We start from the raw sequence: 133,448 nt of genomic DNA, 5'->3' as shown, positions 1-133,448 counted from the left end.
GCCCGCCAGGAAGTTGACACCCGCGCTGCGCTAATCACAGCCAGGCAGACATTTCCTGATGCTCGGCTGCAGAGATCGGGAAATGTCTGCCTGGCTGTGATTAGCGCAGCGCGGGTGCCAACTTCCTGGCGGGCTCCGCACGTGTTCTATGCGAACACGCTGGAGCTCATCCTTACTCTCAAGCCTGCCTTGCATACACACGGTCACACAAAAGTTCTCTGAACTTTCGAGCATTAAGAACGCAGTGACGTACACTACAACAAGGCGTCAAATTGTTTCCGAGCATGCATGTGTATTTTTACCGTCGGAATTCCATACAGACGAAACGGTTCTCCCGCTAGGATTTTTTCCTGACAGGAAAAGAGAGATCCTGCTCTCTTTTTTTTTACTGGCAGTTTTCCTGTGGGAAAAAGTCTGATGGAGCATACACACGGTTGGAAACCGGTCGCATGCACGGGGCATTGGGCTCCGTTCACATCTTGGCATATCGGGCGACAATCACAGTAAAATCACACAAACAGAATCGCGGGACGCCTGTTGCCCAAAATAAGCTCTGGCAATTATTGTGGGCGACAGGCATCTGGCCATGCTGTTTGCGCGATTTTACAGAGGTTGTCACCCGACGAATCGCGTTTGGGGTGCTATTGAAAGTGATAGGGACAGCATCCCGCGATTTGCCGCTAACTTTTTTTCAGGAGTTTGCACCTAAAGATTCAGGAGCAGTGATTTTGATGATGCCTAAATAAAAAAAATGAATAATTCCTTTAAATATTGTACCTGCTGGGTGTCTATAGTATGCCTGTGAAAACATCTTTGAGAACCCGGGTCTTGCCCCAGGGAACATGTATCACTGGAAGAAAAGTTTTAAAAAGTCCTGAAAAAAACGATCGTTTTTTAAAACTTTTTTTCCATTGATACATGTTCCCTGGGGCAAGACCCGGGTTCTCAAAGATGTTTTACAACAATAACTTGCATATTAGGCTTTAAAATGAGCACTTTTGAATTTGAACGTTCGAGTCCCATAGACGTCAATGGGGTTCTAACTGTTCGGTCCATTTGAAGGTTCTGGTGCGAACCGAACGGGGGGGTGTTTGGCTCACCCCTACTCCTGACACAGTTTGCCATCTCCGCCCTGGGCATTGAATGACACTGAGTCATAGCAACCCTATAATAATATTATTTATTATTTACTGTCTGTGTCACTTACCTTAACTTTCTTTCCCAGACACAACAGTAAGTGAAAGAAAATCTCAGCAAAGCAAGGGGAATTCCCACTGAAACAAGTATTCCCTTTGGAAGAATTACCCACACCTTTTGCTTCTTGGGACAACTCTAATGCCGCATACTCACGATCAGAAATTCCAACAACAAAACCGTGGATTTTTTTCAGACGGAATCTTGGCTCAAACTTGTGTTGCATACACACGTCACACAAATGTTGTAGGAAATTCCGAACGTCAAGAACGCGGTCACGAACAACAGGTACGACAAGCCGAGAAAAATGAAGTTCAATGATTCCGAGCATGCATAGGATTTTTGTGCATCGGAATTGCATACAGACGATCGGAATTTCCGACAAGAACTTTTCTTGTTGGAAAAATTGAGAACCAAATCTCAAACATTTGTTGTCGGAAATTCCGACAGCAAATGTCCGGTGGAGCATACACACGGTTAGAATTTCCAGCCAAAAGCTAACATCGAACATTTGTTGTTGGAAAATTCAGATCGTGTGTACGCGACATAAGGCTCCACCCTGGCTTTGGCCAATTACGGCTCTCTGTACTGACGGCGCTGTGATTGGCCAAGCATGCAGGTCATAGTGCATGCTTGGCCAATCATCAGCGCGCAATGCCGCAGTGAATTATGGGCCCTGGCGCGTCACTCGAATTTGGCACGAACGACCCGTTTTGTTCGTATTTAGACGAACAGCCGAACAGACGATGTTCGAGTCGAACACAAGTTCGAATCGAACGCGGAGTTCATCCCCAGTCAGGAGTACAAAATAAAAAGAGTGCAGGTGTCTGGGGTGTGTAACATACAGTGTAAGGGTCTGTAGAGGGAAAGATTTCCCCCCACAAGTGATGCTCTATCCCACTTTACCCTTTCAACAAAAATACGCACTTCTTTTCATCTCAAACAATCTAGCACTAATCTGCACATGCAGCCCTCCCAGCACAAATTCTCTTTCTCCAATCCCCCCTCCAAGCACAAATCCTTTCTTGCCTTCTAAGCATGGGATCTTCTCCATCCCTATCACCCCTCTCATTATAAATCCTCTTCCCCACCCAGCACAACCCCCCCCCCCCCCAATTACTACATATGGTACAAATCCTCTTATCCCCCAAATAATCCCTCCTTCACATATACTCCCACCCAATTCCCCCACCTAAATGCCCCCTCTCCAGCAAAAACCATCCTCCCCTCCCAGAATAAATCCTCCTCCCCAAACCCCTCCTTTTAGCACACATCCTCTTACCTGCCCCTTCCCCCAAATTCCTCCCCAAATTCCCCCAAATTCCTCCAGCACAAATTCCCCTCCCCCAAAACCCTCTTTCTAGCATACATCCTCCTACCCCCTCTTTCTCCAAATCCCCCCAAGCACAAATCCTCCCTCCCAACATAGAGTTCCTTCTCCCCCAAGCCCCTCCTTCTAGCACAAATCCCTTTATTCAGCCCTTCCCCAAGCACACATTCCCCCTCCCCTTGCACAAATGCTCTTCCCCAAAATATCTGTCCAGCACAAATACTCTTACCCCCCATCCCCTCTCCCAGCACAGATCTTCCTACCTCCCAGGTTCCTCTGTCATAAGACACATCAGAGCTGAAGAGAAGCCATGGGCAAGTTTCCCTCTGCGCTCTGACGTTACATGTCGCAACAACATGCAGCCAGCAGGGACAGATCCCAGCTTTTACAGTGTTGGGGATTGCTGTGCTGGGGATCCAGGGGTACCCCACAGGAGATGTGAGCAAGTGCACTGTAGCAGCCCACTGGGGCCCCCTCCCTGCATGCTAGCACATTGTGCCCAGGGCACATGTCCCTTCTAACTCCCCGTCCTGGTGTACTATGGCCCATCAGTTGTCTGTACTTCCTCCTCTCCCCTGTAATCACTGCTGGCTGACACAGGGGAGGGAATCATCTGACTAGACCAGGATGATCTTAAAATAGTTAAGTATCTTTTTTACTCAGGTTAGTCAGCATAGGTGTTGGGGGGGGGTAATTTGTAAGGCTAGTTAGGTTTAAGCTGAAATTCTACATATCAGAACCATTGTGTCAATTTCTGGCTGGCATGATTGCAGTGAATAGCATTACAAAATGATAGCCTATTCACACCAAAGTATTCCCGTCTGGTGCGTCAATGCTCATAGGTTAAAGAGGAACTTCCCCCTCACCCTCCATTTCTTTTATTGCTTCTCGCCTAATGATATGCTCTTCAAATCACATACTCACTTGTCCAGCAGATCCAGCTTTGTTCTGCTGCAATTTGTTTCTCCACTCTAGCCACCTGGGCCCTGCACCACCATTTTCTTTTTTTATGCCATCGGGAGGTTGCTGTCTCTTCGAAGTCCGGGCAGCCACCCTGAATAATGCACTGCCAAGCCCTCCTCCTCCTTCCATGAATGGAAGGCCTCCTGGGATATGTGACATGCACACCCATGAGGTAACAGGAGCACAGCACGTCATTCTCGGATGAAGTTGCAAGCCATGATGTGCAAGCAAAAAAAAGTTAAATTTCAAAAAAGGGGAGGTTCTTGCTGTGGAGTGGGGAGAGGGTTTAAAGAGGGTAAAGTCATTTTTCTAGACCCCCTTTTTTGTCAGCCACGGCTTTCCTTTAACTGGGCTATAACACCCAGGGTCGGAAAGGCCCGTCTAATAATGTTACCACTGTGATTGGCTGTAACAGTGGTCACAGTATCCGTTCCCAACCATTAGTACACACCAAGGTTTATTATAAATAGGCTGTGAATGTGTAAAAAAAAAAAAAGCAAAACAAAAACATGCCTGACCCTAGTCAAAACAAAGTGCACCACAATGCTTTGTAAGAGCCGGTTCACACAGGGGCGACCTGTCAGGCCGCCCCTGTGTGAAGTCGCGGTCCGTTGTATTCAATGGAACCATTCTAATAGGAGCGACGCGACGCAAAAAGATTCCTGTACGACTTTGGGGGCGACTCAGGGCGACTTGTATTGACTTCAATACAGAAGTCATTTTGCAAGTTGCCTCTCAAGTTGCCTTGCCGAGTCGCCCCCAAAGTCGTGCCGCCTGTGTGTGAACCGGCTCTAAAGGTGTTGTAGGGGGGCGATATGCGTTGTTCTCTACTGCATACCTCCCAACTTTTTTTAGATGGGAATGAGGGACACCTACCAGCAAAAATATGCAGGCATAGGACACACACCCTTGCCACGTCCCCTTAAAGGAGAATTGTACAAAAAAAACAAGATTGGTTAAACCCACAAGTGCTGTTTTACCACTACTATTTCTTTATATTGGCTTTTGGAATTTACAAATGCAGCAATTTAGAAATCAGATGAAAGGTTTAGGGCTGGAAAACACTTTTTGATAGATAAAAAGTGCATTTTATATACAACTCTATAGATCAGACCAAAATGAGGGACAGAGGGACATTTCTCCAAATTAGGGACAGTCCCTCAAAATCAGGGACAGTTGGGAGCTATGTCTACTGCGTTGGGGTGCCATTCACAATAAAGCACACATAGAGTAGGCATTTTTTTCCCATGCATTGTGGCAACACGTGTTAACACACATTTTATTACTCATTGCCCAGACACATAAGTGCGAATAGGCCTTGAACAATGGATTCCTAATGAAAACAATGAAATCAATAACAGTTGCAGTTTCTTGTTAATTTATCTGATATAGATTAGGACAAAGTATCAGAGATAAAGTGGTTGTCTTTGAAGATGCAGCTTTTTGTTATTTTGAAAAAATGTAATAAATTACAGCGGTCTTAAAAAGATCTGCTTGGAAAAAAAAAGTAAAATATTAATCGGTTGCTATGGTGCCCTTCGTAAGTGTTTGTTCTGGAGAGATATTAAAGCAACAATTCTTTGCCGTTTCAAGGCCCCCCTTATTTCTAATATCCCGGAGTTGCATTTGGACTGATATTCCCCTTCTTTTTCCAGGCCTTCTGTTATCTGTTTTACCAGCTAGTGGTAAATGTCCTGCCTCTTTAGCCATCTGTGCCTTTCAGCTGCTCATTTCATTTGTTCCATCTTCCCGGAGAACGTGAACTTCTCCCCATCACCCATCCCTGGCAGCCCTAGAACAAAATGTCTCTTGATCACATCAGAGATTGGGCTGGAATCTTGATAAACTGCCTCAGCTGTACGATGCCAGGATGCACATTAAGTCTGATCTGTCACTAAGTGGCGTAAAAATAGCAGGGTAATTAATACGTCACAGCTCCAAGCTAGACAACGCTGTAAAACCTAAAGGTGCTTTCCAGTAGAAAAATAAAAAAAACTGTATTTATTAAGGGAACTGAGGAAAAACATACATAGGCAGAGGTTACTTTTTTTTTTAATAAAGGTTACAGTGCCTTGAAAAAGTATTGATACCCCTTGAAATTGGCCGCATTTTGTCACGTTACAACTAAAAACGTAAATCTATTTTTATTGGGATTTTATGTGATAGACCAGGGGTCTCCAAACTTTTCAAACAAAGGGCCAGTTTATTGTCCTTAGGATTTTAGGAGGGCCGGATTGTGGCCAGCAGAAGCAGAAAATGTCCCGGTCCCAGCATCAATGAGAATAAGTAGAACCTCAAGGTTGGTGCTCAGTAAGGCCCCGTACAGACGACCGGATCTGTCCGTTGGGATTTATCCGCGGATCAATTCCAGCAGACAAATCCGGTCGTGTGTACGGCCTAGCGGACATTTTTCGGCGGAGATTTCTCCAGCCGACGGTTTTCAAGCGGATAAAAATTTCTTAGCATGCTAAGAAATCTATCCGCTGGAAACCTGTCCGTTGGACTGATCCGGTCGTCTGTACAGACTCACCAGATAAGTCCAAGCGATCCCCATCCCTCGCAGGCATCAAAGTGATTCGACGCATGCGTGGAAGTATTTACCTTCCAGGGTCGCGGACGTCACCGCGTATGTTTTCCGCTGGGATTTTGATCTGATGGTGTGTACAGCCCATCAGATCAAAATCGGGAGCAGAAATGTCCGCTGGAAACGGTCCGGCGGACCGTTTCCAACAGATATCCTCTTGTCTGTACGAGGCCTAAGAGGAGGAGTAGTGCTATTAGTAGGAGGAATAGTTTCCCACCATTGGTATCAATGGAAGAAATAGTGCCCCCTTGATGGTGTCAGAGGGAGGAATAGTGCCTCATATCAGTGGGAGAAATAGTGCCCCAAGGGCTGGATAAAGGCTAGTAAAGGGCCACATCTGGCCCTCGGGCCACAGTTTGGAGACCCCTGTGATAGACCAACACAAAGTGGCACATAATTGTGAAGTGGAAGGAAAATGATAAATGGTTTTCATTTTTTTTTACAAATAAATATGTAAAAAGTGTGGCACCCCCCGGAGTCAATACTTTGTAGAACCACCTTTTGCTGCAATTACAGTTGCAAGTCTTTTTGGGAATGTCTTTACCAGCTTTGCACATCTAGGGAGTGACATTTTTGCCCATTCTTCTTTGATTGGATGGAGAGTGTCTGTGAACAGCAATTTTCAAGTCTTGCCACGTTCTCAATTGGATTTAAGTCTGGACTTTGACTGGGCCATTTTAACACATGAACACATTGATCTAAACCATTCCATTGTAGCTCTGGCTGTATGTTTAGGGTCATTGTCCTCTTGGAAGGTGAACCTCCATCTCAGTCTCAAGTCTTTTGTAGATCCTAACAGGTTTCCTTCTAAGATTATTCTGTATTTGGCTCCATCCATCTTCCTATCAACTCTGACCAGCTTCCCTACTGAAGAAAAGTATCCCCACAACATGATTCCGCCTCCACCACCATGTTTCACGGTGGGGATGGTGTGTTTAGGGCAATATGCATTGTTAGTGTAGCACTACCCCCGGAGGAGCTGCTGGTTGTTTTGGGTCTACGCTCTGTGATTAACCCCTTAAAGTGGCTCAAAACCCTCCCACGACACACCTGGTAATATGGGAGTTGTGGACCCCAGTAGCTTGTGGGGAAGCACAATATCCCGTTACACTACAACAGATTATGCAAACAAAGGGGGGTTCCCTTAAATGGAAGGGACCTTGTAATAAGAACGATAGGCTACACACAAAGTTCAAAATAACCAAAGTGATGCTTTACTTAAAGAAGACACAAAGGAACATGAGCAACAGTGATATTGAATTTGCAGGGACCTGCAAATAGAGTAACAATATTAAGGCTTCAGTGTGAGCTAGGCTACAATGTCATATAAAATAGTAGAACTGATTACTCGGTCAACGAGCAATGCAATGAATATAGTGAATATACAACTCTAAATAGATAACCCTTGGGTACTATAGCTTTAGCTAATTAGGATGGCCTGGCATCCCAGGCCAAACTTCAACACAGTCTCCTGCTAACAGTTCGGTCGATCAGCAGTCTCCGGTCCTCAGACAGGTCGCAGGGTTACTGGAATCCCGTCCAATGACTCCGGCAGAAACTCCGTCCTTCCTTCTCAAAGCCGCTCCGCCTGGGCGTATGTAGGCCTCAACTGCTGCCTACTCCCCGTGGAGACACTCCTGACAGTGTCCTCCTGGGTTAAAGAGGCGGTCCCGAAGGGGCGCGCCAAACATGTCTTTTCCTTTTAATTTACCTCCCTTAGCAGGCGGTGTGGAAGACAAAGCATCTTGGGGTTGCCCAGCTACTCTCTGGGTAATGTAGTTCATTACAGGCCAGGGCACATGGAGTCTCTTCTCCTTCTGAACTCAATTCCCCAACATTCACTGTGGTACCAGGATGAATTGTAAACAACAGGTGGCGCTAACCCAACTCGGCCACAGGAGGGAGCTGAGATCCTTCACGATCAGCAATGGTAGTCTTTTGTATCACATCAGAAAGGGCGATACCCCACTACATTCGTTTCCCCCCACATATAGCGTTTTGCTTTTATGCCAAAAAGTAAAATTTTGGTCTCATCTGACCTAAGCACCTTCTTCCACATGTTTGCTGTGTCCCTCACATGGCTACTCGCAAACTGCATTTGGGACTTCTTATGTTTTTCTTTAAACAATGGCTTTCTTCTTGCCACTCTTCCATAAAGTCCAGATTTGTGGAGTGCATGACTAATAGTTGTCCTGTGGACAGATTCTCCCACCTGAGCTGTGGATCTTTGCAGCTCCTCCAGAGTTACCATGGGCCTCTTGGCTGCTCCTCTGATTATTGCTCTCCTTGTCCAGCCTGTCAGTTTAGGTGGACGATCATGTCGTTTGCGGTTGTGCTATATGCTTTAGATTTTTGAATGATGGATCTGACCTGACCTGTCTGTTGTGTTCCTTGGCCTTCATGATGCTGTTTGTTCACTAAGGTTCTCTAACAAACTTCTGAGGGCTTCACAGAACAGCTGTATTTATACCGAGATTCAATTACACACAGGTAGACTATATTTACTAACTAGGTGACTTCTGAAGGCAATTGGTTCCACTAGATTTTAGTTGGGGGTATCAGAGTAAAAAGAGGGCTGAACACAAATGCACGCCACACTTTTCTGATATTTATTTGTAAAATATGTTGAAAACCATTTATCATTTTCATTCCACTTCACAATTATGGGCCACTTTGCGTTAGTCTATCACATAAAATCTCAATAAAATACATTTACGTTTTTGGTTGTAACATGACACAATGTGAAAAATTTCAAGGTGTATGAATACTTTTTCAAATACTTTCATTCAATGAATACTTTCATTCAAAACGCCATGGCAAAATAATCAACAGATTCAGAGATGCAGGAAGTAAAATGTTGATCTATGTATACACACAGCTGATGGTGTTACGGGTCCTTCCTCTTCTCCTACAGTGGTAGCAGTAAGTGGTCCTTACTGTCAAAGTTTTTTTTTTTTTTTTCAATCAGTACAGTACCTTTTTTCAGAGATCGCTTCCTATCTGCACAAGCTACGGGTATTCTGTGGGCAGTGTGTCACTTCCCGTACCCGCAGTGTGCCCTGGGAGCTTCTGTCATAGCTCCCCGTATTCATTGCGGAGCCTTACTATGAAGTATCGCAGTATTTCGGATTCGATCACAAAAAAACTGTGGACGGAGTTTCAAAAGGCTCCATTACAAACAAGGCACGCCGCCCGTTGTCATGGCAATGCGGAAGTTGACCTCCTTGCTCGCCATTACGAGCTATCAACGCAACAAGGAAGTGGCTGCTTGTGGGCTTCTCATGCCCACAAGCAAAATGGAATCGGCTATACTAGAAGAATATAAGTTATTATTATAGATGGAATCGGAAAGCGGGGGACTTAACATAGCTAACTTGTGAGTACTTTTAAATTGTGCTACAAAGAAATTAATGACCAAAAAAAAAAAAAAAATTACATATGGCCGTGGGACATCTGCTTTAATGTCCTTAAAAGAGTTGTAAAGGCAGAAGGTTTTTTATCTTAATTTGTTCTATACATTAAGATAAAAAGCTGCGTGTATTAGCCTTCCTAGCACCCCATAGAGGCGTAACTAGAATCTTCAGGGCCCCCGATGCAAGAAACAATGAAGGGGCCCCCACCAGGGGCGTTGCTAGAGCCCATAGCAGCGAAGTAAAGAAAGTCATACGCTTGGACAGGCTTATGCATGTATATAATATACACACACACGCGTGTGCATGCATGTGTATATATATATTATCATCGTTACATATCTGAGTGCGGATCCCCCCTACATCAGGGTCCAAAGAGAGCCCCTTCCTTACAACAGGGTCCCCAGAGAGCCCCCCCTTATATCAGGATCCCCAGAGCCCCCCTCAATATATCAGGGTCCCCAGAGAGCCCCTTTCTTACATCAGGGTCCCCAAAGAGCCTCCCCCTTACATCGGGGTCACCAGAGAGCCTCCCTACTTACATCAGGGTCCCCAGAGAGCCCCTTCTTACATCAGGGTCCCTAGAGAGCCCCTTCTTACATCAGGGTCCCTAGAAAGCCCCCCTTATTACATCAGGGCCCCCATAGAGCCCCTTACTTACATCAGAGTCCCCATAAAGCCTCCCCTTACATCAGGGTCCCCAGAGAGCCCCCCTTTACATCAGGGTCCCCAGAGAGCCCCCCCTTACATCAGGGTCCCTGTGTACCTGGCTGGTCTCCGCTGTCTATGCACCTCCAACCCCCAGCAAATCTCTGTACCCCCCACCTATGGGGAGGTGGGATGGGGCAATCGTCAGCTCTATGGTGCTCGCAGGTGGCAGGATCTCCTTGGAACTAGTAGTTCTCCTCCCGAGTGTATACAGTGGAGAAGGGAGGGGCCTATGACCCGGGCATGTATCAGCTGTCACAGTCAGTTAGCTAATATGGGGAGGGAGGGCGGGTCCGAATGGCAGCTCAGTGTCTGAATGGACACACAGAGCTGCAGCTCGGTGCCCCCATAGCAAGCTGCTTGCTGTGGGGCACTCGACAGGAGGGAGGGGCTGGAGCAACAAAGAGGGACCCGAGAAGAGGAGGATTCAGGCTGCCCTGTGCAAAATTAACTGCACAGAGGAGGCAAGTATAACATATGTTTGTTATTAAAAAAAAAAGACGAGACTTTAAAATCTCTTTAACCACTTCAGCTTTTTGCGATATGGCACTGCGTCACTTTAACTGACAATTTCGTGGTCGCACGACAATGTTCCCAAACAAAATTTACATCCCCCCCCCCCCCATAAATAGAGCTTTATTTTGGTGGTATTTGATCACCTCTGCTGTTTTTGCGCTATAAACAAAAAAAGACAGACAATTTTGAAAAAAAAAAAAAAAAAATTTTACTTTCTGCTATAATACATATCCCAAAAAATATATATATAAAAAAACAAATGTATTCATCAGTTTAGGCCAATATATATTCTTCTACATATCTTTGGTAAAACAAAATTGCAATAGGTTTATATTGATTGGTTTGCGCAAACGTTAACGCGTCTACAAACTATGGGATAGTTTTAGGGACTTTTTTTTTGTTTTTACTGGTAATGGCGGCGATTTACGATTTTTAGCGGGACTGCGACATTGCCGCGGACAAATTTGACCCCAAATGACACTTTTTGGGGACCAGTGACATTATTACATTGATCAGTGATATAAAAATGCACTGATCAATGTCAAATGACACTGGCAGGGAAGGGGTTAACACTAGGGGCCGATCAAGGGGTTAAGTGTGTTCCCTGGGTGTGTTCTAACTGTATGGGGGATGGGCTATCAGGGACATGACAGAGATCACTGTTCCCAATCACTGGGAACAGTAGATCTCTGTCATGTCATCTGGCAGAATGGGGAATCGCCTTGTTTAGATTTCCCGTTCTCTGTTCTGCCTCTGTACACCGCGATCGCATCCGCTATCTCCTATGCAAAGACCAACGTACACCTACGGTAGTTTGTGCAGGAGAGCCGACCTGCCACAGTATAATTTGCAGGGATTTCTTCTTCCTTCCTGTTTGGCTATGGGACAGGAAGTGAAGGGAAATCTCCGAAATGGGACAGGCATTATAACCCTCCCTTGCTCTACTCAAAATGAAAAAAAAAAAAAAAAAAATTGGCCTATAGTTCTACATTAACTTGGAAGACAGAGGATATCTAGTTACAGAACAAATGTACTGCATGGAATAGCTCTGGATTGAAGGTCATCATTAAAGGGTTAGTTCACCTGTTCAGAAAAAACACCCACCTCTGGTCCCGCTGCACTTACAGAAGGTGGGTAAAAAAAACTAATTCTTCTCTATTCCTATTCTAGTGCCAACTTCCACAGATAGGATGACTCTCAAACAACCGGAGAGCAGTTCTAATGCCACGTACACACGACCGTTTTTCATGACGTGAAAAATTACATTTTCGTGTGTGGGCTCCAGAGCATTTTTCATGCCGTTAAATATGGGCATTAAAAAATGTATAACATATTTACGTGTCGTTTTTCACGTTGTGAAGAACGGTCGTGTGTAGGCTTTAACAACGTGAAAAAAACGCGCATACTTAGAAGTAAGTTATGAGACGGGAGCGCTCGTTCTGGTAAAACTAGCGTTCGTAATGGAGATAGCACATTCATCAAGCTGTAAAAGACTGAAAGCACGAAGACTGAAAAGCGCGAATCGTCTCTCACCAAACGTTTACTAACACAAAATCAGCAAAAGCAGCCCCAAGGGTGGCGCCATCCGAATGAAACTTCCCTTTTATAGTGCCGTCGTACGTGTTGTACGTCACCGCGCTTTACTCGAGCATTTTTTTTTTTCACGATCGTGTGTAGGCAAGGCAGGCTTGACAAGAATCACGTTGAAAAAAACGTTGTTTTTTTTCTAGACCATTAAAAATGGTCATGTGTACGCAGCATAACTCTTCTCTACTCTATCCAAAACAAAAATAAACATTTTGGCCTTAGATACAACTTGAGTTATATGTAAAGCTTGGCTTGTCCTGTTAGGCCCCGTACACACGAGGAGACATGTCCGATGAAAACGGTCCGCGGACCGTTTTCATCGGACATGTCTCCTGGGAGCTTTTGGTCTGATGTGTGTACACACCATCAGACCAAAATCCCCGCGGACAGAGAACGCGGTGACGTAGAAGACACCGACGTTCTCAAACACGGAAGTGCAATGCTTCCACGCATGCGTCGAATCAATTCGACGCATGCGCGGGATTTCGGGACGCTGGTTACACGTCATAACCAGCGGACATGTCCGATTAGGTGTACTAACCATCGGACATGTTTCCAGCTAAGAAACTATTGTCCGCTGGAAACCTGTCCACTAGGCCGTACACACGGTCGGACAAGCTAGTGCATTGTTGGTTCACTTCTCACTTCCTGTTTTGTCCTCACAATTTCTCACTTCCTGTTTTGTCCTCAGTAAGCTTGCCCCCATCATCTGAGCCGTTCTGGCTGGGGGTTAGTCAGCCAGAACAGCTTACTGAGAAGAAACAGGAAGTGAGAAATTCAGACAAAGAAAAAAAACATTTAGAAGGGAAATCGAAGGAAAAGCTAAGTGAACCATCAATGCACTAGCTTAAAGGAACCTATTTAGAAAATAAAAAACAAACCTTTACAACCCCTTTAAAGTGGAGAGGAACTGTAATTTTACATAAAGCACATTCATTCTCTGTGCCGTCCTTCTCTACATCTACTTCCCTTTTCTAACCCCAAGGGAAGCTTGAGCCTATCCACCCATTCACGCTTCTTTGCCACCAGTTTTAGGCGCGGGAAAGGCGATTGTGGCCATAATAGTACACTTGCAACATAAACTTTGCACTAATATCCAAATTTTCAAGACAATTTTTTGGGATGTACCCCCTTCTTTAAGTACCTTAAAGAAGGGGGTACATCCAGAAAAATTGTCCTGAAAAGTATGTTAGTGCTAATAAACAAAAGTATGACAGATAGTGTGGGAAAGAGCTTTTTCACACCTAAAATTACATAATAAATTGCGTGAGGATATAATTTGGTTATTCAGACATTTTCTCATATATTTAATGCATATGTATACAGTATATCTTAGTAAATTTGCCTCTATCCCCTTAAACCACATGCAAACCCCAACTATGAACTTCTCTTATTTTCTCCATTTTGATCTGTTAAATATACTATTGAAAGGTTTTTGTTATATCTGTTTGATAAGTGCAAAAAAATCAGGTCACAAAAATTTCGGGCTATCGTGCGTCTGGTGCAGGATACAGTATCCTGTATTATCCCCAGGAGTCTAATTCACCATCCAAGCTCTATTTTTGAGAAATAAGGAGAGTGGGAGTGGTTGAGTAGTTTAGCCAGGACCTTTGTTTTGCGGGAACGTGGGGGAATGAAGTTCTGGCACCTTCAGCACTGAATGGCAAGGGGTACTGGGGTATGCTGGAGGGTCTATTGATGCTGGAAGGAATCTATTTTTGTGTAAGGGTTATTGTTGCTGAAGGGGGAGGGGGGTCAATTGTTGAGGGAGAGGTCTATTGTTGCTGGCTGCTGGCAAATATGTTGATGTTGCTGGGGGTGGATCTATTGTTGTTGGGGTGGTATTTTGTAATGGGTGGTCAATTGCTGCTGGAGGGTATAATGTTGTGTAGGGCATCCATTGTTGCTGGGGTGGGTCTTGTGTTGCTGGGAGGTAGCTATTACTGCTAGGGCATCTATCGTTGCTGGTGTGGGGTCTATTGTTTCTGGCTGCAGAGGATCTATTTGACTGCTTTTCTTGTTATCATTAACAAATACAATACAAATTATTTAGCATCACAAAATTATACTTGGTTCTGTACTCTCTTAAAGGGCGGGTACTGGGAGGTGGGCAGGGAGTGGAACCCATGGACAGTACTCAGAGGTGGGTAGGGGGCGGAGACAAGGAGAGATTCAGTTTGGAGAGGAGGGGGGATTTTTGCACGTATTCTCTGAGGGGGGGGGGGGGAAAGCCAGGGCAGGGCTGACACCACTCAGACCTCAAATACGTTGTGTGTTGTCAGTTTCTAGAACTTTCTGTATTTCTAGGATCTATAAAGGTATACAGCATAAGTTTTTGTTTTTTTAACCTTTGCGTTGCCGTAAACTTCAAATTTCAAAACAGTTCAGCATACCAGTCACTCAGCCTTACTACTAATACCTTTATTTAATTATTGTATCTTTGTATGAAGGATTGTACACATCAATTGGTCTGCTGAGGCAGTAAAATGTTTCAGTGTAAATTGATTTCTATAGGCTGACATTAGGCCTGGCTGTGTACACATAAGGTTCAAGGTAAGATCATTGCTCAGCAACATTCCTCACATGCCTTTAGTGCGCGGGGTGAAACAGTTCCATCTATACTCATCAAAACAGAACAGGAAAAAAAGGGAAAGTTAGCACAAGAGTTACACAGTGTTTATTAATGTTGTGTTTTTTCATTATATTTTCTATATCAATTTTATAATTATAATTTTTTTTAAAACTTTTTATTGTTTTAATTAGGAAATTATGAATTTTGTTTATGGGGGTTTTGCTTTATATTTACTGTTGACAACTAGCAGGTGGCAAAAGTGAGGAGAAATGCCCAGCTAGTCACCTGGTTGACTTACTACTATACTCTGAATAGCCCATTTTGTGACCAGACCTAAGATACAGCAGATAAAATAAGTATTGAACAGGTCACGTTTTTGTAGGTAAATATATTTCTAAAGGTGCTATTGACATTACATTTTTACCACATGTTGGTAACAACCCATGCAACCCAGACATACAAAGAAACCAAAACGAATAAGTTCAGAAATTAAATTATGTGTAATGAAATGGAATGATACAGTGAAAAAGTATTGAACACATGAAGAAAGGGAGGTGCAAAAAGGCATTGAAAGCCAAGACACCAGCTGAAATCTATTAGTAATTGGAAAGCCTGCCCCTTGTCAGTGAAAATTAATATCAGCTGGTTCAGCCTCACCTGATGGCCTATAAGAAGGTGTCTCATTACCAACATGTCACACAAGAAACATCTCATGATGGGTAAAAACACAGAGACCTCTCAAGACCTTTGCAACCTTTTGTTTACAGAAGGATGTTTTTGTTTTTGTTTAACCTTTTGGTTACAGAAGGATTTTAAACTTCTGAATGTTGCAGTGAGCACTGTTGGGGTCATAATCCGGAAGTGAAAAGAACATAATTTCACCATAAACTGGCCACAACCAGGTGCTCCTCGCAAGATTTCTCTGACAGTGGAGTGAAAAGAATTATCAGAAGAGTTGTCCAAGAGCCAAGGACGACTTATGGAGAGCTTCAGAAAGACCTGGAATGCACATTCACCATGCAAGACTCCATTGCTGAAGAAAAAGCATGGCAAAGCTTGTTTAAAGTTAGCTGCACAACATTTAGACAAGCCTGTGAAATACTGGGAGAATATAGTCTGGTCAGATGAGACCAAAATCAAACTCTTTGGATGCCATAATATACACCATGTTTGGAGGTCAAATGGCACTGCACATCACCCCAAAAACACCCCAATACCAATAGTGAAGTTTGTAGGTGGGAACATCATGGTGTGGGGTTGGTTTTCAGCATATGGTACTGGCAAACTTCATGTCATCGAAGGATGAATGGAAAAATTATTTGGATTTAAACTCCTTACCCAACTCCTCACGGCGACTAAGCAAAACAATCGCAAAGGCGTGGAGGACCCCCGACCTAGAGGTACCCGAGACTGAATCCAGACTAAATGTTTTCATGTCTGATGTCAAAATGCTAGCAATAGAAAGAGATCAAATTCCAGCTTTTCGAAAAAACCTGGAATCCTTGGATCAAATACCACTTATCACCACTCTGTGATAACACAATTCCCATGCCATGGTAGCTGACAACCCTACAATCCCAAACCCAAACTTTCAGAGCCTTGGTGCTACCCTACTTTCTGTTGTGAATACTATAATGCTTTTTACACCCTCAGACACAAAACCATATACGATCTGAGGTAATCCAGTGGACTCCTGCACTTTATTCTCTATTCTCCTCACTATTCTATTCTTCCTCTTCTTGTGTCTCCCTTTTTCTTGTGTCCTTTTCTTTTATATATATATATATATATTTATTTTTTTTGTCTTCGGCTCTATTGCTTATTCTTTTACTGAACAGTAATGAAGTATTATTCTATTTAACACATTTTAACAGCTCTGGTCCAAGTTAATAGTCTATATGGTAGTATTATTTAAATCATAGTTAATTATTCTTAGTTATATTAACGAATTTACCGTATTTATCGGCGTATAACACGCACAGGTGTATTACACGCACCCTAACTTTAAGAGGGAAGTTTCAGGGAAAAAACTTTCCATAGCTCCCTGCGTATAACACGCAGGCACAATTTACCCTCTATTTTCAGGGTAAAAAAGTGAGTGTTATACGCCAATACAGTACTTTTCTTTTCTGTAATGGTCAAATAACCTACCTAACAGTAGCTACTTGGTGGACCCTAAAATTCTACCATTTATGTAAAAACATGGTTTGCTTACTGTTGTATTATTTATTACAACTGCTTGTATCTACTTGTTGATCCAATCAATAAAATATTTCGACAAGGAAAAATGGTTTGGTTCCTTTGTATGGATCGCATGGTTTGTTACTGACATGTGGTGAAAATTTCATGTTGATCGCATTTTTTTTTTTACAACTCACTTGGAATGCTTGAAAATTGTATAGCATTGGTCATGGTTTCTATGTAAGGTAGGGATTTGTGACAGGGTGCAGTATTTGTCTTTTAGGGGTGCACGGTTCATAAGTATGAATGAAGAAATGAGGCATGCTATACAGAGACATTGGATGGCAGTAGCAGTACAAGTATGTGCCAGTTGGGCACTGGGGGTGAAGTTACTTCAGTGAAGGACAATGGAATATGAGATTTTTTCTCCCATGAATAAACGGACAAGATGCAGAATCAGGAGCAGAATTAAACCTCTACACCCACAATTATCAGCACCATAGTCTGAACTTTTTCTCAGATGATCTTTACACAAGCAAGGCAATGTTCTCTACCTAAAAACTGCAAGCTCAGAAAATGCCCAGGTGATGGGACCAAGTTATACTGAAAGTTCTCTCTTGAAATACCTCAAAGGAAGAAATTTCTTGATCCTAGCTATCATTAGCAATGATGTATCATGTTTCCCCAAAAATAAGACCTAATGCGCTTATCGGGGAAGGCTGTAATATAAGCGCTACCCCAAAAATAAGCCCTACCCCGAAAATAAGTGTAGCGCCTGTGTACTTTCAGTCCAGGTGCTATCTTAAATTTAGAGGGGGATGAGAGAGTTACTTGGCTCTCATCCAGCTAATTCATGTAAATTGGGCCTCTGCTTTGGCTGGGCTATACTGTCAGTTCATTCTGTGTTCCAAAGGTACCTTTCCACCTTGGGGCGACAGGTGGCAGCAGTGGAGTTCAGTTTGAAGCGCCTCTTGCCAGCAGCCAATCAGGAGGGGTTTTCCCATGCTGGGGGAGGGTACTTCTGGGGCAGACGCTTTCGGGCGGTAGTCGGTTTCCGGGTGCGGCACCCACCTTCAGGGGGTGCGCACATCACGAGCCCCGGCGATATGGCCTACCAGGCCAGGGCGCACGTACTATGAGGTGTTCTTGGTTCCGGGACCCTGTTGGCCCGGAGCAACTGAAGCTATGGCGGGACCCCAGTGATCTACTGGGTTCCCAAAACTTTGAGGAGGATGCCAAGCGAGTTATGCTGTTCGGTGAGGAGTCAGTCTGATGAGAGCCCGGAGGCAGGCAATCCAACAGGGCCTAGACAATCCACCGGGGATCGAGGTGACCGGACATTAAGAGTTTGTCTGTTGGCAACCTGTCAGTCGGTGACCATTTGAAAGACTACCTGAGGGAGATTCAGGCATCAAATTCACTGGGGAAGATTCACTTCATATCTCTACGTTCGAGGGAAGGGCCTGTGGCAGAGGTTCTCTCCCGTATGTCTATTTGCACCAGGTCTGTGGCAGAGACCTGTACTTTTCCCCAGTGCTCCGAGTGATACCCTGGCTGCCAGGTCGGTGTGAGAGGCCTGTCCAGGTACACTATACCCCCTCGGCTGAGGGGCGACAAAAGTAAAGTGTTGTTTGAAGCAGGACTGCTTCTTTCTCTTATTCAAGCCTGAATCCGCAATTCTCCTTCTCACCCATCTTTTACTGTCTACCTCAAGTTACTGTTTGCCGTGTTGGGCAGTAATAAAAGCTACCAGAAAAAGACACCTGCTGCTTGGACATTCCATCATTGCTCTCATCATCATCATTACCCCTAGACGCTCACAAAAGCTAACACGCCATCCCTATTTTATAACCAGCGGCTCCTGCGGGGATAGCGCTACATAAGCCCTAGTAAAGTTGATTTAAAAAAAATTATCTGCTTTGTAAAACGTCCACACTGGCATAAATTGTGGTGTGTCCCTCCCTGCAACGATCATGCAAAATACCCCATCCACAGCCACCGCTGACCCACCGGAGGTCTTCTCCTTTCCTCCAGGCTGATGTCTGCGGCCCCTCCCTCTGTAGTGCTCGGAGCGGGCTGACGTCAGCGGGAATCTCGGAGTAGAGAAGAAGAGCTCAGGCAGGTTACATGATCGCAGAGGGCTGCTGTAAAAAGGTACTCCTCCTAAAACAGCCACAAAGGGAGACACAACCTACACCAGCACAATCCTCCCATAAAATGGACTACACAATCTTAAAAGTACTTTAACCACTTCAGCCCCAGAGGATTTGGCTGCCCAATGACTGGGCCATTTTTTGCGATTCGGCACTGTGTCGCTTTAGCTGACAATTGCGCGGTCGTGCGATGTTGCACCCAAACAAAATAGACATCCTTTTTTTCCCCACAAATAGAGCTTTCTTTTGGTGGTATTTGATCACCTTTGCCGTTAACCAGTGGGGGGGGCGAGAAAGTGGTTAAGTGTGTCCTAGGGAGTGATTCTAACTGTGTGGGGGCTGGGCTACATGTGACATGACACTGATCACTGCTCCTGTTGACAGGGAGCAGAAGATCAGTGTCCTATCACAAGACAGAACAGGGAGATGCCTTGTTTACACTGGCATCCCCCTGTTCTGCCGCTCTGTGACATGATCGTGGGCACCCCGCGGACATCGAGTCCACAGGACCCGCGGTCACACTCACGGAGCTCACGTCTTAAAGGGGACAAACAGGTACGTCCATATGCGCAGCCGTGCCATTCTGCCAACGTAAATAGTCGTACAGCGGTCGGCAAGCGGTTAACCAAGATGTTTTTTGGGGGATTAAAATTATGTCAAAATACTGATATTAATAAGACATTCCCTGAATATAAGCTCTAGGGTTTTTTTGTAGCCAAAATTAATATAAGACCAGGTCTTATTTGCGGGGGAAACACAGTAGTGGAAAAGAGCTCTTGAAACATTCTGAAGATTGCCAGATACTCAGTTTTTTACCTTATTTTTCTCATGTTCGGTGTGTAGGTGACAGACATTGAGTATAGCATGTTCAGATTCTATTAGCGTCTTGCAGCTGCTCTGTAATCAAACTCTTTGCTAGCAGATGACTTTCATGAATTTTCCAATTAACCTAATTGCAATTATCCTACTCGCTAATGTAGTCGGAACGCAAAACTTATAGGAATCTTTGTTTTGTTTCATTGGCCTTGTTCCAGGGGAATATAGATTAATGCAATGAAGGACCTTAGGTACCCAAGAAAATAATTATGAATAGATAGATAGGCATAGACAGTGGTTGTGTTGGGATAGTGATAGATAACAAGTAGGCTCCTGATCCTGGCAGACCCACAAGGCCTGGTAGGCAATTAACAGGCCACTAAAGTTAACAAATTTATGTAAAGTCTAAAGCCTCATACACACGATCGGACTTCCATCGGACTTTTGCTCCGAATGGGCGTTGGCCGTGAACTTGTTCTGCATACACACGGCAGGAGTTTTTCAGCCAACTTTCACCAAATCACGTGGTTTTTCAGCTCTTTACCGCCACCCTTTGGGTAACTTCTGCTATTGTCTGATCTTTAGCATTGATTCTGAGCAATGCGTGTTTGTACTTTGGACTTAAGTCCGATGAACTTGTGTACACACAATCGGATTATGCTCCATCGGACATTTGTTGTTGAAAAGTTTGAGAGAATTCACAGCGAACATTTGTCCGATGAAAAAGCAAAAACAATTGTCCGATGGAGCATACACACTGTCAGATTGTCCGATCAAACACGTCCATCAGACCATTGTTGTAAAAAAGTCAGATCCTGTGTATGGGCCTTAACAATGTTTTCCTTCTGCTTGGTCTGTCAAATATACAACTGAAAGCAATTTGTTAACTGCCTGGAATTCAGCTTTAAAGCTGAATTCCAGTTATAGTTGGTGTCACATAGATACAGTGCCTTGAAAAAGTATTCATACCTGTTGAAATTTTCCACATTTTCCACAAAGTGGCACATAATTGTAAAGTGGAAGGAAAATGATGAATGGTTTTCCAAACTTTTTACAAATAAATATGTGAAAAGTGTGGCATGCATTTGTATTCAGCCCCCCCATAGTCAATACTTTGTAGAACCTCCTTTCGCTGCAATCACAGCTGCAAGTCTTTTTGGGGATGTCTCTACCAGCTTTACACATCTAGAGAGTGACATTTTTGCCCATTCTTCTTTGCAAACTAGCTCAAGCTCTGTCAGATTGGATGGACAGTGTCTGTGAACAGCAATTTTCAAGTCTTGCCACAGATTCTCAATTGGATTTAGGTCTGGACTTTGACTGGACCATTCTAACACACGGATATGCTTTGATTTAAACCAGGGGTCTTCAAACTGTGGCCCTTTGCTAGCCTTTATCCAGCCATTGGACATTATTACTCCCACTGACACCAACAATGGGGCACTATTTCTTCCACTGATACCAATGATGGGATATTATTCCTCCTACCAAGAGGGGCACTACTCCTCCTATTGACCACCAACCCTGAGGCCATATTTAGTCTTACTGATGCCAGGCCACGAACATTTCTACCCCCCGCTAGCCACAACCCGGCCCTCCTAAAGTCTGAAGGACAATAAACTGGCCCTTTGTTTGAAAAGTTTGGAGACCCCTGATTTAAACCATTCCATTGTAGCTCTGGTTGCATGTTTAGGGTAGTTGTCCTGCTGGAAGGTGAACCTCGACCGCAGTCTCAAGTCTTTTGCAGACTCTAACAGGTTTTCTTCTAAGATTACCCTGTATTTGGATCCATCCATCTTCCCATCAACTCTGACCAGCTTCTCTGTCCATGCTGAAAAAAGTATCCCCACAACATGATGCTGCCACCACCATGTTTCACGGTGGGGATAGTTTGTTCAGGGTGATGTGCAGTGTTCATTTTCTGCCACACAGAGCTTTGCTTTTAGGCCAAAAAGTAAAATTTAGGTCTCATCTGACCAGACCACCTTCTTCCAGATGTTTGCTGTGTCCCCCGAATGGCTTCTCGCAAACTGCAAATGGGACTTCTCTTGGCTTTTTTTTTGTAAACATCCCTTGTAATAGAAAAAAGCATGACAGGTCCTCTTAAATATGAGATCTGGGGTCAAAAAGACCTCAGATCTTATATTTAGACTTAAATGCAAAAAAAAGAAAAAAAAATGTTTCTTTAAGACGCTGAGCGGGACTGACGTTTTGACGTCACTTCCGCCCAGCAGAGCTATGGGGACGGGTGAATGACATTTTTCCCTCACTAGCAACCCCAGTCAGCTGCTGAACGGACCCGATCGCCTCTGCCGCTACCGGCGACTCCGGTAAGCGGCGGAGGGCGGCCCTCTCCCGCCACCGATAACGGCAATCTCGCGGCAAATCCACCGCGGAGACCGCCATTATCGTGTACACCACCGCCCACTGAAGAGATGGATATCTCGGTTGTGGCAGCAGCTGCTGCCGTTACCGAGATATCCATCTTTAAAAAGAGGACGTCTTTTTGACATGGGGCGGTGGTCAAGAGGTTAATAGTCGCAAGTAAAATGAAATGGGTTATTAAAGTCATGAAAATTCTCGTACGACAGAAAAAAAATCGGAAGTGATGTCATGTGTTGTAATGTATTTGTATTGTATTTTCGGACGACAACTATACTGACTAAACGAAAATCGTACGATCTGACATCGTACAAGGAAAATTTTCGTGCTTGTCCGATCAATTAATATCGGATGAACTGTCGTGATCGGCTCTCGAAAGTAGTGTACACACGATCCGAAAAACGTACGATTCTTCCTCGGACGATCGTTTTCGTCCGATATTCGGATCGTGTGTACGGGCCATTAGGCTGGATTCACACCTATGCATTTTTTTGTGCTTTTTGCAAATTTGCACTACAGAACGTGTCCCATAGGAAACGCAATGCGTTTTTGGTGAAGTTTTTGAGCCACGTGTCCTTTAAAAACCGCACCACAAATGCGGTAAAGTCCCAGCAAAACAGCGGTCCCACAGGTATGGAATATGCATACTTACATTTATCCAAGCTGGACAGGACAATACCTGGAATTCAGCTCTATGTGCTTAGATATACTTTAACTCCTTCAGGGTACAAACAGATGTTCTGGTTTACTCTTCTCTGTAAAAATGCTGCAGATAATGTCAGAGCTACACAAGTGAATACATATTACAAAAATGTCAGATTATATCTGAAAATAAACGTCAAAAAGGATAAAATCGCTGATGTAGAAATTACAGCAACAGCTGGAGAGGTGATGTATTTACGGGTGGGATCATCTGTAATGTAAGCGGACATGGACAAGTCCTTGGGACATATAGAAATTGTATTCCAACTGGAAAGAAAATCTCTTTAGACTCATTAACCGGTTATCTAGCATGTAAAGGGAAACTATAATAGTTCTGCCTTGTTTTATTTTGAACTTTTTTATATATTTGAGACTATTTGTTTTGGCAGAAAACAATATCGCTCCTCTGGAAATCGATCGATTCCTCCCCAGAGCAGGCTCAGTCTGGGATACCAGGAAGGGCTTACAGACATACGATCATTCATCGAACTGTCCAATGTCTTTAGGCTGCCCTGCCGCAGTCTGATCTCTGTAGAGGTGAGCTTTAGGAGCTATCAGATCTGGGTAGCAATGAGTATGTTCTGTGATGATTGAGACAAACCTACTGATTTATATGTCCGTTCTGTTATTTTCACAAGTATATTCGATTGTATTGTGGACACTACTCTTGATACTTTAATAAATCAGCAGTGGTCATATTATAGGTAACTAAAAAAATGTAATAAAAATTCTCTTTAAAAACTCAGAATAAAAAAGATTTTGAAAAAAAAAAAAAAGCCATCAGGCAAGAGAGGGGTGAAGATGCTGGGTAGTAGCTTAACCGCTTCTGGACCAAGCCTGTTTTTGACAGTTGCTGTTTACAAGTTAAAATAATTTTTTATTTGCTAGAAAATTAGTTAGAATCCCCAAAAATTATTTATTTTATTTTTTCAGACACCCTAGAGATTAAAATAGAGATTGTTGCAATACTTTGTGTCACACCGTATTTGCGCAGCGGTCTTACGAACGCAATATTTCTGGAAAAAGTACATTTTTTAGAATTAAAAAACAAGAAAATAATAAAGTTAGCCCAATTTTCTTTTCTATTTTGTGAAAGACAATGTTACGGCGAGTAAATTGATACCCAACATGTCATGTTTCAAAATTGTGCCCGCTCGTGGAATGGCGACAAACTTTGGCACCTAAAAATCTCCATAGGCGACGTTTAAAACATTCACAGGTTACCAGTTTAGAGTTACAGAGGAGGTCTAGTGCTAGAATTATTGCTCTCGCTCCAACGATTGGTTTGAACACCATTTACATATGTGGGCGCACCTTGCACATGCATTCGCTTCTGCGCGTGAGCTTTAAAAAAAAAAAAAAAATTTCTTATGTATTTTAATTCACTTTACATTTTTACACTGTTCCCTAAACGAGTCACAGGAGTGCAAAACGAATTGCACCCCTGTGACCCATAGGAGAAGTACAGCCAAAAGAGCTCTGGCTGGAGTTCTCCTTTAAGATAAAAAAAAACTTCTACCTTTACAATCACTTTAAGGTTTACATATGTCTGTTATTTTAAACCACTTAAGGACCGCCTAATGCCGATATATGGCAAAATGGCACAGCTGGGCACAATCACGTACCTGTACGCGATTGTTAAATGCCCAGCCGTGGGTCGCGGGCGCGCCCGCAACCTGGTCCGAAGCTCCGTGACCGCGGGACCCGATCGCCGCCGGAGTCCCGCGATCGGTCCCCGGAGCTGAAGAACGGGGAGAGGTGTGTGTAAACACACCTTCCCCGTTCTTCACAGTGGCGCTGTCATTGATCGTCTGTTCCCTGATATAGGGAAAGGCGATCAATGACGTCACACGTCCAGCCCCGCCCCCTACAGTTAGAAACACATATGAGGTCACACTTAACCCCTTCAGCGCCCCCTAGTGGTTAACTCCCAAACTGCAATTGTCATTTTCACAGTAAACAATGCATTTTTATAGCATTGTTTTGCTGTGAAAATGACAATGGTCCCAATATGTCAAAATTGGCAGATGTGTCCGCCATAATGTCGCAGTCACGAAAAAAATCGCTGATCGCCGCCATTAGTAGTAAAAAAATAAATAAATAATAAAAATGCAATAAAACTATCCCCTATTTTGTAAACACTATAAATTTTGCGCAAACCAAATCGATAAACGCTTATTGCGATTTTTTTTTACCAAAAATAGGTAGAAGAATACGTATCGGCATAAACTGAGGAAAAAAAAAAGTTTTTTATATATTTTTGGGGGATATTTATTATAGCAAATAGTAAAAAATATTGAATTTTTTTCAAAATTGTCGTTCTATTTTTTTTTATAGCGCATTAAAATAAAAACCGCAGAGGTGATCAAATACCAAAAGAAAGCTCTATTTGTGGGAAAAAAAGGACGCCAATTTTGTTTGGGAGCCACGTCGCACGACCGTGCAATTGTCAGTTAAAGCGACGCAGTGCCGAATCGCAAAAAGGGGCCTGGTCCTTTACCTGCATTTTGGTCCGGGTCTTAAGTGGTTAAGTCAGAAGTAAACAAATTCAAGTAAATTGCAAACATCCTTATGCCAGGTAAGAACCAATACATTTTATTTTATTTTTTGTGTGTAATATACAGTATCTTAAAACACTTCATAAATCCACAGGAATAACATTATGCACTGTCCGCCCTGAACTTAAAAATGTGTATACAGTGAAACCTCGGATTGCGAGTAATGCGGGTTTACAAACGTTTCACAATACGAGCTATTTAAAAAAAAAAATTATCCTGACTCAATTTGCGAGTGTTGTCTCACAAGATGAGCAGGATTCAAGCTGCTGGTGTGTGCATTTTCGTATCTGGCCAGAGGTTCGGGGGCACTGGTGGCGCCCAGCGCTTGGTGGATAACTCTGGGACACTTACAAACACTCTGTTCCCAAGTGTCTCAGAGTGTCTCCTAGTGTCACCGGTGCCCACGCACCTCTGGCCACATGCGGTACTACATACACCGGCGCCCACGCACCTCTGGCCACATGCGGTACTACATACACCGGCGCACACGCACCTCTGGCCACATGCAGTACTACATACACCGGCGCCCCTGCAATTCTGGCTACATACAGTACTGCATAGACCAGCAGTGGCTGTGGAACGGATTATCTGAGCTTCCATTATTCCCTATGGGAAACTCTCTTTAATATACAAGTGCTCTTGATTACAAGCATGCTTCTGGGACGAATTATGCTCATATTCCAAGGTATTACTGTATATTCACATAATATTGTTATAATGGTTACATGGGAAATGCAGGGCATCATCTCTGCCAACATCAGGTTTGGTTTGAATTCTAGTGGCCATATTGGAGAAGTGTGCAGCTGATCCAGCTCTGCATTCCCTACACTTGCAGATTGCAAAAATCTATTGCTTGCCGATAACAGGGAGCAATATATTACTACTGTAAGTGATCTGTTGAAAATTCGATTAAAAAGAAGTATAAAAGAATAAATAAGTCAAATAAATATAAAAAAGATATATAAAAATGATACCGCTGTCATTAACCCAACAAACATGTTGAATGCCATTCGCATTTATGATATAAGCATCGCATGTGTCATGTCATTTAGAATCTTCAAAATCACAGATCCTCCAAAATGGAGCTGTCCAATCTTCTCAAACCCAACTTCATCATATCCTACACTAGAGACATGAACATATTTTTTTCCCTTAGAGCATCACAATGTTATAACATAGTATGTGGACACTTTTCTCGGGTGTCACAATTCCCACAGAACAGACACCCCAAAATCTTGTGGAAAGTTTTCCAGAGGAATAGAGGCTGTTATAGCAGCAAAGGGGTCCAACTCCATATTAATGTCCATGATTTTGGAATGGGATGTCCAACAAGCTCAAGCAGTTGTGATAGATGAACACAAACTTTTGGCCATATAGTGTATGTAAATGTTGCCATATAACTACCGGTAATTGCAGGAACTTGTATTTTTTCCAAAATGTTTCCTTATTTTTTATTAAAACCTAGGGCATAAAAAGATTACTATCTATAAAGTCTTATCTGAAATAGTTGGAAAGACCTTCTGATTAAATTCATATTACCCCCTACATACCAGCTGTAATTTTTTATAAGTCTGACTTTGTGGGCAATGGTGGGGTATGAGGGAAGTATACAGGGCCAACAGAGTTCAGGTAGAGTTGAAGCATTTCTTAGAAGGTGGAACATGGACCAGACTGTTTAGACTAAACAGCCAACTTTCAGAGCACAGAATGCTCCGTCAGGTCCAAGCTTTCACTGCATTATTGAAAAAAAAAAAAGTAATTTACAGGTATACAGGGGCCGCTATGACTACATGAGGAGACCCTACTTCTGATTTTATTGGAGATTTTTGAAATTTCTGAGTATTGTACGCATCATGATTAGCACAGTCTTCAGAGCCAAACTACTTCCATGTTGTAGGAGCAGATCTTCCAGAGTCCCTTGCCCGACTTCCTTTAACGCCAAAAGTCTGTCCAGGTCGGTTCCTCATGTCTCGATCTAGCCCATCAGCTTGCGCTGCTTCTTCATCGTACCTAGGATTTAAACAGAGATTATAATGATAATGTAATACAGCACATCATATAAAGAGCCTTTTGACCAAATTATAGTAATTGTCATTAAAGCGGAGTTGCTGACTTTTATTATCTGGACACTTGCCTGTCCTGGGCACCTGCAATGTCAGCACCCGAAGTCGATGTCTCACTCGGGTTTCGGATGGTGCTGCCGCCATCTTCGGTAAGGGAATCGGGAAGTGAAGCCGCAGCGGCTTCACTTCCTGGTTCCCTACTGCGTATGCGCGAGTCACGCTGCGCGATTCCACTGGTCCCTGCCATCTTCTGGGACCTGTGTATCTCCCAGAAGGCAGTGGGGGGGATTGAAGTAGGCGCCGGAAGTGGCTTGGGTCACCTCAATCACAGAGGTGATCTATGCCCGGAAGTGGGAGCAAATACCTGTATCACACAGGTATCTGCTCCCTCCTCCCCCCTAAAAGGTGCCAAATGTGACACCGGAGGGGGGGAGAATTCCAAAAAGCGAAAAGTTCAATTTTTGGGTGGAACTCCGCTTTAACTTTATTTTGTATATCTCCCCATTGACGACCAGGTAGTTCTTCAAAAACTTCCTTTCACACAACCCTCTACTGAACTTCTACCAAATCCTCTTTCAATCAATCTTTTCATGTGCCCTTCGTGTTGGTCACATGAATTTTCCTGAAGGCGAGATCAGCCAATATGAACTCTGTATCTCCATTCAAGATAAAAAACACAAGCAATTGGTTTAGACAACTTTCACACTGAGGCATTTTTAAGGTGCTAAAGGCCTAAAAATAGTGCCTGTAAAACGCCTGCCCTGCCACCCCAATGTGAAAGCCAGAGTGCTTTCACACTGGGGCGCTGCGCTTGCAAAATATTAAAAAAAAAAGTTCTGCAATCAGCATCTTTGGGGTGGCATATACACCGCTCCTACCCATTGAAGCAAATGGGCACCGCTACCAAAGCACCTGCAAAGCGATTCGGCAGTGGTGCTACACGGGCACATTTAATCCTTACCTCGGCCACTAGAGGAGGTTAAAAGCACCCCGTTAGGGGCCGAATAGCACCACTAAAATAACAGTAGAGCGCCGTTAAACTCTTCCCGCGGCTCGGTGTGAAAGGGCTCTTAAAGTGCTATAGACCACCAATTGTGGATCCCCCCTCCAAAGATGTGTGTGATAATAAATAACATCAAAAGACAGTAATTGTCAGTAAAACATCACATCACTGAAAAATAGCTTGGCAATGAAGGGGAATTGCAGATTCAAGTGGTTAAACACTACAAGTCTTTGCGTGTGCACGTGAGGCTTCTCTATTCTGTCAAATTATCACCCACAATGACAATCAGCGGCATTACAAATATTTAAATTTCCATGGTTGTTATAAAAGATTCTAGAACTGTCTGATCTCATTGCCAAGTTCTACTCCTGAATGATTTTCCTCCCAAGTGCTCTCATACAAAGATTTTTTAAGTACACTAGAAAATGATCTGTCACAGGTGCCATGGGCTTTTCACTAGCTCTCGGCACTTCTTATCTCTGAATCATTACACTTCTCAAATATCGCTAACGAAGTTTAGATCTGTGACACAGAAAGAAACAACGCAGACCATCCAGAGATTAAAGTGGAATTCTTGCCTAACATAACTATTATGATGTAATAATAATTGCATACCTGTGTTGTCTAACCTGTGTATAAAAGATCTGTACACTTACCATTTTTCATCCCACAGCTCTGTCTTCCCTGTGTCAGTGAGTGGCCGGCTGCAGGGGAGAGGAGGGAGCTCCGACATCTCTGACACATTGGAGGCTATGAGTGATGTCACCTCTCCCAGAATTCTCAGCTGTTCTTGAATGATCCCTCCTCTCCTCTGCAGCCCTGACATAAGGGATCATGTGACCAGACTGCAGCAGGATGAAAAACATTTTTTCTTTACATAGAGGAGGACAGAACAGTAGGAGGGGTAAGGGGTTGTTTAAGAATAGTTATGGTAAGAAAGGAATTCCACTTTAATGTCTCACTGTCTGGCCTCTAGGTTTAATGCTGGCAGCTGGCCAGCTGTAGTATATTTTTAGGTGTATAAACTTATATCACTTTTCATTTATTCATAAGATAAATCTTTAAAGGATAGCTAAACTAAAAATAAAAATGTAATATTTTGCTAGACCTTAGATGTGGTGGCTGCATTCATTTTCTTTTTTTTTTTTTTTAAATAAGAAAATTTTCAGCAAGTACAGAAAATATCTATTGATCTTGGCAGGGACACAGTGGCCCAGATTCTCAAAGGGCTTACGACGGCGCAACGCAATGTACCCCGTCGTAAGTCCCAATCTGGGCCGTCGTATCTATGTGACTGATTCTTAGAATCAGTTACGCATAGATAACCATTAGATCCGACAGGCGTAAAGCTCTTACGCTGTCGGATCTTAAATGCAATTTTTTTTTTTGCCGCCTCTGTCGTTTTCCCCGTCGAGTATGCAAATCATCAAAATACGCGAATTCCCAAACATACGCGCGGTCGACGCAGTGAAGTTACGACGTTGACGTTAGATTTGAAAAGCGTAAAGTTGCCCCTGCTATATGAGGGGCAACCAATGTTAAGTATGGCTGTCGTTCCCGCTTCGAAATTTTAAAATTTACGACGTTTGCGTAAGTCGTCCGTGAATGGGGCTGGACGCCATTTCCGTTCACGTCGAAACCAATGACGTCCTTGCGACGTCATTTAGCGCAATGCACGTCGGAAAATTTTAGGGACGGCGCATGCGCATTACGTTCGGCGCGGGAACGCGCTCAGTTTAAATGCTATACGCCCCCAAATTAGGCGGGCTTGCGCCGGGTGATTTACGCTACGCCGCCACAACTTTACAGGCAAGTGCTTTGTGAATAAAGCACTTGCCTGTAAAACTTGCGGCGGCGTAACGTAAATGACATACGTTACGCCGCCGCAGTTTTACGCCCATCTACGAGAATCTGGGCCAGTGTCCTTGCAACTTCCTGTGAACTGAACAGAAAAACACACACATCCTTATTTCCCCATCCCCTATAAAACACAGATGAACAACGGTAGACATGTTTGATATCCCGCCTGGACGACAACCATGACTCCACTCCAGTAATACAGTGGAGAAAAGAGTGTAGATATGAAGTGACAGGAAATGTGCTACTCCCAGGATCAAGAATAAAGATCTAAAAATGAAAATGAATGGAGCCACCATATCTAAGGATAACATTTAAAAGTGAAGTAAAGGATCCCCCCTCCCCCCAATCATACTTACCCCGGCGCCTCTGCACTGAGAACCGTGCTATCCAACATCGCTGATCGCTCGGTTTTCAGAGCTCCGCGATCACAGAGCTACTGACTGTCAGTCACAGCTCTCCGCTATGTTCCTCCTCGCTCACTGGAGCGCTGAGCTGTGGAGGGGCCGGCTCAGGCTCTCAGCAGCTCGCTAAGACGGGTGTCAGTCCATGCACCTGGCAGATCCAGACTTCATGGTCGGAATGACGCGGAGCTTGGACTGATATCCGTGACGTCAGCAGAGAGCGGACTTCAGCCCTCTCTTTGCTGAAAACGGGTCACAGGAGTGAAAAACAATTTGCACTCTTGTGATCCATAGGAGAAGCCCAGCCAAATGAACTCAGGCAGGACTTCTCCTCTAATGCAGCATCAAATAAGGAGCATATTTAGAGCAGAGATCAGATCCCGCTATCCGCTGTACAACGCAGTGTTTATGCCACACCATGCCTACATTCTACATGTCATTCATAAAATGCAGGCCATACATTGTAACCCGTGGTGTTCAACATAATTTTCTGCATATTGCTACAAGATGAACTCTGTTAATCGAGGAGAGGTCGGTGACATGAGCATTTCCGAGCTTTTTTCACTCCGTTCATTGAAATGAATGGCGTTTTGCTTGTTTCAGAGTCCCAAAGCAAGCAAAACAAAATGTTCTGCTTTATAATGTTCCAGTAATAATAAAGCGGTTGTATACCCACAATTTTTACACCTGTAAGGCAAACGCCATAATGAGCTAGTATGCACCGCATACTAGCTCATTATGAAACACTTACCTTAAAACGGGGTGTAGAGAACGTACCTGGTCCACGCCGAGCGAGAGGTCATCTTGCCTCGCCGTGTCTTCCAGGTATCGTTGCTCAAGTGCTGTGATTGGCTGGAGCGGCGATGTCGTCACTCCCGCGCATGCGCGCAGGAGATTTCATTCCGGCATGGTCCGGCGGCTGCCGGCCCTTTAGCCGAGGATCCCCGCTGCGCATGCGCCGCTACAATCAGCGGCGCATTGCGAGGGGAATATCTCCTAAGCTGTACAGGTTTAGGAGATATTCTTTATATCTACAGGTAAGCCTTATTATAGGCTTACCTGTAGGTAAAAGTGGTAGTAAAGACTTTACTACCACTTTAAGTAGTGGTATAGCCACAATTCGGTCTTACTGCATTGCACCTTTATAAATGGAACCCTAGGAGTTCCTACATCTGCTAAGAAACGAGGGATGGGCGTGTCCCTCTGAGTCATGCGAATAAAATTTTTAGCACAACAGCTGTAAAGCAGAACTTCTATGCAGCGTACCAACAGCTGGTGGAAAGTGGCAGTTGTAAAATAGTCATATTCAGCATTTATTATTTTCCTAATTAAAAAGAATATAAAGAATGGCGTTTTAGTACTCAACAAACCCATCCTGCTGGCTTTAATTCAGTTACATAAAAAGAATGCCTGAAATAATTGAACCTGGAAAAATTGCAGCTCATACAATCCAGCCAGTCATGTGACCAGCTACCTAAGGGTCCTGAAAGTGAGGGACAGGGCTGTGATCCTCTCCTCCAGCTGAGGTTACATTTTGGGTCTGCTTTGTTTTTTACAGAAAAAGAAAATGTTTGTCTCCCATCGGATACCTTAAAGCAGATCATTTTTTCAACTTTCCATCTATTACATCTTCTGCTCTTGTTGTTTTAACGTTGGATAGTAAAAAAAAAAAATTCTGCCAGTAAATACCTTATACAGGGAGTGCAGAATTATTAGGCAAGTTGTATTTTTGAGGATTAATTTTATTATTGAACAACAACCATGTTCTCAATGAACCCAAAAATCTCATTAATATCAAAGCTGAATATTTTTGGAAGTAGTTTTTAGTTTGTTTTTAGTTTTAGCTATTTTAGGGTGATATCTGTGTGTGCAGGTGACTATTACTGTGCATAATTATTAGGCAACTTAACAAAAAAAATTATATACCCATTTCAATGATTTATTTTTACCAGTGAAACCAATATAACATCTCAACATTCACAAATATACATTTCTGACATTCAAAAACAAAACAAAAACAAATCAGTGACCAATATAGCCACCTTTCTTTGCAAGGACACTCAAAAGCCTGCCATCCATGGATTCTGTCAGTGTTTTGATCTGTTCACCATCAACATTGCGTGCAGCAGCAACCACAGCCTCCCAGACACTGTTCAGAGAGGTGTACTGTTTTCCCTCCTTGTAAATCTCACATTTGATGATGGACCACAGGTTCTCAATGGGGTTCAGATCAGGTGAACATGGAGGCCAGGTCATTAGTTTTTCTTCTTTTATACCCTTTCTTGCCAGCCACGCTGTGGAGTACTTGGACGCGTGTGATGGAGCATTGTCCTGCATGAAAATCATGTTTTTCTTGAAGGATGCAGACTTCTTCCTGTACCACTGCTTGAAGAAGGTGTCTTCCAGAAACTGGCAGTAGGACTGGGAGTTGAGCTTGACTCCATCCTCAACCCGAAAAGGCCCCACAAGCTCATCTTTGATGATACCAGACCAAACCAGTACCCCACCTCCACCTTGCTGGCGTCTGAGTCGGACTGGAGCTCTCTGCCCTTTACCAATCCAGCCACGGACCCATCCATCTGGCCCATCAAGTCTCACTCTCATTTCATCAGTCCATAAAACCTTAGAAAAATCATTCTTGAGATATTTCTTGGCCCAGTCTTGACGTTTCAGCTTGTGTGTCTTGTTCAGTGGTGGTCGTCTTTCAGCCTTTCTTACCTTGGCCATGTCTCTGAGTATTGCACACCTTGTGCTTTTGGGCACTCCAGTGATGTTGCAGCTCTGAAATATGGCCAAACTGGTGGCAAGTGGCATCTTGGCAGCTGCACGCTTGACTTTTCTCAGTTCATGGGCAGTTATTTTGCGCCTTGGTTTTTCCACACGCTTCTTGCGACCCTGTTGACTATTTTGAATGAAACGCTTGATTGTTCGATGATCACGCTTCAGAAGCTTTGCAATTTTTCTTCTGCAAGATATCTCACTATTTTTGACTTTTCTGAGCCTGTCAAGTCCTTCTTTTGACCCATTTTGCCAAAGGAAAGGAAGTTGACTAATAATTATGCACACCTGATACAGGGTGTTGATGTCATTAGACCACACACCTTCTCATTACAGAGATGCACATCACCTAATATGCTTAATTGGTAGTAGGCTTTCGAGCCTATACAGCTTGGAGTAAGACAACATGCATAAAGAGGATGATGTGGTCAAAATACTCATTTGCCTAATAATTCTGCACTCCCTGTACAGCCCTCTTCCTGTTTCTTGTCTGGTCATTAGCCTAGGCTTAGGACACCGTGCACAGCTCTTCCTCCCTCTGGTGAGCATTTGCCAGGAAGGATGAGCCATAAGAGGGCCAATAAGAGCTGCAGAGTGTCGGTGTAAATCCAGGAAGAGAACAGGCAGCAGCTTCAGCTGCCCACAGTTAAACTGGTCGCAGCCAGACTCAGTGGAGGGAGATTTCTGCAGCATATTTGGCAAGTACAGAATCACAGTATATATAAAATAATACGCAAAGTGGTTGGAGGGAAGCTTCAGAATGTCAAAGCAGCAATTTTTAAATAGCTATGCTATGTAAACATGCAACAAATATGAAGTTTGTGTTGGGTAGTGCAGGACATCATTCCACCTAGAAGAGGAGCACCAAGGGATAGAAGAACGGCAAGTCCAAAAAGGGGGGGGGGGGGTGAGGGACAGAACTGGAGAGGGGGCGAGTACTGCAACCAGATTAACTTTAATTATTTTGAAACCAGCTGGGCCAATTTGTTCTTTAGGATCGGGTCTAGGTTCACACTGACTGTGGGAATGAAATTGTGCGAGTTCAGCTGAACGCGGAAGTGGTTGGAGGGAAGCTTCAGAATGGCAGGGTTAATGGCATTATGTGTAAGGGGCAGCAATGCATTTGCCCATTCAGAGGCAGTAAAGACCCCCCCCCCTCCCCCGTATGAGCATCACAACTTACAAGACTTCATAGCTTCCAAGAGCCTCTTTGGGGGGCACTTTATTCCACTTGAATTCTGGGATCTCCCCGTTTGGAACAACTATATTAAGAGTGTCGTTGATGAGATTGTACTTCAAAATGCGGTCATTGGCTGTACTGGACGTGAGAGATGGAGAGGCGTTGACCTGTTAAATGCAGAAAGAACACAAAAAGCTCATCAAAAACTCTCCAGCTTTGTGGGTTTCTAGGTAAGGAAATTTCTACATATTAACGTTTAGTGCAAAATTAAAAGAAAAAGAAAGAAAAGTGACACAGAGCACGCAATAATAAAAAGGAAGGCATTTAACTGCCTGTGTAAAGCCAGAACAGTTTTTTGGGTTTTAGATGGAGTAGGGAAGGGGTTAGAAACTCTGCCAAGTTTTTATTGCTGTCTGTGTGCCCACTAGGTAGATTCACCCCTCTACTTAAGTGATGGGAAAGCTAACATTTTGGAGTTGTCACCAGAGGTGTGGGGTAAACAGCCAATGGGGAAACTAGTCTGAGGCCCCGTACACACGACCAGTTTCCTCGGCAGAATTCAGCTTCCGACCGAGTTTCTGGCTGAATTCTGCCGAGAAACCCGGCCGTGTGTACACTTTCGGCCGAGGAAGCCGACGAGGAGCTCGGCGAGGAAATAGAGAACATGTTCTCTATTTCCTCGTTGTTCTATGGGAGCTCTCGCCCCGCCGAGCTCCTCGGCGGCTTCAGTGCTGAACTGGCCGAGGAACTCGATGTGTTTGGCACGTCTAGTTCCTCGGCCGTGTGTACGAGGCCTAAGAGGGGAATTCCCCTCACTTTGTAGAGGTTTCCGCTTACCTTCTGCATCTTTCGAACAGGAAAAGGAAGGGGACTCTTGCCAACAAAACAGCAGAGGCCAAAAATAAACTGACAGGGGTTTTAAAATAGAACCGACACCTTCTATTAAAAAAATATATATATTTTGCAGCACCTGGCTGTCAATACACCTACACTTAGGCTTCCTGCAATGTCCCACAGATACTTGTTGATCCTTTGCATACAACTTCTTTAATCAAAGTCAATGCAAGCTGCTCTGAAGTCGCCCCCAAGTAGTGCATGAACCTTTTTGTAAGTCGGAGCGACTTGAGTCGTTGCAAATAGAACGGTTCCTTTGCACTGAATGGAGCGCGACTTTTCACCTGACAAATCACCCCAGTGTGTACCGAGCCTTAGGGATTCATGTATTAAAATTTTGCCTTGCGGATGTCTTCAAGTAGAACTAAAAAGGTAAAATTATTTTTTTTTTGTTTGTTTTTTGGATGAAGGGGAGATGGATTAGAACATGTCAGCTTTTATTACTCTCTGTGTCCCCATTAGGGAGATGATCCATATTTGTCCTGTTTACCATATACAGGTGGTTCTCAAAAAATTTGCATATTGTGATAAAGTTCATTATTTTCTGTAATGTACTGATAAACATTAGACTTTCATATATTTTAGATTCATTACACACAACTGAAGTAGTTCAAGCCTTTTTATTGTTTTAATATTGATGATTTTGGCATAAAGCTCATGAAAACCCAAAATTCCTATCTCAAAAAAATAGCATATCATGAAAAGGTTCTCTAAACAAGCTCTTAACCTAATCATCTGAATCAACTAATTAACTCTAAACACCTGCAAAAGATTCCTGAGGCTTTTAAAAACTCCCAGCCTGGTTCATTACTCCAAACCGCAATCATGGGTAAGACTGCCGACCTGACTGCTGTCCAGAAGGCCATCATTGACACCCTCAAGCAAGAGGGTAAGACACAGAAATACATTTCTGAACGAATAGGCTGTTCCCAGAGTGCTGTATCAAGGCACCTCAGTGGGAAGTCTGTGGGAAGGAAAAAGTGTGGCAGAAAACGCTGCACAACGAGAAGAGGTGACCGGACCCTGAGGAAGATTGTGGAGAAGGACCGATTCCAGACCTTGGGGGACCTGCGGAAGCAGTGGACTGAGTCTGGAGTAGAAACATCCAGAGCCACCGTGTACATGCGTGTGCAGGAAATGGGCTACAGGTGCCGCATTCCCCAGGTCAAGCCACTTTTGAACCAGAAACAGCGGCAGAAGCGCCTGACCTGGGCTACAGAGAAGCAACACTGGACTGTTGCTCAGTGGTCCAAAGTACTTTTTTCGGATGAAAGCTAATTTTGCATGTCATTCGGTAATCAAGGTGCCAGAGTCTGGAGGAAGACTGGGGAGAGGGAAATGCCAAAATGCCTGAAGTCCAGTGTCAAGTACCCACAGTCAGTGATGGTCTGGGGTGCCATGTCAGCTGATGGTGTTGGTCCACTGTGTTTTATCAAGGGCAGGGTGAATGCAGCTAGCTATCAGTAGATTTTGGAGCACTTCATGCTTCCATCTGCTGAAAAGCTTTATGGAGATGAAGATTTCATTTTTCAGCACGACCTGGCACCTGATCACAGTGCCAAAACCACTGGTAAATGGTTTACTGACCATGGTATTAATGTGCTCAATTGGCCTGCCAACTCTCCTGACCTGAACCCCATAGAGAATCTGTGGGATATTGGGAAGAGAAAGTTGAGAGACGCAAGACCCAACACTCTGGATGAGCTTAAGGCCGCTACCGAAGCATCCTGGGCCTCCATAACACCTCAGCAGTGCCACAGGCTGATTGCCTCCGTGCCACGCCGCATTGAAGCAGTCATTTCTGCAAAAGGATTCCCGACCAAGTATTGAGTGCATAACTGAACATAATTATTTGAAGGTTGACTTTTTTTTTATTAAAAACACTTTTCTTTTATTAGTCGGATGAAATATGCTAATTTTTTGAGATAGGAATTTGGGGTTTTCTTGAGCTGTATGCCAAAATCATCAATATTAAAACAATAAAAAGGCCTGAACTACTTCAGTTGTGTGTAATGAATCTAAAATATATGAAAGTCTAATGTTTATCAGTACATTACAGAAAATAATGAACTTTATCACAATATGCTAATTTTTTAAAAAACACCTGTAATTGAAAGTGAACGTAAAAGAAAATCACAAATTTTGAGTTGTCCTCAGAAAGGGGAAATCTTCCAATGAGGACACTAGTTCTGGTGACCTGGGGGTCCCCAAAAAATCCCTTCAATTTGCAGGGATTTCCAATCACTTCCTGTTTGGCTATAGGACAGGAAGTGAAGGGAAATCTCCCCAATTGATCAAAAATAAAAAAGATGGCAAAAATAAACCTTACAGGAGATATAACCTTCCCTCACTCTATCCAAAAATAAAAAAAAAAAAAAAAAAGTGTTGCCTGGTGTTCTACTTTAAGCATTTTTTAGGCTTTCTTTTTTTGATTGAGGCATTTTAGAAAAATGCCACATTATGCCAACAAGATGGAGCCGACGGTCATAAGAGATAATTATATTTCAAACCATGTAGTGATCATTTCTTGTAGCAATGTTTTTATACACAGACCCTATAGTAACTGGATTTGGGACTTGTTTAGACTGTCATACAGGAGCTTTATATACTTTATTCCTTGTTTCATATTTTGGGGGGGGGGGGGGCACCAACCAAGACACCCGTCGCCACCCTTTTTTGAAGCCTATTAGAGCCTCTGGCTCTAATCACATGCTTCTGGGGGAAAAAAACATTAGAATCCATGCATCCGATGCCCTGCATGTAGATTAGGGACTGGACGCATGGACTAGGGGGGCGGCGCCCCTAATGGACAGGCCGCCACTGCTTGCTACTAGTTCCAAAACAAAATAAAGTGCTTATACATCTGCATACACTTTACCATAAACACTGCAATATTAACTGAAAATATGGACTTTTACTTTCCTAGCTGTTTCTTTAGAATAGGTCTTGGGTAGACTGCAGGCTACTCTAAAGAATTTGAAAGTGAATATGAAGGGTCAAAATTGGGACAGACTGAACATCCCTTCATTAACATACAATACAGAATCCAAGCCTTGAGATCTTAATTAACCCTTTGTTAGGAGGCTGAAGCCCACTGTTGGCCAACGTCACAGACAGAGCCAGTCCAGGCTGGGAAAGGATTATGAACGTATGATCGGGATCCACCCAGATGCCTTGGCCGAAACCCGACGCACCCTTTCAGCGGGCCGCTGAGAGCCTGTGCCAGCCCCTTCAACATCACAGTGCTCCAGTGAGTGTGTGTGGGGGTCAGAAGTAAGAGAGCCGATGACCGACAGTCACCAGCTCTCTGATCACGGAGCACTGATCAACTTTGATCACTCAGTTCTCTGTCTTGGAGCCGGCAGAGGACAGATGCAGCATCGGACCGATACTGCATCCACCAAGGTAAGTATGATTCTAAAAATAAAAAATAAATACTTCTCTTTTAAGTAACATGAAAGAGCTTGGTGGTAGCAATTGTTTTATTCAAGGCAAAAAAAAAAAAAAAAAAAAAAATTATATATATATATATATATATATATATATATATATATATATATATATATATATATATATATATATATATATATATATTTATATATTTATTTTTTATTAAAGTGTCAGGTTTACAAAGCAGAAACCGAGGATTCAGAGACATGGAATCCAAAGAGATTTGAAAATTACTGTCACATGTCTAAAATATCAAATCTTTGTGAATTGTTATATGTATTCTTATTGGTCTGTGCTAATATTAATGATAGGGCTATGCTAACTCCCATTTAATGAACTCCAAAGGTCTGAATCACACAAAATATAAAACTCACTCACCTCGATTAACCACGGCTTTAATTTGTCATCTATTATGATGTCATATCCATAACACTCAAAGCAATGCTTGTCATTATTCATCACCGGCTGGAGAAAATAAATGACAACTTTAATGGATGCAGAACAGGAAAAACAGCAAAGCAAATAATGAAAAATATATACCAAAGCGAACACATACTTTGGTGAAATCTAATAAGAGCTTAATTTAATGAAGGCAAAATAATGAACCACATTTGAAGCCCAAATTAACTGTCAGTTAAAGCCCAGGTTCATACTGATGCGGGTTAAAAAATTTCAAATCGGCAAAGCAGTTCGACTTCGAGGGCGATTTGACAGACGTCTGTGCGGGTTCATGCGCAGATGTCTACTCAAATCGCCCCCGAAGTCTTCAAAAGTAGTACAGGAATTACCTTTGGGTATCGGTGCAGCGCTGCAAAGTCGGAGTCGCACCGATTCGAATGGTGCCGTTTCCGGCAATAGCTGCTGATTTGGCTCAATGTGAACGTGGTCAAAATCAGCTAAATACATTCCGAGTACAATAACGTGAATGTAAACTTCTCTCAGGAAATCAACTGGGCTTCACATGCCCATAACTAAAATGAAAAAGGCCACAAGATCGGTGACAATATATACTGTATGTTTTTGTCATTGATAACTAAAGAGATCGTGAACGATTGATATCTGTTGCTGATTATATCTTCTAATAATGTTGAGATTGTAAAAAAAATGAAAATAAAATTATGGCCGGAATACCGCTTTAAATCAGATTTTTGGGATTTTTATCAAATTTATTTTAATAAAATGCTTTTGGAGTAAAAATCTATCTAAAGATAGTTTTATATTTCAGATACATTAATAATTTAGTTTATTCTGCATGAAATGGAGCTTAGCTATGTAGCATATTCTGCAATATTTACATTTTTGGTAAACTTTTTTAATGAATCCAAGCTCTGCGAGCTGAGATAACATGTGCTGCATTGATGCATTCACAGTAACCATGAGATAAATAATAAAAAAAAAGATATATTCCTTTATCCCATTGTTTTGCAAATCTATGTACACTACAAATTGTATGATTAAAGAGAAATGCATATATATCAGGCTCTAATGCCCCGTACACACGACCGTTTTTCGGGTTCTAAAAAATGACGTTTTTAAGGGTACGACGGCACTATAAAGGGGAAGTTCCATTCGGATGGCGCCACCCTTGGGGCTGCTTTTGCTGATTTTGTGTTAGTAAAAGACGATTCGCGCTTTTCAGTCTGTTACTGCGTGATGAATGTGCTTACTCCATTACGAACGGTAGTTTTACCAGAACGAGCGCTCCTGTCTCATAACTTGCTTCTGAGCATGCACTTTTTTTTCACGTCGTTAAAGCCCACACACGACCATTTTTTACAACCTTAACCACCTCAATACCGGCCCATCGTCATATGACGTCCACAGACGGGATCTACCATCCTGGGTGGACGTCATATGACGTCCTGGGCTTTGCAGGGGGATATCTGAATGATGCCTGGAGCTAGAGGCATCATTCAGATATCCATGTCTTCAGCCGGCGATCCTGCGCACCATAAGAACGATCATAGCGGCGGTTCCGCCGCTTGATCGTTCTTATAGGCGGCGGGAGGGGACATCCTCCCCCCTTCCGTCGCCATCCGGGAATCGTCCGGCGCAGGCAGGATGCATAGAGATGACTGGTCATCCGATGGTCACCAGTCATCTCTATGACCGTCGGAGGCCCGGGCGCGATGTGATGACGTCACGCCCGGGTACCCGTAAGTAAACAAAGCCACGATTGCGGCTAGTGAGCAACACTGATCATGAGATCGGTGACATTTTTTTCACCGATCTCATGCTTTCCAGCCTGGAGGAGAGATGTGGGGTCTTATTGATCCCGCATCTCTCCATAAAGAGGACCTGTCACACACATTTCCTATTACAAGGGATGTTTACATTCCTTGTAATAGGAATAAAAGTGATAAAAAAAAAAAAAAAGTGTAAAAAAATAAATAAGTAAAAAAATAAATAAAACAATAAAAAAAAATATTTAAACGCCCCTGTCCCCGGCAGCTCGCACGCAGAAGCGAACGCACACGTAAGTCCCGACGACATATGTAAATGCCGTTTAAACCACATATGTGAGGTATCGCCGCGTGCATTAGAGTGCCAGCAACAATTCTAGAACTGTAAAATCTAAACTGGTAACCTGTAAACATTTTCAAAGCTGCTGAAGTTTGGCGCCATTCCATGAGTGTGCGCAATTTTAAAGCGTGACATGTTAGGTATCTATTTACTCGGTGTAACATAATCTTTCATATATTCCAAAAATATTGGGCTAACTTTACTGTTTTGTTATTTTTTTTAATTCATGAAACTATTTTTTTCCCAAAAAAAGGCGTTTGAAAAATTATTGCGCAAATACCGTGCAAGATAAAACATTGCAATGACCGCCATTTTTTCCCCTAGGGTGTCTGCTAAAAAAAACATATATAATGTTTGAGGGTTTTGCGTAATTTTCTAGCAAAAGAATGATGATTTGTACATGTAGGCCGGTATTGAGGTGTGTATAAAAGCCCGGTATTGAAGTGGTTAAAAACGACAATGTTAAAAATGGTGTGAAAACAGAGCATGTTCGAAATTTTTAATGGCCATTTTTTAGATCGTGAAAAAAGCTCTGGAGCCCACACACGATCGTTTTTAATGACATTAAAAAAAAACTTAATTTTTTAGAACCCGAAAAATAGTCGTGTGTACGCGGCGTAAGTCTGAGGAGGAAGGGCAAGCAGTAAAAAAGAAAGTGAAACCTTCTAAGCAGCTTATAAACCTTGCGATTTTTCTGCACACAGCTTGAAGTGCTTTATTCCTCCCTTGAGGAGCAAAATGGCAGCAGGTCGTAAAAGAGACTTTTACGACCTGACAGCTTATTATTCTAATTAGGAAACCTTAATTTTGTTTGAAAATATTAATGATTCTAATTACCAGCAAGAATTTACATTGAAAGAGCACCTGTCATTTCAGATCCATCATGGCAGTGCTTGTTAGCGGGCATCCACTCACCTGCTGCCACCACATCCCTCACCTTGTTGGGTCACTGCCGCAGTACCAGCCAGCTCATTAAAATAAATGGGACTGTCGGTGAGTCAACAGTGGGTCAGAGGAGGAGCCGATGCAGGACAGAGATGACCGTTGCTTTTTTTAAAACTATGATTTAAAATCTAGTTAATATAAATCAAGCCTTTTTACTAATAAAATCAAGTCCACCCTGCAGATTCCCTTTTCACTTCCTGCCATGCAGATGTAATAGGAAGTGGGAGGAAATCATTCTACAATGATGGTAAATCACCTCTTAGGCCGCATACACACGATGGGCCAGATTCTTAAAGATTTACGACGGCGTATCAGTAGATACGCCGTCGTAAGTCCGAATTTGCGCCGGCGTATATTTAAGCGTATTCTGGAAACCAGATACGCTTAAATTTAGCCAAGATGCGAGCGGCGTAAGTCTCCTACGCCGTCGTATCTTGGGTGCATATTTACGCTGGCTGCTAGGTGGCGCTTCCATTAATTTCCACGTCGAATATGCAAATAAGCTAGATACGCCGATTCACAAACGTACGTGCGCCCGTCGCATTTAGTTACGCCGTTTACGTAAGACATACGCCGGCGTAAAGATAAAGCAGGTCTCTAGGTGGCGCAGCCCATGCAAAGTATGGACGTCGGAACAAGCATATCTTTTTACGTCGTTTGCGTAAGTCGTACGCGAATAGGGCTGTGCGTAAGTTACGTTCACGTCGTAGGCAGTGTTCGACGTATCTTAGGCATTCTATCCGACGCATGCGCACTGGGATACGTTTGTTTAAAATGTCAATCACGTCGGGTCACGATTCATTAGCATAAAACACGCCCACCTCTTCACAATTTGAATTAGGCGCACTTAAGCCGGCACATTTACACTACGCAGCCGTAACTTAGGACGCAAGTGCTTTGTGAATACAGCACTTGCCTCTCTAAGTAGCGGCGGCGTAGCGTAAATACGATACGCTACGCCCGCCCACACTTACGCCGCCCTACGTGAATCTAGGCCGATCAGTCTAAACCGATGAAAACGGACTGAAGGACCGTTTCATCGGTCCAAACCGACCGTGTGTGGGCCCCATCGGTCAGTTATTCTTCGGTCCAAAAATTTAGAACTTGCTTTAAAATTCAACCGATAGGTCAAAACCGATGGTTAGTACGCAAAAGCATCGGTTAAAAACTCGCGCATGCTCAGAATCAAGTCGACGCATGCTTGAAAGCATTGAACTTAATTTTTCTCTGCAAGTCGTTGTGTTTTATGTCACCGCGTTGGACTCGATCGTTTTTTTAACTGATGGTGTGTAGGCACATCAGACCATCAGTCAGCTTTATCGGTTAACCGATGAGAACGGTCCGAAGGACCGTTCTTATCGGATGGACTGATCGTGTGTACAGGGCTTTAGATTTGCCAGAACAGGTGTCCCCAGTGAAAGATTTCTGCCACCTCCTGTTTCAGTGACAGCTGTCAAAATTTACATTTCCCACCTATCAGGAGGGCTACTTCTCTACATCCCTGTGGAAGAACAGCAGCAATTCTGAGATCATAAAACACGATCTAGAATAGAACATTCCATCTGAAGCCCTTCTGAGAGTTTTATAACCTTGTCCACTCTGTAGGGAACTTCTAAAATCAAATCTATGTCCTGCAGAGCAGTTTCCATGCGCTGAGTGCAATGTGAGCCCCGCTATTATTCCGCAGAGACTGTAAACCACATCACATGCAGCTGTGACTCAGCCTGAACATCAGAACGATAAGCAACGTTGATCTCACATGTTGAGGAATAACATCAATGGCCATTCATTAACCTCTCACTGGCCAGACATCACTGCGAGATCAAACTGTGCTTATGTAGAGCAGAACTTCAGGCAGATAGTAAAAGATTATCATTGAATCCAGAAATTTTGATATTAAAATGCTTACATTTATCGCTAGTATGAGTATCTGGCTTTATATCAGCTTCCTGTAATCCTCTGCAGAACAGGCCACATAAGGGAGAGCCAGTGCTGAGCCAATCAGACTGGCCTGCAATTAATAATGCCGTCGACCTATCTGCTTGCTGGCAGGAGAAGAGAAGATTACTCTATGATGAACTTGTTCTTTATTTCCAAATAGCAAGTTGGTTGGGTAGGGCGGGGGGCAGACTATTGACAAAGCTTTACTTTTAGTGTATCTAAACTTCAAATCAAAAATGTAATATATTGCAGCTCAACAGTCCTTACCGTGTTTCCCCAAAAATAAGCCCGGGTCTTATATTAATTTTGGTCACAAAAAACACACTAGGGCTTATTTTCAGGGTAGGGCCTATTTATTTACGGTCTGTCTGGGTGGTTGTTGCTTTAAAAAAAAAATACTGTTTCTTTAAAGCATGATAGACAACACAGTGTTTGTGCGGTGTCATCTATCCCTCTCAATTTTCCTCCAAAAATCTAAAAATTCTGTGTCCTCTGTCTTTCCCTCACCCCCTGCAACATTGTCAGGTCAGGAGTCTGTTTTTTACATCATTCTGAATTGATTGTAAAGTAATCTAATCTATTACAGTTCAGTCAGTCCCGTTTTATACTGTATAAAAGTACCTTTTTAACAACTGTTATGGTACTGTATACTGCTCTTCTCTGAGATGAGGAAAGAGAATGTGACGTCAGCGCGCTCCGTGCACTACGGTAAAAAGGGAGAGGGCGCAGACGTTAGCGGGAGGAGAGGAGGAAAAAGAAGAGCCGCTATTGCCGCAGACGTCTGTGCACTGTAGGCAGAGGAGCCGCTGCTAGGTGGGAGGAGTGGAGGAAAGAGAACAGCAGAGATATCGGCTGACGTCAGCCCACTCCATGCACAGAAGAGGAAGGGACACAGACATCATACGGGAGGAGAGAAGAGGACCTCCGGCGGGGCAGCGGTGGGTGTAAACATGTTTTTATAAATACAGCTGCAAACGGAGACACTGGCCAATATTTACAAAAGCATTACAGGGGTTTTAATGAGATTTACTAGGGCTTATTTTTGGGGTAGGGCTTATATTGCAGCCCACCCTGATAATCCAGATAGGTCTTATTTTCGGGGTAGGGCTTACTTTCGGGGAAACACGGTAGGCATGCTGGCTGCAATAGTTTTCTTTTTGCAGGCGGTTTCCCCTTTTTATTACCTGGTGGTCCTGTGAATAACATACATCCTGTCTTTGGGGATCTACGTTCATTCCTCCACTGTATCTATGGAGGGAGCCATAGTTGCCACCTAGGCAGGACTTAAAACATGACATTTTTTTTAATCTCCATTACACAGGGAATGGGGAGATGAGTAGTTTACAGGCAGAAGATAGCATTGTTTGTGTTTTCATTTCATCTGCCAGGTATTGGGCTGGGAGAAGGCACCACTGACCGTTTTATCAAGAGGTGCCTGGTTGATAGGTGATTAGGAAATATCAAAGAAGGCTTTTGAAATTGAATTGAAGTGTATCTGCACCCCAACAATGAGCTTGATAGGTGCAAAGAAAATCTGTTGGATTGGTTAGAAAATCATGTGTCCTGTGTACCCTTCTTTTGTGGTCTCAAGAATGTTTTTTTTTTTTTTTTTTTTTAGCTCTCCCAGTTCTTATCTAGGACTTTAAGTCAATTATAAGAAACCTGTGCTTTGGAGATGAGGATAGTGTGAGGGATTCAATAGTTTAGCAAAAGACAACTGGGCAGAGCCGATACCACAAAAATGGTGTGCGTTGTCAGCCCATTATCGGAAATTAAAAGTTTCTGTAGAGATGTACTGCGTATGTTACTTTATTTTTCATTGACATACATGTCAACACGTTAAAACTTATATAAGGGTTTACATCCTTCATTTAATGAGAAAGTCATACTTTAAAAGCCCTGGGTCTTCTTCCTTGCTGCTCAAAAACTGACATAACTTTTCCGCATTAGTTAGGACTTGTAGTTCCTCAGCAGGTTATATATGGAAGTCATTAGATGAGAGGTTGTTCTAGTTGCCTCTCCTCTGGTCTCTGGCAGAGCTCCGGTGCAGTGTCATATTCTGCTCCCTATCACAGAATGCAGCCTAAGTCACGTGGCGGCGAACTGCGCATGCGCAATGCGTTCCAACGCCAAATGTGATGCGTTTCAGGGGATTCACGACACTACCCCTCAGTGAACCCATCACAATTTGTCACGGAAGTGACGAGGAACCATAACGAGGAGGCATACACAGAGCGGGGGGGGGGGGGGGGGGGGGGGCGCGGGACAGAACATACAGATCCAATGAGAAACCTACAAAGAGCGGGGGGGGGAGACGGAGGAGAAAGAGACATGCAGATACATTAGGCTGCATTCTGTGATAGGGAGCAAACGGTGACACAGCCCCGCCTCCAGCCCCGCCCCCAAAGCAGAGGCTTATTGAGGTCCGTAAAAAACATAGACTCTCTGGCTTTTAAAGCATCCCCCATGTATAATAAAATGTCACATTGTTTTGGTGTGCGCAATAAAGACTGTGAAGAAAATGTGTATGTAGGAGGAGAGCTTCTGAATACCAACAAACACATTTCCATTTTATTCCTCATTTCAATGGGAAAGTTTAAGGTGGAACTTTAGGTTTGATTAACTTTGAAGTGAAATGTTACCCAAAAAGTAAAGTTCCGCTCTTCTGTATTTTTTTAGGCTCCATGTACACGGGACCATCCTCACCCCCCCCCCCCCACCGCCATCCTCCCAGCTGTACGAATCCCCCCCCCCACCGCCATCCTCCCAGCTGCAGGGATCACCCCCCCCCCCCCACCGCCATCCTCCCAGCTGTACGAATCACCCCCACCGCCATCCTCCCAGCTGTACGAATCACCCCCCCCCCCCCACCGCCATCCTCCCAGCTGTAGGGATCACCCCCCCCCCCCCCACCGCCATCCTCCCAGCTGTACGAATCACCCCCCCCCCCCCACCGCCATCCTCCCAGCTGCAGGGATCACCCCCCCCCCCACCGCCATCCTCCCAGCTGTACGAATCACCCCCCCCCCCCCACCGCCATCCTCCCAGCTGTACGAATCACCCCCCCCCCCACCGCCATCCTCCCAGCTGCAGGGATCACCCCCCCCCCCCCACCGCCATCCTCCCAGCTGTACGAATCACCCCCCCCACCGCCATCCTCCCAGCTGCAGGGATCACCCCCCCCCCACCGCCATCCTCCCAGCTGCAGGGATCACCCCCCCCCCCCACCGCCATCCTCCCAGCTGTACGAATCACCCCCCCCCCCACCGCCATCCTCCCAGCTGCAGGGATCACCCCCCCCCCCCCACCGCCATCCTCCCAGCTGCAGGGATCACCCCCCCCCCACCGCCATCCTCCCAGCTGTACGAATCACCCCCCCCACCGCCATCCCCCCAGCTGCACGGATCACCCCCCCCCCCACCGCCATCCTCCCAGCTGCAGGGATCACCCCCCCCCCACCGCCATCCTCCCAGCTGCAGGGATCACCCCCCCCCCCCACCGCCATCCTCCCAGCTGCAGGGATCACCCCCCCCCCCCCCGCCATCCTCCCAGCTGCAGGGATCACCCCCCCCCCCCCCCCACCGCCATCCTCCCAGCTGCAGGGATCACCCCCCCCCCCCACCGCCATCCTCCCAGCTGCAGGGATCACCCCCCCCCCCCACCGCCATCCTCCCAGCTGCAGGGATCACCCCCCCCCCACCGCCATCCTTCCAGCTGCAGGGATCACCCCCCCCCACCGCCATCCTCCCAGCTGCAGGGATCACCCCCCCCCCCACCGCCATCCTCCCAGCTGCAGGGATCACCCCCCCCCCACCGCCATCCTCCCAGCTGCAGGGATCACCCCCCCCCCCCCCGCCATCCTCCCAGCTGCAGGGATCACCCCCCCCCCCCCACCGCCATCCTCCCAGCTGCAGGGATCACCCCCCCCCACCGCCATCCTCCCAGCTGCAGGGATCACCCCCCCCCCCACCGCCATCCTCCCAGCTGCAGGGATCCCCCCCCCCCCACCGCCATCCTCCCAGCTGCAGGGATCACCCCCCCCCCACCGCCATCCTCCCAGCTGCAGGGATCACCCCCCCCCCACCGCCATCCTCCCAGCTGCAGGGATCACCCCCCCCCCACCGCCATCCTCCCAGCTGCAGGGATCACCCCCCCCCCCACCGCCATCCTCCCAGCTGCAGGGATCACCCCCCCCCACCGCCATCCTCCCAGCTGCAGGGATCACCCCCACCGCCATCCTCCCAGCTGTACGAATCACCCCCACCGCCATCCTCCCAGCTGTACGAATCACCCCCCCCCCCCACCGCCATCCTCCCAGCTGTACGAATCACCCCCCCCCCACCGTCATCCTCCCAGCTGTACGAATCACCCCCCCCCCCACCGCCATCCTCCCAGCTGTACGAATCACCCCCCCCCACCGCCATCCTCCCAGCTGTAGGGATCACCCCCCCCCACCGCCATCCTCCCAGCTGTGCGAATCACCCCCCCCCCCACCGCCATCCTCCCAGCTGTACGAATCACCCCTCCCCCCACCGCCATCCTCCCAGCTGTACGAATCACCCCCCCCCCCACCGCCATCCTCCCAGCTGCAGGGATCACCCCCCCCACCACCGCCATCCTCCCAGCTGTACGAATCACCCCCCCCCCCCACCGCCATCCTCCCAGCTGTACGAATCACCCCCCCCCCACCGCCATCCTCCCAGCTGTACGAATCACCCCCCCCCCCCACCGCCATCCTCCCAGCTGTAGGGATCAACCCCCCCCACCGCCATCCTCCCAGCTGTACGAATCACCCCCCACCGCCATCCTCCCAGCTGTAGGGATCACCCCCCCCACCACCACCATCCTCCCAGCTGTAGGGATCACCCACCCCCCACCGCCATCCTCCCAGCTGTACGAATCACCCCCCCCCACCGCCATCCTCCCAGCTGTAGGGATCACCCCCCCCACCGCCATCCTCCCAGCTGTACGAATCACCCCCCCACCACCACCGCCAATCGGGCCAAAGAAGCTGAGTGCGAGTTTACCTATAGCCCTCACACTGGAGACTTGTACACCATCATCATGGCATCCCAGGACGGTGGGTATCAGGTCACGGGAGGGCAGAGCGCATGTGTGTCCCGCTTTGGGGTCACTGGTGGCTTAGGGAGAAGGAGAGGGCCCCTGGGTGTCCGTGGCAGAAGGAGAGGGCCCCTGGGTGTCCGTGGGAGAAGGAGAGGGCCCCTGGGTGTCCGTGGGAGAAGGAGAGGGCCCCTGGGTGTCCGTGGGAGAAGGAGAGGGCACCTGGGTGTTTGGAGGAGGAGAGGGCCCCTGGGTGGCCATTTAGTGAAGAAGAGGGCCCCTGGGTGGCCGGGGGAGAAGGAGAGAGAACCTGGGTGGTTGGCAGAGAAGGAGTGGGCCCCTGGCTGTTTGAAGGAGAAGCAGATGGGCCCCAGTGTTGGCCAAAATTGGAAGAGCTGATCCTTGGGTGGTTGGAGGAGGAGAGGGTGCCACCCTTCTCCCCTTAGGACGGGGACAGACACCCTTCTCTCCCCCGGAGGACGGGGACACCCTTCTCTCCCCCAGAGGACGGGGACACCATTCTCTCCCCCGGAGGACGGTAACACCAGTCTCTCCCCAAAGGTAGGGGCAGTGCCGATCCTGACCTAACCGGGGGCCCTAAGCAAAATTTGCTAAGGGGCCCTCTACCTGACCCGTGATGCCGTCACCCATAACTCTTCACCAATCCCCTTGGAGAGCGCCCGACCACATAAGAGGGACAGATCTAGAGTGGTGATAGGGTGACCTGTGGCCCCCAGATTTTTGTATCACCCCACCAGGAGTCAGGACTAGTACCACAGTACGAGTACAGAATGCTCTGCCTGGGGCCCACATCACATACATTAGTGCCTATCCTGACCTCCCTGGGGCCCTAAGCAAAATGACATTAAAGTTAAGAAGCGGGGGGGGGGGGGGGGGCCGAAAATGACATGTCACATGGTGTCACAAAGATTAAAGTTGAGAAGCGGGGGAGGGGGTGTTCTGCTGTCGAAAATGACATCTTACATTAAAGTGAGAAGCGGGGGCTCTAGTAATTTGGGGGGCCCTCCGCAGCTTTGCGGGGCCCTAAGCGGCTTGCATAGTGAGCCTATGGGGCGGATCGGCCCTGGGTAGGGGACACCATTCTCTCCCCCGGAGGACGGGGACAGACACCCTTCTCACCCCCGGAGGACGAGGACACCATTCTCTCCCTCGGAGGACGGGGACACCCTTCTCTCCCTCGGAGGACGGGGACACCCTTCTCTCCCTCGGAGGACGGGGACACCCTTCTCTCCCCCCGAGGACGAGGACACCATTCTCTCCCCCAGAGGACGGGGACACCCTTCTCTCCCCAGAGGACGGGGACACCATTCTCTCCCCCGAGGACGAGGACACCATTCTCTCCCCCGAGGACGAGGACACCCTTCTCTCCCCAGAGGACGAGGACACCCTTCTCTCCCCAGAGGACGAGGACACCCTTCTCTCCCCAGAGGACGAGGACACCCTTCTCTCCCCCGAGGACGGGGACACCATTCTCTCCCCCAGAGGACGGGGACACCATTCTCTCCCCAGAGGACGAGGACACCCTTCTCTCCCCCAGAGGACGGGGACACCATTCTCTCCCCCAAAGGACGGGGACACCATTCTCTCCCCCAAAGGACGGGGACACCATTCTCTCCCCTAAAGGACGGGGACACCATTCTCTCCCCCAGAGGACGGGGACACCATTCTCTCCCCCGAGGACGAGGACACCATTCTCTCCCCCGAGGACGAGGACACCATTCTCTCCCCCGAGGTAGGGGACACCATTCTCTCCCCCCGGAGGACGAGGACACCCTTCTCTCCCCCGGAGGACACCCTTCTCTCCCCCGGAGGACACCATTCTCTCCCCCGAGGACGAGGACACCATTCTCTCTCCTGGAGGACAGGGACACGAGGGCTGGACTGGGACAAAAATATTGCCCTGGACTTCATACACTTTGACAAGTCTCTCCCATGGCGGCCGGCCCCCATGCGCCTCTGTCCCCCTCTCTGCTCCTCTGGTTCTCCCCCTGCTTCTCTGTTCCCCCACATGCTTCTCTATCCCCCCCCCCATGCTCCTCTTACCCTCATGCTTCTCTGGTCCCCCCTGTGCTCCACTGATACCCCCCCCCCCCTGCTTCTCTGTTCCCACACATGCTTCTCTGTTCCTCTCCTGCTCCTCTATCCCCCGTCCCTCATGATGCTCTGTTTCCCCGCAGCGCTCACCTCTTCTCCTTGTCCAGCCCTGGTGTCCTCGTCCTCCGTGGGAGAGAATGGTGTCCTCGTCCTCCAGGGGAGAGAAAGGTGTCCTCGTCCTCCGGGGGAGAGAACGGTGTCCCCGTCCTCCGGGGGAGAGAATGGTGTCCCCGTCCTCCGGGGGAGAGAATGGTGTCCCCGTCCTCCGGGGGAGAGAACGGTGTCCCCGTCCTCCGGGAGAGAGAATGGTGTCCCCGTCCTCCGGGGGAGAGAATGGTGTCCCCGTCCTCCGGGGTGAGAATGGTGTCCCCGTCCTCCGGGGGAGAGAAGGGTGTCCCCGTCCTCCAGGGGAGAGAATGGTGTCCCCGTCCTACGGGGGAGAGAAGGGTGTCCCCGTCCTCCGGGGGAGAGAATGGTGTCCCAGTCCTCCGGGGGAGAGAATGGTGTCCCCGTCCTCCGGGGGAGAGAATGGTGTCCCCGTCCTCCGGGGGAGAGAAGGGTGTCCCCGTCCTCCGGGGGAGAGAATGGTGTCCCCGTCCTCCGGGGGAGAGAAGGGTGTCCCCGTCCTCCGGGGGAGAGAATGGTGTCCCCGTCCTCCGGGGGAGATAGGGGTGCCCTCTCCTTCTGCCACGGACACCCAGGGGCCCTCTCCTTCTCCCTAAGCCACCAGTGACCCCAAAGCGGGACACACATGCGCTCTGCCCTCCCGTGACCTGATACCCACCGTCCTGGGATGCCATGATGATGGTGTACAAGTCTCCAGTGTGAGGGCTATAGGTAAACTCACACTCAGCTTCTTTGGCCCGATTGGAGGAAAAGCAGCGGAGGCGATCCAGACCCCAGCACTTGACAGAGATCAAAGACCAGTGGTGGCCCCTGCATGGTTGCATGGTGGGCCCGTCACCTCTGCCGTGAAGCACGTGATAAGAGCCAGAAGCTATTTTCACACTAAAGTTCCTCCTTGCCAATCAGCAGGCAGGTCAGTAAAACCTGTCTCCCGATTGGCCAAAGCTTTAGGCGATCCTATTGGATGCCTAACGCATTGGCGGAAAAGGAGACATGACGGAGGAAGCCTGAGGAGCCAAGCGGACACAGGAGCCACAGCCGCCGCTACAGAAGAAGAAGGAAGTGACGCGTATGACGGGTACAAGTGACTGCATATAGTGGGCACAATGGCTGCGTATGATGGGCACACGTGGCTGCATATAGTGGGCACAATGGCTGCGTATGATGGGCACAAGTGGCTGCAAATAGTGGGCACACTGGCTGCGTATGACGGGCACAAGTGGCTGCAAATAGTGGGCACACTGGCTGCGTATGACGGGCACAAGTGGCTGCAAATAGTGGGCACACTGGCTGCGTATGACGGGCACAAGTGACCTACCCCAGTCTAGGATATTCACGGACCAAAGAAAAAGCAGCTGCGCATGCGCCGTGGACCCGCAATCAGCTGTGCTCCTGGCATACGAGCACCGGGGGGGGGTGATTCGTACAGCTGGGAGGATGGCGGTGGGGGGGGGGGGTGATTCGCACAGCTGGGAGGATGGTGGTGGGGGGGGGGGTGATTCGTACAGCTGGGAGGATGGCGGTGGGGGGGGGATGATTCGTACAGCTGGGAGGATGGCGGGGGGGGGGGGATGATTCGTACAGCTGGGAGGATGGCGGTGGGGGGGGGATGATTCGTACAGCTGGGAGGATGGCGGTGGGGGGGGGGGGGATTCGTACAGCTGGGAGGATGGTGGTGGGGGGGGGGGGGTGATTCGCACAGCTGGGAGGATGGTGGTGGGGGGGGGGTGATTCGTACAGCTGGGAGGATGGCGGTGGGGGGGGGATGATTCATACAGCTGGGAGGATGGCGGTGGGGGGGGGGTGATTCCTACAGCTGGGAGGATGGTGGTGGTGGGGGGGGTGATTCGCACAGCTGGGAGGATGGTGGTGGGGGGGGGGTGATTCGTACAGCTGGGAGGATGGCGGTGGGGGGGGGTGATCCCTGCAGCTGGGAGGATGGCGGTGGGGGGGGGGATGATTTGTACAGCTGGGAGGATGGCGGTGGGGGGGGGGTGATTCGTACAGCTGGGAGGATGGTGGTGGGGGGGGGTGATTCGCACAGCTGGGAGGATGGCGGTGGGGGGGGGGGGGGTGATTCGCACAGCTGGGGGGATGGTGGTGGGGGGGGGGTGATTCGTACAGCTGGGAGGATGGCGGTGGGGGGGGGATGATTCGTACAGCTGGGAGGATGGCGGTGGGGGGGGGATGATTCGTACAGCTGGGAGGATGGTGGTGGGGGGGGGGGGTGATTCGTACAGCTGGGAGGATGGTGGTGGGGGGGGGGGTGATTCGCACAGCTGGGAGGATGGTGGTGGGGGGGGGGTGATTCGTACAGCTGGGAGGATGGCGGTGGGGGGGGGATGATTCATACAGCTGGGAGGATGGCGGTGGGGGGGGGGTGATTCCTACAGCTGGGAGGATGGTGGTGGTGGGGGGGGTGATTCGCACAGCTGGGAGGATGGTGGTGGGGGGGGGGGGGATTCGTACAGCTGGGAGGATGGCGGTGGGGGGGGGGTGATCCCTGCAGCTGGGAGGATGGCGGTGGGGGGGGGGGATGATTTGTACAGCTGGGAGGATGGCGGTGGGGGGGGGGTGATTCGTACAGCTGGGAGGATGGTGGTGGGGGGGGGGTGATTCGCACAGCTGGGAGGATGGTGGTGGGGGGGGTGATTCGCACAGCTGGGAGGATGGCGGTGGGGGGGGGGTGATTCGTACAGCTGGGAGGATGGCGGTGGGGGGGGGGGGTGATTCGTACAGCTGGGAGGATGGCGGTGGGGGGTGATCCCTGCAGCTGGGAGGATGGCGGTGGGGGGGGGGGTGATCCCTGCAGCTGGGAGGATGGCGGTGGGGGGGGGGGTGATCCCTGCAGCTGGGAGGATGGCGGTGGGGGGGGGGGTGATCCCTGCAGCTGGGAGGATGGCGGTGGGGGGGGGGTGATCCCTGCAGCTGGGAGGATGGCGGTGGGGGGGGGGTGATCCCTGCAGCTGGGAGGATGGCGGTGGGGGGGGGGGGGTGATCCCTGCAGCTGGGAGGATGGCGGTGGGGGGGGGGTGATCCCTGCAGCTGGGAGGATGGCGGTGGGGGGGGGGTGATCCCTGCAGCTGGGAGGGTGGCGGTGGGGGGGGGGGGGATCCCTGCAGCTGGGAGGATGGCGGTGGGGGGGGGGGTGATCCCTGCAGCTGGGAGGATGGCGGTGGGGGGGGGGGGTGATCCCTGCAGCTGGGAGGATGGCGGTGGGGGGGGGGGGGTGATCCCTGCAGCTGGGAGGATGGCGGTGGGGGGGGGGGGTGATCCCTGCAGCTGGGAGGATGGCGGTGGGGGGGGTGATTCGTACAGCTGGGAGGATGGCGGTGGGGGGGGGGGTGATCCCTGCAGCTGGGAGGATGGCGGTGGGGGGGGGGGGTGATTCGTACAGCTGGGAGGATGGCGGTGGGGGGGGGGGGGGTCCCTGCAGCTGGGGGGATGGCGGTGGGGGGGGGGGGATCCCTGCAGCTGGGAGGATGGCGGGGGGGGGGGGGGGTGATCCCTGCAGCTGGGGGGATGGCGGGGGGGGGGGGGGTGATCCCTGCAGCTGGGAGGATGGCGGTGGGGGGGGGGGTGATCCCTGCAGCTGGGAGGATGGCGGTGGGGGGGGGGTGATCCCTGCAGCTGGGAGGATGGCGGTGGGGGGGGGGGGGTGATCCCTGCAGCTGGGAGGATGGCGGTGGGGGGGGGGTGATCCCTGCAGCTGGGAGGATGGCGGTGGGGGGGGGGGTGATCCCTGCAGCTGGGAGGATGGCGGTGGGGGGGGGGGGGTGATCCCTGCAGCTGGGAGGATGGCGGTGGGGGGGGGGGGTGATCCCTGCAGCTGGGAGGATGGCGGTGGGGGGGGGGGTGATCCCTGCAGCTGGGAGGATGGCGGTGGGGGGGGGTGATTCGTACAGCTGGGAGGATGGCGGTGGGGGGGGGGGGGGTGATCCCTGCAGCTGGGAGGATGGCGGTGGGGGGGGTGATTCGTACAGCTGGGAGGATGGCGGTGGGGGGGGGGGGGGGTGATTCGTACAGCTGGGAGGATGGCGGTGGGGGGGGGGGGGGGGGATTCGTACAGCTGGGGGGGTGGGGGGGGGGGGGGGGGGGTGAGGATGGTCCCGTGTACATGGAGCCTAAAAAAATACAGAAGAGCGGAACTTTACTTTTTGGGTAACATTTCACTTCAAAGTTAATCAAACCTAAAGTTCCACCTTAAACTTTCCCATTGAAATGAGGAATAAAATGGAAATGTGTTTGTTGGTATTCAGAAGCTCTCCTCCTACATACACATTTTCTTCACAGTCTTTATTGCGTACACCAAAACAATGTGACATTTTATTATACATGGGGGATGCTTTAAAAGCCAGAGAGTCTATGTTTTTACGGACCTCAATAAGCCTCTGCTTTGGGGGCGGGGCTGGAGGCGGGGCTGTGTCACCGTTTGCTCCCTATCACAGAATGCAGCCTAATGTATCTGCATGTCTCTTTCTCCTCCGTCTCCCCCCCCGCTCTTTGTAGGTTTCTCATTGGATCTGTATGTTCTGTCCCGCGCCCCCCCCCCCCCCCCCGCTCTGTGTATGCCTCCTCGTTATGGTTCCTCGTCACTTCCGTGACAAATTGTGATGGGTTCACTGGAGGGGTAGTGTCGTGAATCCCCTGAAACGCATCACATTTGGCATTGGAACGCATTGCGCATGCGTAGTTCGCTGCCACGTGACTTAGGCTGCATTCTGTGATAGGGAGCAAACGGTGACACTACACCGGCAGACAAGGGATTGTGGTTAACACACCAGACAGGGGCTAGCCTTTCTAGCCAGCGCTGGCTCCCTGGGACTTAGGGAAAGTTTCATTTTCCATCCACAACTTGAGAACGGATAATTAACCCTGTGGGCTTTGATCAAAGGCAGCAGAATGAAAGTAAACGCTCAGTTGTTTTTTTTTTAATCTTTCTTGACCAAATTGAAGAAAGACAGCAAGGTCCCAGCACAGTTTTATAAGACATGGAGCCACAGGGGTATTTTTTGCATGTTTTACTTATCACTATAGGAAGGATGGTAGATGGTAAAAATAGACACTATGGGGGTTATTTACTACAAGTGCAAACTACAAGTGCAAAGTGCATTTGAAATTGCACTGAAAGTGCACTTGGAAGTGCAGTCACTGTAGATCTGAGGGAGACATGCAAGAAAAATAAAATAAAGCATTGAGCTTGCACATGATTGGATGATAAAATCAGCAGAGCTTCCCCTCATTTCAGATCTACCCCTCAGATTTACAGCGACTGCACTTCTAAGTGCGCTTTCAAGTGCACTTTACACTTGTAGTGCAAAGGGGATTTGCCTTTAGTAAATAACCCCTTATATATGTTTCTTATTCACACAGGTAGAACAATATTTCTTACCTTTCTAGATGTATTTTTGGAAGAGCAGGTTTACATAGATGGTTCTAAAGGCTGATTTTATTTTCAGAATAGCCTCCAACGTGCATTTAGGGGACAAAATAAAGTAGTTTCCTTTTAAAAGTGCATGAACATACAATGTATTACCCAAGCCCTGGGATCTTTAACTTTTTGTTAGGCTCCATTCGTAGCAATTTACTGCCGTTTGTCAGGCATTTTTATAAAGCGTTTTTGCAGGTTTTTGAGGTGTTTTGGAAGTGTATTACATATATGAGTGAAGTACTGCTGCAGGAGAGTATCACTTTCCTTGCTGCTCAGCTGCCTCCGAGTATAGATCAGGTGCCGGCCCCATTTGCAACAGGAGTGCACAGAAGAAATGAAGCTGGATGGCCGAACTGATGCAATCACCTTTATTCTTTGTAATAAAAGTAATAAACCATACAGCAAGCGGTGGTGAAACAACAGAACACAGCTAATGCGTTTCACACCTAGGACTGGTGCTTAATCATAGCTGGAGTATTCGACATATATATATTATATTATATACATACCGTACATACACACACACACAAATGTAAAACATTTGATGACAATTAACCAATCAAATTAAAATTGGGAACCCCTCCCGTGTACAGCAGACTCAGGCATCATTGGATGATCAGGTAATCAACACTGAAAGTCAGTCACCCATTTAGGCCAGGTTTACCCTGCAACTTCCTGTCCGACTTCTATCTGACTTTAATGAACAGGATCTAACTTTGATCCCGACAATACCAGGCTCTTCGAGTCTGGTATGGATTTTAAGAGGAACGCACACAGCAAAATAAAAAAAAAACAGCATGGGGTCCCACCCAAAATCCATACCAGACCATATCAGAGCGCACAGCCAGGAAATGGAAGGACGAGCAAGTGCCCCCCTTCCTGGACCATACCAGGCCACATGCCCTCAACACGGGGGGGGGTAGTTTGGGGTCAGAGCCCTCCCACCCCAAAGCACCTTGTCTCCATGCTGATGGAGACAAGGGCCTCTTCCCAACAACCCTGGGCGGTGGTTGTTGGGGTCTGCAGGCAAGGGGGCTTATCGAAGTCTGTAAGCCCCCTTTAACAAGGGGCCCCAAGCTCTCAGCCCCAACCCTATGTAAATGAGTAAGGGGTACATTGTACCCCTACTCATTCACCCTAAAAGGTGTCAAGCATTACAGCTTCAGGCATTTTCGTGTATCCATTAAAAAGCACTAGGGGGAGGAGAGAGAGGGGTGGAGAGCTGCCGTGAGCAGAAAACGAGTGACAAAACACTCATAAAAAGTCAGGCATTTCTATTGAAGTCTATGGGGCCAAAAACCTTTTTTATCTGACAAAAAGAAGCTTGCGTAATTTTTTGAGTAACATAAAAGCTTCATACAAATAGCACTATATCAGCACCAACTGAAATATACTATAGCTTTTTCACCCCCATTTCCCAGAACATATTATGTTATAACCCAACCTTAGTGGTCAGGCACGATCCTTCAGAATTTAAAGCCTCTGAAAAAGAAGTAAAATTTAAACTAATATTACCTATTTTCTTCATGGATTACAGTCCAGAAATGAAATTGATTTTATGCCCTGTAGTTTAACGGCTCCGCTGTCAGAAAACACATGTACTTAGGTTACAGATAACCGCAGAAAATTGTGGGTAGTGCAGCCCACATAGTAGCTTGTAATTAATCTCTACATTCTGTGTACCATCAGCCGCATAATTGTCTGTGCTAGTAAGCGGTCTTCACATTCTACATCCGCGCCAGACTCCCTGCAGGGATAACCTCGTCCCAGTGCCGCCATCTGCTGGCAGTCACAATAAAACCTTGTCAAATCCAATGACAATAAATATCACTCATCCCATCCAATAGCAACAAATAAGAGGCTTCTACTTCCTAGAAACTGCTGGCTTAGTAACAATAACAGAAGGCATTTTAAAAAGAAAGAAAAAGCTGTCAAAATAAGCATTAAAGTGCATCTAAAGCACAACATTTTTAATAGGGTCACTAGCACCCTGTCAGGTTTTATTGCTGTCTGCATGCATGTTGGGGAGCTTCACTTTCCCTATTTGTCCTGGTATCACCGAGACGGAGTGCGAGTGATAATCCAAAATCATGGAGTTCTCTCCACAACAGAAATAGAGGTGAAATCTTTAACCACTTAAGCCCCGCTGCACGACTATATACGTCCTCTTTTTGAAGAGGGATATCTCGGTAACGCAGTGTTTCTCAACTCCAGTCCTCAAGGCACCCCAACAGGTCATGTTTTCAGGCTTTCCATTATTTTTGCGCAGGTGATTTGATCAGTTTCACTGCCTTGGTAATTACCACAGCCGTTTCACCTGAGGGAAATCCTGAAAACATGACCTGTTGGGGAGCCTTGAGGACTGGAGTTGAAAAAAACTGCGGTATTGGCAACAGCTGCTGCCACAACCGAGATATCCATCTCTTCAGGCGGCGGTGCTGTAAACGATAATGGTGGTCTCCACGACGGATTCGCCACGAGATCACCGTTATCGGCGGTGGGAGAGGGCCCCCCTCCCGCACCCTCCGCCGCTTACCGGAGCCGTCGTTAGCGGCGGAGGCGATCGAGTCCTTCTTCCTCTGTGGCATGGATACGAGTGAGGGCAAGATGGCCCCCACCCATCTCCATACCATAGCAGGGCGGAAGCAACGTCAAAACGTCACTTCCGCCCATATGTCTTAAAGGCACATTTTTTTGTTGTCAATTTTTCAAAATGACAAAAAAATGTATTTTATTTTTATTGCATTTTAGTGTAAATATGAGAGCTGAGGTCTTTTTGCCCCCAGATCTCATATTTAAGAGGTCTTGTCATGCTTTTTTTTTATTACAAGGGATGTTTACATTACTTGTAATAGGAATAAAAGTGTAAAAATAAATAAAATCAAGTACAATAAATAAGAAAACCAAAAAAAGTTTTTTAAAGTGCCCTGTCCCGACGAGTTCGCGCGCAGAAGCGAGCGCATACGTGAGTAGCGCCCACATATGAAAACGTTGTGAGGTATCGCCGCAATCGTTAGAATGAGACCAATAATTCTAGCCCTAGACCTCCTCTGTAACTCAAAAGGTGCAACCTGTAGAATTTTTTAAACGTTGCCTATGGAGAATTTTACTGTTGTCTTAATTTTTAATTAAAAAAAGTTTTTTTTTTTTCTAAAAAAGTGCGCTTGTAAGACCACTGCGCAAATATGGTGTGACAAAAAGTATTGCAATGACCGCCATTTTATTCTCTCGGGTGTTAGAAAAAAAAAACAAATATATAATGTTTGGGGGTTTGAAGTAATTTTCTAGCGAAAAAAAATAGTTTTTAATGTGTAAACACCGAGTCTGAAAAAAAGGCTCGGGGCTTAAGTGGTTAAGTAGGGACACTGGTTCTGGCAACAGCTAGGAGATTAATCTCACTTTGGGAGATATTGTCTCTATATTTCACTTCAACTTGCATCTTCAAGACAAGAAATAACATGGGTTTTTAAAGCGGAGTTCCACCCAAAAAGGAAACTTCCGCTTTTCGGAATCCTCCCCCCCCCCTCCGGTGTCACATTTGGCACCTTTTAGGGAGGAGCAGATGCCTGTCTAATACGTCCGGCGCCTCCCCCCCCGTTGCCTTCTGGGTGACACACAGGTCCCAGAAGACAGCAGGGACCAGTGGGATCACGCAGTGTGACTCGCACATGTGCAGTAGGGAACCAGGAAGATGGCGGTGCCAACACCCGAGAGCTGAGAGACAGGTCAGCTTCGGGTGCCCTGGACAGGCAAGTGTCCTTATTTTAAAAGTCAGCAGCTGCATTATTTGTAGCTGCTGATTTAAAAAAAAAAAAAAAACGAATTTGTGGGAACTCTGCTTTAAGAGGAACTCGCACAGTATCTCACAAAAGTGAGTACACCCCTCAATTTTTGTAAATATTTTATTATATATCTTTTCATGTGACAACACTGAAGAAATTACACTTTTCTACAATGCAAAGTAGTGAGTGTCCAGCTTCTATAACGGTGTAAATTTGCTTTCCTCTCAAAATAACTCAACACACAATAACTTGACACACCATTAATGTCTAAACCGCTGGCAACAAAAGTGAGTACACCCCTAAGTGAAAATGTCCAAATTGGGCCCAATTAGCTATTTTCCCTCCCCGGTGTCATGTAACTCGTTAGTGATACAAGGTCTCAGGTGTGAATGGAGACCTCATATCAAAAAACTCTGAGTATCTAAAAAAAAAAAATTGTTGCTCTATATAAAGATGGCCTAGGCTATAAGAAGATTGCCAAGACCCTGAAACTGAGCTGCAGGACGGTGGCCAAGACCATACAGCGGTTTAGCAGGACAGGTTCCACTCAGAACAGGCCTCGCCATGGTAGACCAAAGAAGTTGAGTGCACGTGCTCAGCGTCATATCCAGAGGTTGTCTTTGGGAAATGGACGCATGAGTGCTGCCAGTGTTCCGTCAGATTAGGCGGCCTGTAAGAATTGGTAACGGAAGTGATGTTCCATCACCGCCATCTTGCTACACCCCGCACTCCTCCACAGTAACGATACACCAAGAAGGGGGCAAGTGGACATCTTGTTACACCCACCAGAGTTTTGCATTTCATAGTTATTTTTAACTGGAAATGAAGCGTATATGGTGAAGTATAGTATTTGGAAATCCCTGGGACAGTTTACATGTTGAATTATAAAATCAGAGGTGTTCTGTCACATTAGCAAACCTGTGAGATCAGCAGGTTGGCCGCTGCTTTTAAAATTCAACAACAGTCCTTTGGATTTCTAAGTACTCCATTTCACCTAACAGTGAAATGCAAAACTCCGGTGGGTGTAACAAGAAGTTCGCTTGCCCCCTTCTCGGTGTATCGTTACAGTGGAGGAGTGCGGGGTGTAGCAAGATGGCGGCGATGAAACGTCACTTTTGTTACCAATTCTGACGAGTCTGAACGGAACATCAGCATTGCTGCAGAGGTTTAAGGGGTTTAAGGGGTGGGGGGTCAGCCTGTCAATGCTCAGGGAGAATGCTGGACATTCCAAATTACATGACCAGAAAAGTAACAACTGATTAGAGCTCCCTTATCAGTTTGCATTTGTCCCTGAATGTCTAGATAAAAAAACATCATTTTTACTTATCTTTCCAAAGCTGAGTTGACAAGGTAAATTTTACAGTCAGAATGTCATTTTATTTCATGCAAGGTCATGGTAAATAAGTCCAATTGTAAAGTGTAAGTTCCGTTACGTGTTTTGCTTCATCATTTTTCTACAAATGTTAATTTAAGTTTTCGGCTAAAGTCTGAATAAAGGTGAGGTTACAGCAAACAAAAGTTATTTTTTTCTTGAGCAACCAATCAAATTTCCGGTTTAATATTTACAATAGGGTCTGGCAAAAAGAAATGCAGAGTCCGATTGGCTGGCACAGTGCTCCCTTTTATAGTCTGGCTCCTGAATCTTCACACACACACACACACACAGAACATTGAAGAAGATACTTACCGCCATTGCCTTCAGGGACTGCACAATAATCCAGTGAATCTCATCAAAGAGTTTATCAGTGACTTCTCGTCCTCTCGTGCTCTCCAGGTACAGACGCAAATTACTGACCGTCCATTTCCCGCCGTGGATGTGATTGTAGTCATCCTAGAGAAAGACACTAACATGTTATAACCCAGCAAGAGGCCTCAGGCTTGGCTGTAATGTACTGGAGTTTGATTTAACAATCAATTCTACCTGCTAGTTGGACGTCACATCTACAGAAGATGTTACAGCTTCCTGTATTTCCCTCATTTTGTAAAACATTGTATTATTTCAGCTCATATCAAGATCTATTCTGCTTTTATTCTTCCTTGCAATTTTGGAAAATACATTTTCAATGTTGTTAAAAAAAATTATACAGTAAAATCTTGGTTTGCGAGCATAATTAGTTCCAGAAACATGCTTGTAATCCAAAGCACTTGTATATCAAAGCATTTTTTTTATAGGGTATAAAAGAGAAGAGAGGCACCTCTAAGTGTAGCAATACGTTGCTAAATGTTGTACCTCCATATGTAACCATATTGCTACACTAAGGCCGCGTACACACGACCGGTTCATCCGATGAGAATGGTCCGACAGACCGTTTTCATTGGTGCACCGCTGAAGTGGCCTGATGGTCTGATGTGTGTACACACAGGGTCATTGAACAACAGCAGGCCACTGAACATCAGCGGGCCTCTGAACATCAGCGGGCCTCTGAACATCAGCGGGCCTCTGAACATCAGCGGGCCTCTGAACATCAGCGGGCCTCTGAACATCAGCGGGCCTCTGAACATCAGCGGGCCTCTGAACATCAGCGGGCCTCTGAACAGCAGGCCACTATAAAATAAAAATAAAAAGTCCTTACCCCATGTTTCTGAATAGCGACATTTGTTAGATGTACAAACATATTATCCAGCTCACTAGTGCTTGGGGTATATTTTACAGTACAGAACCGACAAAATCCCAGCTTGTACCTACAAAGAAACACAATATTGTTGCAACAGATAAAAAAACAGTGTCTGTAATATTCTGCATGATGACAGCATTTTTCATATATCTTTGTAACTAAAAAGGTGTTCATCACTAAAGCACATGAAGATGAAAAGGAGAAAAATACAGGACAGAACAGCTCCTAGACCCTGTTAACACTACCATTAAACGTAGGAGTTTGAAGCATGTTTTTAATACTCCTTAAACTTCTAGTAAAAGAGCTGCCTTTGAGACTATGGACAGCACAAAGCACTGTTCACATTTTTTTTTTTATTCTCTTTATTGGTTTTAAATAGATTTACAAAAACAGAGCCACTGGGCATTCCCCGGCTCGAAAAGTACCACGTGGATCAGTACCCAACAACAGCAGCGCCAGCCAATGGCTGCGCTGCTATCAATCCGTCCAGCCTAGCCAATCAACGGCCAGGCTGGGAACCGAAGAGGATCACGTGGATGCGCACGGGACTTTCGAGGGGTCAGGTAAGTAAAACAGGGGTTTGGGGGGGCCGGTACTGTCGGATGTTTTTTCACCTTAATGCATAGGATGCATTAAAGTGAAAAAACATTTACCTTTACAACCCCTTTAAGTGTTTTTATGAGGGTTGTAATTCACTTACATTTACAGACTTTTTTTTATTGCACTTTATATTGATTCACAAATTTTGGCAGTTTTTGTTTGCTTTATATATTAGTAGAGGAGTTTTACCATTTACTATAGCACAGAACGTTCATGTTCTAACTTACTATATAGGTGATTTACATTAATTTGGGTGCTTGCAGTTGTTCTAAGATTAGGTGCATAGTTAGGAGCTTTGGAAGTGATCATCAGATTTCTTCTGTTGGAGTGCGATAATGATATAATAAATAAAACATTTTAAATTCATCTTTCAATGTCAAAATCCATCAGGATGACAGAATCCCCACTTTAATAATCAAATCATATATAAAAACATCTTACATATAACACTTGAGAGGTCGATAGGTGGTGACAAGGACATAGAGGCGCAGGTCAAATTTTTTCCCTCCGATCAGCAAAGGATTGTCAATATACAAAGAGATAACATAAGCTTCTTTGGAAGACTGCGACACAAACCTAAAATAACATTCAGAGATTTATCACTATTTGTATCTAAATCATCACCAAAAACATCAATTCATGAAAGCTGTATAAATACAGTATAAAAGTCATAAATCAATTTACATTTTTTATAATAGTGCCCTTATTTTTTTTTAAGTCTGATGTGAGCTTTTGAACGGAAATTCCAACCGTGTGTATGCTCCATCAGACTTTTGCTGTTGGAATTTCCGCCAACAAAAGATTGAGAGATGGTTCTCAATTTTCAAGACAAAAAAATTTCTTGTCAAAAAATCCGATTGTCTGTAGCAATTCCGACTCGCAAAATTCCGCATGCTTGGAAGCATTGAACTTAATTTTCTTGGCTCGTCATAGTGTTGTATGTCACCACCAGGGCTCAAGTCCTGCGGGAATGCATGGGAACGGAGTTACTGCACTTTTTTCACAGCAGGAACGCAGTTCCCTTTGCAGGACTAGAGCAGCCGAGCCGCCCGAGCCAATCCTTCACTAAGCGGCGATGCCCAGCTCGAGTCACTGTCAGGGGCAGGCGAACCATAGTAATCCTTTATGTTACTGGCCGCTTCCTGTATATGGATAAATATGGATTCATCGGGTAGTGTGCGGGTATTCCGTCACTTCCTCGATGACGCAATGTCTCCTGGGAGCTTTTGTTATTGTTCCCAGGAGACATTGCGGAGGCTTGCCGCGAGTTATCGCAGGATTTAGAAAGAACTTGCTTAAAGGATTACTAAGGTACAGTGGATCGAAAAAAAAAAAACATGCGGTTTAGTAATTATGCAAATTAGCGTATCATTTATTTATTTTTGGTGGGGGAGTGGATCTTGGGTGGGAGTTCCCACACTTTTTTCCCCAGGACTTGACCCCTGGTCACCACGTTCTTGACAGACGAAAGTTCAGAGAACTTTTGTGTGACCGTGTGTATGCAAGCCAAGCTTGAGCGGAATCTCAGGACTGGATGGACATAAGTACAATTCCTGTGGCAGGCAAAACAACTCTGATTAATGTATAATCTATATTTTTTCAGATAAATGATTTATATATTTAGCAGTCTGCCCGGGGTTTTAACTTAAAAAAACATATTTGTGCAAAACTTACTTTTTATGGTGATTATATATAGGACTAATAACAATCAGACTGACACGAAAAAGCTTCAGGAATGCATCAGAGCAAAAAGGTAATGAAAACAAACATTAGGGTATACAGGGTACAGCTATAATCATTGCAGAGCTTTACAGTACAGTCGCACTCTAAGCTTCAAGCTAAAGCCAGCCATACATGGATTGAAATGTGGCTGGTTAAGTAGGGACCGGACAAATTTTGATCCATGTATGAACACAGTGGTTGTACAGAAGTCGATCCACCAATCGTCTTCTGTACAACTGTCCTGTCGGATCTTTCCTGATCTATCTGCTGCACATGCTATAGACAGCAGCACTGATCAGTGTATTCTGATAGCGGGGAAGACTGTTCGCTGTCAGAATACAATAGCTCAGCAGGAAGGATTCCCTCACCCACCTGGTATATGTGGATGGGGAAAATGGGGGAACCAAGTTGTTTTTTTCCCGTTCAACGCGCTGGCTGAACAAAAAAACAAAAACAAAACAAATGACTAATGTATAGGCTTCCTTAACCACTTCAGCCCCAGAAGGTTTACCCCCCTTCGTGACCACTTACCTGTAAAATACTTTTTTTGGAGTACATCACAGGAAACAGAGCAGCCATAATAACTAACTGGGTTATACGCCACCTATAGCTGAATGGACACACGCACACCAAAAAGACAGGAATTCCTCTCCTATATAACCCCTCCTACACAGGAAGTACCTCAGTTTTGTAAACCATAGGCATCAATGATAACCTGGCAGAACTACTGCTAAATATTCTACCTGGATGTCACCTGCCCTTCCTGGGCTCTTCTAGCAACATAAAACAGGATTCCTGACCTGTGCCGACAACTTAAGTAGATCCTGAGGGCTTGAATGACCGCTAGAGTATGTTGCGCTCTCTCTTGCCAACTGTGGATTAGGGAAAAAAAAAAGGCAAGACACTGTCCTGATTCAAGTGAAAACTAGAAACAGGCAGACAGGCAATAAAAATGGATGAGGTCGCAGCATCACCTTAAGATGCGAGACCAAGAATGGCTCCTTGCATGAATGAGCCGCCAACTCTGAAACTCCACTTAGTGAAGCGATAGCAACCAAAGAAGCCACCTTCCGAGATAAAAGGACCAACAGAATCTCCCAATTGGTTCAAAAAGTGGCCTCTGCAAGCACAGTCCAGATCAAATTCAAGTCCCAAGGACACAAGAATGACCCGACAGGCGGGACTGTCCAAGTTACACGCTGTATGAAGTAAGAATGAGAAACAACGGCCTCTGGAATAAAATGGATAGGGACGAACTCTGGCCCTTAGCGGGTCTTAAGGCCAATCTTTCCCTTACCGATTGGAGAAAGAAAAAAAGAAAAAGAAAATCTCATACTCACATATTTCTGCGGGTGCCACTTTCTGGCTTCACCTCAGGCAAAAAAATATTTCTAAGTCCTGTAATTGAAGTTCCCCGAAGCTGGCTTTCAGGGGCTCAACAGTGCTGAGATACAGGACTGGGAGTGTCCAAGGAGCAACCCCCGCAAGACTTGCTATGTCAGTGTACCAAGCCCTCCTGGGCTAATTCGGCCAACACCAATATTAGTGTTACCAGAAATGGCAACCCATACTCCTAAGAAGTAGACAGAGCATGTATTAAACAGCACACTACCCCTAGGGGCTGAGAGAACACCAGACAGTCAGTTTTTTATTTATTTTTTTATTAAAGAGAAACTGCAAACAAATGCAGACTTGGCATTCATGCTACAGGACTCTGAACATAACAGGAGTCCAATCTTCACCCATCACAGCGAGCTTGATCATAAAAAGACCTTCAGGAACTGGGTCCCCCTTAACGTGGGGTCCACTTCCCTGGACCTGTATAGCACCCTGCAGGAAAGCACCTTGGTCAGAACAAACACTGCACAGGGTTCCATTACGCAGGCTCCAGCACCATAAGGCCGTATTACAGGCAAATCTCGAGGAATCTTCTCTCCTTCCAATGAGGCGTGGGTACCATCCATTTTGGCCGACAGCTTTCTCGAATGGATCCGAATGAAGTACATTCCTGTCTTTTTGGTGTGTCAGTGTCCATTCACCTATAGGTGGCGTATAACCCAGTTAGTTATTATGGCTGCCAAGGATGAGCTCCGGTGAGTTCGCACAGTCCACGTGCAGAGCCCGCCAGGAAGTCGGCACAGCACTGCGCTAATCACAGGCAGCGAGACATTTCCCCATCTCTGCAGCCGAGCATCGGGACAATGTCTCCTTGCCCGTGATTAGCACAGCGCAGTGCCGACTTCCTGGCGGGCTCTGCACATGGACAGTGCGAACACGCCGAAGCTCATCCTTAAAGCGGGAGTTCACCCAATGATGTTTTTTTTTTTCTCTTTTACCCTTAGATGTATGCTCATTTAGTCTAGGGGAATCGGCTAGTTGTTTTAAAATCCGAGCATTACTTACCATTGTAGAGGGCGATCTTCTCCGCCACTTCCGGGTATGGGTCTTCGGGAGTAGGCGTTCCTTGATTGACAGTCTTCCGACAGGCTTCGGACGGTCGCATCCATCGCCTCACGAGTAGCCGAAAGAAGCCGAACGTCGGTGCGGCTCTATACTGCGCCTGCGCACCGACGTTCGGCTACTTTTGGAAAGTCGTGACGCGATGGATGCGACCGTCGGAAGCCTTTCGGAAGCCTGTCGGAAGACTGTCAATCAAGAAGGAACGCCCAGTCCCGAAGACCCATACCCGGAAGTGGCGGAGAAGATCGCCCTCTACAACGGTAAGTAATGCTCAGATTTTAAAACAACTAGCCGATTCCCCTAGACTAAATGAGCATACATCTAAGGGTAAAAACAGCATTTTACCGGCGAACCTCCGCTTTAATGGTTTCTCTGTGTCCCATGAGGTACGATAAAGAAAAGTATTTTTGCATTTAAAGCAAAAAGCATACTGTCTACAATAGTGAATTTTAGCCATTGCTTTTACTTAAAGAAAAATAATCACATTGACACACGCGGCAGATTGAGTAGACAAGAACTTCATTAGTAAGGCGTTTCTAGGCGGTGGTAATATAGAATTATGGCTCTGGAGCTACCTGCAGAGATTTTGTTACAACTAAACTAAACCCTCCTATCTCCACATGTGTTCAGTTATGACATCGGACATTTGATGCCTTGACACTTCAATTGAGAGCATAAAGCAACTGTGACAGTTATCCTTCATGGAATGCCTTGAATGTAACGGTTTTAGAAAACAGTTCGGTCGATGGGTTTAGTTTTACTTTAAGGTCACAGTTTACATATAAAAACAGAGATAACAAATCAAGAGCCATAATAGCAGCTGGAATGATGTGGGTTACTCACGAGGAGGTCTTGCTGTCTCTGGACCATTTTTTAATCTGGGAGAGTTTGTTGATAAGGAATATTCCCTTCCCTTGAGCTTTCCCACAAGGTTTCATGATCCAGGTGCTGGAAGGGTTTTTCCGGAATTCTTCCACAAACAGGTTGTAATCTGCCGGGAGCATGAAGGTGACGGGCACAAAGTCTGTAAGAGACACAAACTGGTATTATGAATGTATGTCTAGTTGAGCTCTCAGCTGAGCAACTTTACCATTTGAAACAAATGTAGACGTCTTTTACTTGATGCAAGGGTCACCGGGGCTTGTTATGGTGTAAAAAAAAAAAATGGAGAACGCTAGGCTTCATGGTAATATGTCAAAATTCCACCATATTTGTGAACTGTGGTTTACATCTACCGCTCAACTTTGACCACGGATTGTTGGACCTTTAATGATAATGACCTCAGTGCTTGCAGGCCTAAGAGCAGCGTTACCGATGGCTTGCTCCCCTCCCTCCTACCTAACTGCTTCCACTTCACCTTATTTCCCCTCTCTCTTTTCTGCCTTTCTCTCTCCATATCAAGATGTTTTCCTATTTCACACGGCATAAGCAAAATCTCCAGAGCCCAATGATACTTGTATCGCCATCCTTCCACTTCTCTTCCTGGGACTTCACTGCTATTCACTGCTACTTCACTACTATTGTAGAGCACTTCAATGTATTATGCATTCTTGAGTGTCTCCTCTATGGCATTATCATTATACAAATGAAAACTTGAGTTTTGGATTTCGTTTATGCCACTGTTTTTTGTTCTCAAACAAATTATTGAACAAGAAAAAAAATGGAGAGTACAACAAGAATTTGCAGAGTAATATCTTATTTCTTTTTTTTTATTATTTATTAAGTTTCCAGTACAAAAGTGATCCGGGCTAACATGGTTTCCAGTTTAGGGATAGATGGTTCCAGTAGTTTTGTAGCGTGGCCGGCTACAGCTGACAATAATAGAACAGCGTGTATACTGCATGCTGTTCTGTTTATAGTAGAAAGGCATGTGTGCCCAATAGAGCGTTGATTACGCTCAGCACTTCTGCGTTCCAAGGTGGAACGCACGTGGCGCCAGGCGATGATGTCATCGCGCGGTCGGAGTGCATTCTAGCGTGGAACGCAATACGGCAACAGAAGCGCTGATTACAAAAAGCAAGGGGAAAAAAGGAAAGTATGGGGGAAGGTAGTATAGAAAAGGGGGTCCAACATTGTACCATATACAAAAACAGGCAATAAGACCTCATGCATCGATAAAGTCCAAACATCATGGAAATAAGTAGGAGGCCAGACCTATGTCCGGCTTCGAATCAAATATTTCTGGAACAAAAAATCTGGGCGTTAGGGGATCCAGAATATTGTTTCAAGGGGAGCTGATTCCAATGTTGTTTAGGAAATAATCGTCTAATCATGATAAGCTAATACAAATGAGTAGGAAGAAGAGAGAAAGAAAAAAAAAAAAGTAGGGGGGGCGGGGAGGGGTGGCACTAGCAGGGACATGTTGATCCATGCCCGGCACAGCTGTGACATCAGTCCGTTTATTCAGCTGATAGGCATTTAAAGTCATCCATATAAAAACTCAATGCAGTAAAATCATGCATTTCTGAATTTTTCATATGCATCTTTTATTTTGCTTGTTGACCTGTATAATATACGGGTCCAGTAGCAAGGTGAGCGTGCATTTCACCAGGTGGTGGAACACTGTGTTGTGGTGAAGCACCGAGTGGATTCATTACAGGAGCCGTTAATGTTAGAGGATGCACTAAACAAGCACTTTAATATGACACTTGGGACTCTTTTAATATTTGTTGCCATATATTTATTTATATATAGATCAATTTCACCTTTTGGCACATTTATTTATATTAATTCATTTTCAGTAATTTGTTATTAAGTTAGATGCCCTTTATTGTTTATTTTATGAATTGATGCATAATTTATATATTGCTTGTTCACGTGGGGACGATTATACTGCAGCAGCGCAATCACATATTTATATCTTTTGTTTTTAAATAGAAAATGTAATAATTTGGAGTCCGTTATATTTTCTTGTTAAAGTATAACTAAATGCAAAACTTTTTTTTGGATAGAGTGGAGGGGGATTAGAGCACCTGTCAGTTTTTTGAGTCCCCATTCGGGAGATTCGCCCTCTCTATTTGTCCTGTTTACCAAGAACAATAAAAGTAAAAGTAAAATAAAATTCCAAATTTTGTGTTGTGCCCAGAAAAGTAATGGAGGGAAAATATTCCAATGGGCACACTTGTTCTGGGGTCTTAGCGGCTCCCAAAAGATTCCCTAATTTACAGGGATTTCCTCTCACTTTCTGTTTTCGCTATGAGACAGAAAGTGAAGGTAAATCTTCCCATGGGGACAGAGGGCAAAGAGGGCAAAAATATGGGCATAGGGACAAAGAGGGCAAAAATAAACCCTACGGGGGTTATAACCCCACCCTAACTCTATCCAAAATTAAAATGTTTTGCCTATAGTTCTACTTTAAATTGATATATATCTAAAAAATGTTTTGGCTTTATAGTGGACATTAGACCTAAAAATAAATAAATAAAGATTTTTACTCAAATGCCTGTTGCTATGCAGTCCCACGAAATCTGCCTTCGTGTTCACCTAGGATCCTGACGTCAGCTCCCTCGGCTCCTCACAACGCTAATGCTTCTGGGAAATGTGTGTCATCATTTCCCAGGATGCCGTGCGCTTCCCCTAGGGCAAGAATCGCGTTACTACGATACCGGAAGTGACGCGATTCCATGAATAAAATAAACAAAATAAAAGACGAACTGTTTTCTTATTACATTTTGGCTCTCTAAATCTCCCGGGCCTGTTGTTGTTCATGGGTTGCCATCACAACGGCGTGCACTTCCGCCGCCGCCGCTCATTGTGATGGCAACCCAAGTGGTTAACGATGCGGCGCTGCTGATGTCTTGCGCATGCGCGAGTATGGGGCGGGACGGGCGGCCCGTTCAAGCTCGTCACCAGAGGAATCCCGGAAGTAATTGCTTGTGGGCTTCACAATGCCCACAAGCAAAATGACAACCATCTGCACACAGGAATAAAAAGTGTTCGTTCGTTAGAAGTCTGCGGGACGGGGGCGCATTTTTACCTAGTAAGTGACTCTATGTGTACAACTAGAAAGATGGATGAAAGGACATAGTTTAAAAAAAATGCTAAATGTGGTTGGAACCCCGCTTTAAATAACATTTGACGCCTGCTTGAAGACGTTAATTTTACAAAACGTACGTCGCGGCGCAGCCTGGTCACGTGTACTCCCTATGTCACATCCGGCAATCTGGCTTGAGCTTCTGACTGGTGGAACGCACGCCGTCGAGGAAGTGAAGGAACCACAAGTGCTTTTCCTTACGAGTCTGCAGCCCCAGTGCCAGGTTGGGCACCTTTTAATGTAAGCGGCCATTTGGCCTTTTTTGTTCTGTCATTTTATTATTTTATTAAATGGTTTGCACTATGGAAGTTTTTGCTTTTTCATTCCATGTTCCATCTCTGCAATGGAGGTCTTGAGCCAATACCCACATCTCCCGTTTATGGCCAAGTGTGCAGGCACGCTCCTGCTAAGCGCATGAGATCTTTTTCTAATCAAAAAGATCCATTGAGTCTGGTAAGCACATTCCCCTTCTGTGCACTTTGGGTGTCTTATCCTTGCGTATGGTGAAGGAACAAGTTTGCACTGTCTGGACAACAATCCTTTTACAGCAAGATTTTGTTTTTTGTTGGTGGATGGATTTTGGAAATTAAATCACATTATTTGTTTATTTTTCAATTAGGACAATTTTTTATCTTTTTTGCTTTGTAAATTTTTCCTTAGAAAGAGTCAAAACACTTTCTTTATGGACTTATATTATGTGTGCAATACTTTTTGGTGATTTATTTTAAAGATTTATTACCACTAATTGTATATCACTGGTTTATCCACTTGGGAGAATTTTATGATTTTTATTTTTCTCACTTTAGTATATTTAATATTTATGAGTGTTTCTTATCACTTTCTAGCGCCCTCCTTTTTCACATATTTACAAATTATTATTTGAGGGTGCTCCCATGACACTGATATCACAGTGGATTATAATTTTTTAATGAAGAAAACACTGCATTAGCTGTTTGACTTCAGAATTTTTCCTTCTCTCAGGTGGAACCGAGTATTTTTTTGTAACCTTATTTGGGACTTGAAGTAACAGTGGTAGACTATACTTGCAGCACCACCTGCTGGGGAAATTCGGTATTGCATTACATAGGGGGCTATTTATAAAAAGGGAGATCTAGTGGATTAAGCCATCTTTTACAGGAGTATTTTTCCTCTTATTCATAAAAGCATGTCAGCCTCTGATCTATATCCACCTGCCCCTACATCTTTCTACAACTTGGGTGATCTCACTGGCAAATAGAATTGTCCAGTAGGGTCAGGAGAAGCAAACTAGAACTTGACCACAGAAACGGAGGACAATACATGCATAACAGATAACCCCAGGTATTTAGGATCCTGTATTTGAGAGAAAATAAGGGGCCTGCAGTGGGAACATCTGAGAACATCTCACCTTAATTATGAACAGGTACAGCAAAATAACTCCTAGATCACCATATTACGAATGATAGCTAAAGGGGTTGAATAATGTGCTACAGCAAAGCTAGATGCAACACTGGAGAACTGGGCACAAGATATGTCCCCTTAAAGCAGGGGTTTCATTGTGGGCCGCATCAGCATTATGATTGCCCTCAAAAGGGCCAGTTGTATCTGTAAGATTAGATGTCCAGAGCATCCCCTCACCTTACATTAGATGTTAAGAGCCAACCCACCATCAGAAGTTGAGTCCCCCACTCTACCTTACATCACAGTGCACCCCCTTTCCTTATGCTGCTGCTGGGAAGAAGTTGGATGCATTGCTTAAAAGCAGAAAGTAAAGCCTCGTACACACGATCAGTCCATCCGATGAGAACGATCTGATGGGCTGTTGTCGTCGGTTAACCGATGAAGCTGACTGATGGTCCGTCGCGCCTACACACCATCAGTTAAAAAAACGATCGTGTCAGAACGCGGTGGCGTAAAACACAACGACGTGCTGAAAAAAACGAAGTTCAATGCTTCCAAGCATGCGTCGACTTGATTCTGAGCATGCGTGGATTTTTAACCGACGGTTGTGCCTACTAACGATCCTTTTTTTCCCATCGGTTAGGAATCCATCGGTTAAATTTAAAGCAAGTTGGCTTTTTTTTAACCGATGGTTAAATAACCTATGGGGCCCACACACGTTCGGTTTTGACCGATGAAAACAGTCCGTCAGACCGCTGTCCTCCGGTTAACCGATCGTGTGTAGGCTCCATAGGCTATTTACCTTTGGTTAAAAAAAAGACAAACTTGCTTTAAAATTTAACCGATGGATTGCTAACCGATAGGTCAAAATACGAAACTCCGTGGGCTCGTTCCCACAATGGTTTCCCCCAGCTTGAGGCGGCTCGTCAATGGAGATTGATAGAAGCACAGCCATTGGCTCCCGCTGCTGTCAATCGAATCAATGACACGGCGCGCCTGGGGCAGGGCCGAGTGACACAGTCGGCAGCTATAGCCACCGTCTGTATCACGGGAGCGCACCCGCAAGCTAACCCCCTTGGGAGAGCGCTTCCCAAGAAGGGGGTTAGCTCTTGTGGGGAGGAGCCGAGACAGCCGCCAAGGGACCCCAGAAGACGAGGATTGGGCCACTCTGTGCAAAACGAACTGCACAGTGGAGGTAAGTATGACATGTTTGTTATTTAAAACTAAAAAAATAAATAAAAATTATTATATATATATATATATATATATATATATATATATATATATATATATATATATATATATATATATATATATACATACATACATACATATACACACACACCTTTACAACCCCAAGCATAAAATGTGCTCAGAGGAAGACAAGGATTTGTTGGACATTCTGCATCGCTGTTGATAATCTGTGATGCCGTCAATGCCTCTGCACATGCTTAGTGGACATTGGTAGAAAAGTGAACATGCTGCTCGGAGTTCAAATGCAATTCCAGACCTGAACGTGTAATCATGAGCTTTCAGCAAATATCGGTCCTCTGCATTCATCCAGGGTTTCTAGTTAGAGTACACAGAAAATGATCTAGTTGTAGCAACATCAACACACTTTCTAATAAGCCCATTACAGATTATGCATATTCCTCCTCAGGTCCACACCTTGCTGCTTCTTTAAAAACGTGACAATATGTTTAAAATAGTCCTATAGCATTGCAGTAGCATCACTGGGCCACACCACAATATTCTAAGTTGTCGGTGTCCTAACTTTTAGGAAGGGGCGGTAAGTAGGAACCAACATGATGAAAATTTGGTCAGAAAAAAATAAAGAGACAATGGATAGCTCTATAGGCCCCCTGTCCATTTGTATATTCTCAATAAAGCTTGATTATTCCTCAGGTGACAAGAGTGACATGCTAATTAAACTTTGGTAGAAAGTCTGTCTAGTTGACCTGATTAAAATTGAAGCACAGCAATCATATAGAGAGCCCCTGGGTGCCTTTTTTTTTTAAATGAGCACGGTTATCATGAAGTTAATTGGTGCATCATTTGCCTTAGCACTCGAGTGAACATAGACGGCAATAATGAACACTACTGTAAACTAGGGTGACCACATTTCCTAACTGCCATTCAGGGACACCCCTCACCTTCCCCAAAGAAAGAAGAGGGGGGCGGAGGGAAATGTAGTCTCGGGGTTGATGGGGAATTTGGCAACTGAATGTGCCACTTGCCATCAGATGCAGTGCCACTTGCCACCCATAGCCTGCCACCAGATGCAGTGCTGCTGCCACTCCCTCTGCATGAGCCACGTGCGTATAAGGAATGGAGTGGCGTCGCGAGTGAGAGTGAAGACCACACCAGTCCCTGCTGCTTGCCGCTAGGTGCCGGGGAAGGATTAGGTGCCAAGGTGGGTGGGGACAGCAGTGCTGCACTAGGCCCAGGTCTCGCTCCCGGCCTCACTGTCCAAGAGTAAATTGTCACTGGTTGCAAGATGCCAGGCAGCGCTGGCCCTAGCAACCAGTTCTGGAAATGTAGTTACTAGTTAGTGGGGGTGACTGTGTCCTATATTTCATTCTGGGACACTGTATTGTCCCAGAATGAAGGTGCCCGGGACCAGGGACAGACATGTCAATTGGGGGACAGTCGCGGGCAATCCGGGACACGTGGGCACCCTACTGTAAACTCATGTGGCTGGCATTTTACTGTTAGATATTCTACAGTGACTGCCAGTCAGAAAACGGTGTGTGCAGCAACCTTTGTTAGTAAAAATACAAAGACCACTTCCTCTAGTTCTCCCCTACTAGCGATTACAATCTACTCGGAAAAGTAGCATCCGATCAAGTTGGGAAGCCAAGTTCAGAATGTTTATCTCATCCAAGTTTCCCTCAGGAGAAAAACACAACAGTTCCACATCTAACAAACATCCAGTTTTAGTTGAATTTGTTTTGTTATCTCTTCTGGTCAATGTAACTGAACATTCGCCAGAAAGAATGATGGAATAGCTAGCCTGGTCATGTTATTTCTAAGCTTAGCCAACAAACTGGCCCATTTAGCCCTCATCTAATTCCTTGGACACCGCCTCCGCTTACCTCTCTAATGCCGGGTACACACGAGAGGATTTATCCGCGGATACGGTCCTCCGGACCGTTTCCGCGGATAAATCCTCTGAGGATTTTGATCCGATGGAGTGTACATACCATCGGATCGAAATCCGCGCCGAATTTCCATCGCGATGACGTGTCGCGCCGTCGCCGCGATGATGACGCGGCGACGTGCGCGACGCTGTCATATAAGGAATTCCACGCATGCGTCGAATTATTACGACGCATGCGAGGGATGGGTTCGGACGGATCGATCCGGTGAGTCTGTACAGACCACCGGATCGATCCGCTGGAGCCGAATCCAGCGGATAGATTTCTTAGCATGCTAAGAAATTTTTATCCGCTGGAAATCGGTCGGCCCGAAATATATCCGCGGATAAATATCCGCTGGATCGTACACACCAGCGGATCTATCCGCTGAAACCGATCCGCGGATCAATTTCAGCGGATCGATCCTCTCGTGTGTACGGGGCCTTAGCCATTGTAGTCTGTTACGTCTATCTGCTATTGCTGGGCCACTAAGCACTGCTTTGAATTAAAGTTAGGCAGCAGAATCTTTATTAATGTGTAGAAGTCTGTCTAGACCAGGGGTCTCAAAACAGGTGGCCCTCCAGCTGTTGCGAAACTACAAGTCCCATTATGCCTTTGCCTGTGGGAGTGATGCTTGTACCGGTCAGCCTTGCAATACCTCTTGGGACTTGTAGTTTTGCAACAGCTGGAGGGCCGTCAGTTTGAGACTTCTGGTCTAGACTGTACCTTCTTGGCCAAGTTACAATGTACATAATCTCTACACCCTTTACCATAACCAAGAGCCACCATTACTGTGCATCACAATGACAGGTAAACTGATGCAATGGCTGCATTCATTTGCTTTTCCCAGGCCAAGAACATTTTCCTCAAGCACAGATAAATATCCGTTGATCCTACCAGAAATCAGCTTTCCCAACTATTGTACAACATACTTCAAAACACCAAATCTCTATGTGAGGAGAACGAGGAGCAAGAGAGGTGTTTGTAGCCCAAAGCAGAAGAGCAGCCTAGGTTGACAATGCTGCTCCAGCATAGATACAGTGCAGCAAGTTAATAGCAGGATCAGCATGTGAAAAAGAAAAAGCCTGTAAATGGAAACCAATGCAGGCACCACATCATATGACTGGTAAGCAGCAACATATGGCATTTTTTGTTCTTTCATTTAGATTGATTTGAAATAATGCTAGCATGCAAACTGGAATCAGTATTATTATGAGCTTTCTGTATCGATGTGCATAGCAGGGCCCAGACTAGGAGAGGGGGCAGTAGTGTGGGCAAGTCAGACTATTAGCTAGATTCAGGATGGCGAGCGCATACTTGTGGCGGCGTAGCTTATGGCATTTAGGCTACGCCGCCGTAAGTTAGCGAGGCAAGTACATGATTCACAATGTACTTGCCTGCTAAGTTACGGCGGCGTAGCCTAAAGCGGGCGGGCGTAAGAACGCCTAATTCAAATTAGGCTGAGGGGGCGTGTTTTATGTTAATTAGGCTTGACCCGACGTGATTGACGTTTTTTTGGAACTGCGCATGCGCCGTGCGCCTACATTTCCCAGTGTGCATTGCGACTAAGTCCGCCGCACGGGCCTATTGATTTCGACGTGGACGTAAACTACGTAAATCCCTATTCACGGACGACTTACGCAAACGACGTAAAATTTTCGAATTTCGACGCGTGAATGGCGGCCATACTTAACATTACTATTCCATCTATTTGATGGAATAACTTTAGGCCGCTAATGCGTTACGTAAACGGCAATCTTTCCTCTCCCCTAAAGCTGCCACTGGGGAGATCACGTAACCGGACCGGAGTGCCCTCAATATAGGCAAGTATAAGCATCTTCCTTTTACAGGTAGTTAAAATGGGATTTAGAAGGAGGTGGGAGCAGGTTTAAGCATAGTTAGCAATAGCCTGGAATTCTACTTTACATGCAATAGGAAAAAAAACTGAGGTCACCAGTCTAGCTGTGCAATCTGGAAATGGTACCTGGGCTAACAACACTTTGTGACAGTAATACGCTTTACCTATATGTACTTCAACCATGTATTTAGCTATAGTTCAGCTATATAACCACTTACCCAAGTACAGATATTTGCCATTTTCATCCTTCTCTGCCAGTGGGCTTCCTTCTTTCTCCATTTCTTTCCTATAACGTTTAATGTTCTTCACCATTAAATCCTTCCTGGTCAGCTCATAGTGGTTGGGGAAGTGATTGACAATTTGGTCGTCGGACAGTCTGAACCCAGTCTCCACACTGAAACAGTTTCTGATGGTCTGAACGCTCATCCTGAAACAGGAATCAGGAAAGTAAGAAGGTTATCTACTAATTTTACTAAACCTACAACTATATATTATAGTGACTCGAGGGTTTGTTCTATGATCCTGCCATGCTGGGATCATTTGCGTTCCCTTACCTCTACATCCATGTACAGTCTGATCCAAGGAGTCCAAACGTACAGTATCTCACAAAAGTGAGTACACCCCCTCACATTTTTGTAAATATTTTATCATATCTTTTCATGTGACAACACTGAAGAAATGACACTTTGCTACAATGTAAAATAGTGAGTGTACAGCTTGTATAGGAGGAAATGGCTAATTGGGCCCAATTTGGACATTTTCACTTAGGGGTGTACTCACTTTTGTTGCCAGCAGTTTAGACATTAATGGCTGTGTGAACTTATTTTGAGGGGACAGCAAATTTACACTGTTATACAAGCTGTACACTCACTACTTTACATTGTAACAAAGTATAATTTCTTCAGTGTTGTCACATGAAAAGATATAATAAAATATTTACAAAAATGTGAGGGGTGTACTCACTTTTGGAGGTAATGTATATAGAAGTCAATAAGTCCACCCCATGTAATACTATGTGTTGTATTTAGGGCTGCAACTAACGAATATTTTCATAAATCGATTAGTTGGCCGATTATTGTTTCAATTAATCATATAAAAACCTATAAAAAGCATAGTGTATAATTAAGTTTTTTTTTGTTTTGTTTTTTTTCTGACATAAAATGTATTCTTGAATGTCTATATGCAGAGGTAAATATAAATAACCAGCTATAGGGCAAGGGAACAAAATATCCAATCCACTTTGAGAATAAGACAGAAGAAATGATATACAGTAAAAACTTGGTTTGAGAGTAACTTGGATTAAGAGCATTTTGCAAGACAAGCAACATTTTGATTTGAGGATTTATATAGGCCTCTTATGACGTCACAGTCCCATCATGCTCCGGGTGGTGATGACATAATTACCCCGCCCCCTTATATCGTCACCACCCGCAGCATGATGGGACTGTGACGTCATAAGAGGCCTATATAAATCGTTGCGCACCTCACACCCAGCATTACAGCGGGAGGGAGTGTTGAGTCAACATCGAAGAATAGAAGAGGGAAGAAGGCGTCGCAGAAGACCGGGCCCCCACTAGTAAAAGAGCTGGAAGAAGATAGCGGAGGTGCCTGGCAGAAGAGAGAAAGAACCGGAGAGCGGAGAAGTCGGAAGACCCCCGAAGTCCATGACATGTGTACGCGGCATAAGTGTGTTTGTTCGAGCACTAATACACCACCCAACATTAATTCTCCTGCCTTTGTGGTTGTGTGTGGTGAAGAGTTGAGCTTGGGCGTGTCATTTGTATCTATCTATCTATCTATCTATATCTTTTGAGGCCCCAACAAATACCCGAACGCCGCTCAAGACTAAGGATGAGCCCGGGAGTGTTATTTTATGTATACCTTATTTATCGGTGTATAATACGCCACTTTAAGAGGGAAGTTTCAGGGGAATTTATTTTTTTAAATAAAGAACTGTGAAGCAAAATAAGGGTCAGTGCCCATGAATGCAGCCTCACCATTGCCATCAGTGCAGCCTGATCCATGCCCATTTGCAGCCTCGGAGAGGACAGGGAGGGGGGCGGGACGAGCGCTAACATATTACATGCAGGAGAATCTTCTGTTTTCTCGGCGGCCTCTTTAATACCAAGTCCTGCCTTCTATGATAGACAGAACAGTCGTCCAATGGCAGCCCAGGAGACAGGACTTCCTAGTACAGATGCCGCTGAGTAAACGCTTGTTATGCCCCCTCCCTCTCCCCTCTGAGGTAGTGCCGATAAATACAGTATACATCATTAGTAGCCCGGGGGCCGTAAAAGCTATATATATCCAAATTACCAAGGGGGCCACATTAAACCGGAGCAGGGGCCGCATTCGGCCTGCGAGCCGGACTTTGGACATGCCTGCTATAAAGGATTCAAGTCAGTGGGAGGAACCAGTGCGATCTGCAGGCTGAACTAGGAGATTGACACTCCTGGAATTGTTGGTTTCAGTGTGGACTTCAGAGGAAGATTTCTCAGCAAGGAGTGTGAGCAAAAAAGGCGAGTATATAACGACTTCTTTTTACAGGTATGGCTTAGTTTAAAACCCTGACTGTAGAGACACAGTAGTTTTACTATACCAAATAGACTCTATACTGTTCTTAAATGTCTCTGTGCATATTTAATTAGTAGCAATAGTAAATGATATATAGTGCATATACATAGCAGCAGCCAAAGTCATCCTTTACATCAGGGGTGCCCAACCTTTTGAAGAGCGGGGGGCCACTTAAGCGACTTGGTAACCGGTCGCGGGCCACAATAAACGGAGCAGGTGGATGGCAGCCCACTCTACTCTATAGAGCCCACTGAACTTTTTTTTTTTTTTTTTTGCGGATTGGATTGGAGGTAGGCGTTTGTAAACGGACACAAGTCCATTTACATCTGCCACTCCTTAAAGGTGAATGGAGGGTCCGATTTGGGTCGGACTGAGTGTGAAAGGGGTCTAAGACTGCTTTCACACTGATGCACTGTTGTTTATCCCTGTGGCTTTGCTGCAGTTTATCTCCACTTTGCCATAGACTTCTATTATATCCTGTAGGTGTGGTGCACTTTCAGAAAGCACACCAAACTTGCAGGTAATATAAGTCTATGGCTTAGTGCAGGTAACCTGCACTACTCTGCACCTGTGGAATAGTTGAAAGCAGCCCAGTAACCACTGCAGAACACATATGCCCATATATACACTGTGATTTTAGTAATAAACGTACCTTTAATGACAGTATTCTATCCCATTTCAGAGCAGGAGGTTGCGGGCCACATCAAAGAGCTCCGCGGGCCACATCAGAGAGCTCTGCGGGCCACTGGTTGGGTACCCTGCTTTACATATACATACAGTACCTCCCACAGCACAGTGATTGCATTTAATGGTGTCTCATAATGCTGCACAGTTCACCAAAAGACTTTCAAGCTGGTTGTATTCTGTTCCATGCACATGCAGCATGTATGGTAGAGCACACACGTGTAGGTTTAAATGGGTTAGTGGAGCTTCCCTTTGTCTTCCACTCTAAACTGAATTGTAAAGATGTGAACCAGCTCCATAGAAAAGAATGGGATTTCTACCTGACATACATTTTCTTTCATTTTTTGCTGCATCAAAACAGACAAGTGTGAATAGGCCCTCACTGTATACATTTGAATTGGATGTGGACAACACATGAGAGCAATGTGGAGTCAGGGACAAGGAGCCGTTACCCTATAACACAAAGTGCCCAAGCAAGGATCTTTAGGATCTCCAGCGATTATTTGTATTAAAGTTGCAAATTACTAGTGAATATGCATAAATATATTAAAAATGATGTGACATTTTGGTACTTGGGTTTGGATCTACTCCAGTCTTTTACTGGGTCCACTAGTGTAATTTCATACTGCTCTGTAGTAAAAGCATATGCATTTTTACTGTGCTTCAGATGTGTTTGTGCGTTCTGGTGCATTTTTGGGTTGACTGCACCTGTGAAAAATGAACATGTGGCTCAAACACACAAAAAACGCAAAATCGTGGTGCATTTTTCCAATTTTGCTGTGATATTCAATAATTTCAATGAGAAGCTGTGTTTTTGTTGTGGTTTTCAAAACCGCACCAAAGATGCAGCATGCAGGACTTTTCAAAACGCACCACGCCTGTAACACAGTGGTGTTTAAAGTCCCCATAGGATTTAAAGAGAATTGTTTTTTCTTGCAAGGAAAAAAAACGTATCTGTGTAAAAGGGCTCTAAAGCTAAACATTTAGCAGGCATGAATTCTTCCTTATTAAACCCTCACCAGTAGAAATTCCAGTCTTCGCTCTCCGAAACCTGGACCCATCCTCTCTTCTCAAAATTATTAATTAAAACTGATTTCTCGATATCCGTCACCCACTTCATTTTTCCAGACATGGCCCTGAATGAGAAAAGGGAAAACAGAGATCAGATCACTGAGGAGACACAGACCAGGGACAATAGATTGTGTGTTCTGCCTTTGACATCAGCGTAATGCAGCTTAGTGGCCAGCAGGAGGAGCTGCTAATCTGTCCATTGTAAATATCTTTATCTCTAGTTATAGCATAGATCCTACATACAATATGTAACATATATAAAGCCTATAAACTGTAACCCATATACAGCCTATACATTTTAATCCATATGCCAGTCTATATACATCCTATAACCAGTCTGTATTATATAATATTGTCCCATCTGAAGATATGGATATACAGCTTATTGCCTCATCTGCAGCTATACATATACAGCTTATTGCCCCATCTGCAGATATACATATACAGCTTATTGCCCCATCTGCAGATATACATATACAGCTTATTGTCCCATCTGCAGATATACATATACAGCTTATTGTCCCATCTGCAGATATACATATACAGCTTTCTGCCCCATCTGCAGCTGTACATATATGGCTTATTGCCACATCTGCTGCTGTACATATACGGCTTATTGTTCCATCTGCAGATATATATATACAGCTTATTGCCCCATCTGCAGATATACATATACAGCTTATTGCCCCATCTGCAGATATACATATACAGCTTATTGCCCCATCTGCAGATATACATATACAGCTTATTGCCCCATCTGCAGATATACATATACAGCTTATTGCCCCATCTGCAGATATACATATACAGCTTATTGCCCCATCTGCAGATATACATATACAGCTTATTGCCCCATCTGCAGCTGTACATATACAGCTTATTGCCCCATCTGCAGCTGTACATATACAGCTTATTGCCCCATCTGCAGCTGTACATATACAGCTTATTGCCCCATCTGCAGCTATACATATACAGCTTATTGCCCCATCTGCAGCTATACATACAGGCATACCCCGCTTTAAGTACACTCACTTTACATACACTCGCAAGTAAGGACATACCCGTAAGTGCCTTACAAGTACTGTACGGACATTTTGCAGCCGCGGTAGAAGGAGCTGAAGCTCAGAGAGCATAGCCCATCCTGTTCCAGTGTGCCCCTGACACCCCCACTACAGCCCCTGAGACCTCAACTACAGCTCCTGACACCCCCACTACAGCCCCTGACCCCCCACTACACCCTAGAAGTGAAAAAAGGTGTTGTTTCACTTTAAGTACATTTTCGTTTTACATACATGCTCTGGTCCCATTGTGTACTTAAAAGTGGGGTATGCCTGTATACAGCTTATTGCCCCATCTGCAGATATACATATACAGCTCATTGCCCCATCTGCAGATATACATATACAGCTTATTGCCCCATCTGCAGCTGTACATATACGGCTTATTGCCCCATCTGCAGCTGTACATATACACCTTATTGTCCCATCTGCAGATATACATATACAGCTTATTGCCCCATCTGCAGCTGTACATATACACCTTATTGTCCCATCTGCAGATATACATATACAGCTTATTGCCCCATCTGCAGATGTACATATACAGCTTATTGCCCCATCTGCAGATGTACATATACAGCTTATTGCCCCATCTGCAGATGTACATATACAGCTTATTGCCCCATCTGCAGATGTACATATACAGCTTATTGCCCCATCTGCAATTATGGATATACAGCTTATTGCCCCATCTGCAAATATGGATTATACAGCTTATTGCCCCATCTGCAGATGGGTCTCCAGTCCATCTCCCTGTACCCAATCTGCAGTGCAGGGATGCTATAGACTCCCAGCCATCCTGCAGCCCAGAGAATGAATGTCGGTAGCACGATGCAAAGCCTGATAGATGGCCCAGCCTGGGCTGCCAGTCATCCTTTCTCCTTACAGAGCAAACCCCGATCTTTGTCCTCTCATCACACACTCACCCTGCAGACAGCTCTGGGTAACCTCCCTGCCATGGACAGCTCACTCATCACATCCGGGTGGTCTCCATGGTGACCGGGGACGCTGAGAACCACGTGCTCCTGCAAGAAGAGGAGCTGTCACCACTCCACACATCACTGCTGCTCCCGATTCACTCATCTCAGGAGCTCTTTTGTTTCATCAGGTCACTACAGAAGAAAACAAACACAACTCTAGCAATTCAGAAATAAACAAGATCATTTATTTTTACTAAAACTGGAGATCTGGTGCAGCTTTGCATAGAAACCAATTAGCTTCCAGTTTTGTTTTTGTCAAAGCTTAAATGGGTTGTAAAGGTTTGTTTTTTATTTTCTAAACAGGCTCCTTTAAGCTGGTGCATTGTTGGTTCACTTACCTTTTCCTTTGATTTCCCTTCTAAATGTTTTTTTTTCTTTGTCTAAATTTATCACTTCCTGTTCCTCCTCAGTAAGCTTGCCACCATCATCTGAACCGTTGTGGCTGGGGGTTAGTCAGCATGCTCACCCCCTCCCTTGGGATTACATCCCCTAGGGGAGACACTGTATAGGGGTGCGAGCACGCTGACTAACCCCCAGCCAGATGATGGTGGAAAGATTACTGAGGAGAAACAGGAAGTGAGAAAATCAGACAAAGAAACAAATATTTAGAAGGGAAAATCGAAGGAAAAGGTAAGTGAACCGACAATGCACTAGCTTAAAAGGAGCCTATTTAGAAAAAAAAACCGAACCTTTACAACCCCTTTAACCACTTAACACCCGCCCACGGTCAAATGACGGCGGGCGGAATGCTCTATTGTTCCGACAGGACGTCATATGATGTCCTGTCATTAAAGCACCCGTCGCGTCACTGGGAACACAGTGCGCATGCCTGGCGGCCGCGATGGCCGCCGGGCACCCGCGATTGCCCAGTAACTGAGCAGGGATGTAGAGCTCTGTATGTAAACACAGAGTTCCACGTCCTGTCAGGGAGAGAGGAGACCGATCTGTGTCCCTTGTTCATAGGGACCCAGATCGGTCACCTCCCCCAGTCACCCCCCTCCCCCTACAGTTAGAACATACCCAGAAAACACATTTAACCCCTTCCCCGCCCCCTAGTGGTTAACCCCTTCTCTGCCAGTCACATTTACACAGTAATCATTGCATATTTATAGCACTGTTCACTGTATAAATGTGAATGGTCCAAAAAATGTGTCAAAAGTGTCCTATGTGTCCGCTATAATGTCACAGTCCCGGAAAAAAATGCAGATCGCCGCCATTCCTAGTAAAAAATAAATAAAATCATTATGTCCCCTATTTTGTAGGCAATATAACTTTTGCGCAAACCAGGTTATTGCGATTTTTTTTTTTACCAAAAATATGTAGAATAATACGTATCGGCCTAAACGGAGAACATTTTTTTTTTTTTTTAAATGGGATATTTATTATAGCAAAAAGTAAAAAATATTGTTTTTTTTCAAAACTGACGCTCTTTTTTTGTTTATAGCCCAAAAAATAAAAACCGCACAGGCGATCAAATACCACCAAAAGAAAGCTCTATTTGTGGGGAAAAAAAGGACATACATTTTGTTTGGGAGCCACGTCGCATGACCGCGCAATTGTCATTTAAAGCGACGCAGTGCCGGAAGCTAAAATCTCGTCTGGGCAGGAAGGAGGTGTATGTGCGCAGTAGGCAAGTGGTTTAAGGATAAGTTCACCTTTTGAACCATGTTACACCCATTTTTAGAGTGTAACATGTTACTGTAGCACCAGCAGCTGCCCCCCCTGGTCCCCCATTGTGACAGCAAACAGGGATCTTCTCCCCCTCGCTCGCTGTCACAATTTTGAAAAAGTGTGGCTGTGCAGGGCTCCGCCCACCTGTCCGTGCCATTCATTTACAGACTTCCGTGAATGTGAAAACTACAAGTACGGACAGCCTTTTGCGCCTGTCGGCTTGTAGTTCTCAATAAACTACCAGGGCGCTGATGAGCGCTCTAGGTAGTTCATTGTGTCTTCATTGCAGTGTGCAACTGCCAGCCACTATGAGGTATGAGGTGCGAGTAGACAGCCTACACAGAATGTCTGCAAGAGCCCTGCATTGCACCCACAATCTTTACCTGCAAAAAGATGTGCCTTTATTATAATTTGTTTACAAAGCTGAAGTTAGAAGCTGATTAGCTACCATGCAGAGCTGAGAGTTTTAGTAAATCAACCCCATTATGTCACACTTATTATAGTTGTAGGCAGCACTACCCCCGAAGGAACTGCTGGTTATTTTTGGGTGGCATGTTACCTCTATATTCTCGCTGTCCAGGGTGAAAGGAGAGTCTGAAGAATTTCAATGTCCACACAAAGCACTTATTTTTCTTGGATTTTTGCAGAACTTCAGTAGAAAAGAAGGTGGAAGGGTGGAAAAGATAGGTAGTTTCAAGTGCATAATCACAAATTAGGGAAACACTCCTGCTTCCAGCAAACAGTTATCGGTGTCACTCTAGCCAGAGTGGGTATTGCTCACCCAGATAGGTCCCTCTCACTGGCCTAGCAGCCGGGATGGCACACAAAGTAAAGTACAGTCTCTGCCACAGACCTTCCTTTAGGCTGGATTTACACCTATGCATTTTTTGTGCTTTTTGCATTTTGCAGATTTGCACTACAGTCCATATAACATGGTTTCCTATGGAACACGTTCTGTAGTGCAAATCTGCAAAATGCAAAAAGCACTAAAAATGCATAGGTGTGAATCCAGCCTTATAAGGAGACACTTTGGTCCGGAATCCTCTGCCACAGGATTCAGCACAAGGATCTCTCCAGCTTAGCTTTAGTAGAACTTTTAGATCCGACAGGCGACATTGTCAAGCCTCTCGGTGCGCGGTGCATCCTTGGATGAAGTTTCCAGGCCTTCTCCCAAGATACCAGCCTCTTGCATGGCCCTCTCCAGGATAGGTCCTCCCCTGGCTTCCTTCACAAAGTGGCTTCCTTCCGTGGGACTGACAGCACAGGATCACCTTTGCAAGGCAGGCCCCAGCCAGACAACTGGGCCTACCAACGAAGTCACGGCCCTGGACCAACGTGGTCCTGGAACCAGGATTCAGGACACGCACCTCAGACTAGGCGAGCCACGAGGCGCGTGGGACGACAGGCATGCACAGCGAGCAACCACTCCTACTGATTTGCTGCCAAGGGGAATACCCAATGCACCTTGACCTTGCTGCTGCCACCCTTGGCCTGGGGTGGTAAAGATACCCCCAGACGAACAATGGTGGAACTCACAGCACAGCCATGGCTGGGACAGAGGCTAAATTGCCCTTAATCATTCCTGTCTAAGCCAAATAACAGCTCAGACCCCACTAAATTTAAAGCAGCGCCTGATCAACAGGAGTAGGGCGCTATATCGTTTTTGTTATTTATTTTTCTTGGCTGCAGTGCTATTTCATAAGTCGATTCACTAAAGCATGGGTGCTTAACCTGTGGCCCTCTAGCTGTTACGTTACTACAGGTCCCATCATTCCCTTACCTTTGTGAGTCTTGCCTGTAACTGTCAGTGGCTTGCAACGCCTCATGAGATTTGTAGTTCCGTAACAGTTAGAGGGCCACATTTTGAGAACCAATACACTAAAGTATGATGAGGGGCTCCCGTTGAGCTTCTATGTTCCTTCCTTCCTTCCAGGTTCATGGGCTCTGGCTGTTTGAAAGGCTGAGGCCGCGATGACATCACTTGCGCGCGTGTGTGTGTGGAAGCCGCAGCAGAGCACTCTGCATTGCACGGCATACTGTATGCTCTAAATGCAGAGTGCCACTGCGCGTGTGTGGGTGACGTCAGTGACTATTGCAAATGTGAATTTCTCCTAAACGTGTACCTTGATTGTAAGCTTACCTGTGGGTACAAGTTTAAATACAGACTTCACTACCACTTTAAAATGTTTAAAACGGTCACATTCAAAGCAAGACTTAAAGAGGAACTGCAGTCTGCTCACATAATTTGTAATAAAAACATCTTTGCCATTCTGAAGCTTCCCTTCAACCACTTTGCATATTATTTTATATACACTGAGATTCTTTACTTGCCAGATATGCTGCAGAAATCTCCTTCCACTGAGTCTGGCTGCAGCCATTTTAACTGTGAAAGAAACAAGGGGGAGGGGGAAGGCGCCTCTCTAAGTGTAGTATTAAAAACAGTAGCGTTTATTGCACAAGATTACAAACACTTACAAGATATAAGTGTGAGTCATGCTCATCATAAGTATGTAGTCCTGGCAGTTCTACTGTGTCCCTCAGGCTCCTCGCATGATCCGGGTAGCTGGGAAAGGTTCTGGTGTGATGTTGTACTGAATATCTGTACATTCAGGAAAACCAGGAAGTAGTCAGCTCCACATCACACCAGAACCTTTCCCAGCTACCCGGATCGTGCGAGGAGCCTGAGGGACACAGTAGAGCTGCCAGGACTACATACTTATGATGAGCATGATTCTCACTTATACAGGGCTTTTTTTCAGGGGGCTCCCAGATTCCGATAAGCCCCCTGCTCACAGACCCCAACAACCAGCGGCCAGGGTTGTCGGGATGAGACCTTTGTCCTCATCAACATGGGGACAAGGTGCTTTGGGGTGGGGGATGCAGGGCGCCCCCCTGCCCCAAAGCACCCACCCCCCATGTTGAGGGCATGCGGCCTGGTACGATATGGCTTGCTAGTCTTTACACCCTTTCCTGACTGGCTGGGCTGCATGACGGATAAGGGTCTGGTATGGACTTTCGGCGTAGGGTGTTCCCCTTAAAATCTATACCAGACCGAAGGGCCCATGACGTTTTTTTATTATTTGGTGTGGAGATCTTCCTAAAGATTCATGCCAGGCACAGTGCCTGGTATTGTCGGGGATCGAAGTCGGATCCCTGTTTATTGAAGTTGGACGCATGTCGGACTTCAAGTTGCAGGGCAAAGTCGGATCCAAAGTAGTACGACTGTCGTACCAGTGTGAACCCGGCCTCCAAAAAAAAAAATTTACAAATGAATAATGAACATGATAGAAAAAATTGTTCCCCTCAAAATAAAACTATAGAGGGAACATTTCATTAAAGTGGTTGAAATAGATTCTTATATATAAACAATATTTTATCAGCTAAAAAAATCGGATCACAAACACAGCCACTATCACTTAGCAGCATGTACATAGCCCCCAACTGTCCCTGATTTCGAGGGACTGTCCCTGATTTGGAGCAATGTCCCTCTGTCCCTCTTTCCTCCTCATTTGTCCCACATTTTGGTGTGATGTATATATTATATTATAGATGTATCTAGAATGCATGTTTTATCTATCAAAACGTGTTTCCAGTGCTAAACATTTCATCTGATTTCTAAATCACCACATTTGTAAATTCCAAAAGCCAATACAAAGGAATAGTAGTGGTAAAAAAAAGCACTTGTAGGTTTAACCAATCTTGTTTTTTGTACAATTCTCCTTTAAGGGGGCGTGATAAGGGGTGTGTCCTATGCCTGCATACTTTTGCTGATAGGTGTCCCTCATTCCCATCTCAAAAAGTTGGGAAGTATGCATGTAAACTACGCACAAATGTACAGATAGCAATACAAAGCTTACTAAGGTTTTAGGCCCCGTACACACGACCGAACATGTCCGCTGAAACTGGTCCGCGGACCAGTTTCCGCGGACATGTCCGACCGTGTGTACGGCCTAGCAGACAGGTTTCCTGGCCTAGCGGACAGGTTTCCAGCGGACAAAAGTTTCTTAGCATGCTTAGAAACTTGTCCGCTGGAAACCTGTCCGTCGGACATGTCCGCTGGTTAGTACGACTCATCGGACATGTCCGCTGGTTATGACGTATAACCAGCGGCCCGAAATCCCGCGCATGCGTCGAATTGATTCGACGCATGCGTGGAAGCATTGAACTTCCGTGTTAGAGAACGTCGGTGTCTTCTACGTCACCGCGTTCTCTGTCCGCGGGGATTTTGGTCTGATGGTGTGTACACACATCAGACCAAAAGCTCCCAGCAGACATGTCCGATGAAAACGGTCCGCGGACCGTTTTCATCGGGCATGTTCGGTCGTGTGTACAAGGCCTTAGACTTCCCTTTCTTTACCTATAAGGCCCCATGCATACGAGACGCTGGTAAATGCTGGTAAACGCGTGTTCAGAGGCAGTTGGACAGCTTTTTCAACTGCCCCTGAACACATTCAATGTTATCCTATGTGTCCATGCACACAGTCACGTTTTTCGGCAGTTGCGTTTATCCTCGTTTTTCCAGAAGCAAAAAAATGGGTTCAGGCGCAAAACGCGTCAAAACGCTGGTAATGCATTTATAGGCATTTTTAAAGGTGACCTATTTTTTTACCACTTTACTAACCAATCCTTGACTGCTGCCCTCTCTGACAATCTCTTCACTGGCTTCCCTTAGCCTACCGTATAAAATAAAAAATACTACACAATCTACAAATCCATCCACAGCTATATCGTCCAAATCATCCTCTCTGCTCCACCCTGGACCTCCTGCTCTTTAGATCACATCCAGTACTTCTCCAGAGCCTCTCCCATCCCTTGGAACTCCCTGCCCCAGAATGTCCAGTCAGCTCTTCCTACCTGTACGCCTTTAGGCGACTCTTGAAAACTCACTTATTCAAGGAAGCCTACCCCCTCCACCTAAGAACTGCACTTGATTTACCTTCATCAGATCATCCCACACAGCTATTATCGTTTGTACAACCTCCCCTTCCCTTTAGATTGTGAGCTCCATGAGCAGGGCCTTCCTATTCCTTCTGTATTGTAATTGTACTGTCCCCCTTTTTATTGTAAAGCACTGCGTAAACTGTTGGCGCTATATAAATTCTGTATCATCATAATAATAATAATGGTGTTGTGTGTGTATTATAGCCACGCATTGGCAAGTGTACACCCCACGCCTGCTACCTTTGCAACTTGAGGAGGAGTAGGAAAAATGCAGCTCTACCGCCTGTTTTTACTGTCCATCAAGCGCAGGTGTTCCCACCCACCTTGATGTTAGTGTAAGCACCCAAATCTTCTAAGGATGGGGAACTCCTTGTTATAGACACAGAAGGTGTGCAGAACCAGGAACTCAGCACTGGGATGATGGAAACCCCTCATAATAGGCTAAGCAGGTGTGCAGACCCAGGAACGCAGTGCAGTAATACTGGGAACCCCTCATAATAGGCTAAGCAGGTGTGCAGACACAGGAACTCAGTGCAGTAATACTGGGAACCCCTCATAATAGGCTAAGCAGGTGTGCAGACACAGGAACTCAGTGAAGGAATACTGGGAACCCCTCATAATGGACAACAGGTGTAGAGACCCAGGAACTCAGTACAGGAATGGCGGGGACCCCTCATAATGGACAACAGGTGTAGAGACCCAGGAACTCAGTGCAGGAATACTGGGAACCCCTCATAATGGACAACAGGTGTAAAGACCCAGGAACTCAGTGCAGGAATGGTGGGAACCCCTCATAATGGACACAACAGGTGTAGAGACCCAGGAACTCAGTGCAGGAATACTAGGAACCCCTCATAATGGACAACGGGTCTAGAGACCCAGGAACTCAGTGCAGGAATGGTGGGGACCCCTCATAATGGACACAACAGGTGTGGAGACCCAGGAACTCAGTGCAGGAATGGTGCGGACCCCTCATAATGGACACAACAGGTGTAGAGACCCAGGAACTCAGTGCAGGAATACTAGGAACCCCTCATAATGGACAACGGGTCTAGAGACCCAGGAACTCAGTGAAGGAATACTGGGAACCCCTCATAATGGACAACAGGTCTAGAGACCCAGGAACTCAGTGCAGGAATACTGGGAACCCCTCATAATGGACAACAGGTGTAGAGACCCAGGAACTCAGTGCAGAAATGGTGGGGACCCCTCATAATGGACACAACAGGTGTGGAGACCCATGAACTCAGTGCAGGAATGGTGGGAACCCCTCATAATAGGAAACCCATCATAACGGACACAACAGGTGTAGAGACCCATGAATGGTGGGAACACCTCATAATGGACAAAACAGGTGTAGAAACCCATGAACTCAGTGCAGGAATGGTGGGAACACCTCGTAATAGGGAACCCCTCATAACGGACACAACAGGTGTAGAGACCCATAAATGGTGGGAACACCTCATAATGGACAAATCAGGTGTAGAAACCCAGGAACTCAGTGCAGGAAAGGTGGGAACACCTCGTAATAGGGAACCCCTCATAACGGACACAACAGGTGTAGAGACCCATAAATGGTGGGAACACCTCATAATGGACAAATCAGGTGTAGAAACCCAGGAACTCAGTGCAGGAAAGGTGTAAGCCCCTTACTGTATATTGGGCACAGCAGATGTGCACACCTGGCATCTGAGCACAGAGCTGCCGAGAACCCTTTATGATGGACAAAGTAGGTGTGGGAGCACCTCATATTGGGCACAGCAGATGTGCACACCTGGGAACTAAACACAGAGCTGATGGGACACAGCAGGTGTGCAGACCCGTGAACTTAGTACAGAAATCTATACCTCCCAATATTTTGAAATGGGAATGAGGGACACCTACTTGCAAACGTATGTAGGTAAAGGACACCCCCCCTGACACACCCCCTTAAAGGAGAATTAACCAAAATGTAATTCAGTTAATTAAGCCCACAAGGACATTTTTTACCACTCCCATTCCTTTAGATTGGCTATTAAAATGTACAAATGCAGCAATTTAGAATTTGGATGAAAGGTTTAGCACTGGGAAACACCTTTTGAAGGATACAAAGTGCATTTTAATATACAACTATATAGATCAGAGCAAAATGAGGGACAAATGAGGAGGAAAGAGGGACATTGCTCCAAATCGGGGACATTCCCTTGAAATCAGGGACAGTTGGGAGCTATGAGAAATCTCACCAAGAGAGTTCCTGAGGAATATTAGAAATGGTTTAACTCTTCAGCATCTAGCAAACACTGAAATATCAGTTCTGGATGGACTGACCCTTTAATACCATGAGTTTTTCTTCTGTCGCTGTATAATACAGGAACCAGCTAATGATTCCTCTGTATGTGCACAGGATGCTGCTCGCTGCTCGTCAGACAAAAAGCTGTGTGGTGACAATGACAAGGGGAGGGGCCTCCAATCCCCACCCCGGGACTTGTAATCCAGCTAAAAGTGAAAGCACAATCATAACAACTGCTTACAAGTGACGCTGCTGTAAGTATCTGCACCTAATCAAGATCGAACCTCCATATCGTATTTATTTCTCTTGGATCGCCATGTAATCCTTTTTTTTTTATTATTTGCTCTCTTCCAGGGCAGCTGTCGCTTCCATAAGAAAAAGGTAAATTCTAATTATTTGAAAAATGTTGCAAAAATTAGCTGCTTTTTTCTTAATTTCTTTCTTTAAATTGTTGATGTGTATCCCCCCAATGTGTATATTTTATTGCGCGATGAGTACTACTGAACCAGCCGCCAACAGGGAAATGTCGACCTGTCCCGGCAATGAAAGGGTTAAACGTGTTTGTCGTTTTTGTGTTTATGTATTGTTCCTGTTTTATGGATTGTTTTTACCACTCGGAATGTCATGTGTCAATATTATTCTAGAAAACAGTCATTATCTTCGAATAACACGTCCAGGCCGTAGACTTTGTGTCGGGGAAGTGGCAGGTGACTCGTCACCATCCGTGGATTATTATTTATTTTTTTGCTGTAAACAAGGAAGTGGGTGCTGTTCTGAAATATAAGGACGTTTGCATTTGAGGATAGGATTAAAGTTGATCATATATAGAAGGATCTGCTTCATGGACAGGGTTGGAGTCTTGGACGATCTGTCCTTTACCCAACGTGCAGATCTGTTATTCTGTACATAACGGGGGATGGTCCTGTTAATGTCTGCCAGGGCAAAATCAAATGTTAGGCTATTTTTATCTTTGGGTCGATGTTCGTCATAGAATGAATCAGGAACATACCACAATATGGCCACTAGATGGAGCTAACATAGTAAATAAAAAAAAATTCTATGATCAACGGTGCCATCTAGTAGCTGTGTCTGTCAATGAACGTAAGAGAAGTACTACTTATTTCCAATTAATCATAGTGCCCTCTAGTGGCCCTAATCATTTTTATTTTCCTATTTTATTGTTTTCTGTTTGAATGAAGAACATTTGGCTTGGCAATAAAACAGCCTAATAACATTTGCTTTTGCCCCATTTGTACAGAACGAATGTACATGCAGTTTCATAGGGCAAACAGCTCTGCATTTTTTTTTTTATATATGATTACAAGTGTATGTAAAGGTAATTGCTTCATTTTGGTTGGAGTGATTAGGGGTTGGCTCCTTTGCCAGGTTTATATTGCTGCCTGTATCTCCACTGGGAAGATTCACCCCCCTCTATTTGTCCTGGTGACCACTGACATAGAGGCAGAAAGTGATGAGACATAGGATTTTATTGGATTTACATGTTAACCACTTAAAGCGGAGCTCCACCCTAAAGTGGAACTCCCGCTGATCGGAACCCTCACCCCCTCCAGTGCCACATTTGACACCTTTCAGGGGGAGGGGGGTGCAGATACCTGTCTAAAGACAGGCATTTGCACCCACTTCCGGCCACAGTCTACGGGCAGACTGCGGGCAGGACGCCTTTTCCCGTCCTCCTCCCCGTTGTGCTCTGGGAACACTCGGCTCCCAGAGCACAGCGGGAGCCAATCAGCAGGCGCAGCGCAACTCGCGCATGCGCCGTAGGGAACCGGGCAGTGAAGCCGGAGCGCTTCACTTCCTGGTCCCCTCACTGAGGATGGCGGGGGGGGGCAGCAGAGTGATGAGTGATCGCTCGTCCTCTGCTGCGGACAGCGCTGGACTCCAGGACAGGTAAGTGTGCCGATATTAAAAGTCAGCAGCTGCATTATTTGTAGCTGCTGGCTTTTAATATTTTTTTTTTCAGCGGACATCCGCTTTAAGCCCCGCACCATTGTGCGGTCGTGCGACGTGGCTCCCAAACAAAATTGACGTCCTTTTTCCCCCCACAAATAGAGCTTTCTTTTGGTGGTATTTGATCACCTCTGCGGTTTTATATTTTTGAGCTATAAACCAAAATAGAGCGAAAATTTTGAAAAAAAATGTAATCTTTTTTACTTTTTGCTATAATAAATATTCCCAAAAATATATAAAAAAACGTTTTTTTGCCCTCAGTTTAGGCCGATACGTATTCTTTTACATATTATTGGTAAAAAAAAATCACAATAAGAGTTTATTGATTGGTTTGCGCAAAAGTTATAGGCCCAGATTCTCAAAGGGCTTACAACGGCACAACGCCATGTACGCCGTCCTAATCTGGGCCGTCGTATCTATGCGACTGATTCTTAGAATCAGTTACGCATAGATATCCATTAGATCCGACAGTCGTAAGGCTCTTACGCCGTCGGATCTTAAATGCAATTTTTTTTTTGTCCGCTAGGTGTCGCCTCCGTCGTTTTCCCCGTCGAGTATGCAAAATAGCTAGATACGCGAATTCCCGAACGTACGCGCGGTCGACGCAGTGAAGTTACGACGTTTACATTAGGTTTGCCCGGCGTAAAGTTGCCCTTGCTATATGAGGGGCAACCAATGTTAAGTATGGCCGTCGTTCCCGCGTCGAAATTTAAAAATTTACGTCGTTTGCGTAAGTCATCCCTGAATGGGGCTGGACGCCATTTACGTTCACGTCGAAACCAATGACGTCCTTGCGACGTCATTTGGAGCAATGCACCCTGGGATATTTTACGGACGGCGCATGCGCAGTACGTTCGGCGCGGGAACGCGCTTAATTTAAATACTACACGCCCCCTACCCGCCTAATTTGAATTAGGCGGGCTTGCGCCGGGTGATTTACGCTACGCCGCCGCAACTTTACACGCAAGTGCTTTGTGAATAAAGCACTTGCCTGTAAAACTTGCAGCGGCGTAACGTAAATGAGATACGTTACGCCCGCACAGTTTTGCGCGATTCTACGAGAATCTGGGCCATTGCGTCTACAAAATAGGGGATCGTTTTCTTGCATTTTTATTAATATATATATATATTTTTTTACTACTAATGGCGGCGATCTGCGTTCTTTATCATGACTGCGACATTATGGTGGACACATCAGACACTTTTGACACATTTTTGGGACCATTGTCATTTTTACAGCGATCAGTGCTATAAAAATGCACTGCTTATTGTGAAAATGACAATGGCAGTGAAGGGGTTAACCTGTAGGGGGCGCTGTAGGGGTTAAGTGTGTCCTAATGTGTGTTTCTAATTGTAGGGGGTGTGGCTGGATGTGTGACGTCACTGATCGTCGTTCCCTATGACAGGGAACAGACGATCAGTGACAAGCCACGGAGAAGAACAGGGAAAGGTTTGTTTATACTCACCTCTCCCCGTTCTTCAGCTCTGTGACCCATGGAACACCGGCGGCGATCGGGTCCTGCGGGCGTTGTCACAGAGCTTCGGACCGTTTTCATCAGACGAACCGATCGTGTGTGGGCCCCATCGGTTTTTTATCCATCGGTGAAAAAACTAGGAACTTGTTTTAAAATTATCTGATGGTTAAAAAAACGATAGAAAAAAACGATCGTCTGTGGGTAACTTGTTATACTTCTTCTCCCACTCTCAGTCTGTGCTCTGGTGTGCAGGGATCACAAGTAACTGATACTAAATTTAATTTCAGGCGTTAAACAGCTTGCATTTCAAATAAATAAATAAATATAACAATGTATTAATGATTACACACCTGCATCTATTTGTCTTTTATATCTATCGGGTTTTTTTCTGCTAACTATGTCCCCGGGGAGATTTTCTGTCCTGCAGACACAGCAGGGAATTGGAGGAAACTCTCCCAGTGACTAGATTTCCTCTTAGAGAGTGGTTGCTCTGGTGACAACCCAAACAATTTTGAGAAGCTTTAACTTGTTAGTGTCCATTCAAAATGTTTAATTATCCACTTGCTGACTGCTGTATGTATATGTGGCCTGTCAGTAAGTGGTTACACCATAGGTGTGCGTACAGGGTGTGCCAGGTGTGCCTGGGCACGCCCTAATCACCCTGTGTGGTGCAGATTGCACCAAAATATACTTCGTTAAATGTGCACTAATGCACAGAAAAATACAGCATTAAACGGCACATAACACACTGAAATATACAACGTTAAACGTGCAGTAATGCACAGAAATATACAGCATTAAACGTGCAGTAACGCACAGAAATAGACCCCTGATATTTCACCAAAGCTCCCTAATGGGGCTCCTAAAATAAAAAAAATATAATAAAAATAAAAACTACTGACACTGTCCACTGCCCGACTGACACCAATCTCTGCCATACTGACACTTTCCACCGCTCTACTGACACCATCAGTATACTGAATATACACATGCACACACATCCAAATATGTTTGCACTTTGGGGTGCACACCCTAATGCAATAGGCTGCGCACACCTATGGGTTACACCAAGATCATGGCTGGAGCTCTCTATAGTCTCCCCCTGTCTGTCTCTCCCCTTAGCTTTCCATCACTCTCTCTCCCCTCCCTTTGCACACCTCCCAACTTTTTGAGATGGGAATGAGGGACACACCTATCAGCAAAAGTATGCAGGCATAGGACACACCCCCTTAAAGGAGAATTGTACAAAAAAAAGATTGGTTACATTCACAAGTGCTTTTTTTTTTTTTACCACTACTATTGTTTTATTTTGGCTTTTGGAAATGACCAATGCAGCAATTTATAAACCAGATGAATGGTTTAGTGCTGGAAAACACGTCTTGATAGATAAAATGTACATCTATATAGGTCAGACCAAAATGAGGGACAAATGAGGAGGAATGAGGGACAGAGAGACTTTGTTCCAAATCAGGGACAGTCCCTCAGGGACAGTTGGGAGCTATGCCCTTTGTGTGTGTTGTTCTCTGTCTCGGACTCCCTCATTTTTGTATTTATTTTTTGCTCAAACTCTCATTCTTGATCCTTTTTCCGCTCACTCTTTTTTTTTTTCTCTCTCCTCTCCTTATCTCTCTCTCGGACGCTCTCATTCTTTCTCTCTCCCTCTCTCTGCCATTTTTTATGTCTCTTCTTTCTCTCGTGTTCTTTATCTCTCAATTCAATTTCAATTCAATTCAATTCAATTCAATTCAATTCAAATAAGCTTTATTGGCAGGACCAAATACATGTTAGCATTGCCAAAGCAGTTGAGTTTGTATAAGAAAAAGGGAAGGGGGGAAATAAAAACAGACTTATGTCCTTTCCCCTTTATAAGTCCTCAGTTTCTCATGTCCCTCTCATTCTGTGACACGCTGTCACATATTGGGCAGCTATCTTCACCATTGGTTCTTCTTCTCCCAGTAGAAAGTGAAGTTTCCTCTTCTGTAGAAGAGTTTCCTCTCTCTCTCTCTCTCTCTCTCTCTCTCTCTCTCTCTCTCTCGGATGCTCTCATTCTTTATCACTCTCTCTCACTCTGCCATTTTTTTTATGTCTCTTCTCTCTCCTGTGTTCTTTATCTCTCTCCTCTCTTTCTCTTGTTCTCTCTCTCTCTCACTCTGCCATTCTTTGTCTCCTCTCTCTCTCATTCTTTCTCTCATTCCCCCTTTCTCTCTCTCTCTCTCTCTCTCTCTCTCTCTTTCTCTCTCATATTTACTTCCCCCCTCTCCCTCTCTCTCTCTCATATTTACTTCCCCCCCTCTCTCGGATGCACTCATTCTCTCTCTCTCTCTCTTTCATATTCTCTTTCCTCTCTCTCTCTTTCATATTCTCTTACCTCTCTCTCTCTCTCTCTCTCTCTCTCCCCTCTCTCCCTCTCTCTCATATTCTCTTCCCCCTCCATCTCTCTCTATCATATTGTATTCTCTCTCGTTCTCTCTCGTTCTCTCTCTTTCTCGTTCTCTCTCTCATTCTCTCACTCCACCTCATATTCTCTCTCTTGCTCTCTCTTATATTGTATTTCCCATCTGTCTCTCTCTCTCGTTCTCATTCACTCTCTCTTTCATATTCTCTTCTCTCTCATATTCTCTCTCTCGTATTCTCCCCCACCCTCTCTCTCTCTCTCTCTCATTCTTTCTCTCCCCTCTCTCATTCCCCCCTTACACTCTCTCTCTCTCTCTCTCATATTCTCTTTCCTTTCTCTCTCTCTTCTCTCTCTCTCTCTCATATTCTCTCTCTCTCTTTCTCTTCTCTCTCTTTCTCTCTCATATACTCTCTCTCTCTCATATTCTCCCCACCCTCTCTCTCATATTCTCTTTCCTTTCTCTCTCTCTCTCTCTCTCTCTCTCTCTCTCATTCGCTATCTCCTCTCTCTCTCTTTCTCTCATATTATCTTTCCTTTCTCTCTCTCTCTCTCTCTCTCTCTCTCTCTCTCTCTCTCTCTCTCCCATTCTCTATCTCCTCTCTCTCTTTCTCTCATATTCTCTGTTATTTCTCTCTCTCTCTCTCGGACACTCTCATTCTCTCTCTCTCTAATAATCTTTTTCCTTTCTCTCTCATATTATGTTTTCTCTTTCTCTCTCTCACTCTCTCACACACACTCACACACACTCTCACTCTCTCACACACACACTGTCACACACACACACACACACACACACACTCTCACGCTCTCTCATTCTCTTCCCCCTCTCTCTCTCTCCCTCCAAACCTCTCCCCCCTCTCTCTCATATTCTCTTTCCCCTCTCTCTCTCTCTCATATTCTCTTTCCCCCCTCTCTCTCTCATATTCTCTTTCCCCCCTCTCTCTCTCATATTCTCTTTCCCCCCTCTCTCTCTCTCATATTCTCTTTCCCCCCTCTCTCTCTCATATTCTCTTTCCCCCCTCTCTCTCTCTCATATTCTCTTTCCCCCCTCTCTCTCTCTCTCTCTCTCTCTCTCTCTCTCATATTCTCTTTCCTCTCTCTCTCTCTCTCTCTCTCTCTCATATTCTCTTTCCCCCCTCTCTCTCTCATATTCTCTTTCCCCCCTCTCTCTCTCATATTCTCTTTCCCCTCTCTCTCTCTCTCTCTCTCTCTCTCTCTCTCTCTCTCTCTCTCATATTCTCTTTCCCCCCTCTCTCTCTCATATTCTCTTTCCTCTCTCTCTCTCTCTCTCTCTCTCTCTCTCTCTCTCTCTCTCTCTCTCTCTCTCTCTCTCTCTCTCATATTCTCTTTCCCCCCTCTCTCTCTCATATTCTCTTTCCTCTCTCTCTCTCTCTCTCTCTCTCTCTCTCTCTCTCTCTCTCTCTCTCTCTCTCTCTCTCTCTCTCATATTCTCTTTCCTTTCTCTCTCTTTTGTTCTTTTCCTCTCTTGCTCTCTCCCTTCCACACCCAGTTCCATCCTGGAGATCCTGTGTAGACGTCCTTAGTGTACCTGTACACAGTGATGTCCCCTCCCCTTTTGTTCCCTTCTTGTAGGTGACAGTTGCAGCGATATATTCAGCACTGTGTGCTACAGATATCTCACAGAGAGAGCCATGCAGTGACACTTCTGCTGCTTTCTTTTTCTGCATTGTTGATACCCCCATGACCACTGGACATTTTCTCTGAAATTCCGCAGATGTGACAGACTGAACTATGACAGGCTGAAATACACAGCAGCCGGATGCTGTACTGAGTGGTAATGGTGTTTAGGGCCCTATACATTAAATTGTGAAGTACTGCATAAATCCTGTATAATAATATACATTCAGGGGAGTATGCCCTATCAGAATTCTTGAATTCTGGGCATACATCCCGGAACACACACAGCCCTAAATGCAAGTACCAGCATTGGGTACAGTGTCCAGCCATTGTGTATTTCAGCCTGTTATAAATGTTGGATGCAGGTTTCAGGAGACTGTGACCGACTCTCAATGGAGCCGGTTCACACATCTCTGGGGCGGGCACGGAGCGCATTGCACAAGGATCCTGCGCGTCTTTTGCTCTGTTTCAGGTCCAAATTCAGGAAAAAATGTATGCCTGATTTGTCCCTATAACGGAGAACAGGACCCCTGCTGTGAGCCACATCCGAAGCCAGTGTGAACCCAGCCTCAAATTAATGGGCCATGCTGTACTTTTCCTCCAACCATGTGCATACATGCTTTGAAAATTTGCAGTGCATTAGTGCTGGCTTTCATTATATGAAAGGGACAGGATACCTGTCAAATGTCCTCTGAAAAGTGATTAATCTTGATCACTCTTCTGTGGAAAATGTTAAACCAGATACCACAAATTGTCCCTTTAAATCCAAACACATATGAATTACACAGGTTCTGAGGCTAATTTAATGCAGATAAGGAACCAAGTGAGTTTAATTACCACCTTGATCAGCCACAGAACCTGTGTAATTAATATGTGTTCAGTTTTAAAGGGATGAGGTGGCAACCCTACTTATAGCCAATGGCTACAAACACTGGGCCAGATTCTCGTACCTGCGGCGCAGCGTAACGTAACCCGTTTACGTTACACCGCCGCAAGTTTTCAGTCTAAATGCCGATCCACAAAGCACTTACCTGGAAACTTGCGGCGGTGTATCGTAAACACGTCCGGCGCAAGGCGGCCCAATTCAAATGGGGCGGGTACCATTTAAATTAGGCGCGCTCCCGCGCCGGACTTACTGCGCATGCTCCGTTCGCAAGTTTCCCGACGTGCTTTGCATGAAATTACGACGCGCCGACGTGTTGAGAATCGCGTCGTGCGTAACGTACTTACGCCGGGAAAAACAAAAAAATTTTAAAGCGACGGGCATACTTTAACATGGTGGAGTAATTTTCCACCATGTTAAGAGCAGCCCTATCTTTGCGACGGGAATCTAACACTTGCGCCGACGTAACGACGGGAAAAACCTTTGTGGATCGCCGTAACTGCTAATTTGCATACCTGAGGCTGGTTTACGACGCAAACTCCCCCCAGCGGCGGCCGAATTATTGCATCCTAGGATCCGACGGTGTAATTCAATTACACCTGTCGGATCTTAGGGCTAGCTATGCGTAACTGATTCTATGAATCAGTCGCATAGTTAGAACGGCCCTAAAACAGAGATACGCCGTCGTATCTCTTTTGTGAATCTGGCCCACTGATCTGTGTATTCTGGCAGTAGGGGGATTTCCTGCTATCCTAATACAATAGCGCAGCAGGGAGATCCCTCCATCCACATCACTTGTATTGATGTGAGGATCTTTCAGGCTTTTTTGTTTTTCATTCAACCTGCTGGTTGAACGGAAAAAACGTTCAACAAGCCCTAAATGCTGAGTGCTCACTGCTCACACGTGCAGCAGTTCACTAACCGGATAAAGTAACATGTTATTATATAGATGGTAATACTATATTTATTGAGGCAGTACATTACTCAGCAATGGCAGCATTCATTGAAGATGTAAATGAGATCCCTATATTTCTGAAGCATACTGTATATTTGTGTGTAATAAGGAGTCTATAGAAACAATGAGCCAGGAGAATTGTATACAATGTGTCAGTTGTCTTCTTAACACTACTTGTCATCACTGCCAACTGGCTGCTGGGGGGAAAAGTGATACGTCTCTAAATGTCTGCAGGGCGTGCTGCTACTGTGTCCCTGGTGCGCGCACACTCGCGCCTTTCTGTTGTGTGATGTTCTCATTTCCGCGTTGAATTCGGGGATTAGGTCACGTCTGGGGAGAGCAGAAACTGGGCTGACTATGTATCCATGCAAATGCCCAGTCACCATTTGTTTGCTATTTAAATGGCATTTTGCATACGCAGCTGGTAAAATGAAAGATTGTTTGTGTTAGGATCAATCCATGGGAGACGTGTCCTGAATAATATGACCTCATTATTATCAGCCTCTCCAGGAGGAATATGGATGTTGTAAGCCCTTTAAGAGAAAGCAGTTTTTAGGGCTGCAGTGCAGATGCATTCAATAATAATACCATCAAGTTTAAATATAAATCGTATAATAAAATAATATCCCCAGTCCATATACACTATATTGCCAAAAGTATTGGGACATCCCTCCAAATCATTGGATTTAGGGGTTCCAATCACCTCCAGGGCCACAGATGTATAAAATAATGCACCTGCTTCTACAAACATTTGTGAAAGAATGGATTTCTCTTAGGAGCTCCATGAATTCAAGCGTCTTTAAGGCAGGGCAAAAGGGGAAGCTGCCCAGGGCTCTGTCATTGATGTGGGGCCCAAAGCAGCTGCCTCATACTTGCCAACTATCCCAGTTTAAATTCCCTTGTCCCTTGAAGTTTTAGTCATGTGCTGTGTCCTGATATCTCAGTGTGAAGTGCTGCTACTAATGCTGCCCATTTGTACAGATGACTCACCTGCACACCCTGTGTTTACATGTAAATTACCGTCATTCATATGTAAATAATGGGAGCATCCATATGTAAATAGCGGACGCATTCATATGTGAATAAAGGCAGCATTCATATGTATATCATGCCCCTCTGCAGTAAAGAGATTATGTGCTGTAACCTCTAGCAACCAATCAGTGAGCAGTTTTACTGTGCTGTAACCTCTAGCAACTAATCAGTGAGCAGTAATGTTTGCTGTAACCTCTAGCAACCAGTCAGTAAGGCCCCTTTCACACTGAGGAGTTTTTCAGGCGGTACAGAGTTAAAAATAGCACTGCTATACCGGCTGAAAAACTCCTGCCCAGCAACCTCAGCCGGAGAGCTTTCACACTGAGGCGATGCGCTGGCAGGAGAGAAAAAAATCTCCTGCAAGCAGCATCTTTGGAGCGGTGAGAGGAGCGGTAAGTATACCGCTCCTTCCCATTTAAAACAATGGGAAACCGCGGTAATACCGCCCGGATTGCGCCTCTGCAGAGGCGCATTGCGGGCGGTATTAACTCTTTTATTAACCTTTTATCGGCCACTAGAGGGGGTTAATACCGCACTGACAGTATAGCGCCGCTATTTTTAGCGGCGCTATACCGCCACCCGCGCCTCCCGCCCCAGTGTGAAAGGGGCCTAAGTGGTAATGATATGCTGTAACCTCTGGCAACCAATCGCAATCACTGCCTTATCTGATACAGTAAACTGATTTTGAGTCTAGCTGATATTTATTGTATGTCTCAGAGCAGGTGGAGAGCAAAATTGCACAGGGGGAGGGGGGGGGGCCCAAGAAACGTTTTGCCCAGGGTCCAATCAACATTAAAGATGGCCCTGAATAGGTTGCCACCTGTACAATAAGTCCATTCCTGAAATTTCCTATATATTCTACAGTCAACTGTTAGTGGTATTATAACAAAGTGGAAGTAACTGGGAACAGTAGAAACTCATGTAAAATGACAGGGTCAGCGCATGCTATAGCGCACAGTGTACAGAAATCAACAACTATCTGCAGATTCAATAGCTACAGACCTCCAAACTTCATGTGGCCTTCAGATTAGCACAACAACAGTGCGTAGAGAGCTTCATGGAATGGGTTTCTATAGCCAAGCAGCTGCAACTAAGGCCCCTTTCACACGGGGCGGATCAGTAATGATCCGCCCCGTAAACCTCCGTATGCTCAGCGGGATCGTTAAGGTGATCCTCGCTGAGCCGGCGGATGACAGGGCGGTCCCCGCACACTGTGCAGGGACCGCCCTGTCTTTTCTCCGCTCTCCCCTATGGGGGGATCGGATGAAAACGGAATGTGTGTCCGTGTTCACCCGATCCGATCCGCAGACGGAAGGAAAAATAGGGTTTTCTTCCGTCTGCAGAATCGGATCATTGCGGAGGCGGACGAGATCAGGTGTCGGCGGATGTATGTCCCTTTTTCATCCGCAAATGGATGGATGAAAAAGCTGACGTACGGTCCGCAAGTGTGAAAGGGGCCTAAGCCTTACATCACCAAGTGCAATCCAAAGCGTTGGATGCAGTAGTGTAAGCACGGGCTCTAGAGCAGTGGAGATGTGTTCGGAAAGTGAAGAGAGAACAGCCGCACTCCGATATAATGCCTTTATTACAAAACTTAGTCCATACACCAATCAGAGGCACAGGTGCAGATGATACCTGACACGTTTCACACCGCCGGACATGTCCGATGATCAGTATGACTCACCGGACATGTCCGCTGGCCCAAGAACCCGCGCATGACTTCGAATTGATTCGACGCATGCTTGGAAGCTTTGACCTTCTGCGTCAGAGAACGCCGGTGTCGTATATGTCACCGCGTTCTCTGTCCGCGGGGATTTTGGTTTGATGGTGTGTACAACCATCAGACCAAAATCTGGCAGCGTATATGTCCGATGAAAACGGTCCGCTGGACCGTTTTCATCGGACAGATCCGGTCGTCTGTACGCAGCCTAAGGCTCCTTTCACACTAGGCGGACTCCGTCTCACCTGGACTCAGAGGAGAGCAAGAAAAACATTCTGCATATTGGACCCATGATTAAGGCTATACACTCCATATATACCATTATTGTTCGTTGGATATGTATTTCCTGTAATTTAAGGCCCAGATTCTCAGAGACTTACGACGGCGTATATGTAGATACGCTGTCGTAAGTCCGAATTTGCACCGTCGTATATTTAAGCGTATTCTGGAAACCAGATACGCTTAAATTCGGCCAAGATACGAGCGTAAGTCTCGTACGCCGACGTATCTTGGGGTGCAATAATTACGCTGGCCTCTAGGTGGTGCTTCCTTGATTTCCGCGTCAAATATGTAAATGAGCAAGATACGCCGATTCACGAACGTACGTACGTACGTACGTACGCCCGTCGCAATTAGTTACGCAGTTTACGTAAGACATACGTCGGCGCAAAGATAAAGCAGGTCTCTAGGTGGCGCAGCCCATGCAAAGTATGGACGTTGGAACAAGCGTATCTTTTTACGTCGTTTGCGTAAGTCGTACGTGAATAGGGCCGTGCGTAAGTTGAGTTCACATCACAGGCATTGAGCCTGCGTATCTTTGGGTGTAAATACGACATGATACTGAGCATGCGCGCGCATGCGCCATTCGTTTGGCCATGCATCTACATGGGGTCAAGCCTCATTTAAATACAACACGCCCCCTACCAGCCTACTTTGAATTACGCGCACTTACGCCGGCCCATTTACGCTATGCCGCCGTAACTTAGGACGCAAGTGCTTTGTGAATACAGCACTTGCCTCTCTAAGTTGCGGCGGCGTAGCGTAAATACGATACGCTATGCCCGCGCACCGTAAAACAGCCCTATGTGAATCCGGGCCTGAGTGTACTCATACTACTGTAACTTTTTGGAAGTGTGATTATAGCACTTTTCTGGGCCATATATTGATGATACTACATTGTTATTTATGAATGTACTTTTATATATGTAGCACTACCCCCGGAGGAGCTGCTGGTTTGCTTTGGGTGGCACATTTACCTCGTGGCTCTCCGAATTCCTAGGGGTGTATGGTGCATATAGCAGTAGTAATGGAATGTCTGCAACAGGTGTCTTTTGCTGTGCTCTTTATTACCCAGCCGGGTAAAAAACATTAAAACTAGGTGAGGAAGGTAGAGTTGAAAGGAGGAAAAGAATAGCAAATTCAGGCGTAGCAATGGGGAAACAATCCTGCTCCCATGTGTAACACTTCTTGCGCCACTCCAGCCAGAGTGGGTATAGCGTACCTGGACAGGCTCTCTCACTGACCTGGCAGCCAGAGTATTGCTCGAACCTTTAAGGAAAAGTCTCTGCCACAGACCCTCCTGCAATGAACTCAGAGAGAAACCTCTGCCACAGGCCTTCCTGATTGTGGTTACGGAGATAAGTCACCCTATAGGTGGGTGCTGCACCCGAAGAAGAAGACCCAGAACAAATGGCGTCTGTCCCATAAATACCCTCCCCCAGCATGCACAGCGAAGCTCAACCCTCCTGATTGGCTGCTAGGGAAAAGCACCCAAACCTTGACTGCTGCCACCTACTGTCCTGGGGTGGGAAGAGCACCCCAGCAACAACAGGATAGTCCCACAGCACAGCCAAGCTCATACAGAGACCCAATTTTGAACACATTAACTGGATCAGAGTTCAATTAACACTCTGATCCCCCTCTAAATTTAAATAGCACCAGTACTTTGAAGTAACCAGGCGCTACATATAGATTAAGAAAAAGGAAAAAGGGGTCCCCTCATTGAGAGATTCTTTGGCCCCTGGAGTATGTGACCCTCCTAATAATAAACCAATGTTTTTTCAGAAATTTGTGGGGTATCATAAATGCAAGTGATGTGCTGTATGTACGTTAAATGCGATTAGTGAGTGTAAAACCTTGTGCTTCACATCTAACAGCACTTCTCAGACATTTAAGATTAGATCTTTTATTACTTGTTCGACCACCCATGTGGTGTATCTTTTGATCTGCCCATGTGGATTACAGTATATCGGTCGTACGATACGATCCTTTCAGACAAGGGTCAATGAGCACATAGGGAACATAAGAAGGGGTTTTAAAAAACATTCAGACTATAGAGAGGTGCATGATAGAGACCCTAGTGGTACCTCCTTTATAGCTATTGATACGTTGAAGCCTCATTGGAGAGGGGGGTCTAAAAGGTTGAGCCATTTCTAAACTCGAAATGAGTTGGATATATTGTGTTAAATGTCTCCAGCCTCTGGGCTTGAATGTAGATATAGAGGTAAACGCATTTATAGACAATTCCTGATGCTATTCTATCTTTATATTTAAAAGGGTGGGGTCCCCTGCTTGTGTGCTAACTTATTAGTAATGTACATGCATAGTGATAGGCAGGTGGATCTAGCTTAGTATGTTTATATATAAAAAAAAATTGTACTTAATTTTTATGTATGGTTTTAATGTTATATTGTTTAATTTATGTTGACCAGAGATAGGGTAAGGATGGCCTACCTGATTCCTGCACCACTCACCCCCCCCCTCCCCCTCTACAGTAACAATGTTTTTTTTTTTTAATTTCAGTGTTTTTTTTATTGTTGTTTGCGTATAAAAAAATATAAAAAGTGTTACATCATCGTAAGTGTTATAAACAATACACAAGCATACATTTTTTCCCCTATTTTCCCCTTACCTTTTCCTACCCTCGTTCTTTATGACATTGTGAATGAGTGAAAAAACCCTTATTTCTAAACTGTCATACCTCGCCTCCCCTCCCCCTCCCCCACCCCACAAACCCTCACCCGCCCTCCCACCCTCCCATCACACCGTAAGCCAGTTTTTGAAGTTGACGAACTTAATGTACTACATTAAATACATCTTCCCCATAAAGGAATACCCAATAGCGGGTTAAAATATTTATTGAATTTGAATGGCGATTTCTATATAGAGCATCCTGTTTCGTCTAGCCAGGGTTTCCACATCCTCACAAATTTACTATAATTCCCTTGTCGGGTAAGTGTCACTCTCTCACTCCAAATCATTGTGTTAATAGTTTCAACCCAAGACTTGACGGTGGGTGGCATCTTGGCCTGCCACCTCAACGCAATTAACTTCCTCGCCTGGAAGAGGCATCTCAGTACCACTTCAAGGGAACTGGCTGGCACTCTATTCTCCTCTATACTGCCTAACAAGCATATCTTAGACTCAACTTCTAGCTTAATTTTAAAAGTTTTATTTATTATGGTGACCACCTCCTCCCAGTATCTGAATAGCTTTGGGCATTTCCACATCATGTGGATAAGATTGCCTGTAGCTCTGCACCTTGGGCATTCGTCAGTACTTCTCCAACCGAGATTAAACATTCTCCTGGGGGTATAATATACTCTATGCAAGAGGAACAAGTGTGATACTTTCTGAGATGGGGAGATCGAAACCAGTACCCCCCTCCTCAAGATCGTATTCCACTGTTCCGTGGTCATTTGACCTAAGTCTTTCTCCCATCCTGTCCTGCTCTTATTGGGGCCTGCCCTACTTATTGTTTTAGCTCCCTATCTAGAGTACAGCTCGGATATCAGGCCTTTAGTTGTTTTTGGAGAGGTTCTTTTCAGGAGGGTGGGGGCCGAGGACCATACAATGGGTTGTGACCCAAACTGAGCTTGGATAGCATGTCGTATCTGTAGGTATCTATAAAATGTTTTATTTGTTATATTAAATTCCTGTCGCAGATCTGCGAAGGATTTCATCTGTTCTCCATTGTACAGTTGGTTTAAACGGCTTAACAATGTAGATCGGTTTATTTTGCCCACCTCTCCATGGCCTCCATGATAATCTATCAGAGCAGGGCTCTCCTCAGCACCAGGTACTGTTTCCGACACCCAACCGCTCCTCAGTATCCCCTGCCAAGAGCTTCTCCAATAGCCGCTGTATGCTCTGCACCACCCCTACCCTCTGCTGTTCTCACACACAGGCTGCCCACACCAGAGGGATCATGGGGGACAGGCTGGACTTTTGCACCCCCCCCCCCCAAATTTTTCAACCGGGGTGAGAGTACCAGATGCCCCCTCAATGCCACTGCAATCCAGGGACGAATCCGGGGACAGACTGGCTCCGGGGACTGTCCCCCGGGAACTGGGGATGTCTGGTCACCCTACTTTTCAGGCATAGGCACTGTAATTTGGTGACCGGGTCACATTAAATGAAGCATATTAAGCAGTGTGTCCATGCAACACTTCCAGGTATTTGCTACCTCCCGCAGAGTTCACTCTCCCTGACAATGCCTTCTTCATCTTCTTTCCTCTCCAGAAAAATGGCGCCATTTTTATTTAGTCATCATCCAGAGTCAGGCCTCGTACACACGGCCGAGGAACTCGACGTGCCAAACACATCGAGTTCCTCGGCCAGTTCAGCCCTGAAGCCGCCGAGGAGCTCGGCGGGCCGAGAGCTCCCATAGAACAACGAGAAAATAGAGAACATGTTCTCTATTTTCTCGACGAGTTCCTCGGCGGCTCCATCGGGCCGAAAGTGTACAGACGACAGAGTTTCTCGGCAGAATCCGGCTCTGACCGAGTTTCTCGCTGAATTCTGCCGAGAAACTCTGTCGTGTGTACGAGGCCTCACTGTCTACCTCCTGGGCATGAGATACCAGCTCTGAGATGACACAACCTTGTCAATCCCGGTGCCTGTGCACTTGGCTGTGTTCACAAATGTCTGTCATATATTTTTCCCTGCTAGAGCCTCTCACTTTGTGACTTTTTACCTGGCTTTGGTCTGATCACAGACAGCGATAAGACTGTGGAAATGCTTCCTCCTCTCTGCAGCAGACTGATGACATCTCAGCCTAGGCAAAGTCATTTACCTGGAGCCCAGGGATGGCTTTTTTAATGATCAAACTGTCAGCTTTTCTGAAAAATTATACTGTTATTGCACATTGTGATGTGTCAGGATGGAATGTATTCCTTCAGATATTTAATGCTAATAAAACACCCATTTTAATATATAGTATAGGAATAGAAGATGTACAGTAGGGATTTGGCTTATGCTTGTATTATCCTGTACATCATATTCCATGGGCTTCCTTCTCCTGCTTTCCGCTCTGGATTCTGGTGTGAAAAGACCAATTTAATGTGATCTGTAAATAAACAGGAAGTTGGAGACGATCGTGACGGTTTTGCCTCCAGGTACTTTCTGTCTGCATCTGCTGTAACTGTAAATTTATTTTGCGTGTGTGAGAGATTTATAGCCTGCAAGGCAACTACACTGTTTATTTATCTCAGCATCTATAGTAAGGAACGTTCCATTCTATCATCATATGAACAAGGTCCAATCCAAGGGGATGTAAACACCATTGAGTGACTTGCCATGTCCAGTATCGGATAAAATGAACATGTTCTGGGCCTGGAGCCATGGAGCAAGCTGATAACGCCTGGCTATACAGGATATTACAACATATCTGACAGGAGAAGAACAGAGGCTACTACTGGTCTTTTGAGTTGTGAGTTGTGAGTCACTGACTTGGAACATGCACTCAGCCAGGGAAGTCGAAACAAAATCTGAAGTCCATATATGCAAGCTTAAATTCACTCAGGACTTAGTATTGAAGCCATTAGTCCGGCATGACAGCCAGGAAACAAGCATATCTGCATATAATGGAGCAGTGGGGCCCATTCACATTCACATACATTATATGCATTGATACACTGACATTTAGCAGTGGGTTGGGAAGAGGGTTAGTTTGAAACTTTCAGGGAAAAATAACAATGAGTACCGTTCATATCTGTGCGACTTCAAATCGCAAGGGGCTTCAAAGTATTCCCTGCACTACTTTGGTCTGACTTTGATGGGACTTGAGGTCCATAGAGCTCAAGAATAAACAGGCATTGCTTCAAGTCGCATCAAAAATGCAGCAAAAATCACAGCAAAATTGCACGACTTTTAGGTCCCAATAATGGGAACCTAGGCTTAGTACACTTTTAAGTGCACTTATTTTTTTTGCCTCCCTTCCATGGTCTAACCTAGCCACCCCTGCCCTCAAATTTATACTGACCTCAATCCAACAGTCGACACCTCCAGTGTTTATTTACATTCAATGGCAAAAGTCTGCAGTGTCCCAGCTGCACCTGTATGATAGCTCCCTATGGAATCCTATGCGGCCTCAGACACACAGACATATAAACATCTCTGCTGATGTACTGCGCAGGCATGGCCAGCAGTCTGCAGACTTTCATTGCAGAATGTAAACGAACACCAAAGTCTGTGACTGTTGGATTGAAGTCAGTATAAGCTGGGCAGAGTGGGCTAGGTTAAAGATGAATTCCAGGTAGGGATATTTTATACATAAGGTCATTGCTCCAACTTGAACCAATGTAACTATCAGTGGCGGCCCATCCATTAGGGGCACCGCCCCCCCATCTATGCGTCCGGCCCGCTATTCTACATGCAGGGGGCCGGATGTATGGATTCCAATGGAGGGGTGTTTTTTTTTTTTAACTACGTGATTAGAGCCAGAGGCTCTAATAGGCTTCAAAAAAGGGTGGGCTCGGGGCGCAGAGGGCTGCACTCCAAGCCCACCCAATTGTGTGACCATAGCAAATAAATATTCGCTATTATCTCACTGATTCTCCTGCCGGCCAATTAGTAAGCGGGTCGTGAGACCCGTTTCTCGATTGGCCGAAAGGAGAAGCCATCCACTTGGCCTATGAGGGGGAAGGAGACTTACGGCCAAGGAAACGCATGGGAAGCCCGACCAACGGAGCCGGGACACGGAGGGGACTGAGGGGGGGAAGCCACCGCTGCCGTCTCCACCAGTCAGCACAGGGTAAGTGAGCTGGCGAGCGGTGGGATTATGGATGGTGTGCGGGCTGGAGCGCCCGATGGGGCATCAGTTGCCACTGGTAACTATTAGGTAGATTCACGTAGGGGCGCCTAACTTTAGGGCGGCCTAGCCTAGTCTTTTTAGGCTACACCGCCGTAAATTAGTTAGGCTAGTAGTGATTCTTAAACCACTTACCTGCTAATTTTCGGCGGGGTAGCCTAAAACGAGCGGGCGTAAGCGCGCCTAATTCAAATGACTTGGAGGGGGGCGTGTTGTATGGAAATGAGGCTTGACCTCACGTTTTTTGACAATGCGCATGCGCCGGGCGACTACATTTCCCAGTGCGCATTGCGGCTAAGTAGGCCGTACGGGCCTATTGATTTCGACGTGTACGTAAACTACGTAAATCCCGATTCGCGGACGACTTGCGCAAACTACGTAAAAAATTCGAACCTCGCGGCGGGAACGGCGGCCATACTTAACATTGTTATTCCACCTCATAGGTGGAATAACTTTAGGCGGCCTATCGCTTACGGAAACGACGTTAATCGACTGCGGCGGGCTCGCGTTTGTTCGGGAATCGTCGTAAATGCTCATTTACATAATCTACACCGGCCGCAATGGAAGCGCCACCTAGCGGTAAGCCAAAACATTGCAATCTAAGATAGGACGGCGCAAGCCGTCCTATCTTAGATATGTTTAAGTGTATCTCTGTTAGAGAATACACTTAAACATAGGTCGGCTTAGATTCAGAGTTAGGTCGGCTTATCTGTAGATAAGCCGGCCTAACTCTTTGTGAATCTACCTATATGTATATACTATACCTGGCTGATGCCCCTGGAAGCTGAAAATCTGAATGGTGCCCATGCCGAGCAGGTGACCTCCTGTGATCATGGGACCTAGAAGTAAGTGAAGATCATTGGATTAATGGTGTCTTCTTCAGGTATTTCCAGCTTCCAGGGGCCTCGGGCCAGGTATGGTATACTGTACACATAGTTATGTTGGTCCAAGCTGTATAGAATTCAGCCTACCCTGTCTTAAAATTCTTCTTTAGGACAGGGTAGGGAGCCAAAAGAGGATAAGTGCACCAAAGAGAGTAGACTTCCTGACCGTAGAACAGTCACAGGGTTCCCTGAATGTAATCAATTGCATGAAAGGGCTCTTTAAGGATCAGTGCTGGGGATTGATGTAAACGCTCTGTGTTTGGATCATGAGTTGAGTTTAATGTGAACCCTCTCAGCTGACATGACGTGTGATCTGGGGACAGCGGATAACACAATGGCCGCTTCTGTTTTAGCCTGTGGGAAGAAGGCAATTAGAGTGACAGGTGTTCAGCGACGTGCAGAATAGTCTTTGTGCTGCAAAGCTGTGTACATGTCTGGAGACAGTCCATGGCCAGATAGCAGCACCCTCTGCTCCGCACACAATACACCTTATTTCCTAACAAAGAGCAAATGTGCCCAGAAATAGAATTCATTTTATTGTCTGATGACATCTATACAGTCTAATTACCTGGAGATGGATTTACGTACAGACAAAGCAGACAGGAGGGGAGGGAGGGTGCAGCATATCAGCCACTTAGTATTTATTGCATATTTATTTGTTTACTTCCCCCCCAAAAAAATAAGCTGGCCTGTTGGGGCTCATTCACCATGTTCAATGAGTTAGGCTCCATTCAAACCTAGGCGTATTTACGCCCGACGCTCAATACGCTGGAGGGGAGAAATACCATTGCCCTCTATGGAGATGGTTCACATCTCTACGCCGAACGCCTGAAGCTCAAAACAAGTCCCGGACCCTTTTTTTCAGGCGGCTTCGGTGTTCGGCATAGGAGATGTGGACCTGGGGGTTAATGGGGGTAAAAATTGCGGCGTTTTGTCGCGGCAAATCGCGGTACAAAACGCCGCAATTTGTCGCCGCAATTCGCGGGACAAAACGCAGCGATTTCAACTTTTAAACAATAAATGTCATGGCTGAAAGCAGGGCTGCTGTTAGAAATCACGGGGGCCCCATACAGCCTACCTGCCAGGGCACCCCAATATATCAAGCCCGTATTTTCACAAAAAATACACCAAAATCATTATTAGCGGACACAAACATAACAGAAAACCTGTGTGAATGAGGCCTTTTTTATTTGTTTTTTACATTAAAAAAAATTATATATATTCACAGTGACAAGGGGGCACACGGGGGGATCAGAAGCAGGCAGAACAGGGAGGGAAATCAGTGTTGGGAAAGCAATTACAGGAATGATGCCCTGTGTTTGTGTCTCTCCCTGCAGCAGCTGAAAGCCGGCAGGAGGGGTAGAAACTGGCTTTCAGCTGCTGCAGAGAGCTGCACAGGGCATCCTTCTGTAACTGCCCCTCCGCCAAACCACACTAATTCCCCCTGCTGTTTGGGCCCCCCTGTGTGCCCGGGCCCCCTACAGGAGGACTGGTGGTCCCCCCCCCCCCTATCAGCGGCCCTGGCTGAGAGTAGGGGATGTCCTTTTTCTGATAATATATTTGTACGTTAGGCCATTTTTTTGCACCCCTCTGATTTTGGTATTGCTTTTTTGTTATCGTAGCCAAGGCATACCAGTCTAAATCTAAGCGCCACCCATATGCCTTCCCCCATTTTTCGGTGAGATTGACCAATGAGGATACTGTCTTTGTACAGTGGGATGGTGGATGCATAGTCTGAGAACACTGTGCAATGTAGAAGATTCCTGATTGATTCAGAATGCTTCCCCTACATGTACATTTTGTGCTGTTGTGCAGAGGACTACAGGTAGTTCTTATTAGAACATATTCAGGTGTTAATACACGTTATATGGAAAATACATTACATTTTTTTTTTTATTATTGAAAATCAAAACCGAGTAAACTTTATATAAATTTTCCAAAATGTTAGCTTTAACATGATGACTTTTGTGTTTTTTGCAGACATGTCACAACACATCTCAGGAAATATCACATCTAACTGTTATGTTGGCTCCCACAGCCACGTAAACAGACGGCTCCTCAGCTTTGATACCTCCAACCTCAGGTATGTCCTCACTTAAGAGGAACTCATCACATCATTCCTATAGAAAATCCCTAATGGAAGCTGATATTCTCCGTCTCCTGGGCTGTACTGATTCTCTTGCTGTTGTCTTCTGTACAATGACTAATGCCGCATACACATGACCGTTTTTCCGGGTTGTAAAAAATTACGTTTTTTTTTAATGTCATTAAAAACGATCGTGTGTGGGCTCCAGAGCATTTTTTACGATGTAAAAAATGGCCATTAGAACATGCTCTAATTTTTCACAACGTTTTTAACGTTGTAAAAAATGGTCGTGTGTGGGCTTTAACGACGTGAAAAAAACGTGCATGCTCAGAAGCAAGTTATGAGACGGGAGCGCTAGTTCTGGTAAAACTAGCATTCGTAATGGAGTAAGCACATTCATCACGCTGTAACAGACTGAAAAGCGCGAATCGTCTCTCTCCAAACTTTTACTAACACGAAATCAGCAAAAGCTGATTCCATCCGAATGGAACTTCCCCTTTATAATGCCGTTGTATGAGTTGTACGTCACCGCGCTTTGCTAGAGCATTTTTTTTTTCACGATCAGGTGTAGGCAAGGCCGTTTTAACGATCGGGTTGAAAAAAATAATCTTTTTTTCTAGACCATTAAAAATTTCATTTTTTACAACCTGAAGAACGGTCGTGTGTACACGGCATAAGAATGGTTTTCCTGACTGACTCCATGGCAGCCTACGTGTGGGTTAATCCCGCCTCCTCTCCAATGCTATAGGACCCCATACCCATAAAAGTCAGCTCACCTATCAGTACTGTGTTCTTTTTTGTCCTCCTCATGGACCTACATCACGTTTGTTCCTGCTGGCGTCCGTTTGGAATATTTCCCAAATTTTTGGCATATCATCCATGCGGTACAGGCAGCTCAGGGCTGAGCTACGAGTTGGCCTGTGCATTTCTTTGGCAGTATACACTCCATAGAAAAGAAGGGATCTGCCGCTCCAGCTGAGTGCACTAAGCAATCAGTGTCCTCTCAGAAGCCTGGGTTCAGGCAATGCATGGAAACAAAGCTTGAAAGGAAAAAGGTGAACAACCGCACTTCCAAAAATATATACCCCAGTGATGGAATAGAGGTTGCCACGGTATGCCTGAAGACGGACGCATCAACGGCTGGCAAGGTCTGAACCTTTTTCACTTCTTCCATGGCAGTCGCCTCTGTGTCTATTTGTTTGTTTGTTTCCCTTTATTTTCTGGTACTCTCCGGTACCTCTGTGTCCCCTCACGGCGCATGGAATGCATTTGCGTTCCAGGGTGCCATGGTACTTCCGGGTCACGGGCGCTGCCGCCGCTCTGCGCATGTGCAGGGCCTCTGTGATAGTGAGGCCTGGCTCTCGTGTTCACGCAGTGGCAGGTGGTCCGGCGACCGCGCAGGTGCCGTTAGGCTGTCTTCACGGCGCAGGCGCGAGGTGGAGGGGGCGGTGACGTCACCAGGCCAGGGATTCGAAGGTCTGCCTCCTGTCAGTGCGGGAATTTTCCTCAGACAGTGAGCGGTGGCTTCCCCCAAGCTGAGTCTGCACCAGGATGCACTATATGTTAAAAAAAAAAAAAGTATATGTATATTTTTGATAATATAAAAACAAAAAATAATAATAAATAGATGTTTTTTCTTCTGGTTGGCTTCCCTGGTCTGGGTAGCATTTATGGGTCATCCGCAGACTGTATGTATTTTTTGCTGACGTCCTGTCCAGAGGTTATGGACAGGTCACTGCCTTTTTGCAGCCAGCCCTTGCGCACTGGGTAGGTGCAGGCAAGGGGAGGGGGCTGAGGTTGCATTCTCAAGGGTTTGAGATTGCGTTTGGTGTCCCCACCCCCCAATCTTTCTTTCGCAGCTCTTTGAAAAGATCGGACCAGCAATTTGTGGTCCAGGATGTCCGAGACCTTGCCAGACCTCAACTTTCTCCATTTATTGTCTAGATCTAGATGAGATTCGCCATCTAGACAGAAGAGGAGAAGTCGCATTCCTCCTGCAGCTGGAGAAGTCGCATTCCTCCTGCAGCTGGAGAAGTCGCATTCCTCCTGCAACTGGAGAAGTCGCATTCCTCCTGCAGCTGGAGAAGTCGCATTCCTCCTGCAGCTGGAGAAGTCGCATTCCTCCTGCAGCTGGAGAAGTCGCATTCCTCCTGCAGCTGGAGAAGTCGCATTCCTCCTGCAGCTGGAGAAGTCGCATTCCTCCTGCAGCTGGAGAAGTCGCATTCCTCCTGCAGCTGGAGAAGTCGCATTCCTCCTGCAACTGGAGAAGTCGCATTCCTCCTGCAACTAGAGGAGACGTTTCATTCCTCCTCCGACGAGAGGAGACGTTTCATTCCTCCTCCGAGAGGAGAAGTCGCATTCCTCCTCCGACGAGAGGAGAAGTCGCATTCCTCCGAGAGGAGAAGTCGCATTCCTCCGAGAAGAGAAGTCGCATTCCTCCTCCGACGAGAGGAGAAGTCGCATTCCTCCTCCGACGAGAGGAGAAGTCGCATTCCTCCTGCAACTAGGAGAGGTCGCATTCCCCCTGCATCTAGGAGACGCAGCATTCCTCCTACATCTAGGAGACGCAGCATTCCTCCTGCAACTGGAAGGAGACGTGGCATTCCTCCTGCAACTGGAAGGAGACGTGGCATTCCTCCTCCAACTAGAGGAGACGTTGCATTCCTCCTCCAACTAGAGGAGACGTTGCATTCCTCCTCCAACTAGAGGAGACGTTGCATTCCTCCTCCATTCACCTTACCCACTGCCGTGACAGCCGCTCTGAACGCAGAGCCTGCTGGGGATATGGGACACGAGTCCCGGAGGGCAAGTCCTTATGTGAACAATGTGATGCCCAGGCGGTTGAGGGAAATAGAGACTGGAAACTATGAAGTATGAAAAGTCTCTGGTGAAATATGTGGTAGATCAATCCCTAAAGAAATGGGATACATCCCGCACACGGAGCCAGTCCACCATTCTACATGGCTCCTTGGCTGATGCGGCCCAAAGGATTTGGATCCTTACAGCCCTACGCTGCTTCTCCGGATTCTTCGGTCAGTGAGCTGGAAGGTGATGTAAAGTGTCAGCGGCCTTGATGGCTCTTTGGCTCCCCCACTAGTCAGGATGGTTAAGGAGACCTTTAGGTGGGTGGACCCTTCCACCCCCGGCTAAGCGAAGAGGTTCTTTAAGATTCTTACGGAGTTAAAGGATATCATCGGAGTGGACTATGGTGGACATGAAAACTGCTTCATCAAAAAAAAAAACATTTCCCGAGTATACCCCTTCATGACAGAAGAAGTGAAGTCTCTGGGAACACTCCCCCCATTGTTGCAGCATTAATACGGTTGGCTAAATGGGTTACCATTCTTTTAGAAGATCCTGCGTCCTTCAGGACGGGCTGGAGAGAAGAATAAGCCAAGACCCAAGAAAATCTATGGGATAGCTGTTGACCTGACCTGGCGCTAACAGCTATGGCTAAGGCTTTGGAAACCTGGACAGAGAACATATGTCTCCATACTCAAGCCTCGGTCACGGCTAGTGGGCCTTATACTTACGTCTTCCCCAAGGTTAGGCATCTGTTTGATCGGAAGAGTTTCTAGTATGGAAGGTTCTGAACGCTCGGGAGAAGCTCACCCTTAAAGGCCTGGCTGGAACTTCTGGCACATCTGTGTGGACTTAAATCGTTGAAGTCGCAGGGAGCAGCGGTACATGTCCCAAGGGACGGAAATTCCCAGGGGGTATACCCCCCCCCTCTCTCGTAGCACAAGAGAAAAGGTTTATGGCGACCAGTGACAGTCTTAGCTTACCTAAACAAGTATATGTAGTATGAAGGGTCAAATGTAGACTCCATGTTCTGGTGGCGAAGGAGTTTCTCAAATACCTCCGGTTGCAAGTTGGACGATAACATCTACATTTCATCTTCCTTCCTTTTGGGCTGTCAACCCCACCCAAGTCTTCTCTAGAATTCATCTGGCCATAGTGGCTCTCATCAGAACGTACGTCCTTTCACTACTTCAACCTCCTGTTGCTGTCCCAAGACAAAGGGTAGCTGCTGGTTCACAGGGAGAAGGTAGTCTCCACCTTGGCCAGCTGTGGATGGCTCCTAGATCAGTGAAAGAGCCATCTAGAACTAGTCCAGCGCCCGCTGTACTTTGGAGCCCAGCTTTGTTTTTTCTATAGTGGAAGGCACCATCCCACTCCCAGTGGGGAAGATCTCGTTTTTTTCCAGAGGAGAATTTAATTTCTCTTCATGGCTGAAGACCTCATGGTATCAAAGATTATCGGCCCAATGGGCTCCACGATCCCTATGGTCAAGTGGTCCCTGCAGACGTACGCCCTTCTTTCCAGCTAGGTTGTCGACAGCAATGGAAACCAAGGGGCAACAGTCAACCTATTTTACGTATCGAGGATGAGGGGCAACCTCTTCTGGTGGCTTCAGTTCTAAACCGGCGTAATTGCCCCATCTCATGGGTCATGGTCACGACTTATGCCAGCAGTTCCGGTTTGAGAGCCCTCTGCAGAATGGATCCTGCTCCAAGACAAATTGGCTATGCTTCTTCTCATCCCGGGCTAGATCGTTCTGGAGCCTCAGGCAGCTTAGGGTGCCCTTCAGTCCTTCTCCCGTCTCCATAAGGGGGAGTCAGTTTCATTAAGAATGGTCGACACCACGGCGATCTCCTATATGAAGAGTTTGAGGGAGCACTCGGGGGGAGGTCAAGCCCATTCTGTCTTGGGACCAGAAGAACCTGTCCAGCATTTCAGCGGCTTGCATCCCCGGAGCCCAGATTGTGCAAGCGGACTTCCTGATGCGTATTCGGTTAAACACCAACAAGTGGTCTATTCATGTGCAGACATTCAAGTGGATCCTGTTCCTGGGAAGTCAATTCCGAAGTGGATCTATTCTCTTCACTGGCAACTTCAAGCTTAAGAGGGATTTCACTCAGGGCCGTACAGTTAAGGCCTCCGGTATGGATGTCCTGACAAATCGATTGGGTTCCAAGAGGGCATACGCCTTCTGACCACTCGCATTCATCCTCACGTTCCTAAAAAGACCTCATGCGGAAGCGATCTAAGTGATGGTAGTAGCTCCTTATTGGCCGCACAAGCTTTGATTTTATTTTCCCTCCTGAGCTAGCTCAGCTTTTGGGATCAGGTGCCTCATCCTCTCAGGCTGGATTATTTTTTCCTCTAGGGTCAGTTCTGCACCCCTGTCCGGTTTGGGTGCGCTTTAAGTCTGTTTTTTCATTCTCATGAGCTCTAAGGAAATGGGCATGAATTAGGTATTTAGGGAGGCTGAGCCTCTGTCAAGAATGATTGCGGCCTGAATCGTTCAGTCCATCCAACAAGCTTGTAGAGTCGAGGGCTTGCTCCTCCGGAGCCAGTGAAGGCACTTTCCACCAGGAGTATGGTGGTTTAATGGGCAGCAGTCCAGCACATTGCTCCAGATGTTATCTGTGAAACGGCCCTATGGCCTCCATTAAGACCTTATGTCACTTTTGTAGTGAGCCTGCTTCGCTATCTTCTGTGATTTTGTATTTGTAAATCCTGTTGGTTGACGGGTCAAATTGAATTTTTTTCTGTTCATCATACCCACCCGTGTGGTTTGGCTAGTTATTTCCCACACGTAGGCTGCCATGGAGTCAGTCAGGAAAAGGGAAAATTTATTATCAATACTTACCGTAATTTTCCTTTCCTGATGGACTCCATGGCAGACGGAGTTCCCACCCTAAAGGTTAATAAGGGGTCCAAGAGTCGGCTAGTTACGGAACACAGTACTGATAGGTGAGCTGACTTTTATGGGTATGGGGTCCTATAGCATTGGAGAGGAGGTGGGATTAACCCACACGTAGGCTGCCATGGAGTCCATCAGGAAAGGAAAATTACGGTAAGTATTGATAATAAATTTTCCCTTATTTGGTCAAGCTTCTCTCTCAGGCTTCTCACACAGGCAAAAACTGAGTTAAACAAATCAAAAAACATCTAATGCCATCCAAGAAAACATGGAATAGGGCTAAGTCCAGATGCCCACTTTGTATAATTCTAGGCTTTTTATAATACCACTGCCATCAGATTTAGCAAAATGCTTAGAGGGTTTCAAGGACAAACCTATGCCTCTAGTCACAGCGTTCTTCTCTGCTATGCAGGAATACCTGGCCTGCATTTTCACAGGGTTTAGGTGATGGTCTACAAAGTACCATAGTTACTGACATGGAAATATGGCTATACGCTACGCATAATCCATATCTCCTGTGCTAATAAGCACCCATTTTGTCTAATGGTATAATGCATCTTACCTATCACTCTATTTGCCGCATATCCCCAAGTTAACAGATATAACCACAGCTTACTTGCTTACATCTAGACATGTGCAAAAGGAAACAATTTGTTTAGTTTCGTTTTAATTCGTTATTTAATTAATTTCGTTAAGTTAGATTCGTTAAATTTGTTAAATTCGTTTTCGGAATTCGATCGTTTTTGACCGAATTCGAAAAAACCCGGTCGAATTCGATCAATTTCGACCAAATCCAAAAAAAAACTGTCGAATTCGAAAAATTTCTACCGGATTCGATAATATTTCTACCGGATTCGAATTTAATCATATTTTGATCGGATTTGAAAATATTTCAACAGAATTCTATAATATTTCATCCGCTATTGTTAATATTTCAACCAAATTCGATGATATTTCAACCGGATTTGAAATGATTTAAACCGGATTGGAAATTACTTCAACCGAATTTGAAATTATTTCAACCGGATTGGAAATTATTTCAACCAAATTTGAAATTATTTCCACCGGATTGGAAATTATTTCCACCGGATTGGAAATTATTTCAACCGAATTTGAAATTATTTCAACTGGATTTGAAATTATTTCCACCGGATTGGAAATTATTTTAACCGAAATTTGAAATAATTTCAACCGTATTTGAATTTATTTCCACCAGATTGGAAATTATTTCAACCGGATTGGAAATTATTTCAACCGGATTGGAAATTATTTCAACCGAATTTGATTGTATGCATTTGTATTATTGTATTTGATTAATTCTATTAAATTCTATTCTGTTCTTTACTATTCTTTGATTTTCATTCTATTGTTTTATTATTTTATATTCTATTTTATTGTATTCTTTTTTAGAAATTGATTTATATATTTTAGATTTTAATTCAAATTTGCTTTCAATTTTCATTCGAATTTGTTTTCGATTCGAATTGTTTTTGAATTCGATTCGAATAGAATTTGTTTTTGAATTCGATTCGAATAGAATTTGTTTTCGAATTCGATTCGAATTCGATTAGAATTCGATTCGAATTCGTTTAGAATTCGATTCGAATTCGTTTCGAATTTGATTCGAATTCGAATTTCGTTCGCGTTTTTCGAGTTTTAATTCGTTAATTTTGTAATTCGGATGCATCCGAATTTCCGAATAATGAAAAATTTGTCCGAATTCGTAACGAAACGAAACGCACATGTCTACTTACATCCTCCGCCCGACCAACCGACCTGATCCTGGGAGTAATCTTTATTTATATAACAATAGAGCTTGATGGTTTCACAATCGACCAATCAAACACACACATTCCTTCAAACAGGAGGGGTTGTACAACAACCAATGAACAATGACCAAGGGAGTCTTAAGGGTGTGTCTGGGCGGTTGCAGTGTGTACAATTTCCCCCTGCCATGCTCTCCAGTAAACAGGAAGCCACATGGCAAGGGAATCATAGAGGCTCTCGCCGACCATACAATTCAAAGGCTCCCGTTTTTACTGTTGGCATGAATCCTTATTCTGCATTGTTCATAGAACAACGCATACCCAGATTATACTACCGTTCCTGCTGATGGGAGATTATCTGCAGGTGCACACTACACGTTCCGCCATGTCTTGATCAGGCACACAGAGACACATGAACGTACATGCCCTAACCGATAAAGTCTTTGCAGAGTGAACACATCCCCCTCAGACAAACATCTGTGCATCACACAGGAGCCCTTTCGCTGGCGGACATATCCCCACTCTGCAAACACCTCTCCTTAACCTCAGAAAGTTTTCCACTACCAAATGGTACTCAACCAGCGTCAGTCTGCCCCAGTCAGCTCTTTACAGCGGGGTGCGGGAGAATACTAACTCTGGGAGACACTATGACAATACATATTAAGTACATCTTCATAAAATTTCCACAACAGTTACTAGCTATAAAATAGAGATCTGGATGTATAGCAATCCCTGGATTAAAATGAAAACCTGCAACAGGCTTCCTGTTCTGTGTTATTATTATTATTATACAGGATTTATACAGCGCCAACAGTTTGCTCAGCACTTTACAATATAAGGGCAGCCAGTACATACAATTTAATACAGGTAAATATGGTGATGTGATGTGTCCTTTTCCCACTTTTCTTCCTTAGACAGTGGGAGGGGCCTGATTGATGCAGAGAATGTTAAAATGACATGGTGCCCATTATTAATTGATGAGGCACCCCCAAGTCACGATCCTTGGGCTCACAGGCTTTGGGTTTGAATGAAGTTACAAGGACCCATGATCTCACAATTTCTTTCCTTTACAGTTCTGCTGTGCAGATCGGTCAAAGGTTGGCAGTGATCGGTGATGAATTCAACAGAGCATACGAAGCAAGGATCCCAAACAAGATGGCGCACATTATCCGCGAATCAATGTACGTAAGGCCCTGTTTACAAGCGCCGTGTGGTATCAGTGTCTGTAGATAGATCCATGTTGCTGTTTACTTTGGCTGCACAGTGTTTGTTTTAGAAAGAGATTTTTATTTTATGGCTTCGAAGGTGACACCGAGTCCCGTTACAAAGGTCAGCCCATGAAATTCATAACAAAACAATACTAATTATCTGTTTTATGTTTAACACCAAACTGTCGGCCCCTTTTAAACTTTTTCAAGCAGAAGTGCTGCCTAAGGGCTGTAGACCTGAAACAGTGACTGCTGTTTCTCCAGTGTGAAAGCTGGAGGGCTTTCACACTGGAGTGGTGCGCTAGCAGGACCGCTCCAAAAGTCCTGCTAGCCGCATATGGAGCGGTGTGTTTACCGATCCTCAACCGCTTCTTCCCATTGAAAGCAATGGGAAACCGTGGCTATACCGCCGGCAATGCGCCTCTGCAGATGTGCATTGTCGGCGGTATTAACCCTTTTTCGGCCGCTAACTAGCTACCGCCACCGCACCTCCCACCCCAGTGTGAAAGGGGCCTAAAGCTGAACTCCAGGTATGTTCTTAATTGCATTCCATATTGGACCAATGTAAGTATGCATATCTCATACCTGAGGGGCCGCTTCTACAATGACGGCACTTCTCCAGTGATCACCGCACAATTTTCCAGGGCCTGTGCTGTGTTGCTGCCCTCTGCATATTGACCACATGGAGTCGCTTGCTGGACCAATGCAATTATGCAATTGAGATTATACCTGCGAGTTCAGCTTTAGGCCCCATGCATGCAGATGTATATCTGCAATAATAATGCCTAGAGTAAAAAATAAATGATTTCCCATGGCTGGGGAGCTGCAGGTAGGTTGGTACAGCCTGTTATAGAAGTGAATGGAGGAAGTGTCTTTGAAGATTCTGGTTATTATGATTCCATCACATTTCTGCAGATATTTCAGTTTCACATTTGCTCTGATACCAACTGTGTTGTATCGCCTTTAGATCTGGTGACTGGTCTACCATCTGTGTGCCTTAAAGTGTTACTAAACCCACAACAGTAAAATCAGTTTGTATCCGCAGTAAAGCATGCTTGTTATACTCACTGGAACCTAAGGGGTTAATCCTCTAGTCTCTGATCCTCTTCTTCTTTTACTGTCTCTAATCCATTTGCTGATAGAACAGAGCCCTAGGAGGCACTTTGCACATGCTCAGTTTGATGTGTATTGCTAGAGAGTTTATTTTCGATTTTTTTGGGAGGGTGCATGTAATCGGCACAGGGCCAATTAGCACTCTTCAGACAGAGGGTCAGGAGTTATGCAACCTCATAGGACAGTCAGAGGAAAATGAAAACAAGCATTAACCAGTGCTCAGCCGAATACTGATAGAAGTCACAAGACTTCTATATACTGCTGATGAGAAAAGGTATTTAGCAGTTTATATTTGCTAAAATAATTTGCATTTCCATGTTCTGTGTACAGTGGGAGAACAGATATAGTGAATGCAGGGTCCTGGGTTTAGTAACATTTTAACATGGAGATCTATCAATCCAGGCTAATTTTTTTCCAGCCTTGGGTAGTTTTGGTGGGCTTCTGCAGCCTCAGCTTTCTGCTCTTGGTGTCAGTAGTGGGCCTGCCATGTCATGGTCTTCTGCTGTTGTAGCACAACCATTTTAAAGTTCTTTGTGTTGCACATTCTGAGATGTACTGCTCACCACAGTTATAGAAGATGGTGATCTGAGCTCCCGTAGCAATTATGTCCTCTTTAACCTGTCCGGCCATTCGCATCTGATCTCTGTTATCAACAAGATCAGCTGTTACAGAAAAATGTAAAACCATAGTCTAGGTATGATTATTATTGCATTGTTACACTGGACCAATATAAATATGCATATCTCATACCTGATGGGCTGCTGTGGAAGGCGAAAATCGCTGTCGTATTCAGCATACTACAGTGGTTGCCAAAATTTTCTGGGTTCTATGCCAGGCAGCTGCCTTTCTGCAAAGCAACCACAGGGGGTCACACGTCATTTGGCATTGCCTCCATTAACAGAACGTATTATACGTTCTCTGAATGGATGATGTAGAGCACAGGTGTCAAACACAAGGCCCACGGGTGAGATCCGGCCCTCCAGGCCATTTTAATGTGGCCCTCGCACATGAAAGCTGCAGAAGAGCTCCAACCCTCCTCTGGTCCTACTCCTGACCCTTACTTTCTGCTTTCAAGCAATGCATTCAGCTTCTTCCAAGCAGCAGCATAAGGAAAGGGGGGTGCACTGTGATGTAAGGGAGAGTGGGGGATTAAACTTCTGATGGTGGGGTGGCTTTTAACATCTAATGTAAAGGGGAGGGGATGCACTGAACATCTAATCTTGCAGATACAACCGGTCCTTTTGAGGGCAATCATAATGCTGATGCGGCCCACAATGAAATTGAGTTTGGCACCCCTGATGTAGAGAGTAAGGGTGGCCAGGGCAGTCATCACAAATTTTGGGGCCCCTTACACAGCTTTAGGCAGGGCCCCCCTGGAGCAGAGAACCGGGGGGGGGGGCCTCCTCTCTTCTGCCGCGAGATGATAAGCGGGGGGGTGGGTTGTGGTAACGAAAGTGTGGGATGGGGGGGAGGGAGGTGGTTGGTGCTGACAAACAAAACAAAACAAAGTCAAGTCAAGTCTTCTCTTCTCTCTCCTGCCACGAGTTGCTAAAGTCAGACGAAAAAAAAAAAAAACAGGGGGGGGGGGGTGATATTAAACCCTCAGTATTTAAATCACTTTCAACAGCTGATTTAGTCACTTACTAAGTATACAGCTTTTTATATTCTAAAACGTACCTATGTTCCAGTTTAAGCTGGTGCCATGACCAGGGTGGCTCCTATGACATCCTATAGAGCCACCCTTGCATACAGGTACTAGAGTTGTGTCTTTATACAATGTGAGCATCAATAGAAACACACATCCCTTTAGTCTAGGATACCACGCTCCTCCCTTCACCATTCTCCAAGCTAACAGACTGACTGGAAACTGCACTGTCCACTGTTAACTCTTTCTTGTAAAGACCAAAAGTTCAGGGGAGTTTAAAAAAAGTTATAAAAGTAAGAATTTTAACAGTGTAATGGGAAGCGTTTAATCTATTGTGCTCAATGTGTTAAACTAAAAAAACGCTGACTGCTTAATATTACTAATATTAAACATATAGCTGAATTAAATGTAGATTAATATAAGGTGTGGTTGTGATTCTACGCTTTAACCAGCGAAAGCAGCCAAATGGAAACACATTAGTTCGAAGATAACTCTATTTACTCTCTGCTTTTATTCCCTGTAGGTACACTTGTGGTCTATAATATTTCTATTGCAAAATATTTGCTCTTGCTGTTGCTACTTTGATAAAACGCTGTTTTACATAACCTGCAATTCAATGCCATAAAAATAAACAAAAGTTTATTAAAGCTCATGATAAAATGGACGGTGAATGTGCCGCTATCTCAGTCTACCATTTTGGTGTGCAGGTAGAAAAATGATAACAATTCACTTTTACTCTGATACTCAGACATATTCCAGTGGGAATGAAACACTAGTTTAGAATAGTCAGAATAATTGATATATACAGCCGTGGCCAAAAGTTTTGAGAATGACACAAAATATACATTTTCACAAGGTCTGCTGCCTTATTTTTTATGATGCCAATTTGCATATACTCCAGAATGTTATGAAGAGAGATCAGATGATCCCATGAAAATTTACTTAATCCACTAAAAAAAAATTTCCACTACATTTGTGAAGAAGGCTTTAAGGCGCCCAAAAAAGTCCAGCAAGCGCCAGGACCGTCTCCTACAGTGGATTCAGGTGTGGGATCGGGGCACCACCAGTGCGGAGCTTGCTCAGGAATGACAGCAGGCAGGTGTGAGTGCGTCTGCACGCCCAGTGAGATGAAGACTTTTGGAGGATGGTCTGGTGTCAAGAAGGGCAGCAAAGAAGCCACTTCTATCCAGAAAAAACATCAGGGACAGACTGATATTCAGAAAAATGTACAAGGATTGGACTGCTGAGAACTGAGGTAAAATAATTTTCTCTAATGATTAATGAACCCCCTTTCCGATTGTTTGGGGCATCCGGAAAAAACCTTGTCCAGAGAAGCAAAGGTGAGCGCTACCATCAGTCCTGGGTAGTGCCAACAGTAAAGCATCCTGAGACCATTCATGTGTGGGGTTGCTTCTCAGCCAAGGGAGTGGGCTCACTCACAATTTTGCCTAAGAACACAGCCATGAATAAAGAATGGTACAAAAACATTCTCCGAGAGCAACTTCTCACAATCATCCAAGAACAGTTTGGTGAGGAACAATGCCTTTTCCAGCATTATGAAGCACCTTGCTATAAGGTAACAGTGATAACTATGTGGCTTGGGGAACAAAACATCGAACTTTTGGGTCCATGACCAGGAAACTCTGAAGACCTTAATCCCATTGAAGAAGATTTTCACCTCTCCAGGTGAGCCCTATAGACAATCAGGGACAGTCGGATTACCAAGGTGCTGGCAATGCACGTAGCAGTAGCAATAGGAGAAAGGAGATGGACAGCCGCACTCCGAAATAACTTTTCAAAAAAGTTGTCTTTTATTTTTCAAGCAGGAACATGCATAATCACCACAACCATAAACCAAGACAGCTATTGAGAACTTCTGGCCAATCCTCAAGAGGCAGGTGAACAAAAAAATACCCCACAAATTCTTAAAAACTCCAAGCATTGATTATGCCAGAATGAGTTGACATCAGTCAGGATGTGGCCCAAAAGTTGATTGACAGCATGCCAGGGAGAATTGCAGAGGTCTCGAAAAAGAAGGGTCAACATCGCAAATACTGACTCTTTGCATGAACTGAAAGTCATTGTCAATAAAAGCCTTTGACATTTATGAAATGCTTGTAATTGTACTTCAGTATACCATAGTAACATCTGACAAAAAGATCTAAAAACACTGAACCAACAGACTTTGTGAAAATGGATATTTGTGTCATTCTCAAAACTTTTGGCCACGGCTGTACATCTGACCTGCTTTGGGAGTGATTTGTATTTCTGTCGACTTACATATCAATGAATTTATATTGGATATATCTCATACTGAAATCATCATCACAGCCCAAAGCCTATTGACAAATACCCTAAAAAGTATCCATCTTTTATGAATAAGGAGCCTTTAGGAGCTTTAGATGGCAGATTACAGTAGCTATTTATTGTTTATTTTATGAACTTATCTTTATCTTTTGCAGGAGAATCTTCAGCACTTGCCAAGCTTTTGTTATGAGTGTTTTAAGAAGTGTTAAGAATCTTACAAGCCGTGTGGATCATGGTGTGACCCCAGCTCCTGGTAGAACAAGCCTGGTACTGTATTTGAATAGTCTCCTTCCTATTTATTAAACACATATATTTAAAATGACCAATAAATCCACCCACAAGTATTGCTTTAGTTATTAGTGAAGCCTGTTGGGATGAGTGAGCACCTAGGGGCAGATTCTCATAGATTGGCGTAAAAATGGGCGGGCGTAATGTATCTGATTTACGTTACGCCGCCGCAAGCTTTTCAGGCAAGTGCTTTATTCACAAAGCACTTGCCTGTAAAGTTGCGGCGGCGTAGCGTAAATCACTTGGCGGAATTCAAATTCGGCGGGAAGGGGGCGTGTTTCATTTAAATGAAGCACGTCCCCGCGCCAAACGAACTGCACATGCGCCGTCCCTAAAATTTCCCGGCGTGCATTGCTCTAAATGACGTCGCAAGGACGTCATTGGTTTTGACGTGGACGTAAATTACGTCCAGCCCCATTCACGGACGACTTACGCAAACAACGTAATTTTATACATTTTCGACGCGGGAACGACGGCCATACTTAACATTGGTTGCCCCTCATATAGCAGGGGCAACTTTACGCCGGGAAAAGCCTAACGTAAACGTCGTAACTTTACTGTGTCTGCCGTGCGTACGTTCGGGAATTCGCGTATCTAGCTAATTTGCATACTCAACGGGCAAATCGACGGAAGCGCCACCTAGCGGGCAAAAAAAAATTGCAGTTAAGATCCGACGGCGTAAGAGACTTACGCCTGTCGGATCTAATGGATATCTATGCGTAACTGATTCTAAGTCACATAGACACGACGGCCCAGATTAGGACTTACGACGGCATACACAGCGCTGCGCCGTCGTAAGCCCTTTGAGAATCTGGGCCCTAGTTCTTTATATGTCTTTGATATTCCAAAAGTGAACGCTCACTGCCATAATTCCTGATTCCTGTTTTATGACCACCTGGGAGTTTTTGGTTTTCCAGATCTTTTGGTTACGCTCCCCATGATATAAAAAAAAACAGCAAAGGTTGGTGAAAACCCATCATAATGGGCACAGCAGGTGTGCAGATGCAGAAACAGTGAACCCCTCATAATGGACACATCATGTATGAAGACCCCAGAATACAAAACAGAGATAGTGGGAATCCCTCATAATAAGCATAGAAGGTGTACAGACCAATGAACTCTGCACTGGGATTGTGGAAACCATAATAATGGGCACAGTCAGTTTTTAGACTGAGGACAACTCAATGCATAGGATTCTCAGGGAAAATATGCAGTAAGAGCAAACATAAAAAAAAAATTACAATTAAAATTGTATAGTTTGTATTATACTTATGATCTACATTTGGTAGAGCGACATTGAGTTCTCAATAACTTTCTCCTATGTTCCGGTTTCACAAGCAATGCTGATACAGAGAGGTGTTTACTCTCACCCTGCACAACAGGCAGGACTGGAAAGCCCCACAATGACTCAGCTATCAAATATCACCATATAGACACAGATACTGTGTGCTGATACTTGAACTAAGTTTATTGGTTCAAACAGTACGTTAATGCCAAGATCACTGTATGTGGCTACAGGTATTTAATTACCCCCCCCCCCCCCCAGGGCTAACGTGGCAACTTCCTGGCAGTACATACAGTGGGGATCGAAAGTTTGGGCACCCCAGGTAAAAATTTGTATTAATGTGCGTAACGAAGCCAAGGAAAGATGGAAAAATCTCCAAAAGACATCAAATTACATACTAGACATTCTTATAATATGTCAAAAAAAGTTAGATTTTATTTCCATCATTTACACTTTCAAAATTACAAAAAACAAAAAAATGGCGTCTGCAAAAGTTTGGGCACCCTGCAGATTTTATAGCATGCACTGCCCCCTTTGCAATGCTGAGACCTGCCAGTGTCATGGATTGTTCTCAATCATCGTCTGGGAAGACCAGGTGATGTCAATCTCAAAGGTTTTAAATGCATACATACTCATCTGACCTTGCCCCAACAATCAGCCCCATGGGTTCTTCTAAGCAGTTGTCTAGAAAACTGAAACTGAAAATAGTTGACGCTCACAAAGCTGGAGAAGGTTATAAGAAGATAGCAAAGCGTTTTCAGATGTCAATATCCTCTGTTCGGAATGTAATTAAGAAATGGCAGTCATTAGGAACAGTGGAAGTTGAAGCAAGATCTGGAAGACCAAGAAAAATATCAGACAGATCAGCTCGCAGGATTGTGAGAAAAGCAATTCAAAACCCACGTTTGACTGCACGATCCCTCCAGAAAGATCTGGCAGACACTGGAGTTGTGGTACACTATTCCACTATAAAGAGATACTTGTACAAATATGGTCTTCATGGAAGTCATCAGAAGAAAACCTCTTCTACGTCCTCACCACAAAAATCAGCGTTTGAACTTTGCAAATTAACCTATAGACAAGCATATGTCTATATGATGCATTTTGGAAACAAGTTCTGTGGACCGATGAGGTTAAAATAGAACTTTTTGGCCAGAATGAGCAAAGGTACGTTTGGAGAAGAAAGGGCACAGAATTTAATGAAAAGAACCTTTGTCCAAATGTTAAGCATGGGGGTGAATAAATCATGCTTTGGGGTTGTATTGCAGCCAGTGGCACAGGGAACATTTCACGAGTAGAAGGAAAAATAGATTTAATAACATTTCAACAAATTTTGGATGGTAACTTGATGCCATCTGTGAAAAAGCTGAAGTTAAAGAGAGGATGGCTTCTACAAATGGATAATGATCCTAAACACACCTCAAAATCCACGGGGGATTACATCAAGAGGTGTAAACTGAAGGTTTTGCCATGGCCTTCACAATCTCCTGACCTCAACATAATTGAAAATCTATGGATAGACCTTAAAAGAGCAGTGCGTGACAGACAGCCCAGAAATCTCAAAGAACTAAAAGACTTTTGTAAGGAAGAATGGGCAAAGATACCTCAAACAAGAATTGAAAGACTCTTGGCTGGCTACAAAAAGTGTTTACAAGCTGTGATACTTGCCAAAGGGGGCAGTACAAGATATTAACTCCGCAGGGTGCCCAAACTTTTGCAGACGCCATTTTTTTGTTTT

The 133,448-nt window shown here is 45.5% G+C and overlaps 1 protein-coding gene across 1 annotated transcript; it reads right to left on the bottom strand.

Annotated features, from left to right (window-relative positions):
• Positions 1-27,399: 27,399 nt before the first annotated feature.
• TTLL1 (tubulin tyrosine ligase like 1) lies at positions 27,400-85,437 on the bottom strand. Its single transcript, XM_040345830.1, has 10 exons — positions 85,328-85,437; positions 83,292-83,408; positions 79,233-79,441; positions 69,450-69,630; positions 64,866-65,000; positions 63,783-63,891; positions 62,897-63,040; positions 39,664-39,750; positions 34,945-35,108; positions 27,400-27,666 (listed from the first exon to the last, which is right to left on the bottom strand). The coding sequence occupies exons 2-10, from the start codon at positions 83,402-83,404 to the stop codon at positions 27,537-27,539; spliced, it is 1,272 nt and encodes a 423-aa protein (XP_040201764.1). The 5' UTR covers positions 83,405-83,408; positions 85,328-85,437; the 3' UTR covers positions 27,400-27,536.
• Positions 85,438-133,448: the final 48,011 nt, after the last annotated feature.

This window comes from Rana temporaria, chromosome 3 (genome assembly GCF_905171775.1).
Source record: "Rana temporaria chromosome 3, aRanTem1.1, whole genome shotgun sequence".
NCBI classification, from domain to species: Eukaryota; Metazoa; Chordata; class Amphibia; order Anura; family Ranidae; genus Rana; species Rana temporaria.
Note: the sequence above shows the minus strand (reverse complement) of the source record. Positions and strands in the feature narration are given on the sequence as shown.

Excerpts from the sequence above, each read along its gene's own strand:
- TTLL1 (XM_040345830.1), bottom strand. The coding sequence starts at position 83,404 with ATGTCTGGAAAAATGAAGTGGGTGACGGATATCGAGAAATCAGTTTTA. Across the intron at positions 63,041-63,782 it reads TCGCTATTCAGAAACATGGG|GATGACTACAATCACATCCA; the intron begins GTAAGGACTTTT and ends GTCTTTCTCTAG. Across the intron at positions 35,109-39,663 it reads TAAAGCCGTGGTTAATCGAG|GTCAACGCCTCTCCATCTCT; the intron begins GTGAGTGAGTTT and ends TGCATTTAACAG.